General features: G+C 43.6%; 5 protein-coding genes and 1 long non-coding RNA gene across 32 annotated transcripts in view; 2 read left to right on the forward strand and 4 right to left on the reverse strand.

Moving 5' to 3' along the window:
• Positions 1–9,285, forward strand: part of CRYBG2 (crystallin beta-gamma domain containing 2) — a 43,228-nt gene extending 33,943 nt beyond the window's left edge. The window contains 7 exon segments of the mRNA XM_074302555.1: positions 2,097–2,209; positions 2,625–2,754; positions 4,348–4,487; positions 4,925–5,048; positions 5,327–5,485; positions 8,848–9,007; positions 9,092–9,285. Of these exon segments, the coding sequence (XP_074158656.1) occupies positions 2,097–2,209; positions 2,625–2,754; positions 4,348–4,487; positions 4,925–5,048; positions 5,327–5,485; positions 8,848–9,007; positions 9,092–9,180 (915 nt within the window). The 3' untranslated portion in view covers positions 9,181–9,285.
• A 1,490-nt stretch (positions 9,286–10,775) lies between these two features.
• LOC141563924 (uncharacterized) lies at positions 10,776–15,077 on the reverse strand. Its single transcript, XR_012488540.1, has 2 exons — positions 14,941–15,077; positions 10,776–11,149 (listed from the first exon to the last, which is right to left on the reverse strand). It is a non-coding gene; the product is annotated as an uncharacterized LOC141563924 (long non-coding RNA).
• A 9,892-nt stretch (positions 15,078–24,969) lies between these two features.
• On the forward strand, positions 24,970–66,363 carry UBXN11 (UBX domain protein 11). Of its 27 annotated transcripts, none has more exons than XM_074305738.1 (16): positions 24,970–25,139; positions 25,818–25,878; positions 31,578–31,708; positions 32,881–33,047; positions 33,922–34,020; positions 38,776–38,876; positions 39,246–39,300; positions 43,556–43,635; positions 45,443–45,557; positions 55,218–55,435; positions 57,034–57,111; positions 63,974–64,100; positions 64,759–64,901; positions 65,561–65,601; positions 65,705–65,875; positions 66,171–66,361. In XM_074305738.1, exons 4-16 carry the CDS (start codon positions 32,960–32,962, stop codon positions 66,322–66,324), a joined length of 1,470 nt encoding a protein of 489 aa, XP_074161839.1. In that variant the 5' UTR covers positions 24,970–25,139; positions 25,818–25,878; positions 31,578–31,708; positions 32,881–32,959; the 3' UTR covers positions 66,325–66,361. The 27 variants fall into 27 exon arrangements, with proteins under 27 accessions (XP_074161839.1, XP_074161842.1, XP_074161831.1 ...); XM_074305741.1 differs by having other exon boundaries at positions 65,741–65,875; XM_074305730.1 differs by having other exon boundaries at positions 32,881–32,918; positions 65,741–65,875.
• Positions 66,364–66,974: 611 nt separating this feature from the next.
• Positions 66,975–68,490, reverse strand: SH3BGRL3 (SH3 domain binding glutamate rich protein like 3). Its single transcript, XM_074305751.1, has 3 exons — positions 68,274–68,490; positions 67,571–67,738; positions 66,975–67,490 (listed from the first exon to the last, which is right to left on the reverse strand). Exons 1-3 carry the CDS (start codon positions 68,319–68,321, stop codon positions 67,425–67,427), a joined length of 282 nt encoding a protein of 93 aa, XP_074161852.1. The 5' UTR covers positions 68,322–68,490; the 3' UTR covers positions 66,975–67,424.
• A 535-nt stretch (positions 68,491–69,025) lies between these two features.
• On the reverse strand, positions 69,026–107,812 carry CEP85 (centrosomal protein 85). Its single transcript, XM_074305720.1, is given in 15 exon segments — positions 69,026–70,627; positions 71,108–71,333; positions 72,534–72,641; positions 75,001–75,051; positions 77,745–77,859; positions 78,197–78,351; positions 78,750–78,902; positions 80,413–80,598; positions 82,099–82,216; positions 82,602–82,729; positions 85,167–85,760; positions 85,762–85,850; positions 91,665–91,805; positions 94,673–94,746; positions 107,696–107,812. Coding segments are annotated over 14 exon segments (2,280 nt in total). The 5' UTR covers positions 94,728–94,746; positions 107,696–107,812; the 3' UTR covers positions 69,026–70,466.
• An 8,940-nt stretch (positions 107,813–116,752) lies between these two features.
• On the reverse strand, positions 116,753–130,386 carry LOC141563929 (uncharacterized). Its single transcript, XM_074305752.1, has 9 exons — positions 130,166–130,386; positions 127,884–129,143; positions 124,844–125,049; positions 122,607–122,767; positions 121,932–122,177; positions 120,458–120,620; positions 119,958–120,060; positions 118,290–118,322; positions 116,753–116,874 (listed from the first exon to the last, which is right to left on the reverse strand). Exons 1-9 carry the CDS (start codon positions 130,233–130,235, stop codon positions 116,813–116,815), a joined length of 2,304 nt encoding a protein of 767 aa, XP_074161853.1. The 5' UTR covers positions 130,236–130,386; the 3' UTR covers positions 116,753–116,812.
• Positions 130,387–142,729: the final 12,343 nt, after the last annotated feature.

Below are 142,729 nucleotides of genomic sequence, written 5' to 3' on the forward strand. Positions count from 1 at the left end.
ATATAATATTGCAGGTCCTATTACATATTAGAATTAGAAATTGAGTGGATGCCCATCAGTTGGGGAATGGCTGGATAAGTGATGGCATATGAGTGTAATGGGATTTTATTGTTCTATAAGAAACAATCAGCAGGCCCATTTCAGAAAAGCCTGGAGAGATTTATATGAACTGATGCTGAGTGAAGTGAGCAGGACCAGGAGAACATTGTACACAGCTTCAACAAGATTATGTGATGATCAACCGTGAGGGACTTGGCTCTTTTCAACCACGAGGTGATTCAAGGCAATTTCAATAGACTTGGGCTGGAGAGAGCCAGCGCAGCCAGTGAAAGAATAATGGAGCCTGAGTGTGGATCAAAGTATAGTATGTTCACCTTCTTGGTGGTGGTGGTTGTTGCGCAGCATGACCAATGTGGAAATATGTAGAAGAAAAAATGTGTCACTTGCTTTTCTTGGGGAGAGTCGTGTAGAGGCCGGAACTCTGGAGAAGTATGCTTAAACAAGGTGTTAACTCAGTGGAATCGATGAGATGATGTTCTCTAGTATACATGTATACTTAGTACTTAGTATGGTGATGTAATGGTTCTCTAAGTTCACACACATCCAATATGCTGTAATGATCTAATTACAATAAGGTGTATAAGCACTAAGAAGGACTGGAAGAGAGACTTTCTATCTTTGTCCTCGTGGTGGCTCTCCTGCCTTCATCACTTCTCCACCTAAAGACCAAGGCCTGTCTGAAGGACCTCCAGAAAGCAAGCTTGAACACCACAGAGTGGTTTTTAGGGCTTGGCAAAGAGTGGGTACAATAAGTGTAAGTTGATTGATTGGTCATCCACTTTGTGTTCGGGGAGCCCAAGGTGGCCCATTCCACTTAGGGACAGCTCTGATTGTCCCAAAATTTTTCCTTACCTTGAGCCCAAATCTGCCTCTTTTCAGTCTAAGACCTCTTTGCCGTTTCTCCGTCATGACAATGCATTTACGCTGCCTGTCCCCCCTGCCTGAAACTCTGTCACTCCTCATTACCTGACCTACCCGGCTTAGTTTAAGCCTTAGCTACCTTCTGCAAGAAAGGGATCTCATCACAGCTGATCATCACACAGTCTTGCTGTTGCTAGTTACCTTTTCTTGGTTCTGCTCACTTCACTCAGCATCAGTTCATGTAGGTCTTTCCAGGCTTTTCTGAAATCAGCCTGCTGATCATTTCTCATAGAACAACAGTATCCCATAATATCTCTTTCTGGGAGGGGCAGCTAGATGGTGCATCAACCCTGGAGCCAAGAGGACCTGCATTCAAATCCAAACTCAAACATTTAACCTAAATAAGTAGAAGGAGAAGGAGGAGAAGGAGAAGGAAAAGGAGAAGAAAAAGGAGGAGGAGAAGGAGAAGAAGAAAGAAGGAAAAGAAGGAGGAGGAGGAGAAGAAGAAGGAGGAGAAGGAGAAGAAGAAGGAGAAGGAGGAGGAGGAGGAAGAGGAAGAGGAGGAGGAAGAGGAGGAAGAAGAGGAGGAAGAAGAGGAGGAGGAAGAAGAGGAGGAAGAGGAGGAAGAAGAGGAGGAGGAAGAGGAGGAAGAAGAGGAGAAGGAAGAGGAGGAAGAGGAAGAGGAGGGAGAAGAAGAAGGAAGAAGAAGCCGCCTTTCTGGGCCCTTCTTGATTTTGATGCCTTCCCCAAGAGACATGATATGCTATTTCCATAGCTATTTGATGTTCTCTCTCATGAGACTGTAACTTCCTTGAGGGCAGGGATTCTTTTGCCTTTTTGTGTTTTTTCTGTATGCTTAGTACGGAGGCTGGCATATCGTAGGTGATTACTAAATATTCGTTGACTGACCATTCTTCTACCATCGTTCTTAGCTCTGGCCTTCAGGTACTGTTCCCCCACTATCTTTCCCTTTCCTCCTCCTTCACTATCTCCTGGCCTGAGTTCGAATCCTGACTGTGTCACTAACTGCCCCCATGATCTTGCAGAAGTCATGTCTTCTCTCTTAAGTCTCCTTGTCTGTCAATGAGGTGATTATGGCTGTGTGTTCTCGGGTCTAACGTCCCATGTTCTATGGGCCCTGCCCAGCTCTGACAGGATATTCTCCCTGTTCCCAGATTCAGCTCTTCTCAGGACCTGATTTCCTTGGGGACCACATCTCGTTTGAGGATGACCAAGCCTCTTTGCCTTCCTCCTTCCAGCCTCAATCCTGTCGGGTTCATGGCGGCAGGTGACAGAGGGGGACCCTGGGAGAGGGAGCCATACTTTCAGCTCGGGCCCCAAAGGGCTGGTTTTGAGGGATGGGGTGAGGAGGCCTTCCCAGAGTTTATCTCGAGACAAAGGCAGCAGAGGTAGAGAATGAGAGGAGAGACGTCCCGGAGAAGGAGACTCCGGTGCTCTTCCTTCCCTGCTTTCCCTGGAGTTTGATCCCCGTACACAAATCAAGCCATTCTTTCCTGAGTCTGACTTCAGTACCTGCTACTGAAGGGCAGACCTGACTGGACTGAAGGGTAATAGAGTGAAGGCTAGCTGGACTGCAGGCTTAGGACTGAAGAGAGCCCTTCTCTGGGCCTGAGCTGGGAAGGACTTCTTGGGTGCTCCAGAGGCTGAGATGGCCAGACTGAGACGCCTCCTCACCCCTACAGCTGGATCCTGTTTGAAGAGCCGGGATTTGAGGGGGAACAGCACGTGCTCTCAGAGGGAGAGTTCCCAACCCTTACAGCCATGGGCTGCCTGGCCTCCAGTGTCCTGAGCTCCCTGCGAAAGGTCCCCCTGGTGAGTACCCCCTCCCCTCCAAGGTCCCCACTGCCCTCAGGAAAATGATGTCACAGCACATGCAGAGCTGGGAGTCACAAGAACTGATTCAGTCATGTGGAGCCATTTCCTCTTTCTTTAGGCCTCAGTTTGCCCACCTATAAAAAGAGGAGGCTGGATTAACTGAGATGTAAGTTCCATTTCAATTTCAACATCCCGGGTTCTAAGGGCTCTCCCAGCTCTGACCTCCCGGGTTCTAAGGGCCCTCCCAGCTCTGACATTCTGGGTTCTAAGGGCTCTCCCAGCTCTGACCTCCCGGGTTCTAAGGGCTCTCCCAGCTCTGACCTCCTGGGTTCTAAGGGCCCTCCCAGCTCTGACCTCCTGGGTTCTAAGGACCCTCCCAGCTCTGACATTCTGGGTTCTAAGGGCCCTCCCATCTCTGACCTCCTGGGTTCTAAGGGCCCTCCCACCTCTGACCTCCCGGGTTCTAAGGGCCCTCCCAGCTCTGACCTCCTGGGTTCTAAGGGCCCTCCCAGCTCTGACCTCCTGGGTTCTAAGGGCTCTCCCAGTCCTGACCTCCCGGGTTCTAAGGGCCCTCCCAGCTCTGACCTCCTGGGTTCTAAGGGCCCTCCCAGCTCTGACCTCCTGGGTTCTAAGGGCCCTCCCGGCTCTGACATCCCGGGTTCTAAGGGCTCTCCTGGCTCTGACATCCTGGGTTCTAAGGACCCTCCCGGCTCTGACCTCCTGGGTTCTATGGCTCCAATTTTGAAGGGAGCCCTACTAGGAGCAGTCTCATTCCTCACCCCCAACTTCAGGGAACCCTGCTTAGAGGAGATGGAGCTAGACCACAGACTTGGGCCAAAGTTAAGGCTGACTGAAGGAAGCCTTGAAACAGTTTGGGGCTAGAGACGGGGCTTCCATTGGAGTAAAAGGCGCTGCCTGGGCCAGGGGTCAGCAGACCTTCGTTCTTGGTTTTGACCAGTGACATTCTGGGTGACATCTGACCACTCCAGACCGGCTCTCTCTCCTGCAAGGGAGTGGCCTCTGCCTGAAGGCATTCTGCAGATAATTCCCCAGTTTTGACAAAGCGCTTCTCTCCTAATCATTCTACGAAGTGCCCGCTACAATAAAGCTGGAGCCGCTGCTGAAGATGAGGGCGTTGACGATGATAGCTGGCCTTTATGCAGTGCTGTAGGGTCTGGAAAGCAGGCAAAGCAGCTCAGTGGGCAGATCTCTAGAGCTGGAGGCATGAGTTCGAATCTGGCCTTAGACATTTACTACCTGTGTGACCCTGGGCAAGACCTGTCATCTCTGTCTGCCCTCAGTTTCCTCATCTGTAAAATGAGATAATAGCGATTTCCTCCCGGGGTGGTCGCGAGGATCAGATGAGCTGCCATTTGTAAGCACTCAGGACTGGGACATTGCAAGGCCTTTAAAAATGTTTTCTCCTTCCCTTCTTTATGCTCGCAACAACTTTGGAAGAAAGCCACTACTGTTATCCCCATTTACAGATAAGGAAACTGAAGCACACAGCCCCATAAGGACGGTCTGGAATCAAATTTAAATCTTACCGGAAACGCGTGACTAGCGTCTGACTCTGCTTCCTTCCACCAGCATTTTTCCGAGCCGTCCGTCTTCCTCTACGGGCTGGAGTGCTTTGAGGGAAAGGAGATTGAGCTCAATGGGGAAGTCCGGAGCCTTCAGGCGGAAGGCTTCAACAACCATGTCCTGTCCATCCGCATCAAGGGGGGCGTGTGAGTCAAGGGGGCTTGTGGGTGTTGGGGGAGGGGAGGACATAGGGAAGGAAGCCTTCAGGAGAAGCAAAGGACGAGAGGGAAAACGAGCTGGCGGCCCCAGGAGGAGGCTGGGGGAAGACAGGACCCTGAGGCCTGGGGAATCCCCAAACTCGGAACATCCAAAATATTCTCCTGCTGCAGAAGTTCCCTCCCCCCTTTTAAAATCGCAGCAGCCAGATCTACTAAAAAACATAGTAGGCACTGATTAAGCACCTGCTGTGTACCAGGTACTGAGCACAGGGGATAGAAAAGGAGACAACCCAGACTGACCCGTTCCCAGACCCGGGGGAGCCGGATCTGAGGCGGGGTGCTTCCATTGTGATGACAAAGCTCTGACCTCCATCCCGCCATTTCCTCCTTCCCCCGTGCTCCTGCCCGACGGTCCCGGTTCCCAGCTGGGTGCTGTGTGAGCACAGTGATTTCCGAGGCCGCCAGTGGCTGGTGGGAAGTGCCGAGATCACCAACTGGCTGACCTACAGCGGGACGCAGAGGATTGGCTCTCTCTACCCAATCAAGCAGGTGCGCCAGGGGCAGGCGCGAGCTGGTTGTCTGCGGGACGTTTGCTGTGTCTGGGGGGGTGAGGGGGTCTTCATGGCGTCTCTCTCTGCCCCTGCCCCCAAATGAGTCCGGGAGCTGGTGCGGGCTCCCCCTGTGGGGACCGTGCTCCCAGAGGTGGGGGGGACGGGCCGCTGGAGAAGGGAGCCTGGGCTGGGGCCGCCTCCAGGAAGGCGAGAGGAGGCCTGAGGGACCTGGGAGACGCCAGGTCCGCCTTCCTCACCCTCTCCCACTTATCTTAGCGCCGGGTTTATTTCTACCTTCGGAACAACGGCCTGGGCAGGTGGCTGGCGGTGCCCGAGGACGTGGAAGACATGAAAGCCGGCAGGGTGGTGGTCTCAGAGGCCCGGGCTGGGGGCAGCTGCATCTGGTACTATGAAGATGGACTGCTGAAGAACCAGGTGCGTGCGGCGAGGGGCAGGGAGGTGGCAAGGAAGGCCGCTGCTCAGGCCTGTCCCAGGAAGTGCCCAAACCCATGAGAGAGCCAGACAGAGCCAGGGCAGAACTCCCTCTGCGTGGGCTTGCCAGAGCTTCTCCTTAGCCATGGAAAAGACGGGGGGGCTGTTGTATCAATGGGTGATGAACTTAGACCAGCGACTCCCCCATCTGGGACTCAGTCCTCCTGTATAATGAGGGTGCTCAAATAAATCATCTCTAAGGGCCCTCCCCGCTCTGACCTCCTGGGTTCTAAGGGCCCTCCCAGCTCCGACATCCCGGGTTCTAAGGGCCCTCCCAGCTCTGACCTCCCGGGTTCTAAGGGCCCTCCCAGCTCTGACCTCCTGGGTTCTAAGGGCCCTCCCAGCTCTGACATCCTGGGTTCTAAGGGCCCTCCCAGCTCTGACCTCCCGGGTTCTAAGGGCCCTCCCAGCTCTGACCTCCCGGGTTCTAAGGGCCCTCCCAGCTCTGACCTCCCGGGTTCTAAGGGCCCTCCCAGCTCTGACCTCCTGTGTTCTAAGGGCCCTCCCAGCTCTGACCTCCGGGTTCTAAGGGCCCTCCCAACTCTGACCTCCCGGGTTCTAAGGGCCCTCCCGGCTCTAACATCCTGGGTTCTAAGGGCCCTCCCAGCTCTGACCTCCTGTGTTCTAAGGGCCCTCCCAGCTCTGACCTCCGGGTTCTAAGGGCCCTCCCAACTCTGACCTCCCGGGTTCTAAGGGCCCTCCCGGCTCTAACATCCTGGGTTCTAAGGGCCCTCCCAGCTCTGACCTCCTGGGTTCTAAGGTCCCTCCCAGCTCTGACCTCCCGGGTTTTAAGGGCCCTCCCGGCTCTAACATCCCGGGTTCTAAGGGCCCTCCCGGCTCTGACCTCCCGGGTTCTAAGGGCCCTCCCAGGTCTGACCTCCCGGGTTCTAAGGGCCCTCCCGGCTCTGACCTCCCGGGTTCTAAGGGCCCTCCCAGCTCTGACCTCCTGGGTTCTAAGGGCCCTCCCAGCTCTGACCTCCCGGGTTCTAAGGGCCCTCCCAGCTCTGACATCCCGGGTTCTAAGGGCCCTCCCAGCTCTGACATCCCAGGTTCTAAGTCCCCTCCCAGCTCTGACCTCCTGGGTTCTAAGGGCCCTCCCAGCTCTGACATCCCGGGTTCTAAGGGCCCTCCCAGCTCTGACCTCCCGGGTTCTAAGGGCCCTCCCAGCTCTGACCTCCCGGGTTCTAAGGGCCCTCCCAGCTCTGACCTCCTGTGTTCTAAGGGCCCTCCCAGCTCTGACCTCCGGGTTCTAAGGGCCCTCCCAACTCTGACCTCCCGGGTTCTAAGGGCCCTCCCGGCTCTAACATCCTGGGTTCTAAGGGCCCTCCCAGCTCTGACCTCCTGTGTTCTAAGGGCCCTCCCAGCTCTGACCTCCGGGTTCTAAGGGCCCTCCCAACTCTGACCTCCCGGGTTCTAAGGGCCCTCCCGGCTCTAACATCCTGGGTTCTAAGGGCCCTCCCAGCTCTGACCTCCCGGGTTCTAAGGTCCCTCCCAGCTCTGACCTCCCGGGTTTTAAGGGCCCTCCCGGCTCTAACATCCTGGGTTCTAAGGGCCCTCCCGGCTCTGACCTCCCGGGTTCTAAGGGCCCTCCCAGGTCTGACCTCCCGGGTTCTAAGGGCCCTCCCGGCTCTGACCTCCCGGGTTCTAAGGGCCCTCCCAGCTCTGACCTCCTGGGTTCTAAGGGCCCTCCCAGCTCTGACCTCCCGGGTTCTAAGGGCCCTCCCAGCTCTGACATCCCGGGTTCTAAGGGCCCTCCCAGCTCTGACATCCCGGGTTCTAAGGGCCCTCCCAGCTCTGACATCCCAGGTTCTAAGTCCCCTCCCAGCTCTGACCTCCTGGGTTCTAAGGGCCCTCCCAGCTCTGACATCCCGGGTTCTAAGGGCCCTCCCAGCTCTGACCTCCCGGGTTCTAAGGGCCCTCCCAGCTCTGTCCTCCTGGGTTCTAAGGGCCCTCCCAGCTCTGACATCCCGGGTTCTAAGGGCCCTCCCAGCTCTGACATCCCAGGTTCTAAGGGCCTTCCCAGCTCTGACCTCCCGGGTTCTAAGTCCCCTCCCAGCTCTGACCTCCTGGGTTCTAAGGGCCCTCCCAGCTCTGACATCCCGGGTTCTAAGGGCCCTCCCAGCTCTGACATCCCAGGTTCTAAGGGCCTTCCCAGCTCTGACCTCCCGGGTTCTAAGTCCCCTCCCAGCTCTGACCTCCTGGGTTCTAAGGGCCCTCCCAGCTCTGACCTCCTGGGTTCTAAGGGCCCTCCCAGCTCTGACCTCCCGGGTTCTAAGGGCCCTCCCAGCTCTGACATCCCGGGTTCTAAGGGCCCTCCCAGCTCTGACATCCCGGGTTCTAAGGGCCCTCCCAGCTCTGACATCCCGGGTTCTAAGTCCCCTCCCAGCTCTGACCTCCTGGGTTCTAAAGGCCCTCCCAGCTCTGACCTCCTGGGTTCATCCATTCATTTGACAAACATTTCTTACACATGAGTTCTGCAGAATACTGTGCAGAATAGGAACTGGGGCCAGTATGAAGATCAGATAAAACATGGTTCCTATTTGGGAAATCAAGCAATCTAGAAGCATTCATTAAGTGACAACTATTTGCTAGTGACTGTACTGACACTAAGGAGGGGTGGGACAAATACAAAAGTGAAGCAGCCCCTTCCCTCCCAGAGCCAACATTCTGTTGAGAGAGAGGTTGTTCTACACCACAATCAGTGAATCAGTAAAGCATTTATGAAGTGCTTACTGTGTACCAGAGACCAGTATACAAAGAAAGGAAAAAAATTGTCCCGCAAGGGCTTTGCATCCTTTTTGGGGAGATGACCTGGAAATAAGTAGGTACTTACACACTTCATGTGGAAGAAATGGAAGTCGGGCTCAGAGGGCAGCCTGAGGAGCAGGGATATGTTGGGGGGCAGGCAGGGAGGAAGGGAACCGAGGTAAAAGGGGCGCCCCTTGCAGAGATGACACAAGCCCAACTCTTCATTTTATGGTGGAGGACCCTGGGGCCCAGAGACGGGGACTGGCTTGCCCACACAGGCGGGTTTTGCGGTAAGGGCTTCTTTCCGGCTGTATTCTAAGGGCTAACAGTCTTTTTTTGCCCTGAAGAAGTTCCTCCAGGTGCTGATGTTCTGGACCTGGGGTTCTTTTAGCAGGGACATTATGCTGCTTAGTGTGATTAGCTAAGAGCCCGGCTCCGAGCAGGGCTGGGAAGGGGGTGGGCCTTCTGCGGTTGGGAATGTTGCCGGACACGCACCAGGGGCTTGCTTAGCCCTTGGGGCCTCGGATGGAGGGTGTAATTGCTTCTTGGGGGACCAGGTGGCCCCAACAATGAGCCTGCAGGTGATCGGGCAGCCCAGCCCCGGGTCCAAGGTGGTGCTTTGGGCCGAGAGCCGCCAGCCCAGACAGACGTGGAGCATTGACAGCTCTGGGCACATCTGCAGCGAGATGTTCGAGGACAAGATCCTGGATGTGAAGGGTGAGCAGGGAGCCGGGGAGGGGGCACGCTCTGGAGCTCGTCGGCCATGGAGCCCTCACTAACTACCTTCCCGTCTCCCTCCAGGTGGCCGGGGCTATGATCGGGACCACGCTGTGCTGTGGGACAGGACTGAGGACAGACCTTCTCAGATCTGGGATGTCCAAGTGCTCTGAGCTCCTGCATCCCACAGGGCTTGGGGGGGGTGGGAACGGGGGTCTGAACTGGGCCAGAGGTTTGTACAGATACTGTTTTTGTAACATAAGATGTTTTATAATGTCTCCCTGGCTCTCTTTGTGTTGGTAAGTCTCTGTAACTAGAATTTGGAGTTCTTTTCAGGTAGAATTCTCCATTTTCTCCCTCCCCTCTGTCCCATTCCTGCCCCTCTCATCCTTTGGCCGGGGGAAAACTCTTAGGAGGAAGGGGACTCCTTTTAGCCACCAGAGGGCACCCACAGGGGACAGAGAAAGCAGGGAAGGAGAAAAGGGAGGAGAGAGGACAGAAAGAAAGGGAAAGAGGGAGAGAAAAGAGAGAAGAAAAGAGAAAGAAGGATGGGCAGAAAAGTGAAGAGAAGACGGGGAAAAGGGGAAAAGGGAAGAGGGGGAAAAGGAAAAGAGGAGAAAAAGAAGGGAAGAGAGAAAAGGGGGGGGAAAGGAAATGAGAAGGGTTAAAAGAGGGAAAAGGGAGGAAAGAAAAGGAAGAAGCGTAGCGAGAAGGGGAACAGGAGAGCTTGGTTTCTACTCTTCTCAGAGGAAAAGGCTGCCCGGCCCTGTGTGGGTGTGGGTTGAGGGTGGGTCCGGAGATACCCGACCCAAAGCTTTCTCTCCATCCTTCCCTTCTTCTCGTCAGGGGCCCTCCACCGGATACCAATTCTCCCCTCCCCTTGTACCAGAGGAGAAACTTCAGGATGTGGTGGGGTCCTGTGGGACCTGGGACGGTGACTGCCTCCCTCTCTAGGGAGCCCAAACCCTTGCCCTGAGAGAGAAAGCCAGGAAACCACCTGGGGGGAGAGATGAACAGAGTCTGTTTGGGGACACGAGGCTCCAGTCAGCATGGGACAAAAGAGAAGTAGGCCCAGAGGCTAAAACGGTCAGTCAGCATATGGGGGGGTGTTGGGGGTGAGCCAAGGGTTAGGGAGGGGAGAGAGAACCAGGCCAGAGGGTAGCCAAAGCAGGAGGCAGGCCGTTATTCCCCAAAGGCTTAGCCTGTGATCACCTCCTCTTCCTCATTTCCCCACCCTTCTCGGGGTGACCAGACGGGAGGAGGTGAGGGGACAGAGGCCGGGCTGTCGGGATGTGCCCCGGGCTCCCTCTGTCCGTGGGTATGGCTGTTTGGCAAGGTTCCGGGCTGAGTTAGGGCTCTGGGTGGGGAGGAAGACACTGGTCCTGGGGTCAGAAAGCCAGAACTCCCAGTTCTTGACTCTGCCCCTAATTCACTATCTGAGCTTGGCCAACTTCTCAAGGCTTCAAGAAAATGAGAACACTGGACTAGAAAATCTCTCAAATCCCTCCAATTCTAGCATTTTGAGTCGGGGGTGGGTAAGGGGTCTTGCAGCTGACCTGGGAGTCTCCAAAGCTTCTCCCTCCATCTGGAGAGTTTGGGGAAAGGGGCATGGCTAGGATAGAGTGAGCCCCCAAAACTGGGTGGGGGCAGGGAAGGAAAGAGGCCTCTCTGGAAATGCTATCAGAAGGCCCTTAGCTCAGGGTGGGGAAGAGTGGGCCTAAAAGGGGTCCCTGCAATGGCATAGGGGCGAGTCAGGAAGATCACACACTCAGGCTTTAATGGCTTTATTGAGTCAAGCAGGTCAGTGCTTTGCTCTCTCATCACTAGAATCCTTGGAGTATGGAGCAAAATCAATCCATGCCCCTAGCTGACAGGTGCTATCGTGGGCATGGGGGCTCCTCAGGGGGCCATGGGATGCTCAGCGGAGGGCTGCGGGTGCTGGGAGGGAAGGGCCCCGGAAGAGGGAGCTTTCAGGGCCAGGGCTGCTGGTCTCCTCAGTCTCCATCCCAGGCCTCAGTGTCACTGAAGGAGGTAAGTGAGGACTCCGGTGAGGAGGAGGATGCTCCAGGGAAAGGGTCCATGGAACATCTGAGATGACTGGTTCGTCGTCGTCGTTGGGGTTGCTGATGTTTGGCTGGAGGCCTGCAGAGGACGGACAAGGTTACGTAGTGGGGAGATCCAGAGCCTGAGCCCACGTGCAGCTCCCCAGGACAAGAGGACATTACTATCAGCTGGACCAGAGTCCTTCTAGATCACTTGTGGGAGGTTCCATCCATTCCCCCCAAAGCCCTCCTTGGGAAGAGGGAGAAAGACTTCATCCTCAGATCTTCCATTTTGCTTAAATAATGAAAAAAGGCCTCGAGGGAAAATCCCTTTGGGTTCTTTTAGAAGCAAACACATTTCAAAGTGGGAAAATCCAAAGCAGAAAAAAATTTAGTGCTGGAGGCCCTGAGTTTGAAACCTGCCTCTCTGCCCACATAACCATGGAAAGTCACTTCTCTAAGTCTTACATTTTTATCTATAAAATGAGACTGTTGAACTAAATCATTTCCAAGGTCCCTCACAGCTCTAGATTATCAGGAAATTTGGGAGAGGTCAGAGCAGAAAGACACTTGGAAAGGGTAGAGTTCAAATCAACTTAACAATTTTTAAAGAATCTATTATGTGAGAGGTATTGAAAATATAAGATTAAAAAAGTCTTCATCAAGAAGTTTACATTCTACTTGGGGTGGGAAGGGAGAGACAGAGACAGAGACAGACAGATTAACAGACAGAGAAAGAGAGATACAGGGACAGAGAGAAAGAGAGAGAGACAGGGGAAGGAAGGGAGGGAGACAGAAGGGGAGGAGGAGGAGGAAAGACAGCATTCACAATTGCTAGGTTCAGGGAAGACTTCAGGAAAGTGATAGCTGAATGACTGTAAGCTTGCTTTCCATCACCTCCTTAGCACAGTGTCTTAAACACGGAAGTTTTAATATAAATGCTTATTTAATACATTAAATATTTATATGATATAAATTAATATAAATAAGTAGTTACTGAATTTAATTGAAAGAAGGTAAAGATTCTGAGAGGCAGAAGGAACAGAGAACAATAAGTGCCTCCTGTGGACCAGGCCCTGGTTTGACCTCACATGAATGCCTTCTAGGTAGGGGCTATTATCTCCACTTTACAGTTGGGGAAACTGAGGCAAACAGGTTAAGTGACTTTCCCAGGATCACACAGCTCAGTTTCTGAAGTTCAACATTGCAGAAATAGGGCACAGGGCTCTTGGAAAGGCCTGGGGTAATTGTTCCGTTACAAGGGAAGTACATGAGAGAAGAATGAAGAGGTCACTGGAGGCCACACTGGAGATGATCCTGCATGCTCAGCAGAGTCATTTGCACTTTATCCTGGGAGAAACCACTTTGAGCAGCAGAATGATTAGACATCAGAGAGAACAGAAGAGCTGGAAGGGATCAGAATACACAAATGAACTTGAGAAATGCCTTAATTAACAGATGGGGAAGCTGAAGCCAAGGAAGGGGAAGTGGCTGGGATACAGTCACATAAACTGAAGCCAGGACTCCTGCACCTCCCAGCTGGGCCTCTGAGGAGAGGAGGGAGGAGCGTTCTCAGTCTCTCTCACCTTCCTTCCCCCCTTCGCCCACATATGGTGAATGGGGGACCCATTTCCCAGGCGTTCTCTACCTCCCCTACAAAGGAGCATCCTAGCCAGTGGAAGGGAACGGAAAGAGAGCAGGGCTGGGAACCCGGAAGGCTGGGTGGGCCCCTTTTCTGATAACTGCAGGTAGCATTTCCCTTTTCTGAACCTCAGCTTCCTCATCTGTAAAACGGAGCCACTGAACCAGAAGGTTCCTACAAGTGCCTGCAGTCTCAGTTTTAGAGCCCAACTGGGGCTGGGACTGAGTTATGGTTCTCTAACTTCCTAAGGTATATTTTCCTACTGCAGTGGCTAACGAAGCAAATGAGGCATTTATACTTGTGGCAACTGGGTGGGTACCCTTGGGGAAGGGGGGTATTGAGGAGGAAGTAGTTGTAAGTGTCCCAAGAATCTGTCCATCAAGTCCTGCTCACTCCCCTACTCAACAACCATTTAATCCTCCTTCTCTCCCCAGTGTATCCCCAGTGATACAATCCCATGAGGTTCAAACTGTTGGGCCACCCAATTTAAACCTTACAGGAAGGGGAGAGGAGATGGAATATGCAGAAAAGTATGGCATAGTGGATAGAGGATGGGCCCTGGGCCCAGGAAATGTCATATTCCCGAGTTCAAATCCAGCCTCGGACAATGACTAGCTTTGTGACCCTGGCCAAGTCACTTAACCCGGTCTGCCTCAGTTTCCACATCTGTCAAATGAGCTGGACAAGGAAACAGCAAACTACTCCAGCATCTTTGCCAAGAAAATGGAATCATAAAGAGTTAAACGTGACTGAAAATGATTCAACAACCCCTTTACGTCATAGAAATCAGGTATAAAGTAACCCACTCCAAGAACCCTTTGGCCAACTGTGAGGACTCCAGCCTGGTTCCAAAGCTGCAGGGAGGAGAAGAATCCCCCTTTTGGTTCAATCTAACCCAGGAAGTTTTGTTTGGTTTTCAGAGGCAAGGGAGAAGCCTGAGTCTCCTTTCTCAACTAGTGTGCAACTGAAGCTGCTACTCAGGGCTATTCAGTCTGGACATTTTAACCCTCTCCTGGGCTGCCCACCTCTGCTTCATTGAACTGTCTTTGGCCCTCTTGCAGATCAAAACTCCCAAATTCCAGAGATGCGCCATTCTTAGCCTTCCCCCTGGCCCAGCAAGGATGATGGACATGGACCATCACAATGGACTGAATCTGGGATGCACTATTCCCTACCGGACTCCCAGGGGTCTGGGGATAGATTTCAGGGGTCTATGAACTAAGCCAGAGGGGGGAAAATCACAACAGCCTTATTTCCACACACTGCTAGTTGAAATCAAACATTTCCTACAGTCATTTAAAAGTCTTATTCTAAGGAACCCACCAAACTGCCGAAAGGGTCCATGGTACAAAAAAAGTTAAGACCGCCTGAGCTGAACAAAGATGACATCTTTTGGTGTTGGAAGGGATGTTAAGACTACAGAATGGAATGGCTGGCAGGGACTTTAAGATCATCAGAGTGGCAAATGTCTAGCTTCATGCTTATATTTTATAACAGGGACCTAGAAGGGAAAACAGTTCACCCCACATCTGAGCTGGCACTGGGACCAGCAACCCAGGTGGGGTCTTTCTCAATACAGGGGATCACAGGTGGGGCGACAGGAGGAAGTTCTGCTCCCAACCTTTCAGGCAGGCCAGCCTGGCAGAGGGAAAGGGTTAGGGATTAGAATGGTGATTTAATTGGCCCTGGGCACTCCCTGATGAAGAAATTGCCTCTACCAAGGCAGGCTGTCAGCTTCTCCATAACTGAAAGTCATAGAGTCTTGCTTGAGGGTACCAAGAAGTTAAGTCATTTTGGGGGGGTTTCAGAAGCAGTACTTGCACCCAGGACTATGACATGCAATCAACAGGAGGAGAACCCGAGGGCAAAGGGTTTATCTGGTGGTCTCTTCCCATCGTGGGGTCTTTCTTTAGAGCTGCCTCTGAGGAATATTTCATCCAGAATCTGTCTTCTAAATCTCATAGGCTACTTAGCTCAACTGTTGGCATTAAAATCAGTTCCCCACCCCCTTTGGATTCTCAGTAGGGAGGGAGGATATTACATGCCCTGGATTCCCATCTAATGGTCTGATTTCAGAGTGGAGTGAATGGGCATTAACTGGGTTAATGGGTGGGGGGAAGAGTCTTTTTAGGTGCCAGGCCGTAGGAAGGATTTGGGGGTCAGTCCCCTTTCTCTGGAAAAATTCCACTGAAGTTAGAAATCAGAGTTGTTGAGCATCTTGGATCTGACAGAACAAGGGATGCCCTTACCTCGATCTCAATCATGGCCCCAAGGCAAAGAAGGAGGAGGAGGAGGAAAGCCTTCATCTTGGAGCCTTTGTGCACAGCTGCTGTCCCTGCAGGCTGGATCTGTGAGAAGCTTTTGCCTCAGAAGAGAGATTGTGTTAGATATAGCTGAGGGAGGGGCATGAGCACATGGGAGGGACTATCACTGACTCCTGGTGGGGCAGCAGCAGATCATCTTCACCATAATCATGGATGTCTTCCCCTAAAGTTTGCAAAGCTTTTTACAAATGTGGTCTTATCACCATCCCTGTTTCAGAGATGAGAAAAGGAGAAGCCACGAGGTGGTGATTTGGTCAGGCTCCCATAGCTGGGAAGAATAGGAGACAGGATTCCAGTGTTCTTGGATCCAGGGGGCTTTGGGATACAGAATGGAGCCCAAAAAGTATCATTAGAACTTTGGAAAATACACTGTTGGAACTGAAAGAGACCTTAAAATATAGAATGCTAGATCTAGAAAAGGCTCTATTTTCTGACTTTTCAGAGGAAGTCAGAGTTGGAGGGCCCTTAGAACCCAGGATGTCAGAGCTAGAAGGAATTTGATAGAACCCCTTCATTTTTCACATGAGAAACCTGGGACCCAGGAGAAGCAATGCCTTGGCCAAAGTCATATAACTATTCACTTCGAGCTACAGAATCCTAGAAGGTCAGGGCTGGAATGGCCTTCTGAGACCATTTGTCCAATCATTTCAAATTATAGAGGGAGCAAGTGAAGTCTAGAAAAGAGTAGCACATTGCCCAAGATTACACAGCAAGTGAATGGTGAAGGTGGTTCAAGAACCTGAATATTTTGGTTCCTGGCACAGACATCATCCACCAACAGAGATTTTTGGTAAAAAAGAGAGAATGCTGTTCTCCAATTTGATAAGTGGTCAAAGGATATGAATAGACAATTTTCAGATGATGAAATTGAAACTATTTGTAGCCACATGAAAAGATGGGCTCCAAATCACTATTGATCAGAGAAATGCAAATTAACACAACTCTGAGGTACCACTACACACCTCTCGGATTGGCTAACATGACAGGAAAAGATAACGATGAATGTTGGAGGGGATGTGGGAAAACTGGGACACTGATACATTGTTGGTGGAGTTGTGAATGAATCCAACCATTCTGGAGAACAATTTGGAACTATGCTCAAAAAGTTATCAAAATGTGCATACCCTTTGATCCAGCAGCGCTACTACTGGGCTTGTATCCCAAAGAAATACTAAAGAAGGGAAAGGGACCTGTGTGTGCAAGAATGTTTGTGGCAGCCCTCTTTGTGGTGGCCAGAAACTGGAAACTGAATGGATGCCCATCAATTGGAGAATGGCTGAATAAGTTATGGAATATGAAAATTTGTCACTTAATGACAAATGACTAATATGTATTAGATGCTGGTTGACTCGACTGCCAGGTAACTTGAGTTCCAATTTCATTTCTGCCACTAAATGTTTTCATTTTCTGTGTTCTAAGGGCCTTTTCAGCCTTAATATGGTCTGAGATCCTTTCCATTTCTAATGTTCTATGTCCTAAGGGCCCTCCCAGCTCTGACATTCTGTGTTCTAAGCTCCTTCCTAGTCTGTGTTTTAAGATCTCTCCTAGGATTGACAGTCTGCGTTTTAAAGTTCTTACCAGTTCTGAGGTTCTCTGTCCGTTTCTAGCTCTAATATTGCATGTTCTAGGTTCTCTCCTGATCCCAACACTGTTTTAAAGTCCCTACTAGCATTCTGTGCTCCCTGCAGGTTGATACTCTAGTTTAGTGAAAGGAATGGCCCACAATGAAAGAAACTCAGTGGAATTAGCCATCTTGGGTTCAGAGTAGGAAGGGTCTCTGCAGTACAGGAGTGCAGGAGTTGATTTATATTCTTCACTTCTTCCAAAGGGCCCTGCTCCCCAGGCCCCTAAACACCGTCCCATATAGTATCTGTGCATTTGTTTCCTAAAGTGAAAGGACCTTTGGGTTACAATCAGTTCCATATCCCCTTTAGGCCCTCAAGCTTCCTTTTGATGCTATCATTTGCATGGGCTTTATATAACAAATCTAAAAACAGAAACAGAATCTCTCCACCTCCACTCATTTGAGTTGACCTGGGAAAAGATCTGACTTTTGGGGGCCTATGTGCTTCTTTTGTGACCTCACTCTAGAGTAAGAAGAATTGAGACTTAGAAGGGGGGAAGAAAGCAGGAACAGGAAGTGGGGGTGGAGGAACCTGAGGCTGAGGGGGCTGCCTACTATTTGGGGAAGGAACAACTTGGGCAGAATTAGCTTACTTTATAACCTCCTTCCTCCTCCCCTAGTCAACAGAGATTCCTAAGCTTTTTCCACCCACCCAAGACTGAACCCAACACTTCCTTTCTAGTGTAAAAATGGGTCCATCTCTGAGTGGTTATCATCTGTGAGCTCTTAAGTATGGCCTATTTCCTTTCCTTTGATCCAGACTTAGAGTTGAGAGGTTAGTGTTCAAAGTCCAATTCCAATATTTACTAAAAATATAATTTTGTTCAATCACTTAACTTTGGTGAAACTTTAGTTTTTTAGCTCATTTATATAATACTTTCAGTAAACAGTCAATAAACATTTATTAAGTGCCTACTATGTGCCAACACCCACGCTAAGTACTGAGGATACAATAAGAGGTAAAATACAAGTTCAAGGAATTGACAATCTAAGTTTGCAAGCTGCTTTATGTAGGTCATCTCATTTCATCCTGAACCCTCTACCCACTGTCCCACATAAAAACATTTTTTGTATGCAGCATTCTCCTCTGAGCTTAGTCATGTAACTCTAGTCATATGAGTGCACTTAGTCTGAGGAGGACAATTGATTTCTTCTCCCTTTGATGTTCAGGGGGCAACCTGGAGGAATTTGATGTCTGGTGCTATCACCCAGCATACTTCTCACTCCCAATATCGATTGATATCCACTAGTTTTTACAAAAGGATATTTAGTGAGGACATAAAGCAAAGAGAAAGATCCCAAAGCTCTGGGAAGAGTGGGCTCAAACTTTGAGGAACGTTTGGGGCTGAGAGCTACTGGGCCCTGCAAGTCTCCCTTCACAGAGCCCCACCAAGTTCCTTTTTAGACAGATCACTCTCAAAAGAATGTTTTGGCTGCTGCTGGTTAAGCCCCCGCTGGGATAGGTCAAGCAAGTAGCTCATCAATCAAGGCTGGTTCTTCACCAGATTCAGCTACTGCTACTGTTGACTCAAGCAGTCTCAGCTAGTGACTCAAGTTGCTAAGGGGACCTGTTTCTTCTTCTAATCTTTCAAAGATCACAAGATCATAAGCTGATCTACTCCATCTCTAGAGACTCATTCACTGAGAAAGAGGCACCTGATCATCAGGTTAGAGACAGGGCTTCGGCCTTTCTCCTTAGCTATAACTCCCCTCACTTGAAAACCACAAGGAAGAGAACAAAAAGTGTGGAGGGAGGGAATGTGTGGATCCTCTCATGTACAAATTAAGTTACAACCTTTCACCTTGCCCATCCATCCTTTCAGCTCTGGGAAATTCATTGCCAAGCCTTCCCATGTGTTGAAGTGGTGGAACGCAGGGAAAAACTGTGCATGCTCTAAAGCCTATTTTATTGGGATAGGGATTTCCTAGGAAAGAATCTTCCTTTTCTAGTGTAGATTGACACCTGCTCAGTGTGTTGCCTGAGTTAAGTGATCTGTACAGTGGACAGTTTTCTGATTCTGGAGTTATGAAGACTTTCTTTCAAAACTGGCCTCAGTTGTGTGATCCTGGTCAAGTCATATAAACCCTCTTTGCCTCAGTAAAATGAACTGGAGAAAGAAATGGAAAACTACTCCAGTATCTTTGCCAAGAAAACCCCACATGGAATTACAAAGTCAGACATGAATGAAACAGCTGAACAACAAATTTATTATTATTATTATTTGCACAGTTATACAACCAGTATGATACTTGAACCCAGGCCTTCTTAGCTTCCAGGCCACTTCTCTATTTACTATACCCTGCTGCCTCTTGCCATAATCACAGTAGGTGCTTAATAAATGTTCTTCAAATAGAATGGAATTCTTTGATCCTAGCTTCTTCTGAATCTCTCCAATTTTTATTAAATTTAATTTAAATTTATTAAAATATTAAATATTAAAATGAAAAAGGGCTAGTCTCCTCTATGCTCCAATTGTTGATATCTCCTTTCCTTGAATTTCTCATCACATTTTGTCTCCTCCTCTCCTTTGTAGCTGTCACAGTCTCCACCCAGGATTTAGTTATTTGTGTAAATTTCATTTTATGGCCCTTAGATTGAGAGCTGGATCTGTGTTATATGAGCATTGCTCCCATCGGGCATTTATAGGATTTCATTGTTTCGCTTCTGGTAGGCAAATTGACAAGGATTTGGCTCTCCATATTTAGCTTAGCTGGTCCTCAGATGAAAAATCTGGAATCTTGCTGGCCATATGCACTGAATAAATGTTTGTCTAATGTCCTTGTAAAATGGAATTGTATGAAAGGTTCCAGAAGAACAATGAGGAAGCATGCTTTCTATCTCCTGACAGAGGAAATGGATTGAGGCTGTAGGAGAAGATACTTTTCTGGCAGTCAATGTAGAAATTTCTTTTATTTTGATTATGAATATTTTTGCAAGAGTTTTATTTTTCTTTTTTCCACTTTAGGAAGGGGAAGGAAAGGAAGAGCTAGCAATAGGAAGAAAGAAGGAAAAGAAAGAATAAAAAGGAGAGAAAGGGGAAGGAAAGAAAGAAAGAAAGAAAGAAAGAAAGAAAGAAAGAAAGAAAGAAAGAAAGAAAGAAAGAAAGAAAGAAAGAAAGAAAGAAAGAAAGAAAGAAAGAAAGAGAGAGAGAGAAAGAGAGAGAGAGAGAGAGAGAAAGAGAGAAAGAGAGAAAGAGAGAAAGAAGAAAGAGAGAGAGGGAAGGAGGGAGGGAGGAAGGAAGGAAGGAAAGAAAGAAAGAAGGAAAAAGTCATTGAAATATGTTTGTGAAATACATTGTAAAAAAACAAAGGAAGGCCTGAAGTCATAGAAAAACAGGTCAGATTTGAAAACAATATGTTGAATTTATTAAAAAGAAAAGCAAAACCAGAAATACACTTTTGTACAAAGCCAACGTGGGAGTTTATTTTGCTTGTCTATGCATACTCGTTACAAGGTTTTTCCTGTGGGGATTTTTTTTCTCTTTTGGGTTCTGGGGAAGGGAAGTGGTTTCTAGTAGTGTATAAGGAATCTGTTGGAGGAAGGCAGAGAAATAAATGCTTATTAAAAATAAAATTTCATTTTAAAAAGAGGAAAATAAAACTAGAGGGTTCAACCATGTGACTATTGACATTGGGCAACCACTTTCTTTGTGGTTTAGTTAAATCTGTTAAATGTAAAATAAAATGAGATAATGACAGGAAAACTATCCATAATGAGGGATGAGGGAATGAGGGAAGGGCATAAGCGCCTTCTATGTACTAGGTACCATGCTCAGTTCATCACAGTAGAGACATGTAACTTCATGTTCAAACTTCTGTCTCTGAAAGTGCTTGTTTTAGTTGATGTTCATTAAGAATTTTTAAGAGGGAGGTAAGGATAGTATGGAATGAATTATGAGTTTGTGCTGTGGGAAAAATACTGCATTTAAAGTTGAAATGACCTTATTTTAAACCCCTATTTCTTCTACCTACATGGATGACCTTAACCAACTTAATCCTTTTATTTCAAAGTATTTTCACTTGATGACCTCAAAGACTTCTGGCAGCTCTAGATGGACATTTCTATAATCATACAGGATTGTGGCTTGGTGCCTCTGTTGATTGATGGGTCTTGTAAAATTCTATATATTTCTTTGACAGTATTATAGGAAGTGCTTGCTGATAAATGCTTCATATCAATTACTTCATATCAATTATAACTGACTACATATATGCACCTGATAGAGAATGCATCTTCTAGCCATGTATGTGGGTAAGTGAGTATAGGTTGGGGAGGAAGGGAAAAATATCTTTTTTTAGTTTTTTATTTTCACTAAAAACCTCAAGTTTCACTTCTCTGTCTCATTCCTGTACCTATTTACACCAAGAACAATGAAACTGATCTGGGTTTTGGGGAAGGAAAGTGGTTTTCAGTAGGTCACTGTGGCCTATAAAGAATCCCTTATAGGAAGGCTCAGACCCGGGGACTATCTGGGGATCAGAAAAGGACCTAAATCCTTTACCTCCTTGTTATAAAAAGTTTCCTAAGGTCCCCATTGTTGCCAAATTTGATTTTAAAAAATAATTGCTAAAAGATCAGTTTTAAGGGCCTGTGATAATGGTGGTGGTGGGAAGAGAAACCTAGTTCTGAAAGAATCCCAAATAAAATTTAATACAATTACCAACTCACATTTCCATAGAGGGTTTAACCATTACAAAATACTTTTACTGAAAACAACCCAGTGAAGGAGAGAGTAGAAGTTTTGCCATCCTCATGGTATTGGTGAGGAAACTGAGGCCCAGAGGAGTCATGTGGTTTGCTTCATAGCAACACACATCAGTCTGAGGGGAAGCTAGGCGGAGACATAACCTCACTTCTAGTGATTTCCTCTGTAAAGGGGATCTAGATGGTCCCTAAATTGCCTTTGATCTCTGACATTTTCTGTTCTAAGGGCCCTCCCCCCTCTAACCTCCTGGGCTCTAAGGGCCCTCTCAGCTCTGACCTCCTGGGTTCTAAGGGCCCTCCAGCTCTGACCTCCTGGGTTCTAAGGGCCCTCCCCCCTCTGACCTCCTGGGTTCTAAGGGCCCTCCAGCTCTGACCTCCTGGGTTCTAAGGGTCCTCCCCCCTCTAACCTCCTGGGTTCTAAGGGCCCTCTCAGCTCTGACCTCCCGGGTTCTAAGGGCCCTCCAGCTCTGACCTCCTGGGTTCTAAGGGTCCTCCCCACTCTAACCTCCTGGGTTCTAAGGGCCCTCCAGCTCTGACCTCCTGGGTTCTAAGGGTCCTCCCCCCTCTAACCTCCCGGGTTCTAAGGGCCCTCCAGCTCTGACCTCCTGGGTTCTAAGGGCCCTCCCAGCTCTGACCTCCTGGGTTCTAAGGTCCCTCCCAGCTCTGACACCCTGGGTTCTAAGGGCCCTCCCAGCTCTGACCTCCTGGGTTCTAAGGTCCCTCCCCCCTCTGACCTCCTGGGTTCTAAGGGCCCTCCAGCTCTGACCTCCTGGGTTCTAAGGTCCCTCCCCCCTCTGACCTCCTGGGTTCTAAGGGCCCTCCAGCTCTGACCTCCTAGGTTCTAAGGGCCCTCCCAGCTCTGACCTCCTGGGTTCTAAGGGCCCTCCCAGCTCTGACCTCCTGGGTTCTAAGGGCCCTCCCAGCTCTGACCTCCTGGGTTCTAAGGGCCCTCCCAGCTCTGACCTCCCGGGTTCTAAGGGCCCTCCCAGCTCTGACCTTCTGGGTTGTAAGGGCCCTCCCAGCTCTGACCTCCTGGGTTCTAAAGGCCCTCCCAGCTCTGACCTCCTGGGTTCTAAGGTTCTTCCAGCTCTGACCTCCTGGGTTCTAAGGTTCTTCCAGCTCTGACCTCCCGGGTTCTAAGGTTCTTCCAGCTCTGACCTTCTGGGTTCTAAGGTTCTTCCAGCTCTCAAATCACATGTTTTCTGATCTTATTCTGGCCTTATTTGTCTCATAGGCCCCAACTCTGACATCCTTGTTCTATTTTTTTTTTTTTTTTGTATTAAAGCTTTTTTATTTACAAGACGTATGCATGGGTAATTTTACAACATTGACCCTTGCAAAACTTTCTGTTCCAAGTTTTCCCTCTTCCCCCCCCCCCCCCCCAGATGGCAGGTAGTCCAATGCATGTTAAATACATCATATTCTAAAAGAGGAACCTGGAGTGGAGGAGGAGAGGAGCAACACGGACTGAGGGCAACTATCAGCCAGAGCCACAAGCCTGGAGAGCCCTTATCAGTAACTGCCGCTGACCGCAGTGTCTCAGATCCGGCCTAGCCGGCCAGATTTCCTGCCTGTGCCTGGCATATGTGACTTCTGTTTCCTGTCTCGGGCATGATGTTCTTCCCACTCTGTGGCTCCGAATGCTTCTCTAGTTTGCGAAGCTCTGGTGCACTGGGGCTGCCTCACCGGGGATTTCACTTCCCCCCACCGCCCCACACCCCGCCCTCCTCCCTCTGGCTTCTCGCGGCACTTGCTCCAGTCTGCAGAGCTTCCTCGCAGGCGCTGAGCCTCAGGATGGAGCCCCCGATTCTGTTTGGCCTCCAAAGCCCCCTCCCCACCCCCTGACATTCTACATCTCTCCGCTACTCAGGGCGACACCGGCCCCTTTCTTGTTCCTTTCACTCCAAGCATTGGGTCTAGTTGTCTTCCAACTGTGACGCTACTTCCTCATTTCTGGCTCTCTTCAAGTCTCAGCTAAAATTCCACTTCTACACAAACCTTTCCCAATCCCTCTTAATTCTAGTGCCTTCCCTCTGTGCATTATTTTCAACTTATCCTGTAATTAGCTCATTTGTGCATATTATTTACATGTTTTCTTCACCGCACTGTGAGCTTTTTTTTTTAAAACCCTTTTTTTGTGTGCCCTGAGTGTAGCACAGTGCCTGGCACACAGTAGGTGCTTAATAAATGCTTGCTCTCCATCTCTCTCTCTAGCTATCTAATCCATCTCATATAAACACGTTTGTTTCTGACTTCCTCTGGTGTATGTGCAGGACAACGAGATCTTTGTTGTTGTTCAGTCATTTCTCATTTGAGATTTTCTTGGCTCGCCGTCTCCTTCTCCTGCTCCTTTTTACAGATGGGGAAACTGAGGCAGGCGGGGTGAACCGATCGGAGCTGCAGTTGGACTCGGGCGAATCTTCCTGACTGTTTCCCTATGACACTAGTTTAATGACTGTTTTTTTTTTTTTTTTTTTAGAGGCGTTGAACCATCACAATTTCACCAAAAAAAAAAAAAAGATGGTAGTCTTTGCACAGATCTCTCACAGAAAGTCCCTTGTCACGTTTGCCACTTTAACAGCAGAGCTGGAATCTCTTAATTTAAATTATTAAATTAAATTAAATTATTAATTATTAAATTTAAATTATTAAATTTGTTTTAATCTGCAACTTTCTGATTTTTCGTGATTTGGGAGTGTGATTTTAAGTTTATCTGCCTTTAGGCTCGTAGCCTTGGATCGCGTGCGTCCTCTGGGAGCTCCCGGGTTCGAGTCTCCGTAGACTCCAGTCATCGGCATCTCCCCTCGCAGGCCGGTTCTCCTTGTCCTTGTAACCCCGGGAAACTTCGGATAAATGTTGCTGATTAATTGATATCACAGATATTTGATGCAAAGATATATTTTCCTATTTCGTGATTTCTTTTCTTGCGCTAATGACCCACTTTTTTTTCTAACGGAAAAGGACGCTCCTCTAAGGCAGGCCCGCCCACATCGGGCGTTAGGACCAAACTTTCCAGTACTCGCCTTCTCTTTGAGAGAAGGCGGAAGAAAGAGAAGGGCTGAGAAACAAGATGATTGGCAGGAGGATTGTCCAATCGTCTGAGACTGATTGACCTCTCTTTCTTCTGTTTAAACCCGTCTGAGATTTGCAGTCCCACAAACGGCGCGAACTGAATTAACCAATCATATTTGAGGACAGAAGGGGGCAGCTAGGTGGCGCAGTGGATAGAGCACCAGCCTTGAATTCAGGAAGACCGAGTTTAAATCTGGTCTCAGACACTTAACACTTCCTAGCTGTGTGACCCTGGGCAAGTCACTTAACCCCAGCCTGGGGGGTGGGGGGGGGAATTTGAGGACAGAAGACCGTTTCCCACCCCTGCAGAATATTCCGTACAGAGGGGCGTAGAAAGAAACTGATTGACAGATTAATTATCCAATCGAATTTCCCCATCCTGCCGCTTTAGATCATCCGAGAGCCATTACCGTGGAGTCGGACTTGCAATTCCCGGAAAGAGCCCGGACACTGAAATCACCAATTAGGTTTAAGGACAGAGTATTATACCCACCTTCGGTAGGCTCGTTACTAGGCGACTGCTCTACTGACCAATAAAAATCATGGAGCCCTCGGTCGCCGTGGTGACCGCGCTGATAACAAGATGGCGGTGCTGCCAGGCCGGTTCAGTGCCCTGGCGTGGTGAGTCCCCCGCCAAAGGCCTTCGCTGTCCCTAGTGACCCCCAAGCAGCCCGGTGTCCTCTCTCCCCGAGAGTCCGTTCCTGGAGCTCACAGTAGGACTGAGTGAGTCACAGAAGCGTAGTTTGGGGCGGTTTAGGGAGCTTTCTTCCCCTCCCAAGTCCTGTCTAGTAGAGACCCGAGCTCTAGTTACCATGACAACGGGTCGGCTGAGCTTTGAGAAGAGGGATACTGTATGGGCTCGACCGAGCTGAGGAAGGGGGAGGGTTGGGGTCGCGTAGTGATGATGTCACGCTGCGATAGGAAACGTAATGAGAAAGGGGAGACAGCCCCTGCCTTTGGGGAGCCTTCGGTCTGGTAGGAGTGACAGCCCCTGGTCTCGGGGAACCCTCCGGGAGCCCCCCAGTCTAGAAAGGGAAGAATAACTCCTGCCCTCGGGAGCCCTCCAGCCTATAGGGGATACACAGCCCCTGCCCTCGGGGAGCCCCGAGTCTGAGGGGAACCCCGAGTCTGAGGGGAACCCCGAGTCTGAGGGGAACCCCGTCCCCCTGTTCGGGGCCTTCCCCCCAGGCCTGGCCTGAAGGCACCACATCGCTGAAGCCTCGGTCCGTGAGAGAGCCGGGCCGCGCGAAGTGACGAGAATCACGATGCTCATAAGGGAATGGGGGAGAGCCTGCTCTCTCGCGGGGAGCGCGGAGGTGGGGCGGCGGAGCGAGGGGACTGCGGGGTTCGGGCGGGGAGGGCCATTAACTCCGTGTTCATGGAGCACTTTCTCTGGGTTAGGATCTGGGATACAAAGCAGAAGACCTGGTCCCTGCCCTCGGTAGTCCAGCAGAGGAACAAGGCCAGTATAGGGACTCCGCGGGCGGGGGGTTAAAGGGAAGAGGCCACTTCTGAGGGGAGGGGCTGACGGGGGCTTCGAGCTGGCTCCAGTCGGATGCCTCACTCTTCCCTTCCGCAGTTCGCCTTGCGGCTCCCATCCCAAACTTGTCTCTGCCACTCCCACCCGCTCCGCCTTCTGGGGCTCCTCCTCTTCTCCGTCTAGTTAAAGCTCTTCCCCGGTGCACTCCTCCTCCCCCGCCTCCCTGCCACTTAGTCCAGGTTCCGTAGTGAGGGGATTGTTTGTCTTTGTCCTTACTAAGAGGGGCACGGGAAAGACCAGAAGTAACATCCAGGCGGGGTCTCGCAGCAAAGTTCGGGACCGTCATTTTCTCTGTGGGCAGCGCGGCCCCGCGCCGGCCGGGGTCGCCTGCTTGAGTTTGGGTCCGGCCTCACACTTACTAAACGCGTGGCCCTGGGCAAGGCCTGGACCCTGCCCGGTTCCCCCACCTGTGACAGACGCGCCACTCCAGGAGCTGCCCAGAAACCCCCAGGGAGGTCGCGAGAATCCGAAGTGACAACGGCGGCGCAGCCTCCTTGGCGACTGCGGTGTAACAGACACATCACCCAGTTAACTAATCACTCTCTGGTGCCCACTGTGCTCCGGGCCCAGGACAACCCTCAGCCTCGGGGAGCTGGCCCACAGTAACCAGGGCGGCGCCACGTGCAGGATAATTAGCAGCGGGAAAGCACTGGGGAAGGTTCCTGGGAAAGGACCCAAGGGAAGCGGGGCGGTCAGTGTCAGAGCATTCTGGCCATGGGCGACAACCCGAGGGAATGCGGGGCCGAGGTAGAGGCCCAGGGCCAGCCACTGGATCCAAAAGTACCTGTGGGGGAGTAGGTGTAAGAAGACTGGAAAGGTAGAAGGGGACTGCGTTAGCAGGCTCTGGATGCCAAACGTTTTACGAGGTTTATTGAGTAGGGAGTGCGGGGACACAGCCAGACCTAGATGTTAGGAAAACCTATAACTGAGAGAAAACTGGGAGAAAGACTAGAGGCAGGCAGACCCACCAGCAGGCTATTGCAGTCATTGAGGCGTGATAGGGAGAGGGTCTGCGCCAGGGCATGGCGGTCATAGGGAAAAGGAGCCAATGTGAGAACTGTTGCAAGGTGGCATCCGCAGGTCCTGGCAGAGGCTTGGGTGAGAGATGCCGAGGAATCCAGGGTGGCTTCTGGGTTGTAAGGGATTGGGGGGATGGATTTGTCCTTTATAGTAACTGGAAAGGTAGAAGTTGGGGAGGATCTGGGGAGAAATGATGTGGAATTTAAAATGTCTACATTGGAATCCAGTTCTGGATGTTTGAAAGGCAGTTCAAGGTGTGAGGGTGGAGGTCAGCAAAGGTTGGAGCAGGAAAGGTTGCACTAAGAACTGTCATATTCAGCTTGCCCTCTCTTAAGGCCTCTGGATCTTTTCAGATTAACAGCCGAGCAGCCATTCTTTCTTTCATTCCAACTTTCACTGGTTGTTTTTTTTTTTTTTAGCCCAAGTGTAAGACTTTATTGATTTTCATCTTTATCAAACTTAATCTTATGTTGTGTCACTGCGCATTAACTTGAAAAGATCTCTTTTGAATTCTGTTATCTAGTGTATTCTCTCCTAGGTTTATGTCATCTGTACATTGATTGAGCCTGTGGCCCATTTCTTGAATTCATCCATAAAAATTATAAACAACCCAGGGCCAAGCCCAGCACCCGGGGGTCACCTTTGGAGAACTTCCACCTTGACAATAAGTTAGCACTTTGTATTCTATGTGTCAGCTGTCCAAGCCCCTGGGTGACAAAGTGGATAAAGCATTGGGCTTGAAACTGTGAAAACTTATCTTCCTGAATTCAGATCTGCTCTTAAACATCTACTACTGTGTGATGCTGGGCACGTCACGTCACCTGTTTGCCTCAGTTTCTTCATCTGCAAAATGAACTGGAGAAGGAAATGGCAAACCACTCCAGGAGCTGCCAAGAAAATCCCACGTAGGATCACAAAGAGTCAGACGTGACTGAAAGGACTAAATAACAAAAAAAGTTTTTATCAGTTTAGCCCACCTATGCACCATAGCACACCACATCTTTTGCAGTCTGTCTGAGTTCACATTTGTTGTTCCCATGGCATCTCATCCTTTGCCTGCCCATCTCCCTTTACTCTTTCCCAGTATCAGGGCCTTCTGCGCCGAATCCTGTCTTCTCATTATGTGGCCAAAGTATTTAAGTTTTAACTTCAATGTTTGTCCTTAAACCTGTCCAAAAAATCCAAACCCCAAACAAAAGGACTCAAAGTGGATTTTGTTAATCCTTGTATTTCCTTTTCTTGATTTTTCACTAATCATTGATCACTAATGATGCTATGTTCTTAAATTCTTTTAGGAACAGAAATCAAACTTACTGACTTATCCTTTGAAGATTTTATCTCTTTTATTATTAAAAATGGGACATTTTCCCTCCTGTCCTCCAATCCTTTAATACCTCTTCTGCTTTTTACATTTTTTTCAGAGATTACTGACAGTGGCTCAACAACTCCACTAGTTCTTCCAAAATCTTCTAATATATTAGGCTGGGTCAAATGAGTTGAACTCACCAGACAATGAGTAGTGCTCATATTTCCCTTTGTCTCTCTGTTTCTGTTTCTGTCTCTCTCTTTTAATGTGCATTTCTTTATCAAAATATAGACAGCGGAGCTCAAATCTTTTTATATAATAAGACAAAAAACTAATAATAGAGTCTGCAAAGAAATTCCTATCTTTCCTACTTGATACAGTATGGTCAGAATGTGACAAGAAACATGCTTAGTAGAGGCCCATGGTTGGAGGTTGTAACAAAACCCATATTAGCCATATTTGTTTTCACCTTTCCAATTTAAGATCATTCTTCTTGGCAGAGAAAACTAGTTTAACAGCCCAGTCATCTTTCTGTTTTTGTTGTTATTCTGTATATGCTAAGCAATAGTCCTGCCCCTTCTCTGGTCGTCCTTGTTCTTCTAATGTAGCTTTAAAAAACCTCTCCTTTTTGTGACCTCTAGTTTTTTCTCCAGATTCAGCCCAATGTAAGCATTGGCCTTTTCTCACTTGATTCCTTAGAAAAACTCTGCCAGGATTTTATTTTCATTTTCTATCATTTACCCCATTTTTATCTTCTCTTCTTGTCTTAAACATCTAAGTTGAATGCATAGTTATGTCTCCACATTGGTCTTTCACAACTATTTTTCCTCATTCCTCTTCACTGGAATTGATTTTTGCTTTGTGTCTTCAGAATTTCATTCTTGCTCTCTTGCTCTTTTTCCTAGACTGACTTCTCCCAGAGAATGTTAAACTGGGATTGTTGAATCCACTCTCCTGAAAGTTAGAATGTATGTTAGACTACTCCCAGCTTTCCTCTCCCTCTTCACCATGCTCTGTTCACTTTCTCCCTCAGCAGGAGAATTTGTCTAGTACTCCCTGCCTCCCTTGAATTCTCTGTTGTGCTCAATGTAGTTCTATGTCCTGAGAGCAGAGGAGCTGCTAGCAGGCTCCTGTGATCTCCATCCTGCCCAACAGGGGATCATTATGCAGGATACAATGGGGCTTTGGGGCCCCCAACCACCCGACTGCGAGGTGGGGAGAAGGGCAGGAAAAGGATTAATTTGTGGTAAGAAGCAGAAAAGCATGGGATGGTATCATCTCTCTGCGCTCATTCAATGAGCAGTCATCAGACACTTATTATGTGGAAGAGCAAGGTACAAGGCAGCTCTTCCTTGCCATTGACTCTGTGAAGTATGTGGTGCCCTATGACTATTGCCATTTTAGAGATGAGGAAAGTGGGCCCTGCAGAGGAGATGTGGAGGGACTAGTCACCTCAGGGGCCAGTGGCAGAGCCAGGACAGGAGCCCAGGCCTTCTGGTGTCCAAGTAGGCGTTCTTTCCACTGCCCACACGCCCTGCCTAGAGAATGTGTTGTAGGAGGACAGGAGGAAGGTGTAAGGGGCTATGAGGTTGGGGGATCACAACCAGCTGCAGGAAGGCGGGCAAAGAGGCCATGGAGCCCCAAAAGACCTCAGGAAGGAAGAGGGGTGTTTACTGGGTGCTTCAGGACCTGTGCTAGTTGTTAGGTGTGGCTGCTTTTCCCCTGGGGGGAAGGGGAACATAACTGTCTTCAAGTGTGGAACTGTCTTCAAGAAGTCTCAGGAAGCTAAGTGTGTGTGTGTATGTGTATGTAATCTCTGCATGTGCATCTGTGTGTGTCTATGTTTGTGTCTGCGTGTGTATCTGCATGTGCATCTGTGTGTCTATGTGTGTGTGTATGTGTATCTCTGCATGTGCATCTGTGTGTCTATGTGTGTGTATGTGTATCTCTGCATGTGCATCTGTGTGTCTATGTGTGTGTATGTGTATCTCTGCATGTGCATCTGTGTGTCTACTGTGTGTACGTGTATCTCTGCATGTGCATCTGTGTGTCTATGTGTGTGTGTATGTGTATCTCTGCATGTGCATCTGTGTGTCTATGTGTGTGTATGTGTATCTCTGCATGTGCATCTGTGTGTCTCTATGTGTGTGTATGTGTATCTCTGCATGTGCATCTGTGTGTCTATGTGTGTGTATGTGTATCTCTGCATGTGCATCTGTGTGTCTCTATGTGTGTGTATGTGTATCTCTGCATGTGCATCTGTGTGTCTATGTGTGTGTATGTGTATCTCTGCATGTGCATCTGTGTGTCTCTATGTGTGTGTATGTATATCTCTGCATGTGCATCTGTGTGTCTCTATGTGTGTGTATGTATATCTCTGCATGTGCATCTGTGTGTCTATTGTGTGTGTATGTGTATCTTTGCATGTGCATCTGTGTGTTTATTGTGTGTGTATGTGTATCTCTGCATGTGCATCTGTGTGTCTATTATGTGTGTATATGTATCTCTGCATGTGCATCTGTGTGTCTCTATGTGTGTGTATGTGTATCTCTGCATGTGCATCTGTGTGTCTATTATGTGTGTGTATCTGCATGTGCATCTGTGTGTCTCTGTGTGTGTATGTGTATCTCTGCATGTGCATCTCTGTGTCTCTATGTGTGTGTGTATGTGTATCTCTGCATGTGCATCTGTGTGTCTATTATGTGTGTGTCTGTGTGTGTATCTGCATTGCATCTGTGTGTCTCTATGTGTGTGTATGTGTATCTCTGCATGTGCATCTGTGTGTCTCTATGTGTATGTGTATCTCTGCATGTGCATCTGTGTGTCTATTATGTGTGTATGTATATCTCTGCATGTGCATCTGTGTGTCTCTATGTGTCTATGTGTATGTGTATCTTTGCATGTGCATCTGTGTGTGTGTGTGTATATGTGTTGGGGACAGAAGTGTGGTATAGAGCGGGAGTTAGAGGCTTGATGTGAGTGTGAAGCGCTTTTGAATCAGAGCAGCTCAAAGGGATAGAGGCTGCTCCACCAGGAAGGAGGTCCCCTTCTGTTGGCAGGGGTCTAGAGGGAACACCTGTTTGGACCTGGGTTGTTCCAGATGACCTCTGATACCAGGTGCTTCCCCTCAGAGATTCTGTGACCTGTGCCTCCAGTGCCAGGAGTTGAGGGCAGAGGCTTCCCACAGTGGCAGTTGCTTCTTGGGGATGGTCGCAGGGCACAGCTGTGGAAGGGTGGTGGAGGAGGTCCTCGCCCTGTGCTAGGGTGGTGACTGTAAATCCCTTCACATCCCCAGGGGTTTCTTTCGGTTTGCTTTCAGGGACCTCCTGACAGATAGGATCTAGAATTAGCACCTATGAGTTCCCCTCTGGCCTCACTTTCCAAGACTCGGAGGGTGCCTCTGCAGTCAGATGTCCAGAATTCAGGGTAAGCATCAGCCCCTGTTGGGCAGCCTCGAGGCCGATGGCTATGCTGGGGGGCGGGGGGGGGGGGGAGCAGGTGTGAGTATGGAGCACAGCCAGAGAGAATCTGTTGCCTAGGCCCGAAAAAGGAGCAAATGCTCTTCTGGGAGTTCTGGGCCCTGTCTGGGCCTCTGGCCATGGGCTGATAATTTTGGCTTTCTGCGGCTAATTGGAGGATAGATAGCCTCTGCTGGCTACCCTTCCAATGCTGAACACCCCTCCTACCTGGAAAGTTCTGTCTACATCAGAACAGAACCCAGAAACTCACATTTGCCAATGTTGAGGAGTAACTAACAAGAAAAGCTAATGGATCGCTGAACCCCTCCCTAGCACCTCACAAGCACAGTGGACCCAGAGAGGTCCTTGGGACACTTTTCCTCTGTTGGAGACGATTGTCGCTTCCCCGTGGCAGATGATGAGTGTCACAAGCATTTAACACTGGGGTGGCGCTGTGTTGTTTTTCAAAGTACCTCCGTAATCTTAACCCACATTTCTATAAACCTTTACCTATCTTCTCATGTGATTCAGTTAGCCACACTACACCTCCTACCCATTTTACAGATGAAGAAACCGAGACTTGAGAGCCCAAATGTGTTACCCACATTCTGGGTCTAAAACCCAGTGTGTCTGATGCCCATCCCATTTAGTAACAGAGGCTTTCAGCCCCAAGCTCTCGCTGCTTGCCTAGCACCCAGCTCACTATATTTCCTATGCCTCAGTGCCTTTATTGTATTCTCCAAGGAAGGGAAGGGAGGCATCAATTCTTATGACCTATACCCACAGCAGGCCTTCCTCTGGTGGAGGTCTCTAGGCTCCAACCTATTTATTTTTGAAACTGCTTCTCAATTCTTCCCCCACCCCCATTCTTTTGGATGTCTAAAAGCAAACCAGGGATAGGATGCCAAGCCCTCAAATCAATCCTGCTTTTGCTCCCATCCTCCAGATGGGTGGTTCCCTTGAGGTGGAGGCCCTGGCATGTGCTCCCAAAGCAGAAGGAAGGAGTTAGCCTCCACCTCTCCTCAGTTCCTTTGGATCCAGGATTGGGGAGCCTGGCCAATGGGCAGGGGTGGTGATGTTGCTGACTGAAGTGTGACAGTTTCTAACTGGCATTTCCTTTTTGCCCCTTTGGATTTCTAGGAGGAGAGCATTATCTTCTCGGATGAAAATCTTTGGTGGTGAGTGTCAGCTCTAATTGATCTTTATCTTCTTGTCCTGGATGCTGCTTGGGGTGGAACAGATGAACAAAGGAAAAAAAAAAGGGTTGAAAACTAACAGCCTCTTCTCCATACTCCTCATGCTGGCAGGTGAGGGAGGCTGAAGTTGGAGAGGAAACTTCAGTTGCCATCCTTCCACCTGAATTATTTGACAGCTGGGCTGACTGATGCCTCTTTAGGGTTCCCTTCTCCTCCTGTCCCCATCATGTCTCCCTTCTTCCTCTCCTCCCTCCCCTCCCAACCCAGTCCCCACCTCCACAGTCCTATTCTCCACCATCCTGTTAGCCATCTGCAAACCACCTTCCATAGGATGATTGGATGTGCTTCCTTACAGAAATCCTTCAATCCATCCCCCTTGTTCGATTTGATCCCCCAAAGTGCCTGTTACTTCCTTGTTTCCCTCAATTCCTTCAGGTCTACCTCAGTCTTCTCTGATGGTCTTTTACTCCTCCAGCCTTTTGTCAGTTTGGTATGGACTAGACAGGAAAAATTACTGATTGAGTTCCTAATCCTATCCTCCCTTCTGCATTCTTTTTGAAAACCCCAACTGGACTCCCTGCTTTATGGTTTTCTAGCTCCACTCCTGACCTTTACACACAGGGATTGTCCCTATCTTCTTTCTTCCTTCCTCCTTGTCATCTCAGTCCTTCCCAGGAGCTGGCCTATAGGGCCTATTTCTGGCATTCCCCTCACCTGACCTACCAGCATTCTCAAGAATGACTGTTTTCTTGGAATCCCTTTTAGAAATGAATGCACCCGACTATCCAGTGGGCTTTCCCTCTGGCCTGGTCACTGTGAGAGTTGGATACAGCCTTTCAAAGAATTGGGACCTCATCCTCTCTTTCCTTGGAAAAACCCTTACTTCCCCTAAACCAACACCCTGAACCCTGAGACAGTTGGGTTCCAGAGTTTGCCTAATCCCTTACCTCCCTTAAAAAATCACCTCATACTCTTCGGTCTACAGAAGAAGAGGATGATTTGTCAAGTGATGGACTTAGTTCAGAAGAAAGGAGTCCGGGCCCTGGCAGCAACAAAGAAAAATCCTTCCACGTGGGAAGAAGTGGTAAGAGCTCCTGGCTGCCTCCGGAGATACAAGGATAAATCCTCATGTGTGGTCAGAGCTCTTCAGGAACCTTGACCAGTAGTCATCCTGTCTCCACTGGTTGGGCGACCTCCTGCATTCTTGGACAGCTCTAATTGTTAGGGAATGCTAATGTCCACCTATTGGGTGGGAAGGGTAAAGAAATAAGCACTATGTGCCAGGTACTGAGATAAGAGAGGTGGGTGTTATTATATCCATTTACAGGTGAGGAAACTGAGGCAAACAGGGTTATGTGACTTGCCCAGAGTCACACAGCTAGGAAGTGTCTGAGGTTGGATTTGAACTCAAGTCTTTCTGGCTTGATGCATTCTAGTCATTGTCTCACCATTTACCTTTACCATCAGTGAGGTCAAGCAGAATAAATCTGATTTTTTTTTCTACATGAAGAGGAAAAGTGACCACTTGTATAAATTTTCTGGGGCTTTAGCCTCCTGAGTCTATCTGTCTCTCCATCTCCTTGGGATGAAGGACCTGGAGATTTCAAGAGGGGACTTGGTGATACTAGTAGCAGGGTTTAGGGTGGGAGTGTTAGAGACAGATGCGGCTCTATGCAGGACTTGGGAAGGAACTAGGAAGCCCAACATAACTCCTAATTGATGCAGACACACGCTGCAACTTTGGTCCAATTACACAGTTGGGCCTCTGTGTATCCCAGAATTATTCAGTGTCTGATGGAGGATAAAGGAAACAGATAATTATCCCTGGTCCAGGATAGGGGGACATCTATCCAAGTGGCCAGGCAAACTTCTCTGGCACTTCTAGGGAAATTGGTCATATTGAATATGAAAGCACTAGAGGGTACTGTTGGGGGGCAGGACAGGATGAGGTATGGGGCTCAATAGCTCACCACCTTGTTTCCTGTAGGCCTTGAGCAAAATACCCTGGGAAGCTTTGTTGTGTCTGGATCCCACCCTTTAAAGAGAGCCTTGGATCTATTTTCTTATCCTCTAAATGGAATATTAGCCTCTCAAAGAAAACCAGAAGTTAGGCTGTGGATGTAGGAAGGCAGCTGCTGCGGTCCAAACAATCTGGGCTTTCTTGTGCCAGGCCACCAGGCAGACAGCATCTCATAGATGTCAGGGAGACATCTATACTGCTGGCATTTTGGAGGCTAGCCCCCAGGAGGAGAAAGAAAGAAGACTAAAAGTTTTGTTGGGTCACCCAGATGTGGAGCTTAAGGTTCCTCAGTACTTTCCCTGTGTGTTTTGTGGTCCCTCTTTGCTGTAGGTGTTTCCTCAGACAAATCCTTTGTGTATTGGGCCATGCTGCTGGGTATAGGAGGTCTGAGCCAGAGAGGGAACACTGCAGCCTTTAGCAGGGCAAGAAGAAGCCACAATTGAGGTCTTAGCTTGACCTATTCATTCAACCTACCTCCATGGAAAGTACAATTGGTTTTTGGGCTCAGAGAGTTCAAAACAGAATAAAAATAAGCTAGCCTTTTTTTTGTTAATATTTTATTTTTCCAAATATATGTAAAGAGAGTTTTCAACATTCATTTTTGTAAGACTTTGTGTTTCTAACTTTTCTCTTTCCCTCCCTTCTCTCCTCCTCCCCAAAACAATAAGCAATCAGATATAGGTTAAATATGTGCAATCCTTTTCAACATATTTCCAATTTGTCATGTTGTACAAGAAAAAATAGACCAAAAGGGAAAAGGCATAAGAAAAAAAATAACAAAGAAACAAACAAAAAAGTGAAAATACTATGCTTCAATCCACATTCAGTCTCCATAGTTATCTATCTGGGTGTGCATGGCTTTTTCCATCCCAAGTCTATTAGAATTGCTTTGAATCACCACATTGAGAAGAGCCAAGTCCTTCACAGTTGATAATCATATAACCTTGTACAATGTTCTCCTGGTTCTTAAGCTATACAACCATCTTGGGCGGGGGGTGGGGGGAAGAGGTTATAATTTCTCTTTATTTGTCAGAGGAGACAACAGATTCTCCACTTGAGAAACTTATCATGTAGTGAGGAAAAAGACACAGATACTAATAACTATATTTCTGTTGGTTGCTAAGTGCCCTCCCAGCATTCTCCTGTACAGATCCAAAGCTAGGATCAGCTGTGTTTACAGTTCAGATAAGATGACTTCATAACTGTTATTGATGTTTATTTCATGATGAGGTGTCTGGGAGTACCAGCGATTAGTCCACAGATCCTATCTTCACAATGGCTTACACATCATGATGACCAAAGGGGAAAGTAACTCCATTGCAAGCCCTTGTAAGAGGCCTCAGGCCTTTCTCACAACATTATTGAGGACCAGAACTCTCAGGCTTCACAAGCAATCTCTATTCCCCATCACTATCTTTGTGCTGTAAGCATACCATACCATATTTGTCAGACCAGGGCAGTCAATTCAATAGGTCTCTGGCCACTTTCAGACAAGCTTACATTTACTGACGCCTTAGAATGGCAATCACTTTCCTTTGCAATCTTCCCTGTAACAGCAAGAGTTGAGACAGAAATATTCCTATAAGTACAACCTAGCTGTGTTTATGTTTCTTTCTTAGCCCTGTAGCATCCCAAGTTTCTGACAGATATGAGAGTATTAAGTGTAAAAAAGAGATGGAGGCCCAATGAATGCGATGAGACATTTGTGGCAAGAGAAGTCATTTTCATCTGGGCAGTTTCTGAGAAGGCTTTATGGAGGATGTAGCAGCTGAATTACACCTTGAAAACAATGAGGATATGAGTGGGAGGCCCATTTCAGACATGGGGGATCTTGTGTATAAAGACAGAGACATGAGAAAGGGCAGAACAATCTGTAATGTAGAAACCTGGATAGGAGGTTAGGTTATGGAGGACCATGAATTCCAGTGTCATGAATTTATCCTTTGTTGGACAATGGAAGGATGCTCAAGATTTTTCAGTCAAAGGATGATATAGTCTGAATTGGGAAGAATGTTAGGGCAATAATATGAAGGATAGGTGGGGGAAAAGAGACTGGAGGCAGGAAGACCAGTTTGAAGACTCAATAGTCCAAGAAGAAATAGAGACTAGACTCATGATTTCCCTAATGTTTCCTGATAAACATCCTCTTCTACTGCAAAATGGCACTTCTTTGAGATCTGCCTAAACCATTCTGAGGCTAAATGATTTCCCAATGCCATGCAGCCAGTATGTGGCACTCAAGCATGCTGTCTATTCATTGAGTCTTGCTGCCTCTCATAGGAGGCAAGAAAAGATTTAAAAATCTCCACAAATGTGGCTGAAGGAGAAATTGACAAGAAATGTACAGGTTTACTTGAATGCAGGACAGGGGGTAAGAAGAAGTGGGTGTATGGATGGAGAGAATTGGTGGGTTTGGATTAAAGGCTCTCTGGGACCTTCATGTCTCATGGCAGAGGCAAGATACAGTGCCAAGAAAGGAAAGACAAGTATAGATTACTGTAGTGGAGGAGGGAAGCTGGAAAAAAGAGAGGTGACTGATTAAATCTTGGATGAAATTAGTTAAGGAAAGCTCCAGGGAGCATTGAGTCAAGTTTAGAAGGGGAAGGGAAGAAAAAGGGAGGTGACAGTCCTACTTATTGTGTTCTGACCTTGTCAGGCAGAAATTGGAGAATTATAGACACGGTAGTGCAGGAGTAAAATTGGTCAAGTGGGTGGGATCTTGAAGCCAGGGCAGGCCCATATGTGTTAAAAGGAACTTAGTATAATGAAAAGCACTAGCTTTGGAGGCTGAAGACCCCAGTTCAAGTCCCTGCTCTTTTACTTAGCTGTTTAATTGCAATTAATCAGAGCCTCATTTTCCTCATCTGTAAATTGGGTAACAATTCCTGCAAGGCAGGTATAGTACTTTTGTATTATAGAAATATGAATTATTATTAATATTGAAATTATAGAATATAACATTAGTGGCGGGAGGAGTGGTGTCTGTAGCCTTGATGTCATGTTAGAAAAGCCCTCTGATGCTCATTCTGCTTGACCTCAGATAGGAGATGAAGCTGGAAGCACTAGGAAGAAAGTTTGATTCTCTTTAAAGCAGTTTTTTCTCTACCAATGAGGGCTGTTCAGGATGGAGTAGGCTCCTTCCCGTATCCTCTAGGGCATCCTGGGAGACCTGGCAGCCATTGGTCTAAGACTGAGCGATGGGATGCCTGCTTCATATTTGTTAGCAGATTACCCTGAAGTCCCCTTTAGTGCTAAGATTCTTTGATTATTAGTGGATTGGGTATTCCAGAGATAGCTGAACTTTCAGGAAGCTTAATGAATAAAGCCTCGGTTGCAGATTTGGACACCCCTGAGGCAGATCTGAGGGTATGGAACCCCTAGAATATGGGGGTCTTGAAGTCTAGCCTGAGATTCCCAGGTCAGGGTTCTTTCCATTTGATTAGCAACACTTGGGATAGGTCATTTGGGATAGCTGAAGGATCATTTAATTAGTGGAGGGTCTAGTCATGGAGATAGGCAGGTCAAAGGCATAGGGAGATCAGTCAGGACCTGGAAGTCAAACTAGGTCTAGAAGGTCTTCAGGAGCTGGGAGAATCAGGTCTTAGGCAGTCGATAGATAGTTCATGTTGGGCATTCAGGGGCCAATTGCTAGCAGTGGTTAATTGAGGCTAAGATGGGGAGGTTATTCAAAAGCTGGACATACTCTCTGAACCCTTAGCAACTTGGTGGAATTGGGAGGATAAGGATCCATTCATTTGGTAAACCCATAGGCCCCCACCTCAGTTCTTTAAGCTGTGGCCTTAAGTCATTTTTTGTTAGGGTCCCTGCCCCCCGATATGGGCTTGGTCTCCTCTTTGGTGAAGAGGTTAAATGAACTGGAACAAAAGGTGAAGACGCAGGCTGAAGAAATCAACCTCAAGGTACAAGGTACTGGGCCCAGGCTGAACCAGTTGCTGTCTGCGGGGCCATGGGGGATTCCAGATGAGGCTAAAGAGGCATTCAGCCCCTGCAGAAGCCCACAACACATCCCCATGGCAGCCCCGCAGTTCAGTGGGAGGCTTGGGCATCTTTCCTTTGCTTTCTCCTGGGGTGTTGGGGATTCAGGGCCTCCAGGACTGAGCCATGGCAACAGGGTTCCAACAGCTTTGTTCTGCCACTCATTCTGGAATCTCAGTTTCTATACTTGGGGCCGGGAAGGAATACATTATTGGCTTCCCAGCGGCACCATTCCCAGCTTCCCGAGTGCCAGGAACCGGTCTGGGGCTGATGTTGGTGCCTTGGTACTGCAGGACCAGTGGATCAAAACCCTCAAGTTGAAAATCAAAAACCTGCAGCCAGGAGAAGGTAATAGAATTCTCTGGCCAGAGTCCTGGCCTATCTAGCTTCCCCTCCCATTCCCAACTCCAACCCCAGTCCTGGTAAAGAGAGACACCATCCCTGCCTTGTGGAACTGCCGGGTGGGACGGGAGGCTGCAACACAAACCTGAAATAGCTGGTGGGCAACAATATGAGCGTTGTGTGGAGGAGAGATCAGATGTGTCTGCTTGGCAGCACAGTAATGAGAAGTTGTCGAGGCAGCTGCAGGCTCCATGTCAGCAAGTCTCTTCTTAGGGCCTTCCAAAGGTAGAGCAGGCTTCCTTGGGAGACAGATTTGCCCTCATTGGAAGTTTCTAAGTAGCAGGGTGATAACTCACTTGTCAGGAATAAAATCATATAGAGGATTCTTGGTCAGATAGGAGGTCGTTGGAAGCTCAGACTTGGAGCAGGTGGTTGGGGGGGGGGGTAGGGTTGGGATGGAGAGGAGTACCAGAGCAGGCAGCTGGGGAGGAGCACTGGGGTGTGACCATGGGGACAGAGCATTCTACAAGTCTCTCCTGACTTCAGCTCAGAAGCATAAGTGCTACACGCTTAGAAAAACAACTTATAGAAGATTATGTATCTTAAGGCTTCAAAATATGGTTATTAAATTCCAAGATAACTGCTGGCTTGTTCTATATATTGCTCTAGTTAATTTTTAAACTTTGTATACACTTTTATCAGCTGTGACTCAGTGACTGAAAGATTACATTTGAAACCTGGGCCTTCAGAAGATCCTAAGAATGAGGTTTTGACACAGACATTATAGTTTTAATGTTACCCACAAGAAGTCTAATGGGACTAGATCAGGTGACCCAGATAGTCAAGTGAGAAGACTTCCTGTATGGATCAATCACTCCCAGAAAGTGCCATCCCTAAACTGTCATGCATAATGCATAAACACATGCTGCCTTGACTTGTTAAGATTAAAATTTTATTATTCAAAATTCACCAAATGGATTCATTGAAAGACATTTAAGTAACTAAACTTGAAATTTTTGAGGGGTTTGTAGCATTTATATTTCTGAAGTCTCTAAGACTTAAAACTGTACTAAGATTTTGGAAACACCCTGTATGAGGAGGTGGCAGTATGCCAATCACTGAGGAATGATCCAGGGCTGTATATCAATGGTTGGAGAGAAGTCTTTTGAAGTGGTCAGGTAACCAGACTATATTCATCATCTTCTGAAGAAGTCGTAAGTGAAAATTGCTGGAGACACTATCATTTAAGATCCACACAGTCTAGAATGTCCTCTCTCCTCTTTGTTGTCTTCTCTCCAGGTTACTGTTGCAACTTCCTCAATTATGGTGTTACTTACTTTATAGACTTTTCATCTCAAATCCTAATATAACCTCCTGACTTAGGTGTGCATGTTCAGGAGCCATTTAGCAAACTGACCACTTCAGTCCTCCTTTTTAAGGACCTCCTCCACTCTACTTGGCCACATATCTGGATTGGCTTCAATCATTTCCCAAGCTGTACCACTTCTAAGATGGAAATCTTCAAAGTTCATAACCTCTCCTCCAAGATCACAACCTCCTATTTCTCCACCCATTCTCATGCACGAGACCGGTTTCCTCTTTACCCATATCCTGACCTTTAACCCCTCCACCCATCTCTGATCTCCCAGTCCCCATCCCCTACTCTGGTTTCACTTTTTTTTTTTTTGGCTCAGGCAATTGGGGTTAAGTGACTTGTCCAGGGTCATACAGCTAGGGAGTGTTTTTGGTTTCACTTTTAATGCCCATTTAATATGATCATTCATTTGGTGCCTGGAAGTGTTAGAATGTTTCACTAGAATCCCTTACCCTCTTCTCAGTTAGCTCTTCTTTGACCTGGAAATCCTGTAACAGTCACTTCCTGAGCTCTCTACTCCTGGCCTGGGACTTGTGGAGCTAACCAGAGAAAAATTCAGAGTCAGACATTTATGTCATTTTTCAGCTGAGCCTTTGTTGTACAAAAGCAAAATAAGTTGCCTTTCCCAACTCATTTCATTTGCCACAGTGTCTGTTCTTTAAATCAATCAGACATTCATGGGGGCAGAAAAACAACAATAAGGTAAGGGTCCTGGCCCTCAAGAACTTTCATGCCCTTTGGGCAGTTTTGTTAGAGGCCTGGAGCTTAGAAGAGATACTGGGGCTGGCTACACAGAGCTGGGAATTATCTACATAGATATGATAACTGAGCTCAGGGCACTAATGAGGTTACCAGGCAAGAGTGGCCTGAGAGAGGCAGACAGAGATATAATGCACACAGAGGGGAAGAAAGAGACAGAGAAAGAGGGAGGGAGGTGGAGAGAGGGAGGAAAAGAGAAAGAGGGAGAGAGAAAGGAGAAAGAGAGAGGAGAGGCCCAGCACAAAATTTACAGCAGAGAGCCACCTACTTCTCTGAGAATTTTCCTAGTATCAACTATTCTTTCCTCCTCCCTTCTGGTCACAGAAAAGATGTTCCTGCAGCTTCTTTAATTACACTCCCACAGCTACCAACACCCTTTTTGTTGGTAAATCTGATAGTCTTTCCTCAGGCTTCATCTTCTTGGCCTTTCTGCTACATTTACTACATTACATCCCTCCTTTTCTTAGGTTCTTTGCTCTCTCCTGCTTCTCCTCCTCCCCTTCTGATCCCTCTTCTCTCAGCTGCTTTGCTTTCATCGTTGTTCCTCTATCTTCTTCATTGATTCCCCATCCTCTTCCCAACCCCTTAAGCCCTTTCATTCATTCTCATGGCACCTGCTGGCCCTTTTATGCACATGGCTCCCAATTCAGTGTCCCAGCCCTGACCTAACTACTGAACTCCAGACCCACATTTGGCCACTATTGGCCATCAGGACAAGGATATTTCAGCATCCTTTTACTACCTCAAAACTCAGTGTGGCCAGATCAGAGATGATTTCCCCCATAAGTTAGTCCATATTTCCGACTTCACTGTTTCTGTGTTTGGCGCTGCCAGTCACCCCATCTTCCAGGTTTGTGTCTTGGGGTTATCTTTGACTCTTCATTCTCCCTGAGTGCTCATGTATAGTCAGTTACAAGTTCTTTCTATCACATCAACTCTCTTCTATTTCATTTGCTTTTACCTAAGTAGTAAATATATATACACACATATATGCATTTATATATGTATTTATTACCCACCAAGATGATTTCAACAGCATCCTCCTATCACTTTCTAAACCTGTTCTATGTCTACTCGTTCCCTTCTCTATTTTATTTTTACTTTCCAAAGGAACTGTACTAGTAGTAACTGCCCCTGGGATAAATTGAGTTGGGGGATGGGAGCATAGTCTGATTATTTTATGCTGGGTGTCAGGGCAGCCCATCCCCTAAGGTTGAGCAGCACAATGATAAGACTAGCAGCGACATTCCAGGGACAGTCAGGTTAGGTTTGGGACCTCTGGCTGCTTCAGGGAAGAACCTTGCCCTTCTACGGGGGGAGATTACATTTGCTAGATTCTGTATTTAGATCTGATTATGTCACTCCTTTATTAAATAGTCTTCAGGGGCTATGTCTGGTGCCTGCTGAATTCTGTTTAACTGCTTTCCCTTGCATCTGAGGCCCTCTACAATTTGGACCCACCCCCACCCCTTTCCAGCTGAATTTCATATTAAGGCCTATCATGAACTTTGCACACCATTCAAATTGGACCAATCTCTGTCCTGTGAATGTAGCCTGTGATTTCCCACCTCCGTACTATTATTCTGGATGTTCCTTATACCTCGAGGGCCCTGCAATCTCCTCTTTGCATGTTGATTTTCTGTTCACACATTAAGCTGGACCCCAAATGGTGCTTTTTTCATAAAGTTCTCCCTGAACTCGCTATGAGTTATTAACAATCTTTTACCTTAGGTCTCACAGAGCATTCTTCTCTGAACCTCTCTTACATACCTAACACACAGTGTTGTGTTTTATAATTAAGTGTATTTATTTCTTATCCATGTCTCACTGAAACTTTTATATCCAACACAGGACTTGGTCCCTAGTAATCATTTAGTCTTGATTGTGTGAAGGATTGACTCAGCAGAAAGTAAAGAATACATGACTAGCAGGATTAGTTCACCCCAAAATTTGAACGGGCATGTGAAATTCTGGGGTTTGTATACAATCTCATTCTAGATTGTGCCTGACCCTTGAAGGTGTCTCCTTGGGCAGCACTTGAAAGCCCAATGGTGTTGGTCAAGGAGGCCACCCTGAGCCCTGCATCTCTGCTTTGAGGACCTCCTGAACCCAACCTATCTTTTTCAGAAGATCAAAAAAATTCAACTAATACAGAAGAACTGGAAGCCAAGTGTCAGCACCTTCAGAAACAGGTCCATGAGATGGAGGTGAGACAGATAAAGGGAAGAATGGGACAAGACCCTGAAAGGAGGAGGCTTTGGGGCATCTCCCAGTTGGGGGTCAAGGACCATAGGGGTCTTTTTCCACTCTCCTTCCCACCTATCTACCACTCCCAATAGATCTTCCTGTCGTCACTCATTCATATGATATTCAAATTCTAGGCCTGATGCTACCTGTGCGACCTCTCTATCTCAGTTTCTTTATGTGTAAAATGATGGTTGGACTAATAATTTTAAGTTTAAGTTTAAGTTCCCTTCCATCTCTAACCCTGTGAAACTATGAAAGAGCTCCTATCTTGGCTTCTGTGTTTGCCTGTGCCACGACTGATGGTTATATAAATGCGCGCTGTCACCATCACCAGCATTCTCAGAAACTCCCCCTGAAGAAGACTCTGCCTTTTGCCTTGGTCATAGTTTAGCACCAGGGGTTCTCAAACTACTTCTCCCGGGGCCAGATGCAGCAGCTGAGGATGTTTATGTGGCCCATGGGGTTATGGCAAATGGGTTGAGGGATGGAGACAGAGTGTGAGGTTTTGTTTTTACTATAGTCTGGCCCTCCCACAGTCTGAGGGCCAGTGAACTGGCCCCCTGTTTAAAAAGTTTGAGGACCCCTGGACTTTAGCCAGAAGAAAGCAGTGAACTATGGAGGAAATGACTTGGGTTTTAGAGTCTTAGAGTCAGAGGGTCTGGACTCAAATGCTGGTCCCAAGACTTTGGAGTTCTATGATGAAGGTGAACCACTGAGCATCTCTAAAATGTCTGTGATTGGGGACAGCAGTTCAGTGGGATGAGGGAGGCCACTCTATGTCAGCCTTCCCGTGATGGTTACCACCTTCCCACTTCCACAAATTATTGCCTGTTGAAGTCAGGGCCTAATTGCCAGTGTCACGGCCTAGTTTAGAGCCAGGAAGACAAAGCTCCAGACCTCAGCCCAGGCTGAACATCAGCAGACTCTTCTTGTGGCTAAGACAGCCTTCACCTTGCCTTTCACATCTCATTTCCTTGTGTCATGTTCAGGCCAGAAGCACATGCCCTATTTAAACCTATGGCCTGTGGCTTCTGGCAGTACCCCTCGCTAATGAGAGGAGTTGGTTGGGGGAGCAGAAGCAGTCTTTGGGATAATAAGTGGAAGGCCAAATCTAGTCCTAAAATAGTGTGCTCCCTCCTACCCCTTCTTTCCATGTTTTTGTGCCAGAACTCAGGATAGGGGGATAAGAGACTTGGACTTGATTCTCAGCTCTGTGCAAAATTCTAACCTGTTCTATGATCTTGAGCAAATCACTCCTTGCTAGGCCTCCGTTTCCTTAGCTGTGAGAAAGGAGGGTCTGACTGGCTAGATGATCTCTAAGGGCCTTCCCAACTAGTCATAACAGCTCATATTATTATACTTCTTTATGATTTACAGGGTGAATGCATCCTTTTAAAAAATTTGATCTTCAGATCTAGGTAGAGCAAGCATTGGTATTCCCATTTCACAGATGAGAAAACTGAGGCTCTGAGTGAAGTGACTTGCCCTAGTTAACACACTTAGAAAGTCAGAGGCAGGAACTGAACCCAAGTCTTTTGGCTTTTCTACCAAGCCACACTAAGTGCCTCAGCTCTGAAGGTCCCTACTTCTACTGTGGTTAGGAAACAGGATGAATGCTGAGACTTCACAGCTCTGGCCTTGATTCTGATGAGAAGTTGTTATTGAATCATGATATCAGTGACCTTCACTGACCCTTCCTTCTTGGTGTCTCCTGAGAAAGAAGCCTAACTAATGGCAATCTTCCTGTGTCCTCCTTTTTCTGCTCAGCGATTTCTGAACGACTATGGACTGGAGTGGGTGGGAGAACCATCGGAAACTGAGATGGAGATGGAAACGGACTTAGAGGCTGAGAAGTGGACGCTCAAGAAAACCTGGAAGCCAGGTAGAGTGGGGCCCGTTCCCTGACTCCAAGAAAGGGGACCCTTGGGCAGGACATGAGCTCCAGCATCTCTGTGAAAAGAGGGAGCTGGATCCTTAAGATATCTTCCAGCTTAGCAATCCTGATATCTCTGAGGTCCTTCCAGTGCTTCTATTCTAGATTCTCAATCCTATCCAACTCCTTCTGCCTCTGAAGTCCTCCCAGTGCTTCTCTTCTAGATTCTCAATCCCTTCTAGCTCTGTGATCCTGCCAGTTCTGAGGTCTTCCTGATGCTTCTATTCTAGATTCGCCATCTCTTTCACCTCTAAGGTCTTGCTGCTTCTGAGGCCCTCCCAGCGTTTCACTTCTAGATTCTCAATCCTTTCCAGCTCTGTGATCCTTCTGCCTCTGAAGTCTTCCCAGTGCCTCTCTTCTAGATTCTTAATCCCTTCCAGCTCTGTGATCCTTCTGCCTCTGAAGTCCTCCCAGTGCTTCTCTTCTAGATTCTTAATCCCTTCCAGCTCTGTGATCCTTCTGCCTCTGAAGTCCTCCCAATGCTTCTATTCTAGGTTCTCTCTTCCAGCTCAGCAATCCTGCCAGTTCTGAAGTCTTCCCAGCACTTCTCTTCTAGGTTCTCAATCCCTTCCAGCTCAGCGATCCTGCCACCTCTGAGGTCCTCCCCATGATTCTATTCTAGATTTTCAATCCCTTCCAGCTCTGTGATCCTGCCACCTCTGAGATCCTTCTGACTCTTCTAGATTCTCAATCCCTTCCAGCTCGGTGATGCTTCTGCCTCAGAAGTCCTCCCAGTGCTTCTATTCTAGATTCTCAATCTTTTCCAGCTCAGCAATCCTGCCATCTCTGAGGTCCTCCCAGTGCTCTATTCTAGATTTTTAATCCCTTCCAGCTCTGTGATTCTGCCACCTCTGAGTTCTATTCTTGATTCTCAGTCCCTTCCAGCTCAGCGATCCTGCCACCTCTGAAGTCTGCCCAGTGCTTCTCTTCTAAATTCTCAATCCCCTGCAGTTTTGAAATCCTCCCGGTTCTGTTATTCTAGATTCTCAATCCTTTCCAACCTCTCAGGTTGTGAGCTATCTTCCAGCATTGACACTCCACAGTCAGAGCTCTGTGCTAGCACCAATGTTCTGTGCTTGGTAATGAGTCCCTGCTTTATTTTCAGGCTCTTCAGTTTGTGTGTGGCCTTAAGTCAATATTTCTTGCCCATCATATGATGTGTTCTCATCACTCATGTGCTATTCCTTCTGTAAATCCTCTTTCTCTCTCAGCTACCATTCTTTTTTCCATCCTTCGTTCCTATACTCAGAACTTTCATATTTACCTCTAAAAATTCTTTTTTATGATTATGAAATTTATAAATATCAACTATTTGTCCCTAGACAAAGAACAGAAGACGAGGACTGCATAGAAAACCATGAATTTTAACTTTGTATTGTTATTTTAAAAAATTAAATTTCAGAGTTATCATGTTAGTTCCAAAACTACTCTGCTTGTCAGTATCTCTTATTGGGTTTCCTTCTGCTTTCTTCTATTTCGTTTTTAAAAGCGATTAATTAAAGCTTCTTTGCTTTCTTGTTTTTTTTTTTTTGTTTTTGTTTTTTTTTGTTTGTTTGTTTTAAGGATCATTACCATTATGATCTTCCCATACTTCCCTTCCCCCAAATAAAAGCCCTCCTTTGGAACAAATAAATGTAATAATTCAAAAGAAATCCACACACTTGCTTGCCGTGTCTGAAAATATTGGTATCATCTTACATCTGTGAGTCCTGTAGCTATTTGCCAAGAGATGAAAAACATGATTTGTTATTAATCTCATGGAGCCATGATTTGTTTTTTCATTAATCAGGATTTCAAAGTCTTTCACAGTTGTTTTCCTTTACAATGTTGTAGAATATAAATTGTTCCAATTCTGCCCACTTTACTCAGTATCATTCACACAAATCCTTTGAGGTTTTACAGGGCTATTGCCCCATATTCATATGCCATAATTTATTTAGCTAATCCCCAATTGATGGACATCTATTTTATTTTCCAGTTCTTTGTTCCTACAAAAATTACTGCCATAAATAAATATATACTTTTTACATATGGGTCCTGTCCTTCTTTGGAGTATAGTCCTTGTCATGATATTACTGAGCATTGAGTATGCAGCATTGAAGTATTTTTTGAATATAATTCCAAACTGAATTCCAGAAAGTCTAGATCTCTCAGTTGCATGGCTGTGCCTTTGTGTGCCTATCCTCCCTACACTTCTCTGACAACTGTTATTTTTCCTTTTTTGGTCATCCTTACCAATAGAATGGTTTCGAGGTGGAACCTCAGAAGGATGTTATGTTGTTGGTTTTTGGTTTTTTTTTTTAACTTTTTTTTTTTTTTATTCTGAACTGAAAGAAAAAAAAAAAAGCTTTTCCATCTACACAATAAAATAACAGAGAATTGTATCTAAAGCCATGAATTGTCATTTTATGCTGCTCGATTTTTAAAAAATAAGATATAACACATTTCATACTTTAGTTTATAGATAAGATATTGTGCTTTCTTCTGAACTTCCTTCTGTTCTCTTCTGTGTATTTGAACAAATGTTTCAGAAGCCTTTTTTTACATCATTTTTGCTACCAGGAAGCCTCCCTTCTGTTCTCCACTCCAAATCAAAAATAGAGAACAAACTTGTGTGGCTGTAGCCACACAAGTGGCCTTGCCTCTCTCTCCTCCCTTCCCCTCTAAAATCCTCCTCTCCTTTCTCAACTCTTCTCTCTCCTCATTTGAGAACATGAAAAAAGCAAAGCCCATTACCAACATTAATAGTCAATCAAAACAAATGTCTACATTGGCTGTGATCCAAAAAGATAATTGTCTCATTCTGAATTCTGAAAAACTTCACTTCTCAATTAGGAGGTGAATGAATAGCAAATGTCTTCATTAGCCCTCTGAAATTCTGGTTGGTCATTATGCTGATAGGAGTTCAGCACAATAGTTTTCCAGCACATTTATGTTCCGTGATTTGTTTAGCCATTCACTGATTCCTGGGCATTCCCTTGGATTCCCGACCATTGCCACTTCAGAAAGAGCTATAATTATTTTTGTATATTCCTCCCTTCCTTCCTTTCCCCTTTCTCTCCTATTTTCCTCTTGAGTGAAATAAATGTGTGCATTTCACTTGTGTGTGTGTGTATTCTTCCTTATTTAAATCAGTTCAGATGAGAATGAGGTTCATGCATCTCCTGCTACTCCCCTTTCCTTTCTTACATAAATGTCTGTTTATTCATCCCGATTATGTGAAATAATTATCCTTTCCCTTCCTTTCCCTTCCACTCTCTTCTCCTTTTTCCCATTCTTAAAACTATCAAGAATTAAAAGTACCACTCCCCAAGACTTGTCTAATTCGATTTCCTCTATGAACTCTCATGATGATGGCACATGTAGTGTCCTAGTTAAATACAAGCAGTTAATCCTTTATAATTTTTATCATCTTGCCTTTTTAGGCTTCTTTTCACTCCTTTGTTTAACTTTTTTTTTTTTGCTGAGACAGTTGGAGTTAAGTGACATGCCCAGGGTCACATAGCTAGGAAGTGTTAAGTGTCTGAGATCAGATTTGAACTCAGGTCCTTTCAGGGTTGGTGCTCTATTCACTGTACCACCTAGCTGCCCCACTATGTTTAACTTTTAAAGTTTCTTTGTAGCTATGTCTTTCCATCATGAATGCTTTAGAAGATCTTTATTTTATTAACAATCCATATTTTCTTCTTTAGAGATTATATATTATTATTTTTGGCTACAGGCCTATATCCTTTTCCTTTTGGAATATTATATTTCATGTTCTCTGCTAATTTAATAGTGGTGGCTATTAAATTATATTTAATCTAGACTGTGGTTCTTTGGTACTTGAATTCTTTCTGTTTACAGATTTTTTTTTTTTTAATCTGAAAGCTCTGAATTTTGACTACATTTTCCCAGGAGTTTTTATTTGGAAGTTTCATCTAGAAGGTGAATGGTAAATTCTATTTCTACTTTTCTTTCTGGTTCTAAGAGATCTGGACAATTTTCTTCTAAGACTTTTTAAAACAGAATTTCTAGATTTTTTTTGAGTCATGGTATGTAGATAATTCAACAATTTTTAATTCTTTTCTTCTTGATCTGTTTTTTAGATTAGTTGTTTTTACTATGAGATACTACATTTTCTTCTTTTTTTCCTGCCTTTTGATTTTGTTTTAACATTTCTTGTTGCCTGATGAAGTCATTGGCTTCTATTTGATTCATTCAAATCTTTAGGAAGTTTGTGGCTTGTGAAGGTTTTTGAACCTTTTATGCTGTTAATTCTTTTTCTAATTCTTACTTCCATTTTTCTTTCTTTTAATTTTTTTTGCCACTTTTTTCCTCAGGCACTCATCTCATTTATTAAAAAATATATATTTTTTTAATCTTCCAAGCTGTGTTTTTCTCTTGTAGATGTTTTGGAGTCATTCTTTTCTTTTGTTTGTTTCTTGAGTATATAGCTCATAATGATTCAAAATAGGTTTTTGTTGTTGTTGTTGTTGTTGTTGTTGTTTTTTGGCTTATTTTTCTAACTTCCTTCCTGGCCAGAGATTTGTGGTTAGGATTGAATTCTATATCAATTCTGGAGGGAAGGCCTGGGATAGCACCATTGCTACTTTATTGGGGTATTGAGTGTTATGCTATCACAAGATCTCAGGCACAGTCTGGGAAGCTGCAGACTTGGTGCTCCCTAAGTGATCTCATCCAGGGCAAAGTGTCTGACCTCAGTTAAGATCTGAATAAGAGAAATGCTGGGCTCCTCCTCTGTCATCCAGTTTAAAAGATTTGTAGGTTCAAAGTGGAAGAATTTTAAGTTTCCCCTTTAGTCTGGGTTTCCTGCTTTGGTTATTTGGTAGACTGGCCTAGATATGAGAAGTGAGATTCTGCTCTGAATTTGAGAACTGAGCCACACTACTGTGACTGCTGCTGCTGCTGGCTTCTGAACTTTTCTCCTTTCTCAGTACTCATTGCCCAGGTCCTCCTTTTCTGGCAGCTCCAGTCTGGCCCCGCTGGGCACAGGTCCCTTACTCACTCTGTTCTGGATCTGAGACGCAGAATCCTGGGCTAATGCCCTGGTCTCCTTTTGGGTTTTGGGTGCAACCTCTCCCTGAGTGCTAGAAGGCCCTGTGCTCCTACCCCAACCCTGTCCTCAGTAACCACAAGCCTCTCCTGTCTCCCTGTACTTACCTAGGTGGGACAAGAGACTCACTATGACTTTTTTTTTCCCTAGATTTCTCGGTCAGAATTTGGTCTGGTGTATTTTATAGCTGGGTTTGGAGGAATTGTAGACTTCTATTGAGCTATATCATCAAGTCATATTTCTCAACATTCTCTGAAATCGTTTCATCATGTATTCATCATTACACAATTACATATTACACAGCTCAGCATATTCAGATACTACAATTTGGTCAGCCATTCCTTAGTTGATAGACAGTTCATTAATTTCTTTTTTTCCCTTTTAGTTTCCTAACCCCCCTCATTTCAGGATCAAGTAGTTTGTTTTGCTTTGGATTATTCTCTCTTTGCTAAAGTATCCTCCAACCCCAATCCCTGCTTATTTCCCTATTGAGCTTGATAGAGTTTTACAACAAGCAGTGTGTTTGTACACACAAGTAGGGTGTGTACAGTGTATTCTGCCATTTTTTTTGTACAGATAACAGTGAACTTTATCAGAATTCTCGCTTCCCCCCCCCACTCCTTCCTCTACATTAATATACTCTATTTTTCATATGCCTTAATTATAAGATATAGCAAGTTCTTCTTCCCTTCCTCCTGCATAAGGTTATACCTTTTACCCTTCCTTCCTATTCCCCCCTTAGAAAAGAACTAATCCACCTATAGGTTCTTTCTTTTTATTATTTAATTCCCTCAATACCCTTTGAAGACATTAAGATTCTGAAGGGATATTTATTTCTTTTTCTTACTAGAATATTAGCAATGAATAAGGTCTCTTCTAGTTGCTCAGAAAATCTTACCTTTCTTGAGTTTATATTTCTAAGTTCCTATAAGTTCTAGTCTTTTCATCAGTTTGCTTGAAAGTTCTCTATTTCATCAAAGAAACACTTTTTTTTTAAATTTTTTTTTTTACTCTTGTAGGAGTCCTACTCAGCTTTTTAAAAATAAGTTATTCTTGATTGTGAGCCTATATCATTTGCCTTTTGGAATACTGTATTTCAAGATTTCTTCTCATTTATAATTTTTTAAAAACCTGTCATTTATAGTAAAAGAAGATCATGGCACTTGAACTTCTTTCTGCCTTCTTGAAGAATTTTGCTTTGATATAGATTGGCTCTAGATTTTGATTATGACATTTCTGGGATGTTTTTTGTGGTTTCTCTCAGGAGATAAATAGGGGAGTTTTTCCTCATTTTTATTTTATCCTTAGATTTTATTACATCTGAGCAGTTTTCTTGTATGATTTCTTGAAATATAGTGCCCAGTCCTTTAAAAAAATTTTTTTTAATAAAAATAATTCTTTAGCAATTCTTTGAGTAGAAAGGAATCATAAGTAACTTAGGTAACACTGTCATTGTAATTATATTGGAACAGTCTAATTAGAAGCAATTAATCTTTATATTTATTTAGGTTAGCTTTTATTTCTATAAAGACTGTCTTAACAATTGTGTTAGTTTAATACCTGTGTGTCTTAGTAGCTGGACTCAGAGATATTTTATATTTTATAGTTATTTTGAATGGATTTCCTGCTAGATTTTATTAGTAATATACCGAAAAACTGATATTTTTGTGGCTTCATTTTTATTATCTGCACAGATGACATGAGAGTTTTATGTACAGAAGTTTAGAGACTCAACTAAAAATTAAAATGATATAATAATTTCAGTGAAACAACATATTATTACCTATGCTTATTTCTTCAATGTTTTCTTATTTTAGAGCTATTAGCAATTTTTAGATAACATTTTAATAATGGTGGTTATTTTTTTCTTACCCCTGAACTTGCCATAAAGGCCCCTAGTATTTCTTCATTACAGACAGGACTAATTTTTATCTTTAAATAGATATTACTTACCATAAGAATAATCCATGTATTCCTATGCCTTTTAATGTTTTTTTTTAATATAAAGAGGTATTGCTTTGTTTTTGTCAAAACCTTCTTCTATATTAGTTAATATGATAATATGATTTTATTGCTTTATTAATAAGCTCTATTATGCTTATACTTTTTTTCCAATATTAAACCAAGCTTGTTTTCCCAGCCATAATATGTAATTTTAAAAATATATTGTTGTAGCCCCTTTGTTCATATTTTATTCAGTATTTTTGTGTTGATTTTTTTGTGTTAATATTTATTAGCAATTTTTTGTTGTCGATATTGTGTTGATATTTATTAGCAATATTACCTTACAGGTTTTTTTTTTTTGTTCTATCTAACTCTGCTTTTGATGCCACGACCATATTTGTCTCATAGAAGGAATTTATCGGGATCCATTTTTCTTGATTTTTGCAAACAATTTATGTACTATTAGAATTAATTGTTCTTTGAATGTTTGAGAGTATTGATTTACAAATCTATCTGGTTGTATGGGTTTTTTTTTTAATTCTTTTTTTTTTTTTTTTTTGGTTTATCTCCTCCCCCTACTTCCCCATGATTAGGTTAGACAAATTCTCTATTTTATGTATGTGTGTGTATACACATATGTATAGTATTAATATTATTTCATTATCAATGGTATCTTTAAATATAAGGGTACCTTTTCTTTATGTCTCTTGTTACAAATCTGTTTTTTATAGTATTTTGTCAGAGATCATAATTATCTCTAATTTTCAAAAAAATCACTTCAAGCAAAATAAATTCTTCTCCAGTTTCTCAGTTTAACTCTGACTATTTATAATCTTAAATTTTTCTGGTAAACATATTATTGTTCCATCCTATGACTTTCCTTTATTTTATGGGTGTGTTCAAGCCTTTAACATTCACTCTTTGAACTGGTGCATATGAGTTATTTTATTTTTTCCTTGTGTGTCCCACTTTTAGCTTGTTTAACTGCTTGTTAAATGCATTATAATTGCAAAATTTTCTTATTTTTATCATTTTTTTCTCATTGGTGTTGATTTTGACTTTTGCTTTACTGGTCAGATTTCATAAACAATTATTTAGAAATGACTTCTATATCTTAACCTTAACCCTAAAAGCCCTAAAAAGCTCATTCCTCATCTATACCAAGAAGTTTATTATATGTTAAAGTAGTTGGTTTTATATTTTATGGTTACTCTGTGTTAACTGTATTTAGTGCTCTCCCACTTTCTTCTTGAAGAAAATATTCATGATGTAGGCATGAGGCCTCTATGTAGTCTACAGTCCTAAGGAAACCAACTTTGGTGTTTTATTATTCACCTTTCCTGGAAGAGTTTGGGAACTATCCTTCTATTTAAATGCAATTTTGTTTGTATCAATCAACTTATAGTGTACAATCTCCATTTTAAAACAATATAAGAGTGTTTTTTACTGATAGTAAAGTAGCCTCATACTTTAGTCTTTTTGTTAAATGAAAAGATAGATATTTCCTTTGAAAGCATGTCCAGTGTTATTGTTGTCTTTTAAAATCTGAATTCCATTATTATTTAGTGTAATTCAAACTTCATTTGTAGTGAGTATGTTCATAATAGAACATCACTTATCAGCCTATTTGTCTTTGGGAAAAGACTTCAAATGTAGAATACAAGTAAATTAGTGTATATATGTCTAATAACCATAGGATTCTTTATAACCTGTCCCATTTTCTGCCACTCTGCTCTTGTTAGGAGCTGAATAAGCAGACTGGAAGTACACAAGACTGAGGACTGTATTTTTCTTTGTTTCCTAGATTGTAGAGAGAAGCAGCAGCATGGTGTAGTGAATAGACTAATTGACTTAGATTCTGGAAACCTTGGGTTCACATCCTGAGCTATGTGACCATGGGCCAGTTGCAGCTCCCTAGGACTTAGATTTAATTATGGAAGGGATTGGTGGAAAGAGTTCTCATATCAGGAGTTCCTAGTGCTGATGAAATCCCAGATCTTTGGAGGAGGTGGGGGTTGTTAATCCATCATCCGGTGGCAGCCATGCTGCTGGTAAGGAATCTCTTGGCTAAGCTGGCCCTTGTAATGGGCTCAGCAGGTCACCAGGACCAGAGGGGAGCCAGTTTTGAAGAGCCTCATCTGAGGCCTGGGAGGAATAGGGCTTCTAAACTCTCTGACGACACCCTGGGAGGTAGCAGGTGCATATAGTATTCTCCCCATTTGATAGGAGAGGAAACTGAGACTTAGAAAGATGAAGTGACCTTACCAGATCCACCACCAGGGTCTGCCCAGCCTGCATGCCCCCACGTTTCCTAATTGTGTCCATTATTATTCCCTCGCATCACCCTGAGGAGCACCTCATGATAATAAAATGCTTATAACGATGGTAGGAGTGCAGCTTGACCTGGGCAGATCCCAAGGGGCACAGATCCTGGGAACTTTCTGGGTGCCAGGAGTCCCAGGAATTGGTTCTGTCCTGTGGCCCCCACAAGAAGCTCTCCTGGAAAAGGGACCATGACTTATCTCATGGCCCACTGGATAGTCAGACCCATGAAAAGGTGGCATACTTTTCAAAGGGTCACAGCCCCTCAAGAACCCTTTGGTTCCTAGGAGAATCCACGGTGCCCGCTCCCACAGTGGACTTTGATGAGTTGCTAGAGAACCTACGAGATCTCAGTCTGTTGGCTGGCGAAGGACAGTCCTTGGTACATACCTCATCCAGCATGGCGGTGCTCAAGACTCCAGAGCCAGTCCCCCTGACATTGTATCAGAATGGGATCATCATGTTCAATGGGCCCTTCCGCCCCTTCTCAGACGTCTCCACACAGGTAAGGGCCCAGGGGGCAGGGAGGGGGAGAGCCCAGCTGGGCTGGGTAACCATCACTTGCCCGCCACTGATCCTCCCTGTGGTCTTGGACATGTCACTTTTCTGGGCTGTGAAATGGGGAGGGCTGGACAGAACCCTCTTAGATGGCCTGAAGCTATGACAACATAGCCTTGCATAGTCTAGGAGAAGCTTGGGGGAAGGTGGGGGGTGATGAGGGGGACAGTAGTTCACATGAGACCGCACCTGTGTCCATGAATCCCACAATCCAATGAAGATCAAAACTTAAAATGCGAATGATGGTGATATGCCATATTCCATTCCAAGTGCTACCCGAGCATGCAAGGAAGGAGGGAATCAGGGTGGCCTTCCTGGAGGCGGGCAGCTTTGAGCTGGGCTGGAAACTCTGAGAAGCCACCAGTCAAAAGGGGGCATGGTTGGCACTGGTAAAAGCCTGAGCAAAGTCATCCAGGGAGGGAGTGCAGGGGCCTCGGGGGTGAGGGCCACTTCACTTTGGGCACACCAGACAGAGATATGAGTATATATGAGATATTCACCTACCATGTCCAGCACATTATGCCTTTTTCTTTCTTTCTCCTTTTCTTTTTCTTTTCTTTTCTTTTTCTTTTTTTTTTTTAGGCAATTGGGGTTAAGTGATTTGTCCAGGTTCACACAGCTAGGAAGTATTTGAAGTCAGATTTGAGCTCAGGTCCTCCTGACTTCAGGACTGGTGCTCTGTCCATTGTACCACCTAGCTGCTCTAATAAACTGGCCCAGTTTCTCTCAAAATATATTTCAGACACAAAAACATCTAATCCAACAACCTTTTTTAAATTTTTTTTATTTTTTGCTGAGGCAATTGGGGATACTTGCCTGGGTCACACAGCTAGGAAGTGTTAAGTGTCTGAGGCCAGATTTGAACTCTGGTCCTACTGACTTCAGCTGGTGCTCTATTCACTGCGTTACCATGCCATTTTCAAGAAGTAGACAAATGTCTGAGTGACCAGAAAGGGTAAAGGTTTTGCCCAGAGGTCAGGGGGTGGCGACTGTGACTGCTGTCCTCCAAGAATCAGCCTCTTCCCAAACACTTGGCTCCCAGGGCCTCTAAAAATCCCTTACTAAAGTGTGGGAGGAAAGGAGAAATCACAGGTACCTCAAGTTTAAAGAAGGGTATCCTCCTCTCCCAGCCAGTGTAAGTAAGTGGGGTGGTTTATGTCCCAAAGAAACGGAGGCTGCTGGTGGGTGGTGGAGGTGGGGGGGAATGCACCTTCCTGTGGCTACCAGATAAGCCTTTTCCCTGCGGTACTGAGGGTGGTTTGTCTTCAACTCTGGCTGATGGGTGACTCTTAGTGCTCTCATAACAGTGACCATCTACCCCCCTGGACGTCTCACGAGGGCTCTCAGCCCCTCTGATAACGCTGCAAAGACAAGCAGTGGAAATGACCTGAAGGGGAAGCTGGCAGGGCCGGGCCTCTGAGACCTTGCTGTTCCCCAGCTCCTAAGGGACTATGGGTGGGAGTGGGGGTGGGAGGGAAGCGGTCTCGCCGATGTGGTGGAGATCGCCCCCCCCCATCTCCCGCCTCCTGCCTGTCTCCCCTGCAGCAGTGCATCCAGGATATCCTAGATGGCTTCTTCCCTTCCGAGCTGAAGAAAATCTACCCCAGTGGAGTGCCTTTCCAGGTAAGGGAGTGTCCAGGCTATGAAAAAATCCCTGCCTCAACTTCACTCCAGGGCTTCTGGGGGGCAGGGAGAGTTAGAAGCAAAAAAAGCACATAACCCCAAACTCCCATCCAGGACTGCGGACCCTGGAGAGCCCTGATCTGATGGGGTGCAGATAGTGCTTGTCCTTGGGGAGCTCCCCATTCTGACAAGTCCTTAGGGTGCCATGGGGACACAAAAGCCTTGGCTTGTGCCGGAGCTTGGGAATGGCCCAAGCCCGCTAGTTGGGAGGGCCTCAGGAGGAGGAAAGCCTGGAGGCCGGCCTGCTCTGGAGGGGAGGGAGGAGGGGCCTTCTCCCGGCCTCTGCAGAGCAGGCAGGGAGAGCCCCCTGCTGGTCATACAGAGGGAAGGCTGTAGCCTTTAGTGCATGTCCTGAGCCAGGTGCGGAGGTCTCTGCCCCCTGGAAACTTCGTTTGGGAAGAACCTGGTCTGGGAGTGAAACTCATCAAGGAGAAGGCAGAAGGGAAAGGGGCCAGGGCCGGGGGGGGCAAGCTTGAGTGGGGCCTGCCACTTCCTCTGTAGCTTGTTGCCTTTTCAGTAATCTGAGGGATTTGGACCAGATGACCTCAATCTGAGTTAGAATGCAGAGCCAACAGAAAGTGAAGCTCTGGGTAGGGATCTCCCTCCACACCCCAAGGCAACTGGGGTCAAGTGACATGTCCAGGATCACACAGTAATTATTAAGTGTCTAAAGCTGAATTTGTACTCAGGTGATCCTGACTTCAGGGCTAGTGCTTTAGCCACTGCCCACCTAGCTGCCCCCAGTAACAATCCCTTTCCAAAAGCCTTTATCACCCACTTTCCAATTGCTCAGCACTGGCCAAGACAGAGAGGTGGAAAAGATGCTCTTGTGGAGCTTACAATCAGTGTTGTGCAGGGGAAGTCATTTGAAGAAAAGGGCCATACTCAGAGCTGAGGGGATGTGAAAGAGGCTGGTTATCAGGGAAGTTGGCCAGGGGAATTGTAGGTGGCAGAGTGAGGCCAGGAATAAGGAGGCAAGTCCACTGCATGCCTGAAAAATGGGCCAGCAACCCAAGGCTGTGGGTATTTGGGTACCAGAAGGGACAGTGTAGATACAATTTTCCACAGCCCTTTTCTGTTATGGGTCAGAACTTTTTTTTTCTTTTTTTTAAATTAATTTTATAATTATAATTTTTTGAGAGTACATATGCATGAGTAATTTTTTTTACATTATCCCTTGTATTCATTTTTCCAAATTTTTCCCTCCCTCCCTCTACTCCCTCCCCTAAATATTAAATGTGTTACAGTTTAACCTAGATACAATATATGTGTGTAAATCCAATTTTCTTGTTGCACGGTATGAATTGGATTCCGAAGGTATAAGTAACCTGGGTAGAAAGATAGTAGTGCAAACAGTTTACATTCACTTCCCAGTGTTCCTTCTCTGGGTGTAGTTGTTTCTGTCCATCGTTGATCAACTGGAAGTGAATTGGATCTTCTTTATGTTGAATATATCCACTTCTATCAGAATACATCTTCATACAGTGTTGTTGAAGTATATAGTGATCTCCTGGTTCTGCTCATTTCACTCAGCATCAGTCTCCAAACCTCTCTGTATTCATCCTGCTGCTCATTTCCTACAGAGCAATAATATTCCATAACATTTATATACCATAATTTACCCAACCACTCTCCAACTGATGGGCATCCATTTATTTTCTATTTTCTAATGGGTCAGAACTTGAAGCAAAGTGCTAAGTCACTGGAGCTGATAGAGACAATGCTTATGTACTTAGTTCACACCTTTAGAGTTCAGACCTTTAAGAAAGTTCACACATTAGAATTCACACCTTTAGAGAGCATATATAATCTAGGAGCCTCAACTAGGATGGACTTCGGGAGATTCACAAGTCAGAAGCCCACAAGCCCACTCTTGGAGGCGGAGTCAGATTCATTCCATTTTCCACCTTTGTGCTGGATGGAGGACGAACCTTTGGATTCGGAGATACTTGGAGAGAGCTCTCAGGAACCAAGGAGAGAGATAGGCCTCACAAAAAGCTAACTGAGCCCCAGGAATGAGACAAGAATTAAAAGGAAACAATAAAGGATTTGGACTTTAATCCCTGGCTGCAATTGGTTTGATTATTGAATTGAACTGAAACTAAGGTTGCCTCCAGAAGCTCCCCAAGAAACCTGCTCCCAGAGACATTATTTTTTAGAGAAGAGAACATTACATTTTGGCACCTGAATGTGGGACCAAGAACCTTCATCTGTGACCCAGAAATTAGCGTGAGTACAACAAGGAAACTTTGTTAAAGAGCTAAAGTAGAATTTCAGCTGAAATGGGATAGATGTTTAGAAAACAGCCTTCTGTTTCTCTTCAAGAAAATGTGTAGAGAGCCTTGTCAGGGTTATGAAAAGCCAAGGTTTGATTATAATTTTGGAGCAGATCACTGAATTTTAGAAACTGTACAGTACATACCTCCTTGGTTCTCTATGCAAAAAGAATTGGATCTAGAAGAACGGAAATTAGTAGGAGAGCAACTTTGTCAATCCTACAACAAAAATGGACCTGACTCAATTTTCAAAGACACTGGCTTTAGGAAATTATATAAGTTATAGAATAAGGAAAAAAGCAGAAAGAGCAGAAGGGGGAGGGGCCAAATAAACTAGGTGAAAAGGATGAAAAATCAGATAAGAATGGAGTTTAAAGAGAATTTCCTATCCTCTGACTTACCTCCCTCAAGTAACCCTTCATGGGTGGAGGGAGAAGGAGGAAGGGGAGAGGCAGTAACACAATCAGCTCCTCCTATGAAGCAGCCTATGACAAGATTATAAAAAGTACTGGTTAAGGCAAAAAATGAAGGACAGGATGTATCTGATTTTTATAGATGTATATCCTGTGATTAAAGAGCTTGACTCTTTAGGTCAAAAAAGAAGATACACTTCTTTTGATCTGGAAAAAATTAAGGATCTGAAAAAAGGTTGCACTCTTTATGGGGCTACATCATCTTATGTTAAGATGTCACTAGATAATTTGTCTTATGAAATCCTACTCCCCAGTGATTGGCAATCCATAGCAAGGATATGTTTAGAACCTGGACAAAACTTGTTGTGGCTTTCGGAGTATCTTGAATTATGCAGGTGAAGGTCAGTATGGAGAGAATTCAGAACAGATTAATTACCCTACAATAATTTATGAGCAGATCGCAACTGCTGCTACAAAAGCTTGGGGTTCCCTCCACAGACAAAAAGATCCAGGGGAAGCCTTCACAAAAATAGAGCAAAGTACCAATGAACCCTTTGCAGATTTTGTGGGACGTTTGTAGACAGCTGTCACAAGAACCATTGGAGAAAATACAGCTACAAAAATAATGACCAGACATCTGGCTGAGGAAAATGCCAATGAGGTTTGCAAGAGAATTATATGGGGACTACACAAAGATGCTCCTTTAGAGGAGATCATAAGATACCATGTATAATAAGGGCACAAATGCTTATTATACCCAGACTATGATGAACATGGGAAGACAGGGTCTCTCCTGGCAAGGGACTTCTAGAGAAACTCATCAATGTTTTCAATCTGGAAAAGTTGGACATCTAAGAGCTCAGTGTAGATATGGAGATAGAGTGAGAAGACAGACTGAGAGAAGACCCAAAACCCTATGTCCAAAATGCCACAAGGGCTTCCACAGGGCCTCAGAATGTAGATTGACCCAGGGAAATGAGAGGCAAGGCCCAGTCCCAAGATATCATACAAAAGACAGGTGGGGCATTATGGCAGCTGAGGTCAGGACTCTGATGTGATCTATCAGCCAAAAAGCAATCAGCAGAAAGGGATAATTGTTGAGAATACAGGCTTTTTTAACCCAACAGAAGGGCAATGTCCAGTTTGAGCAGCTCCAATATAATTGCCAGGTGATGGGGAGAAATCCCAAAAGTGGTAAATAGAAGGGACTAGATAGGTTAGCTGCCTGGGAGAGAAGATTTCTTGTATTCCTACATATGGAGAAGGAAACAGATCGAGAAGGAAACCTGGGTGGCAATGAGCACCTAGAGAGAGACAGGAAAAGAGAAATCTGGAAACAAAGGAGAAGACCTAAGAACAAAATCTGCAGGAATCATTGCATAATACAAGACAAGACTGTTGCATGACTTGAAAACCAGCAGGAATCATTGGATTCCTTGAGATGAAAAATTGTTGATAAAGACTGTTGCAGGACTTGAAAACCATCAGGAATCATTGGATTCTTTAACACAAGATAAGACTATTGCAGGACTTCAAAGCTTGCAGGAGTTATTGGATTCCTGGCACATGAAGTAATAGACAATAGATTCCTTTTGGACATATTTCTAGTCCTAGAAATGTGGACTTGTATAATTCCTCATGTTGATTCATGTTATTTGTTACATCACTACTAGCCTGTGCTATGTTACTATGTGCTTATGTAATTTATGTAATTATGTGTAATACCTCCCATACTGATGGATTTATGTATACTTGTTTCAAGTGAGACCCTTCAGAAACCCACTAATCTGATTTGATTTCCCATTTCCCTTGGTGTTTTCATCTCCCTTCTTGAGATTTCAGAGAGGGCATGCTCACCTCTTTTTATGGTGTTTTCACTTCTTTTTTGGGCAGTCAGGGAAGGTGTGATCACCTTCTTTTTTGGGGTTCTCATCTCCTTGAGAAGTCAGGGAGGTCATGACCCCCTTATGGTCTAAATCAAAAGAAACGGGAGATGTTAGGGGCCAGAGCTTGAAATAAGGTGCTAAGTCACTGATAGAGACAATGCTTATGTACTTAGTTCACACCTTTACAATTCACACCTTTAAGAGAGTTCACACATTAGAATTAACACCTTTAGAGAGCATATATAAGCTAGGAGCCTCAACTAGGATGGACTTCAGGAGATTCACAAGTCAGAAGCCCACAAGCCCACTCTTGGAGGTAGAGTCAGATACATTCCATTTTCCACCTTTGTGCTGGCTGGAGGCTGAAGGACGAACCTTTGGATTCAGAGACACTCGGAGAAAACTCTCAGGTTGCCTCCAGAAGCTCCCCAAGAAACTTCCCAGAGAACATTGTTTTAAGAGAAGAACATTACACTTTTCTTCATGGAGAGTACACTTTATCAAAGACGTAGTGCACTGGGCCTGGAATCAGGAAGACCCAAGTGAAAATCCTGTATCAGACACTAGCAGACTGTCACTTAACCTCAGCTGTCCTTAATCCAGTATCTATGAGAAGAAAATCCCATGGGCAGCCTTGTTGAGGTAGAGTCCTTGGGGTCATAAAGAGCTGGATGTGGTGAACAACAGAGCAGGCCTGCCTTCCACTTGACAAGGAGCTTTCCCTTCATCATCTCTGTGTGTTGTGATGATTGTCTCTGTTAGGAACAGAAATTATGGGAGCTAGTGGTAGAATGATGACCCCAAATTCCTGTTCATGACTGATGTCCACTTGGAGAAAGGGCAGAGACAGAGTGGGGCCCACTTTAGGCATGGGCCAGACAGGAAAAGTGCAGCCATGATGGGAGGGATGGCCTCAGGCCCTCATGGTAGAATGTAAAGGAGATTGGACTTGGTGCAGAAGATCTAGGCTCTTCAATTTGGAACTGTGCTCAAAGGGCTGTCACACTGTGCATATCTTTGATCCAGCAGTGTTTCTACTGGGCCTGTATGTATTCCAAAGAGATAAAAGAGAAAAGGGCCCACGTGTACAAAAATGTTTGTAGCAGTCCTTTGGATAGTGGCAAGGAACTGGAAACCAAGTGGAAGCTGGAGAATGGCTGAATAAGTTACGGTGTATGAATGTTAAGGAATATTATTGTTCTGTAAGAAATGACCAGCAGGATAGTTTCAGAAAGGCCTGGAGAGACTTTACATGAACTAGTGCTGAGTGAAGTGAGCAGGACCACAATAACAGCAAGATTTTATGATGATCAATTCTGATGGATGAGGCTCTTTTCAACAATGAGATGATTCAAGACAATTCCAATAAATTTGAAATGGAAAGTGCCAAATACATCCAGAGAGAACTATCGAGACTAAATGTGAATCAACGCATAGTATTTTCATCTTTTATTGCTTTTTGCTTATTTTTTTCCTGTTTTTTTTTTGTTTTGTTTTTTGCAGCACACTGAATATGGAAATATGTTTAGAAAAATTGCACATTTCAACCTATATCTGATTGCTTGCTGTCTTGGGCAAGGGGATAGGGAGAAGAGAGGGAGAAAAATTTGGAATACAAGGTTTTACAAAGACAAACATTGAAAACGATCTTTATGTATATTCAGAAAAATAATAATAATTTAAAAAAAAGGATCTAAGCTCTTGAGCCCTGCTCAAACTGGCCTTATCTCTCAGGAATGTCACTGCTTTAACTTTTGTTCTACAGAGGCACCACAGTGTGGTGGGAAAGCTGGTGAACTTGACATGTCACCTTGAGTTCAAATCTCAGGTCTGTGACTCACTAGTTCAGGGATGCAGGACAATTCACTGTGAATTTCATTTTCTTCATCCATAAAATGGGAATAACATCACTTGAAGAACCTACCTCTGAGTTACTAGCACTTTAGTCCTCAATTTCATTATCTCCAAAATAGATATAGATAACACTTGCTCCCAGAGCTATTGGGAGGCTAGTACTTTGTTAAGTGCCATAGAAATGCTATTACTATAGTTTGTGACCCCTTTTCAGTTTAGACTTGCTGGAAACCAGGAAGGGGGGAGATGGAAGGCCCAGATCATCTCTCAGGGTTTGGCTGCTATGGGACCCAAGGAGAGGATAGCCACCACCCATATCTCCTGCCAATTTGTGTCTGTGCAGCCACCTAGCCCTTACCAACTTCTTCCTCAGGTGACAGACCTGCGTAGTGTGGTCTACCAGGAGAAGCAGCTCCCTAAGGTCTTCTCAGGCCCCGGGTATGTGACAGGAACACCAAATTCTAAGGAGACTAAGAAGCTGAATGACCAGTCAGCTGCAGGTGAGCCTCTGGCAGGGAGGGGAGAAGCCGGATGCTGGGGGCAGCTCTCTAACCGACTGGAAAGTGGGGACCATGGGAGGCCTGGAGGCAGCAGCCCTGATAGATCAGAGAGGCAGCCTGCTTATTCCCTTCTGCTGTAGAGCACCTCTCCTTGCTGGGAGGGACCCACACAGTACTCCAGCTACTTGAAGGCAGCTACCGTGTCCTCCTCAAATCTCCAGGCCAAACACCCCCAGTTGCAGGAACTGTCCATTACCCTGTCTCTTTCCTTTCCTTTCCATTCTTTCTCACATGTGGTGCCCCAAGGGGTCAAGTGTCCCCATGCGGTCTGTTTGGAGCTGCCCATTTGGAATGGATAGTCACTCACTGTTCCTTGCAGCCCCCATCTTGTCCATGTGACTCATTGGCTGCCTTTCTAAACTGCCTGGCCTGATCCTGTGCACAGCTGATTTTACTTTAAATGTAGGCCTTGGAATTGATCCCTGTTCCTGATTTAGCCCATCACTGTATCCCAGGGATGCTCATCTGCCCTGGCAATTTCCTATCTGTTTGATAAGCCTTTGGTCTAGACCTTCACCTAAATCACTGGTGACCCTGTTGAACTGCAGAAGGTCCAGACAGATGTCACACCTAAACTCCATCCCTCTGATTTTGCCAGAGAACCCCCTTCCTTTTGTGGGGAACACCTTCCCCCAAACTTCCACAATCACCAAAGAGCAGTTTCTGAAAAAGCTTCCTAAGTTTGTGATCCGCCACGGGGAAGTGATTGAAGTCCGGGAACCTATCCGGGAAACACTGGAGGTGAGTGTCAGAGCCCCTCTCCCCCTCCAGCCAGCAGTCCTCGTAGCAAGGGGGCATGGGACACACTCCTCCAGATTTGGGTGGGCCGCTGGCTCACCATTCAGTGAGAGGAATAGCACCAGTACCCATAATTCCCAGGGCAGGAAGCGGTACCTGAGCGGGAGGGCTGATTTTGGATTCCTCTGGGGACCCTCCTAGAACAGTTTCTATGACCTGTGTAGCCCGAGGTCTTGAGTTAGAACTAGACAACTGCCATGGGGTGAAAATCCATATCTGGGCCCTGGCATGGCCCGGGAGGAGGGAGAAAGAGAGGCGCCCCTTCCCTTAAGTTTTCCTGGAGCTGTGCCAGGGTCAGTTCTTCTCCCCTTCCAATCTTCGTCTGACTGCTGTCACTAATCGTCTCTTTTCTGGGCACCTTCTTCCTAACCCGGTCTGTCCCGGACTCCCGGCGGAGGGGCTGTGCCCTCCCCCTCCCAGCCTGTGGATTCCCTGATTCTGGGGCACTCTCTGTGCACCCAGTGGGGGAGGAGTTGCCTTGGGGGTGCATGTCTTCTGGGTTTTCCATTGTAGACAGTGGGGCTTCCGACAGTCCTCTGAGCACAAGCGGGAGGGGGGGGGCTCTAGTCTCAGGGCCAAGGTTTTGCTTCCTTGCTTCAAAGGGCTGCACAGGGCCCCAGGAGATCTTGGTGGAGACTGAGAGGTGAGAAACTGGGACGGGGCAGGCTGGGGCTGGGGGGCGGTCCCCCGGGTGGGCTGGGTTGGGGTGGGAGAGGCTGCTGGGACCAGTCCCAAAGCCCCTGCAGCCCTGGGCCCCAGGGTGACGGGCCTGAGGCCCCCAGGCTGAGGCAGTCGTCCACGGAGATTCCCACCACCACTCTACGGATCAAGTCCGAGAACGGAGAGCAAACGTTCGTGCTCCCCATGTCGCCTCTGGACACCATCGGGGACATCAGGCGCTACCTTGCCCAAGCCAGGTCAGCGCCTCTTCTCCCCATTCTCCAGCAAGCCTGCCTGCCGGGCTGCCCCTCCGCCCCTTCCTCCCCAGCTGGGGGGGCCCTGCTGCCCTCCCCACCCCAAACTGCCACTTATAGCGGGGAAGGTGAGGTTAGGAGGGAACGGCCAGATGAAGCGTCAAAGGCCCAGCCATCACCCGAGCGCGGGTCTATTTACTCTTAGCGGCGCCCCCTCCCCATTCATCGGCGGTCGGCGTCGTCTCCACGCCCAGGCCAACAACGCCCCGCCCCTCTAACCCGACCCCTCTCGCCTCAGGAACATGGACCCAGCCACATTTGAAATCTTCACCGTCTTCCCACCCACCGTGTACACAGATGATTCAAAGACGCTGCAGGCCTGTGGGCTGGTGCCCAATGCCATCCTGCTGCTTCGGCCCCCCAGGACTCCACACCCAGTTCCCAGTCTCTAATAAAATCACATTTCCCCTTCCACATTGGGGACTCTGACAGGCTTGGTCTGTGCATCCTCTCTGCTCCCAAGCAGGCCCCACCGGCTCGGCGCAGCTGGCTCCTCTGGGAGAGGTGGGGCCCGCAGCTGGGCCGAGGGAGGAGGGCAGGGAGGACGGAGCCCACAACTGGGGGAGGGGGGAGCCGAGCCCACAGCTGAGGGAGGGCGGAGTCCGGCCTCGCTCTCGGCCCCTTTCACTTCTCTTTCCTCGAGATCGCATCCGATCTCGGCCAGAGAGGAGAACGGGGCCAAAGGGGAAGGCGTGGCCCCGGCCAAAGAGTAAGCGGGAAGGTGGGGCCCAGCGGTGGTGGAAGATGCGAGCCAATCAGCCCTCCAGCCCCGTGGACACCTCAAATCGGGCGCAGTCAGGGGACTACAACTCCCACAGACGCAGGCACCCCGGCGGACGGGCAGGTCCGCGTACAGGTGCAGGTGCACACAAAGGCAGAGGGGTGGGTCCAAGCCACTACAAACACAGGAGAGTGACCCAAGGCTGCAACTACCCCCCCTCCAGGGACTGGCACTGCCCAAGGAGCCCACCAAGGGGTGGAAAGAAACGCATGGGGGGGGGCTTTCCCCGTGGCCACCCCAAAGGACCACTCGCAAACTGGCTCCAAGCCAAATGGAACGTAACATTTAATCTCCCCTCAGTAACGGAGGCCACCGAAGAACAGGAGCCGTGGCCGGTCACCAACAGGCCCCAGGTGGCCGCCTTTGGGAGGGATAGCAGCAGGAGGGAGGATCCCTCCCTGGAGACCCCGCGCAGTCTGAGGAATGGGGGAGGGGAAACAGATACTTGGGCCAGTTTCTAGGGCCGATGGGCAGGGAATGTAAGGCAAGGGATGGAATGCTGGGGGTCCAGGAGTCAGAAAGGGAAAAGAGGCAGAGGAGCCCTGGAGGTCGGGGCAGGACTACAAGCACATGTGGGTACGGGCGGGGAGGGGGAGGGAGGGTCTGGAAGTGGAACCCGGATATACAGTACAGCTTGAGAAGTTGGTCCCAGGGTCCTTCGTGGCTGGGAGCGGGAATGTTGGTCAGAGTCTATGGGGCTGGGGGTGGGGGTCAGTCCAGCTTCAGGAACTCCTGCAGGGTGTCCTGTTCCACAGCCTCCACGAAGAGCTCATAGTCCTGGGGAAGAAAGGGCACCCTGAGCGCTCGGAGCTCCAGCCTGTCTCCACACCCCCACAGCCCGGCCGGGAGGCCCTTACCCCACAGTATTTGTTCCCGTTGCATATTTGGGGAGGGATGGCCTTGGGGTCCCCGGCCAGGGTCCTCATCTCCTCCCGAAGGGCGTTGTCCTGGGAGATATCCACCAGTTCGTACTGGATCCGCTTCCCATCCAGGATGCGGGTCACCTCGCTCTGCTGGGATTTGATCTAGGGGAAAGCGAGAGGGAAGGACGGTGGGGGCTCGAAGCCGGGAGGGGGAGGCCACGGCCACGGCAGAGCAGGGGCTTCGGAGGAGCCGGGCTGCCGAGGTGTGCGGGTGCGGCTCTGGGAGCCAGAGCCTCCGACAAGGCGTGGGGCGGGGACTCGGCGGGATGGAGCAGGGGGCGTCCAAGCCAGCCAACGTCTGGGGGTAGGAAGGTCGGAGGGGGGGTGCACGGCAGGGGTGGGGGAGCTCCCCGGAGCAAGCTGGGAAGGGGACGGGTCACGGGATGGGGAATGTCGGAGAGATGGAGAACTAGAGTAGGGGTGAGGTCGACACTGGGCCGGAGCCCCCCCACCCCCCCGTCGCCCCCGGGAAGGCCCGGTCCCGCGGCCCGCAGGCAGCGCCCGGGTGCAGGAGGAAGGCGAGGGAGGGGGTGTGGGGTCCTCGGATTCCCGGGTCCCGCAGGAGCCCGGGACAAGTGGCCCCGCCCCGCCCCCTCTTTCTTTCCCCGCTCCGCCCCCTCTTTCTTTCGCTGCTCACCTCCCGGGAACCGGTGACCGAGGTGCTGTAAACCCGGAGGCCGCTCATGCTGTGGCCGGGCCGGGCTGGGCGGACGCGCGAGGGCGGGGAAGGAAGGCCACTCCGGGACTGGGCGGACCGGACCGGGCCGGACAGACGGTGGGATGGACGAGCTGAAAGAGCAGCAGAAGCAGCAGCGGGAACGGGAGAGGCGGAGGAGGCGGCGGCCGCGCGGCGTTCGGGAGGGGTTTCCTTCCTGCCCCGCCCCGTGAGTCAGTGGCACCCGGCACCAATGGGCGGACCCAGAGGCTGGCCGAGGGCGTGGCCTCTCTTCAGCCTCCGCGGCGGGGGCGGGGAGACGGGGTCGCGAGTTCGGCCTGGACCCCCTTGCAGAGGATGGCCTGGGATTCGTGGGCTCGCCTTTCCGGACCCGGGCCGAGGGGAAGGGGATGGAAGGGGCATGGCTGGGCCGGCCCTTTCTCCAGGCTTCGTCCAAACACCCCCGTCCTCCCCGCTGCGCGGTTTCCCAGTTTCCTGCCTCCAGCCGGGGGCCGGACCCTCCCAAGACGACCGCTGGGCTTCTGCAATCGGCGCCTCCCTGTGGGACCCCAGCCCTCTCTTGAGGAGGTAGCTGCCCCAGATAGCGAGGGGCCCTGGGGTCCCCGAGGCACGGCTAGAGCCCCCGCACCCCCGTCCCGTCCCTATTCGTCTCCAGGGAACCCATGTCGGTTCTCTACTGGGGTAAGATAGGAGAGAATTATAAAACTTGGGCAGCCGATTAAATCTTTTTATTTTGTAATCAAAGTAATATAAACCAGTCAATATAACAAAGATTCATATAAATACTTTTATCTGTGCTTATAAACTTGAGGAAGAATAGCCCTGAGGTCTGCACTGGCTCCTGGCCCCAGGTGAGGACAACCTCACCTGGCTGAAGAAAGGATGCCAGGGACAAGGGGGGGGGGGCAGCCTCAGGGGCCTGAGCAGCTTTCTCCAAACATCCTATAAATGAAACTAAACTGGTGGAGGAGCATTCCTCAAAGGCTCACTGGCCTCCACATTGCTCCTGGGGCAGCAGGGACCTGTACCACAGGGTGCCACGGACCAGCCCTAATTACCCCCATTCTCTTCACCACAGGCCAATGCCTGGGACCTGAACCCAGTGCCGGGTAAAGATGAGAAAGAGGGGCTTGATCCAAGGCTTCCCCAACCGTAGAACAAAAACCAAAACGGGCCCTGGGCCCAACTCAAATCCAACTGACCAGTAACTTAGAAGTCAACATGTTAACAGCTAAAAAACCTAGAAACCAAGGGGCCAAGGCTTGTGTGAGCATTCGTGGTGAGCAGTTTCCACAGGAGCCACCCCTCTCGGGCCTTCCCTCAAGAGGCAGGGAAGGAAGGAGTTCCACAGCCAGGCAAAGTGACCAGAGAAAGGGGACAGGGAGGCTGTGGAAGGATGAGGAAGACCAGCTGCACCATCTCTCCCAGGGACAGCCTCCAGTGCCCGCCTGCTTGCAGAGACCACAAAGCCAAAGTGAGCAGCTTGTTTGTGCCATGGCTGGGTCAAATCACCATCCCATGTGTGACCTGGGCGGCTTCCAGAAGATAACTCAGTTGGGGATGGGAGGTGAGGGGAGAAAATTTAAGGCACCTGTGACAAGTAATGCATTTCTCCTAAAGACCCTGAGACACTGGGGAGGTTCCTAGGCTACATAAAGAAGGACCTTTCCTCCCCCTGCTAGATCATCCTAGTCAACCCTGAGGTTAAAAGATGGGAGAAGTGTGTCTGGGCACCAGTCCCAGGTATTGGGGGGGGAGGGGGATGTAAGGGCAATCACAGCAAAGGCCCAAGGAGCTCAGCCTCTACGGAATGCTGTGGGCAAAACAGTCTAAAGAGATTCTGGTCCCCATCTGCAAGGACGGGGCTTTGACAAGGTAACAGGCCAAGCTTCCTCTGTGGCCTGAGGCCAGGACAGAGTTTTCCTGGGCAGCAGGTTGTGCCTTGGGAAGGCCAGTTAATGATTAACTCACCCTCCCCATCACTACCCAAGGTCACAAATCAGAACTGACAAGTGCCAATAAACATGTTCCTGAAGGACAAGATATATCCTTGGCAGGGGCTTTCTAAATTATTCACTGACCCCTCACAGCAATCAAGAGGCAGTGCTAGCCTGGTCTCCCCTCCCTAATCCCTCCCTCTAATTTCCTGAGTCCTCATTGGGTGATACAGTTGTCTCCCATGTCCTGGGCATATCTGTCAGACATGGCAGTACGTATTTCCTCAATGTCACGATGCAACTGCCTGACTTCTTCTAGCTTCTTGATGATCACATCTGGCTTCTGCAAATCTGGCTCGGTCGGGAGGTGGGATGTAGCTGGGGAGGAAAGAAGTTCATCAAGTGGGCTTATTGGGAAAAGCATGCCCTAAGAGACCCACAACCTTGGAACACAGCTCTTCAAGGGGCAACTTATCCCTACACATGAGTCTGGGTCTATTTTGGACCAGACAAATCAACATTTATTTAGAACTTGTTTGTGCAAGGATTTTAAGTTCCTCAAGGAGGCTAAAGTGAAAGTGTTGCCCTCAGAAGCTAAAGGCCTGTGATCTTGCTGGGAGACCTGGGTCTGAAGCTCTTTATACAATGCCCCTCTTGGGGCTGCTGGGAGAGAAGGGCCTTGGAAACCACAAAGGGTATGCATGGCTGTGGCTCTAGATACTTGGTACAGATGGATGACTGCGATGACCATGATTGGGCTGAAAGGTATGACAGTCAGCTCCCTTCTAGTCCTGGATGGCCTAATGAGGGTCATTTCCTGTCCAAGGCCCCAGCACCCTCCCTGGCCCTAAGACTTACAATGGATGCCCAGGAGAAGGGACAGGTTGGGGTCTCGTCCCTGGGCCCTCTGGGTCACGATACTGCAGACAGCCTGGAGATCATGCAAGCAGCTGCTCAGCTCCTGGTGCAGTTCGTGAACCAGCTGTGCTGTGTCTGGAGAAGGCAAAGAAGCTGGCTGGGCCTGGTGAAGGTGCTCCTGGAGAGTTAGGTTCTTTTCAATCAGCTCCTGGTTCTGAACTGAAAGCTGAATACATGGGAAAACAATGGTGAAATCTAGGCTGGAGGAGGGCAGACATGCAGCTCTGAGTCAGCAGCAAGAGGCAGGGCCCTGGGCTGGGCCCCCAGACAGCAGGGTCTGACTCGATCCTCCCACCTGCCTGCTAAGGGAGGATTCTCTGTGAAATCTTGGCCTGCCACAGGGGACCTGAGTCACCGGCCTGAAGGTTCCTATTTGGGAACCAGAGAAGTTATTCTCCACCCCTTGGAAACGCATCTGCAGCTAGTGCCTCGGCCAACACTGTTAGCCAGGCCATTAGAGAAGCCTGAACACATACAAGTGAAATCTGAGGAGAACAAAACCTCCGCTGGAGATACTGGTTTCAATCTTTCCCCTCCACCCTAACAAGAGTGGCTCTGGGCCAGGTTGGCTGGGCCCGTCTCTTGTGAGGGAAATGATGAAAGAGCAGCAGCAGGAGGAGCAGATGCTGAGATGACCAACATGGACACCCCAACTCTCCATTCAAGGTGACCATCAGCTTGTCACTTCACATCAGTCTTCCCATCTGGAGATGGCTATTGGGCAGCAAGGCAGCTCAGGGGACCCTGAGCAGGTAACTTAACTTCTGCTTAACTAATTAATCCATAAGGAGAAGGAAATGGCAAACCACTTCAGTATCCTTGCTAAGAAAACCTCACCTGAGGTCACTAGTCAAACATGATCTGAGCCCCTTCCAACTTCTGATACTTGGATTCTGCCCTCTTGAATTAACCGGAATGCCAATTAACTGGCTAAGTACAGTTCAACCATAGATGAACCTATCCCTCACTGAACACTGGACCTATGAAGGATTAAACTCTCTTGGATGTTCTCTGGGGGATGCTCAACAGATTTTTTTTCTCCCCAAGTACCTCCCCCCCAATTTTAGCCCTAACTTGGGGTTGAACCCAGTTAAAGAACTTTTCACCCACTATTCATCTCATTTTAGAACAAAGCAAGAACAAGAAATTCTAAATCCAGAAAACTCTCCAGGGAGGTGACATTCAGGGGATGGGGTGTGTGTGATCCCACTGAACAGTGGAAAGGGTGGTCCCTAAAACCGAAGTGTAGGGGCCAGCTTGGATTCTCAGTAATCCCAACTGGTCTCCAACATAGACTTCCTGGCCTCTAAGACCCTTCTGATACTACTGACGCTGAAAGGCCCCAGACTTCTCACCCTTTTCTCACCTCCTTTACTGCCAAGCGCAGCTGCTCCAAGGCATTTTCCCTCTTCCTGGCCTCCTCCTTCAGAGCTTGACCAGCTCCTTCTTCTTGAGCCACTTCTGCCTCTAATCTCTGGAGGCCACCAAAGGGAGTGGAGAGAACCAAGAATTACAAGCCAGCATGCCACAGCTGATGCTGATGTCAGCCAATTTCCTACCCTGCTGGTTTGATAATTCTATTCAAACACTATAGAAAGCCAGGTGACTGATGGAGTGGGAAGATCAAGCAAAGCTTCAGGAAAATCTGAATTCAAGCCCTGAAGGGCAAGTTTGCTTTCAAAAGGTCAAGGAGACAGCAAAGAAGAAGAGAAAGACATTTTCTGTATAGTGAATATGGGCAAAGACCTGCTGGAACCAAGAGAGCCAAGGTGAGATATGGGGAAAGGCAAGCAGCCATTACATTTCAGAGCTAGAAGGGGCCTTAGACACCAGCTAGTCCAACCCTCAGTAATCCAAACAGGAGCCAGATATAAAATCTGATAAGGACAGAAACCAGGGAGCCTGAACCCCAGACATCAGCTTTGCTGGCTGACACAACAGCCTGTTGGCTCTTACTCAGCTCATGAGCTGCTAAAATGCAGATCTTTATTCAGATCAAAGTTTGTCTATGGAGGGCCACCCCACTACCTTCCTCATTTTCTGGTCATCTCATAGTCATGCAATAGGTTTTTCTGAACCCAAGAGGAAGCCTTTACATTGAACAAAGTTAAGTGATTCAGACCAGTTTCAGAGGTGTTGCTCATGTATCTGTGATCAAAGCCTAAACCACCTTCCACTTTAGTGTCTGCTACAAATTCAAAAAGCAAGGATATATGCCTTTATCCAAGACACTGAAAACAACATTAAACAGTTTAGAGCAAAGGAGAGACCTCTGAGGCACTCCTCAGATCTGGGTCTCTCCAGTCTAGTAACCCTGTCAAAAAAGGAGAGTATGTTAGTCTGACATGAAGTGATAGTGACTCTGGAATCACAACTTTCTAGATGTTCACTCACCATGCATCTTTTTAAATATACATTCTGAAATTATTCTAAGAACCCATGTCAAATTGCCCGATTCTAGACTGCAGCTCTTCCTTCCTCCCCTTTTAAATTAGGACAGCTAACATTCTCCTCTCTTATTTTTCTTGCTCTTGTCCTCCACACACTTTCAAAGATCTCTGACCATGGGACACCATCACAGCTACTCAATTTTTTCAGTGCCTAGGATAGTTTGCCTGGGTCTGCTCTCTTGCCATATTTCTACTTATTTTGGGTTTCAATAATTCATTAGCCATTTTGACCAGAGTTCAGTATGCATAAAGGGGAAGTAACATGAGAAAAGGCTGAAAAAAACTTCACACTCACATGGATATTTTTATGAAATACAGTGAGTCTCCTAATTAATCATCTGCTAGCCAACTATATCTCTGAATTTAGCAAGGCTAGTCTTTGGGCAGACAAAATCTTCATTGCCTGTGCTCCATGTCTTTTCAGCTATATAGGATATGTCACCATCTGTGCTTGGCTGCTATTGCTTAAAAAAAAAAACAAAAAAAAAACCCCTCAGGGTCGGGGCAGCTAAGTGGTGAAGTGGAAAGAGTACCAGCCCTGAAATCAGGAGACCCTGAGTTCAAATTTGACCTCAGACACAACACTTCCTAGCTGTATGACTCTGGGCAAGTCACTTAGCCTCAATTGCCTCAGCAAAACAAACAAACAAACCAACACCCCCCCCCCCCCCTCACTTTCTCAACTAGGCATCCAATGAAGGAGGATGATAGTGAAGATTAAATATCCAGGTTTTCTCAAACACAAGCTGCTCTCTCAAATTAGTCATACCCCTTAAATTGAGTTCTCTTTGAAAGGGAGAATAAGTATGTTTATACTCAACTAGTAAGCATTTATTAAAGCACCTAATATGTGCCGATGATTGTGCTATACTAAAAATAGCACCAATTATAGGAGGATAGGGATATTAGGTAGGTGGCAAGCACAAGATGAACTTGGATCAATATAACATAAATCAGATCTTTTGTAAAGACCTAGGCCAACTATCTAGAATAGAATTAAATGATTTTGAGTCTCAAAGAGGCAATTAGACCTCGAAACAAAACTGGTACATTATTGTATTTTAATGCTTTAAAACGTTGAAAGAGGCAGTCTGTTACCTGATTAATTTTTCTACTAGATGCCTCTTAGAAGCTAAATATAAATAGCCCAGACCACACAAAGACAAAGGGGCACACAGCAGGCTTTTAAAGTAAATGCTAGGATTATTAACTGCAATTCTATTACATGATGAGAAGGCAGAAAATGTTTCCTATAGAAATATATCTCTGAAAAACAGACAAAGACCAGCTTTACACACAACTTCTAGAACATATCCAATAGATTAAGTGAAGTTTACACACATATAAAGATCGACCCCTTTGTAGGGTCTAGGTCCTGTTTACCTTCACTTGTGAACACAACTGGTCTATTTTCTTTTGTTGCTTATCCACAATCTAAAAGACAAAGAAAACAGAAGAAAAAGTCAGGGCTTATTTTCCCAGGGATGAATTCGCAGTATCAAACATCAGCAGTATATTCACCAGCCCCACTATGTTCCATGTTTTGGTTGACCAGACAGAGCTGAGATATGGGTTGTGAATTCTAACAGGAAGTTCTCTGAGAGTGGGGATTGTTTCCTTCTATATATAGTTGTACCTTTAGGGACTAGCATAGTTCTTGGCACATAGCAGGTACTCCCTATATGCCTGTTTAGTGGCTCAGCTCAATGGGGACCTAACAAGGAATAGAAAAAGTGCTGGCCTTATATTCAGAAGACATGGGTTTCAGAGAGAATTCCAAATTTACTATGTATCTGTGGGAAAATCCCTTAATCTCTGTCTCAGTTTTCTCACTTATAAAATGGAGATCATATTATTTGCTTTCCCTACAACAGGTTCATTGTGAGGAAAGTAAACAACATAAAATGACTCATTATTTTGTGTCTCGGGTACCAGCTAAACCACGGCTTGGTGGCAACTGCTGCCTTAGCCTAAACTAAAAATGTTTTTTTTAATTTTTAAAATCAAGTATTTAAAACTGGTATTTAAAAATGTAAAAACTGATTAACTTGCAGACTATACAAAACAAAAGTGGCATGTTGCATTTGGTCCGGTGGTTTGTAATTTGCTGACCCCGGGGGTCTAAACCATTATTATAGATGATTGCTACTGATAGGAAAGGGACTGAACAAGACAATGTTTCAGTGCAAGATCACTAATAAACCAGGGAGAAGAAATCCCTGTTAAGATAGGTCTGAAAAAAATTCGGGGGTTCATATGATAGATGTGCCCTTCATTGGGTTTGTACTTCACTTATTAAGTGCCCACCACAGGCAAGGCACTGAACTTGGTTCTGGGGATAAAAAGCTTAAAAAAAAAAATCCCCACTAAAGAATCTGTGTGCTGGGGAAATAGGGAGTGAGGAAAATAGCACACTGATCAGTCAAGAAAGAGAAAGAATGAACAACTGATATCTGGGGGCAAAAACCAGGAAAAGTTTCCCATAGGAGGCACCGAAGCTGAGCTAAGCAAGGTATTCTAAGAGGCAAAGGAGGCTGGTTTAGGGTGAGAAACAGTCTATATAAAACCTGGAGAAAGGAGAGGAAGCATCAAGGTTAGGTAACAGCTGGCTAGAATATAGAGTGTGTGACTGGGAATAGTCGGAAATAAAAGGTAGAAAAGGTAGGTGGGAGCTAGACTGAATGTTTGTAGCTTATCCTAAATGCAATGAGAGATTTTAGAGCTGAGATCTATGTTTTAGAAATAGTAATTTGGCAGCTATGTGGAGAATGGATTGGAGGAAGACCATTGTCTTCCTAATGAAGAAATCCATTAGGAAGCTACTGAAACAGGGCAGACAAGAGATAATAAGAATATGAACTATCATAATAGCTGTGGGGAAGATAAAGGGTGTTGTGAAGGTAGAACTGATGAAACATGGCAACTGATTGGAGTAAGGGAGAAGGAAGAAGAGTGAAGGAGAAGGAAGAAGAAAGAATGACTCTGTAGTGCCTCATTTACATAGCCTTACAATAACAGCGTCCTTTACTTTCCCATTCCTTTATAAAGGCTTAGCACATAGTAGATACTTCCATCAACATTTACTGTCAACTGAGGTATGTTACTTGAGTGAATTTTTTGGTTAACCAATTTGCTTACCCTTCAGAGTAGCAACACTTTTAAATCTTTTAAATGGATATCTTTCTAAGTATCTTTAGATTACTATGTCATTTAATTCTTGAAGATGCTGTTTATAATTGAAAGGCAATGGGGTGAGATGGACAAAGCAATGGGTCTGAATTCAAAAGACCCATCACTGCTCCAAATTTGTTTCTTTTAAAATGACAACCATGTCTTCTCTGGTTATTGAGAGCAAAGGAACTCCATTAAAGTTCCATGTAAATGTCAGCTATTCTTAGCAGTATTTGTTCATCACATCCCAAATCCCAAATACTTTGCCTTGTCTGCCCATTTCTTTCCTGGACCATCCATCTCCTGTCCTTTATTTGGGGGGTCCTCCCCACAAATGATCACACTTGTCAAAATCAAGCGTGGAAGAGGCAAAAATTAGTACCACCTAAGAATACCTTAATTCCAACTCATAAATGATTAGAGCTGACAAAAATGTTAATTAGCAGCAATTTAACAGTCAGGTGGCCACTGGTCATTTATTGCTATTACCAACCTTCAGTGGTACCTCTCTGCTCTTCAATTTGTCCCCTTCTAGTCTACAAAAAGCTATTAAATCAGCCAACTTAGCATAATAGCATTGTGGTAATAAATAAATAAATAAGTTGTAGTAGATGTACTAAACTATGAGAACTGAGGAGTTTTAATTTCAGGACTGTAGCTATCCACTTTGGCTAGCCAGAGGGTCTTATTTTTTTGTCCTTCCTGGTTACCCAAATGAGAGGTCTCATTTATATGAGTGGAAATATTATACATTTTATTTTTTAAATCACAAAAGAAAGTAGTTGTGACTCTTCTGAATCACATTTTGAAAAAACAAAACATTAGATCAAAGAGCTGTAAAATGCTTTAACCCAAATGAGTTGTTCTGGTAGCCAGGTACAAGACAACTCCAATCATTGACCTTCCCTGTAGCTCTCCCTCCCTCCCATTAGACCAGGGTATACATTATCAGTCACCTTCCTGAGGCAATCGCACTCTTTCTGCAAAGATTCAGTCTCTACTTTGGGGCTTTCCACCTGTTGAATCAGGCTTCCTCCACTGGCCTTCTTTGAAGATTGTTTATCTTGCAAACTGAAAAACAAAGTGCCTCAACAGGTTATCCCATCCACGAGCCAGCTTCCTGCCCAGACAACTCTCTATTTTTAGAGTAAACAGAGCCCAGGCTCTTTTACTCCCTTCTCCTTCATCTCTCTCTTCCCAGTTCACTCAGGTGCTGTCCTGGGGCTGCTAAGGGGATTTAGATGTCCACCATCCCACAATGAAGTAGGCAGGAACAACCAGAGAGTTCAATAACTAGGGAACCAGGTGCCACCTCCAAAATTATCCTTCCCTTAGGTGTTGAGGTCGTTATTTTGTTCCTACAGCCTACTGTGGGAGTTGACAGCTATCCCAGGGTGGGGCTCTTTACCTGTGCACAGTGGAGAGGAGTTCCCGCTCTCTCTGTTTCAGGCTCTCAAGTTGGGATTCCCGATCCGTGCAGCCTGCCCGGGCCTCTCCCAGCTTTCTCTCCAAGTCCGTCACTAACTCCTGTAGGTCTGAGTTCTTCATTTCCAATTCCCGGAGCTAGAGCAGAAAGCCAGGCTCAGATCCAGCAAGTCAGGAGTGTTCATCCCCTAGGAACCTCAAGGTGTTTTCAATCCAACCACCAAACAACAGCCCAGGATTTTGAACATGGTGGACGTGTCATTTTCCTTTTAGGAAGCACAGAGGTTTGAGAAGTAGCAAGATGGAGGGAAAAGAACACTTCAACGGGAGGCAGAAAAGCAAGGTTTACATTCTAGCTGTACTACTATTCTTGTGACTTTCAAGTCATTTGACTTTGTGGGCCTTAAGTTTCCTTCTCTGTAAAATGAAGGAATTAGATTAGATTTCTCAGGTCCTTTTCCCCCACTCCAGAGCCTCTCTCAGCCTCCTGGGTGTCTACATCTTCCCTTTACAGCTGTGTCAGATACTCTTTTTACCTTGTGGTTCTGCTTTTGATGATCCTCCCTGGTGGACAGGTCGGCCAGGTAGCGCTCTAGGGTCTCAATACGCTTCTGTTTCTCACGGTTCTGCTCTGATTCCTTCTGACATTTCTTTTTTAGATTATTAATGTGTTTGTCCCGTCCCTTGACCTATGTGAAGGGAAGTCACTTGTCTGTTTCTGTTGACTCAAAGTCTGGTTCCATCAGACTCTGAATGTCAACTTTCTTTCTTCAAATAATCTTTTCCCTTTAGCAATTACAAACCTGCCACCAGTACCTTTTCCCTTGGGACTCAGGATGACGTTGCACTTCGATAAAGGCAGGGAACATGAGAAAGATTAACAGGTCATTCAAGATTGGGGCACATTAGAGATTTAGAATGCCAGTACTTTTCAAACAAGGAAAGAGAAGATCATCAATCCTTCACTGCCCCAAAGTTAGATGCATTTCCTGCCAGAAGCATTCATCTTGTCTGGTTCACCTGGGTGGATTAGTAACATGTCCCCCCTCCTCTTCCCAAAAACCATTCAGTTACAAAATAAATGAATCATTGGAAAAGGCAACTTCTACTTAGAAAATCTAAATTAAAAAAAGCATACTGTAGCAGAGAGGAGACTTGGTTTAAGACCTGGCCATATATGTGATTTTGAAAAGATTATATTATTTATCTTCCTCAGTTTCCTCATCTGTAAAATGGGGCTAAAAAAAATATTTACACTAACCATTTAAAGCACTCCAATGAAAAAAGTACTCTGTTAACCAGAGAGTACTATAAAAACAGATTTCTTATTTTCAGAAAATACAACCACAAAAGGGTAGCAAAAAAAAAAAAAAAAAAAAAAAAAGCGTAGTGAAATGGAAACAGACACAGTGACTTCAGAGGAAGCACCTGATAAGACTAAAGAGGAAGACATGAGTAAAGACTGACTCAGTAATGAGCTGATAAAACTGTCTCAGGCGAAACTGTCACTATTTATACCTGAAAAGCTGTTTGGTAACAGCTCTTCTTTTAATGCTTCATGGTTTACAAATCACTATGGGCACAATACACCTACAAACTAAAAGAGCAGAGCATTATTTACCCTTCTTTACAGGAGGAAATTGAAGGCCAGAGAAGGGGAAATGCCAAATTTTGGCCATACAGCCACTCAGAAAAAATCAGGTCCTGAGCCAGTCTCCTGCCTTGAGGTGGCTCTCGGTTCTTTCTTCTACTCTCTGCTGCTATGTAAGAATACAGAAACTTTAACAAGTATGGATCAGAGGACAGGGCCAGCTTCTGTGGTCTTAAGTTATCAATTGGGGCAATCAGAAGTACTGGGGCAAGGATTCTAAACTCTCTAATTGTAAACATAAGCTTTTCTTCATTTTTAGTCCACAGGATGAAGAAAATCGAGTAATTCGAACCCTGTGTGTTTGCACTCTTGGAAACTTTGAAGAATGGTGTAACTGCTGCTCACTTTTGCCAGCTGGCAAGGTTCAAGGGAATGGGGGAGTGAACAGTGGGGAATGCCCGTGTTACTCCTTTATTTTCTTTGGAGTAGGTAACCAATGAAGAATAGGCAACTAGTGTTGATGAGCAGCAAGCCCAACCCCATCCTGGCCCCCAGCCCTGGCTTGTCTCTGGCTGACTCCAGAGCCTCTCCCACCCCCAATCACTCACCCTTTCTTCTTGCTTCTTCCCTTCTTCTGAATGTTTCTGCAGCGCCACCCTGAGGGACTCCCGGATGAGCTGTGCATCCACTTCTGAGGCAGACAGTTTCTTTTCAAGCTCTAACTTTTCTTTACTGAGAGCCTCTGTCTTCTGAGCAAACTGTGCTCGGAGGAAAGTGTTCTCTCGCTGCAGCTCCTGCCAGAGATGTCCTCACTATGACCAGTGGCTCAGTCCCTGGCTTCAAGTACATCCACATGTACACACCCCCACACACCTCTTAGATAATATAACTGCTGAAGAATCCCTTCACAGGAAAATAGATTTATAGAAGGCACCTTTAAAGATCATCTAGTTCCACCTTCCTCATTTGAGAGATGAGCAGCTGAGGCCTAAGGAAATGAAAAGGGCTGCCCAAGGTCATACAATGAACAAACAGAACTGGGCTCCAAGTCAATGTGGACAAAGCTTGGTGGGAAAACCAAGTCTGGTAAATAGATAACAGAGTCCAAAGGGTCCTGGCCCGGTGGGCCAGCCTCTACCCGGGCCTCCGTCTGCTGGGAATTTGGCAGAGTGAAAAGAATACTGGATTAACAGCAGAACTTGGAACCAGAAGGACCGGCAGACACCAATGTACCCAGCTTGCTCCCTTGAGAAGCCATGGTCACACAAGTGGGAGTGGGACACAGCCCCAGCTCTGCTGCTCTCACTTCAGGGCAATCTTCTCCCCCTCAGCAAGACCCTTCCTTTACCTCACTGCACAGAGCCCGGCACACAGTTGGCTCCTTTCTCAACACTATTTTATCTCCTTTCCCAACAGTAAAACAAAAGAAAGTTGGGGGAGGAAGGTCAATCAGACTGAGCCTCAAAAATCCCCCTTTCCAGTTCTATGGTATTTTATTATGGGGATTGGGGACTCTATTCTAAATGCTTTGTCCCCTCACTCCTAAAGTGAAGATATTGGCTAAAAGCCAATATCTAGTAGATACTGGCAATACTGTAATAATATTTAATACTTTTACAATACTAAACACTAAAATGATATCTAATACTTTTTCACCCATCAGTGTTGAGTAATAAAGTCTGAATTGAACTCTTTGCTATGACCCATATATGCTTTCTAACCTCTTGTGTCCTCATGCTTTTTGCTCAGTTCCTCCCACCCAGAATTCCCTGGTGTAATTTCTACTAATCATTCAAAGCCCAGTTCTTGAATCCATGCTGGTAAAAATCTCCCTTCTGGGAGCTGCCACAGTACTTTGCATTTTCTCTTTCAAATTTTACTTCATATTATGGTAGACTGAAGTACACATGCACATATGTGTGTGTATCTTCCCTATTGTACTCGAAGGTGTGAAAGTGATAAATGTTTATTGTCTGATGTATGTCACTAGGTTCTTACAAACACAAATCCCCATTTTATAGATGAGAAAACTAAGATGAGGTAAAGCTATTATGCCTGTTGTTAAAATGGTAGGTGTTGGAGGTTAGGATTTGAGGCCCAAGTCTCTCCAGACTTGAAACCCAGTGTTGTTTCCATTATATCAAACTGCCTCACCATAATGTGAGCTGTTTAAGGGCAGCTATTATATTTTATCTTGTAACAATTTTACACACACACACACACAAACACACATAAGTATGCACATATGAGACTGAGAGCATCCTTACAACAGTGCCTTGATCGGCAGTACTTACTTGCAGTCTCAGCATGCAGACATCCCCATAGTGGGCAGGGCGGCCCAACAGAGCACTTTGGACTTGAAGCTCACTCTCACGGACTTTCTGTTCCAATTGAGAGATATGCTGCCTCTGCCTGCAAAGAACCAGCAAAGTTAACCCTGGGCACACATCAAAGCAACCTTCTTGAGTAACAGTCTGCCTGAAATTGGAGCTTTCTTTTTCACTAGGCAGATAGGTACAATCGATTCTATTTAACTGAGATGAGAATCTTAAGGTCTGGGCTGATGACAGGGGAAAGGAAGAAGAAAAAAGATTTCTGGGGGAAGGGACAAATAACTAAAGATGAGTTATTTGTCTACACAAAGGACTTCCTATCAGTGTCAAAAGACACACAAGAACAGGCTAGTTATTAAAGTAGCTCTTTTGCCCCTAGGCAATAAGAGGAACTCGGAGGCAAACATGATAAAATAGGAAGTTATATGTTTGAATGAGCATCCCCCTCTTCCCTCTGCCCTTACTTGTTAATAAGAATATCCTTTTCTTTCAGGAGGTTCTCGTTCAGGATGCCCACCCACTGGGCTGGCTCCAGGGCTGGCAGAGATGAAGCATAAGCTGAGGGGTGGTGGCAAGTAGCTCCATTCTGGAGCTGAAAGACAGGTAGGTCATGGTAAGTGGCTTGGTGTCTCTACTAAAAACCCTTCAGGGCCTCTCCTAACCATCCAAAATGAAGTATAAACTTACATCCCAGAATTCAAAGCTTTCCACAATCAGTGTCCCCTTTCCAGACATTTCTCAGAGGAAGGCACTTTTAGTCCAAGCCCTACTTGGAGAGCAATGATATCCAGGAAAGGTATTCATTTAGCCTCTGCTTAAACATTTTCTACTGAGGTGGGGATTCCCCACCTACCAAGACAACCCAGTTCCACATTTGGACATTAATTTATAGGAGGGGCCAACTGGGTGGTGTAGTAAATAGAGAACCAGCCTGGAATCAAGAGGACTTGCATTCAAATCCAGCCTCAGATATTCACTAGCTGCGTGATTCCAGACAAGTTGCTTAATTCTGATTGCCTCAAAAAAAAATAATAAATAAATAAAAAATAATCTCCCCTGCCCCCCCCACCATAATGAGCCAGAATCTCTCAGCAATTTCTATCCACTCTTCTAATTCTGCCTTCTGATGCCAAAGAGAAAAAAGTCCAATTCTTTTTCCATTATAGCTCCTGAAACATTAGAACCAATCAAGTAATCAATAAGCATTTATTACCTTGTGAAGAAAGCTATCACGTTTCTCTTAAGCCATAACTAGCCTTATGAATACTCACATAGCAGACTCTGGTGGCTTCCTCATTCTGGTCATCCACCTTAGGACAGGCTCCAGACTGTCAGTATCCCTCCTCTAGGTCTAAGTGACATTCCAGTCAAACCTGACTGGCTTTTTTCACCATATTCCACATCTTCTCCAAGACTCTGCTCTTCCTACCCATCCTGTTTCCCACGACCTTCAGTCTGATGAACTCCTGCCTTTCTTTCAAGGCCTGCCTGCTCCACAAAACCTTTCCATGTCTGACAGATGGACAGTGACTTCTTTCTCCAATCTCTCAGTACACATGGTTTAGGTCTACAGTTTGTATTCTACCAATTCTGCCTTGGCCCAGATATTTGTGTATATGCCTATTTTGATCCCTAACACCCTAAGGGCAGGATCTGTGCCTTATTCCATCTTCTCTTCTCCCACGCCCAAACAGTGCATGTAGATAGATAGCTGAGGTCCTTATAAAGCTCACTGAACTGAAATGACAGAAGGGCTGTCACAGGCACCTGGTCACTGGCCAGCAAGATCTTCAGCTGAGGTCTGTTTTGACTGGGCCTGGGAGGACCTTGTGTTTATTGACTAATTTTAGCTCTCTTTCAGGATTGGAAGAACTCATGAGGGAGGCTTTGCCTGCAAGCTTTATACTCCCCTATCCCAAGCTCTAAAGAAAGGTCAGTTAGACTTTATCTGGTAACAGAGACAAAGTACACAGCTGAATTAGTTCTTTTCAGCAGAGGGCTAAGAATTCCTCTTCCTATCACCCCTACCCACTTCAATGGAGGAAGCAGAGAACTGGAAAAACACCACTGATATGAAGTCTGAAAAAATGGGTTCAAATTTGGGATTCTATTCACACTAGCTGCGTGACCTTGACTAAGTTCAAGTCTTGGTTTCCTTATTTATAAAATGAGAATTAACAACTCCTGCCTTTCCAGCTTACAAGGATGTTGGAAGAATCAAATCAGATAGTTAAAAACTTTGAGGACAATATGGTACATCACACACACACACACACACACACACACACACTCATAGGTAGCATCATCATTCAGCAGCACTTCGAATTTCTCTGAAATAGTTTTTTTGTGTTTCTCCTATTAACTTTCTTATAAACTGCTTCTATGTATTAAAGACCAGTGGTCTCAAAGTGTTCCTTTGTCAAACACCATCTCCAAGTAATTTTTTCCTTCTTTTTTGATTATTCTAGGTCAACTTTAAGTACTCAAAGCAAAACCTAAATACTTCTAGGAGGTGTACAGTACCTATCACCCCAATGCCCTTAATAAATCAATGCTCAAGAATGACCAACATAACATTGTACCTCCAGCGATGCCCATTTCTAAAATGCTTTAATATTTGCCAACTATTTTTCTTGCCAATACCCTCTGTACTAGGTATAGATCAGAGGCTTTAGAAGGGACCTAAGAGATCTACTAATCCAACTCCTTTATTTGACAGATAAAGAAATCAAGGGCTAGAAGGGAAAAACAGCCTAAAGTCACATAGCTAGTTAAGTGGCAGAAGCAGAATTCAAACACTACTCTTACCACTCCAAATCCAGTGCTCTTTCTACATGCCATCAGTAAGTAGTGCAACTTAAGACTTTTCCCATCTTATAGAAGAGACAACCAGAGTTAATGAGTGTCAGATTTCTCCCCAGGCTAGCTAGGAGGTGTCAGTGCCAGGACTTTTAAACTCAAGTCACTTGCCTGAAAGTCTAATGTTTTAGTCTAAGGTTTTATTATATAACAAGAAAAGGGATGTTTACCTTCATTTGTTCCATCTGTAACCGAACTGACTCCAGCTGCTGTCGGCATGAGCTGAGTTCACAAGACTGTTCCTGGGAATGCCAAGTGTCAGGGCCTTGAAGCCATCCCTGTGACTGGAGAGGCTTTGGGAAGCCAGATGCTGCATGAAGCAGCCCACCAGCAATGGCATGGGCTCCATTTCGTTCACATCCAGTCCCAACACCTGGGGTCTTTTTAGTCTCGGGCAGCACCTTATACAACTCCTTGCCTGTCTCAGCTGCTGGATTCTGCAGGTGGAATCGGTAGTAGGGATCTGAATACAGTGTTTCCATCACTACTGACTGGTTGAGAGTTGTCTCCACGTTGGGAGTATCAAACTTCGTCATCTCCTCTTCTCTTTCGTGGCCCAAAGCAGGAAACCAGGACTGTTCAATTCCATTTTCTCCAGGAGTTCCACAGAGGTACATGAGATCCCTAGGCAGGCCTGGAGACCTCTTCATAGTGCTGAGGTCTCCATTCCGAGGCAGTCCTGAGGTTTCAGACAATCCCGACACAGGAAGTTTGGAGGAAAGAAGCCCCGAATGGGTAGAAGTTGGCTTGACTGGAGAGGTCCCCCAAAGTAGATGGCATCACATGGGCTGTAGGGATGGTTACTTGGCTTTTGATGGGCTGGAAGGATGAGCTGCCACTAGAGCTGCAAAACTCTGGAGAAAGAAGAGCCTTCTATAAGCCAGGAAAAAAGCATCAAGCCTTCCCAAGTTCAGCTGCTGTAGAGAAAGGGACATCAGCTTAGAAGAGTGGCGCAAGTTCCAGGAGTTCAACTGCTACTTGCCAAGATAAACCCCACAAAAGGCAGCTCACTGGCTGTTCCTAGAACCACATCTTCCAGGCCCTTCCTCTTAAAGTTATATTCTATTTCCTGTCCCCCCAGAGATGGCATTTTCTTAATCAAGAAATCAAGGCTATTAAGGATCCTACAAGGAGAAAAGAATTAGTTCCTCTCACAGATCAGCAACCACAAAACTGTAACTCCAGCAAAAAAGAAATTTTCCCTAAGTCCATGGCACAACTAAATGCCACAGTCACCCCAATGACTTTTTGCCATTCCTAAATGAATTTGAGTATGAAATAACTATCCTAAGGGGGGGGGGGAAATGAAGTCTTTGTCTCCTTCAGTGTCCAGACCAGCAAGGGGACATGGTGCCTGAGCAATTGACTGTCCTGGTTCACACACCCCAAACCTGGCTTCACATGGAAATGCAAAGTTATTCTTAGTAACTCTCAGGTTTCACTCGGGCAACACTGAAGCACACTATGTTTTAATTTTACTTGCTTACCCATTGTCAATGTACCAGATTCTATGGTCATGATTTTGATCTTTTCCTTATATCATTCCTGATCCCAGTTGGTCTTTTGGATATCTGGATATTTATTTCACTTAATCTCTTGTTCTATTTCTATGTACACAAAAAGAATGGGATGGATTTAGCGATCACGATCTCTTAATATCTAATTATTTCTATGTATTCTTTAGCCTGGAAGATTAATGAGGTCATGAGTATTATCTTCAAACATCTCAAAGATAATGTAAAAGAAAAATACGGTTTTCACTAGACCTTAGAATGGCAAAGTTATGTTCAATCAGTGTGAAGTTTACCCAGAGGAAGGTTTTGATTTTGTATAAACAATTACAATAGTAAAAAAAAAAAAAAAAAAAAAAAAAAAATGGCGATAGGATGGAAGGTAAAGAATGAGATGCCTTGGGAAATAAAAAATCCCTGGGCATTGGTGATATCCAAAAGAAGACAACTGTCTGGGAATTTCATGGCTCAGGTAAGAATGTAACTAGATGATTTCTAAGGGTAATCAGCACTTAAGTTCCCTAAGACTATTCAATATATACACAAGTCTAAAAAACAACTTATTTTTAAAATTCTAGGTAACTCAAAACTAACAGTAGTAGAGGAAATAAAATTTCTTTAAAGGAAATACCTGAAAAATACCACCAAATCCATTTTTAAAATTTTTGAATGACTACCATATCTTTTTCATTCAATCAATCAGTATTCCTTGAGCCAATACTACTTAAGACATTAAAGAGAGATCTAAAAGAACTAAGTTGAAGTCTCTGCCTACTAGGAAACTGCAATTATTATCATTTGAGAGAAAGCAAATAGGGAAAAAAGAGAGCAACAGGAGTTATTATATATACCCCAATCACACATCCTCCTGAATTAGTCCCCATCATCACTCAGTAATTTGTCCTCCTTTAAGCTTCATAGTATTCTTATTTACACCTAATCATAATCCTGATAACTGTTGTCTACAGAAACCTAAACCATCTCTCCTTTCCCCCGAATCCCACCCCTTATTAATCCTCTTCCTTCCTCAATGAATTTGATACCTGGCTCACTATTTTTTTTCTCCTCCCCACTTCCTCTTCTAATACTATGAGACTTCAGTTCCCTCAACCCATTTACTTCCCATGAGTTCCATAGAAGTTCCCACTCTAACTCTCCATCTCAGTCACACACACACAAAGATCTTGCCATCACACCTTCCCCATTCAAGAATTCCAAAATCCCCTTAAACAAACAAAACCTATCAGCTTTCCACTAATCTCTCTGCCTTCCTTTACAAAATCCTACTCTTTGTCCACACTGTGACCTCTCAAGTCTTTTCCAAGCCATCTGCCCATCATTAGCCACACTCTCTTGCCCACATCTTAGTCCCTTGGTGAACCAAGTCAACTGCACATTGTCTCCCTTTCTTGAATTCTTAGAACCCTTATAATTTTGCCTTACTGATTATGCCCCACCACCAAGGCTCATCCTTGAATCTCTCCCACCATATGCTGCTTTTGCTCCTATACACATGCCACTTAAAGGAGTAAAATCACACAACTGTTCTGCCTGGGCCCATTACAAAATTAGGCTGAACAATCTCACCTGGGTCTTTATTGTCCTATCATACCTCCCTTATCAGCTCACTATCCCTTCTCCACTACTGCTCTTCTAAACCTTTTCATCCTTCCTCAGACTATTTGTGGTTCCTTCTCCCCACAACACCAAGAACTTTGCCTCTTATTTTACAGAAAACATTCAGGCATGTGCTGTGAACTCCCTCTTCCTCATCTATCACTCAGATGCCTTCTGACTCTCTCCTCCCTCACTCCTTACTCCTAACCCCTCTACCTGCTCAGCAACCCCATCCCATCCCATCTCCAACACATTCCCCCTCTTCCCCCCAGTCTATACCTTCTTTTTAATCTGTCCCTGACCACTGGCTCACTCACTACCAACATGCCCACATCTCCTCTATCCTTCCATTCCTATCATCCTGTCTTGGCCTTTGAAGCTAAATTCCCCACAAAGTCTGTCCACAATAGGTATCTCCACTTCCTCTCCTCTCCCTTTCTACACAATTTGGCTCCCAATCACATCATTCCACTGAAAATGCCCTCTTCAAGTTACTAATAATCTCCTAAATTACCAAATCCAACAGCTGTTTCTCAATCTTCACTGACCTTGATCTCTCTGCAGTCTATGGAAGACCATAGAAGTTTCCCTCTTCTCTACTTGGATACTCTCTTACAGGACGGACATCAGTCTCTCCTAGTTCTCGTTCTCCTCCTACCTACCTGTCTACCTGTCCACCGCTCTTCATTCTCCTGGGCTGGATCTGCTCCTAGATCATGCCCTACAATCATCAATGTCCCTCACAAGGTTCTGTCCCAAGCCTCTTTTTTCCTCTATACTGCTTCATTTGGTGATCTCATCAGTTCCCATGGATTTAATTACTGTCTCTATACCAATGATCCACTTATCCTGCACTAATCCCTCTGCTGATCTTCAATCTTTCATTTCCAACTGCCTTTCAGATATCTCAAATTGTATGGCCAACAGATATCTTAAAATTCAGTTCACTCAGAATTGAGGTCATTAACTTTCCCTCTAAACTCTCCCCCCTTCCCTCTTTCTGTCAAAAACACCACCATCCTCCCAGTCTCCCAGGCTTATTACAATCTAGAAGTCATTCTCAACTCTTCACTATCTCACCATCTTATCAGCCTGCACTGTCAGTGCAAGACCTTCATTACTTCAAGCTTGGACTATTTTCAATAGTCTCTTGCTAAGTCTGCTTACCTCAAGTCTCTCCCCATTAAGGTGATTTTCCAACAGTACAGATTCAATTATCACAATATACATTCTATTTTCTCTCTATCTCTGTCTTGTCTGTTTCTGGATCTCTCAAACCGGTGACACTGGCCATCTATAAGTCACTCTTATTCTTGCCTACAGACATTTTCTGTGACTTCCCCACAATGGCTGAAATGTTCTCCCTCTCAACTCTGCCTACTGGCTTCTTTTAAGTCTCAACTAAAAATCCCATTTTTTACAGGAAGGCTTTCCCAATTCCTCTTACTTCTAGTGCTTTTCCTCTGTCAATTATTTCCCATGTAGTTTGTATATAGTTTGTTTCTGTATTTGCTTGTTGATTCTCCCATTAGATTGTCTTTAACTTTTTTGATATCTTCATGGCTTAGCTCAGTGCCTAGTACATAGGAGGCACTTAATAAACGTTTACTAATTGACTGAATTACCTTCTAGTTTTTGGAAATTGATTGGATGCCCATCAGTTAAAGAATGACTAAATAAGTTATGGTATTGGAATGCAATGTAATATTTTTTAAGAAATGATGAACAGAACATGAACTGATGCTGAGTTAAGTGAGCAGAACTAAGGAAACATTGTACATAGCAACAACAAGATTATGTGACGACTAACTGATGGAGTTGACTTCTTTCAACAATAAGATGATTTAAGGCAGTTCCAATAGACCTGTGATGGAAAGTGTAGCATAATATTTTCACCTTTTTGTTGATGCTGTTTGTTTGCTTTTTTCTTCCCCCACTTTTGATTTGATTTTTCTTGCACAGTATGATGAATATGGAAATATTTAGAATTGCACAGGTTTAACTTAGATTGCTTATCTTGGGGAAGGTATAGGGGGAATAGAGAAAAATTTAGAGCACAAGGTTTCACAAATGTGAAAACAAAACTATCTTTGCATATATTTGGAAAAATAAAATACTATTAAAAAAAATTTCTAGTTTTCCCAGAATTATTCTTGTTATACCACCCTACCTGCCAGCCAGAAAGTTATATTTTGCTTCACTCAGTAAATTATATAGATAGGACATCTGGGGGAAATCCACCCTACTCAGATTTATTCTTTTTCTATGGATGAGAAAAAGACAGTTTTCCACACTTTACAACTAGATCCATATTCTCATTTCAAGGCAACACAGTATTTAAGTGAATAATAAAGAGAGCTAAGTTTTATAGGAATGAACAAAAGAAGAAGAATGCTGTGAAAAGCAACACAATGGGAAAAGCCTTAAGGATAATGTAGGATTGTGGGTAAACCATGAAGAATAGAGACAGTCTGAGAAAGGAATAATGAACATTTCATGGAAAAGGAAAAAAAAAGGAGAGAAACAACTTGAGAAAAGGCACAATGGTGAGAAATGAGCAGATAGCTAAGACACTAGCATGGCTGGGGGAGAGGGTTTGTTGTAGATAGTGGCAGGATCTACCTGTTTAACCCAGGAGTTTGGGCCTTGTCCTCTCAGAGCAGGAAGCCACTAGAGGTCACTGAGCAAGGAACTCAGAAGGGCTATATAAATGTAAGCTATGATTACTATTTTTCTACTAAAGTCTTTCTCTGCTTTGACAGGGTTGAGTGACCTGAACTCTTAAGGACATATCAGTCAATATGAGCTCTGGAAGCTCCAATAAGCTGGAGCTCTGAATAATAAGCCCACTGAGAGACTGCAAGTCTGTATTACAAGAATCAGTTCAGAGAAGATTGGCAACTAGGTGCTGCATTATTTTTGGTAATAACAATTCAAAAAAAACTCCCTACTCAGGAAGGACAAGATTGTATCTTCATTGGTAGGGAGTCTTCTACATCAAGGAAACTACAGATCTTCGCAATATTATTCTTTAATTATGACATAAGATGAAAAACCAGTATTTTAAAAAGATTATTTATACTTGTTATCACTGAGAGAGATAGGGAGATCAATAAGGAGGTTATTGCAATAGTACAGATATCACAGGGGAGGCCCAAGAGCCAGATAAGGCCTGTAAAATCATTTGGTTTGGCCCTGCCACGGCCACAGCAGGTGACAATAACCTTGAGTTCTTTTAAAGTTGATAATTTTGTATGGCTCTCAAATGATGTTATAAATATCCAAATGGCCTTTGACAAAAAAAAAAAAAAAAAAAAAAAAAAAAAAAAAAAAAAAAAAAAAAAAAGGTTCCTTATCCAGAGGTATCAAGTGAAACCAGAGTAGGATGATGGCAATGAAATGAAGAGTTGGATGTGAGACATTTTGAAGAAACAAACTTGGTACATGATTAGATTGGCTTTATGAACACTCTAAACCACAAGACTACAATCTTAAAAAGGCAGTACAATGTCAGCAATCTCATTAACAATTCAAACTTACCCTGAACGATGTCAGAACATGATGTGCCGATGGCTGTGTCAGCCACACTTGAGCAGCGGCTGAAGTGGTTTCTGTATGGCTCTGAGACTGGGGTCTGCCATTCGGTCCCCAGGGAACTGCCCTTCTGAACCAAATTGGAATCTGAAACAAGTGCCACTACCCACCTTTAGTGCACTCCCAGTATTTCTTTCACTCACTGAAATCATTTAGCAAAAATCACCCCTAAACCACACTGGAAATTAAATCACAAGGCAACAGCTCACCTTTTCATAGCTGTTCCAGATATCTGGAACTGCCTAATCAAAATAAGATCAAATATTTATCTTGTTTTTGTTCTGTGCTCAAGACCATGCTGGAACTATGAAGACTATTAAAGAAATAGATGACCCATTGGGAAGTTACAGTCTAGTAAAGACTCAATAAATACATACAAATGTGAAACAGCAAAATGATATCTGAATTACTACAATATGCAAATATATATATTACACATATTCAATATGATTAAATGCAAAAAATATGCAATCAATAGAAATTTGGAGAAAGGAAAGCTCAATATGAATTGGAGTTAAAGTGGCATAATGCAGTGAAAACAGAATTGGACTGTGGAATGAGACCACCAGGTTGCAATGTACATTAACTGTGTGTTCCTGAACAATTTATAACTCATTTCTTATATCTGTGAAATGGGTAATTTTACTATATTATCAAAAGGGTGCTATGAAGAAAGATCTTGGGGGCAGCTAGTTGGTATAGTAGATAGAACACCAATCCTGAAGTCAGAAGGACCTGAGTTCAAATCTGGCCTCAGACACTTAACATTCCCATCCTCTGTACATAGCAGAGGTTGAAGGAAGTTGAATTAAGCTGGATGTGCCCAGCAGAATTTCAGCATAAATCACCTTGATCTAATACTGTCTTCCACACTAATACCCTTCAGCCACCATTTCTTCTCACCAAGATGAAACACAAAAGAGTCATTCAAAAAGCCATTTTACAGAGGAGGAAAACTGAAGTCTAGGGAGATTAATGACTTAATTACAAGTAATTGTAGTTGGAGGAGGTTTAATAATTAGGGGAGGGAGTGGAATGAAGAACATAAACTATTCAAGGGTATAGTGAAGGGAGATTAGAAATCAAGTCAGTCAGTCAGTCAGTCAGCCAGCCTAAAGCACAAAATGTGGGGAAAAGGATAGTATGTAAGAAGCCTAAAAAAATGGGTTGGATTTTATTGAAAAGGCTTTTAATGACAGAACTTATATTTGGGTTTAGAAACAAAGGAGCAGGGGCAGGTAGCTGGCACATGGAAGGAGCACCGGCCCAGAAGTCAGAAGGACCAGTGTTCAAATCTGGCCATGGTACAACACTTCCTATCTTAACCCCAACTGCTTCCCCCTCCTCCCACAAAAAGGAGCATTTGGCTGAGTCGAGAAGCAAATGGAATTATAAAGTCTTAGGAATTTAGTGGCCACGAGGAGCAGGGGCTGACCTAGGGTGGTGGTGGGAGGTCATGGAGGTAGAAGGGTCAAAGATGAGATTGTGAAACTGAGTGCCTGGGAAGAAACTGGGAAGTTAGGAATAGGATTGGGTTGAGAAGAAAGATAATGAATTTTGTTTTGTCCACATCTTTTAAAGCTGTCCTTTTGTTCATACACATACATGCCTACATGCACATGCATATTTACTTATAGGTAAGAATGATTTTGAAAGCAAGATTTTTATTCTCTTATGCCACACCAACATCATAAGGACCCTCAAATGAGCATGAGCCATAGAAAGATGAAGTGATCAAAACTTAAAAGTTTTTAAAAAAAGAAGTTAATGAATGATATTTCAATAGCATTTGAACAAAAATGAAAAGAAAAAAAAAAGGAAAAGATCCAAATACAACATCATACATATAACATGCTGTTAATTAATCTGTTATTAACATTGAGGATCATCTCAAGCTCATTCTTGCCCATTGTAATATTGTCTCTTGGTTCTTTGGGTTCCCTTTTCACACTTTTGCATCATTGTATATTCTTGACAAATTGTCTTATTTGACTATAAGCTCCACGAGATATTGAAAACAGAATAAAAACCTCTACAGAAAGTAGATACTTAATATTTATTGAATTACACAGTTATGTTGTCAGAGGAGGCACTTATCTAAACAACTGCATTTCCCTTTTAGAATGTGGCATAAGCGACTCTGCAAAATTCATAAATAGAGGAGAGGGTGCTTTAAGAACTAAATTCCCACATCTCCAATGACACCACCAGAATACATTGGCATCCAACTGGAATTTGGATCTTGTGGGACAGGAGACAATGGGCAGCCCATATGACTGCAAAAACAACATAAAATACAATAATTAATAAGTGCTATTTTCTTTCTCACATAATTCTATATGCTTCTCCCCTCCTGTCTTAAGTACCTGTTTGCTATTTCAGATAATTATCATGTTAAGAAACCACAACTGTTTCTTCCATCCTCATATATACATGTCAATATACATTCAGACTTAAGTTTTCTATAGATAATTCATTTCAAACATTATTATGTTTTAAAAATTTTGACACTTCAGTGAATTATGTCTTTTTCTTTCTTCAAAGAGGGAGGGAGGGAGGGAGGGAGGGAGGGAGGGAGAAGGAAGGAAGGGAGGAAGGGAGGAAGGGAGGAAGGGAGGAAGGGAAGGAAGGGGAGGAAGGGAAGGAAGGGAAGGAAGGGAAGGAAGGGAAGGAAGGGAAGGAAGGAAAGGAAGGGAAGGAAGGGAAGGAAGGGAAGGAAGGGAAGGAAGGAAAGGAAGGGAAGGAAGGGAAGGAGGGAAGGAAGGGAAGGAAGGGAAGGAGGGAGGGAGGAAGGGAAGGAGGGAGGGAGGAAGGGAAGGAGGGGAATGTAGGGGAGGAAAGGGGAGGCGAATGGGAGCAGAATGTAGGGGAGGAAAAGCGGGGAATGTAGGGGAGAAAAGGAAAAAAATATAGCCAGCGTTGGGATTTGACAGAGAAAATTTTGTAATACTTACCCGATGGACTGGTTTGAGAAATCCTCCCTCCCAGGTATTTTTCTTGCACAGCCATTCTGGGAGATTCCAATCAGCTGGAGAATTAATCAACAACCAATGAATTCAGCTAATATCTTTTAAATCATTATGATCAAATCTACACTGAAAGCTTGCCCCCTTTTCCTCAAGAATATTCAACCCAGGGTTACACTTCCTTCCCTAAAAGACAATTTCATTTAAGCACAGCACTTCCTCCACTGCTTCTTTTGGGAAAAGGGGAAAACAGTAAGGGCAGGGGTCAAATGTATTTGTAATTATGTAATGTAATTTGTATATTGTAATTACAATACAATCATATTACAATACAATTTGTAATAAAAATGTAATTTGTCAATTACAACAGATCACACTTATATAAGCTTAAATTTCCTCCTCAGATCCCATGATATGTAGCATGAATGGAGACCTCGGTTCATGGAGGAAATCAACCAGCTATACAGCTAAGAATTGGAGACAGGACATAAAACCAAATCTTTTCACAAGTCCAACCCTTTTGTCATCAGAGTGTGCTGTATACAAATATAACTATTTCCAATCTTGACCTTTTGACTATATTTTTGTAGTTTGGTTGTTTCAAGCAAATTCAACTTCTCCTGACCTCATTTCTTGGCAGATAATGGAATAGTTTGTCATTTTCCTCTCTAGCTCATTTTACAGATGAGAAACTGAGGCACACTGGGTAAAATGATTTGATCAGCGTCACACAGCTAGTGTTTGAGGCCTAATCTGAACGCATGAAGATGAGTCTTTCTGATGTCAAGCCCATTATTTTATCCATTGCACCATCTAGTTGCTCTTTGATTCCATGGACCATCTCAAATTACCTAATGGATGTCACAAAATATTCAGTAAAATAGTTTATTTTATCTTTGTAGTTTTTGTAGTGAGGGATGATGATTCTCAATACAGATGACAAAGAATTTTAGTATAGTACAAACACTGGTTGTTATTCCTCATTCTGGAAGAGGACTAAACAACATCACTATTTAGAGTCAAGTTACAGTGTGTCCAATTATGGCTGAATGCGTTACCACAGGTGTGACAACATTTGGGGTGGATTCTCTAAATTTGCACATCTGGAATTTCTTTGTTTACAGAGCACAACACTTTCTTTGATGCAAGCACACTGCCCTGGTGAGTCCTTTGCCAGCACCTCCCATGTCATACAATCAATTCCAAGCCCTAGAGAGTTTCTTTTTGTATTGCTTCTTCTGACCACCACACAAGTACATGTCTTGTATGAATTCTCCATAAAATAGTCTTTTAGGTATCTTTGGTGAAATGTCTGGATTTTGGTTATAATATTCCTAAAATCTTCCCTTTGGGAAAGAGGGGGAGAAGGATGGGGGAAGGAGGTTTCTTCCAGAGATGACTAATGGACTCTTTTACTGTTACTCTATCGTCTGGTTCAAATGGATCTAGGTAGTTTTCATTTATGATTTCTTGGAATGTTCAGGCTTTTTTGGGGGGGAGGGGTCATGGTTTTTAGGGACTCCAATGACTTAAAAATCTCTCTCCTTGACCTGATTTCCAGATTTTTTTTTTTTTTTTTTTTTTTTTTGAGGCAACTAGGATTAAATGACTTGCTCAGGGTCACAGAGGAAGTGCTAAATGTCTGATGCCGAATTTGAACTCAGGTTCTCCTGACTCCAGGGCAGATGCTTAATTTACTGCGCCATCTTGCTGTCCCTTCATTTTTTATATTGGATATAGAAAATTTCTTGTATTTTTAAAAATCTTTAAATTCTAATTTTCCTGTTGTCTCATAAACATTGATCTATTTTAGTTTTCAGGGAGTGTTATCAAACAAGGTTTACCACATTCTCTTTTAAGTTATTTTCTTTCAATTCTTCCCTTCAGCATTTTTATTATACATTTTTATGTCTTGATTCCTCTAGATATCCATGTAGCCTTAGTAGAAAATCCTTTTTTTCTTTTAGTCTTTGTTTGTAATCATTACAAAATTATTTGTTTATAAGAAATCTTTAGATCTATAATTTTTTATTGTAAATTTGTGTCAGCTCTTCTAGGGTGGTTAACAATTCCTGCCAAAACTTCTATGTCCCCAGAGTAAGCCTACTTGGATCTCTGAGGTTTAGAGAGTTGTACCTTCAAGGCAGTCTATGTCTTTTATGATCAGAGTCCCTGGGCAATTGGGCTATCCCTTTCTTGAGCATGGTCATACAAGCACTAGTTGGTGATGCTCCCTGAGGCTTTCAAAGTCCTAATCTCAAGGCATTCAGGGGGCTGGCAAGAGCCACTTTTATCTCCTCTGGATACAGACCCTTGCAGGTTATATATTTCTGGATTGTCTCTACTCATGATAGAATTATTTGCCTGTGCCGAAGCAAGTAAGCTATGATGGCATCAGATTAGCTGGCAGTCTCTTTTTCCATTACCCACTGGCTTCTGGCTGATTTTTTGTGTAGTTCTGGGGTAGAAGTCACTATAGTTTTTCACTGAATTCAACCTGTACAAGTTTTAGATTTTTCCTACAATAGCATAAAGCTGAGCAGTCTGCTCCTGCTCAGAAAGTTATCTTTACTAGAAGTTTGATATACAACATGCTTTAAAAAAAATTTTTTAATACATATACTCTTAAGAATAAGGAGCTTAATTGCCAAGACCTTTGAACATCATCTTTCACTCACATTTCAGCACAGTGCACTAATTCTACTACAGATTTCATCTGTCTAAAAGCATTTTATACTCATATACTCATAATTCTATTTGATATACAGATTTGTGACTGATGATGACTTATTTCCTTTAAAGATGTTAATTGCTACCCTTCCACATCTTAATGGATAATCTTCATGAGTTGCAATGGTCCTCTCAACAATCCACCTTATGGCCAACTTTCTGGCATGGGGCTTCAATTTTTAGATGATGGTTACTCAGCTTATTATTGGGAGTGCTTGTACTCAAACTCATTCTAGCTTTGTATGACTTAGTTGAGGTTGGGTTATCTTTCTGTAGCTTTTAAGAGTCAAGTTGCCTGAATGCCATAATCAGGCACCAAGACAGGACTTTAATGGAGGATTACACACTTGCAATATTACACATTTATGTACTTGTTATTGCCTATGTGTATATAGACACACACAATATATATGTCACATATATGTTAAGATTCTTGAAAACAGGAGCCATGTCTTATCTGTGTTCATCCCCTCAGCACTGAGCAGAGAACATTATCATGGTAGGCACTATACCCTTCAGTCCAACATAGTAACAAAGGACAACCAATTAATATGGGATTCCTTTGTGGAAGCTAGAGGTCACAAATAGGAACCCTCATGATCTAGACATAAAGAATGATACTATAAACAGATGAGAAGAACATAGGCTAGTTTACTTTCAGATTTGTGAAAAAGGAAGTTATTTATGACCCAAGAAGAACTAGAGATCATTATTAATCATAAAATAGATAATTTTGATTATACTAAAAAGTTTATGTACAAACAAAACTAATGCAGACAGAATTAGAAGGGAAGCAATAAATGGGAAGACATTTTTTACATCCAAAGAATCTGATAAAGGCCTCATATCCAAAATATATAGAGAATTGACTCAAAATTTATAATAGTTCAAGTCATTCTCCAATTGATAAATGGTCAAAGGTTATGAACAATTTTCAGATGAAGAAATTGAAACCATTTGTAGCCACATGAAAAGGTGTTCCAAATAACTATTGATCAAAAAATGCAAATTAAGACAACTATGAGATAACACTACACACTTGTCAGATTGGCTAAGATGACAGGAAAAGATAATGACGAATGTTGAAGGGGATGTGGGAAAACTGGGACACTAATGCATTGTTGGTGGAGTTGTGAACACATCCAGCCATTCTGGAGAGTGATTTGGAATTATGCCCAAAAAGTTATCAAACTGTGCATAGCCTTTGATCCAGCAGTGCTACTACTGGGCTTATATCCCAAAGAGATCTTAAAGGAGGGAAAGGGACCTAATATGTGCAAGAATATTTGTGGCCACCTTCTTTGTGGTGGCTAGAAACTGGAAATTGAATGGATGCCCATCAATTGGAGAAATGGCTGAATAAATTGTGGTATATGAATGTTATGGAATATTATTGTTCTGTAAGAAATGACCAGGATGCATACAGAGAGGCCTGGAGAGACTTACATCAATTGATGCTGAGTGAAGTGAGCAGGACCAGGACCAGGAGATCATTATACACAACAACAAGATTATACAATGATCAATTCTGATAGATGTGGCTCTCTTCAACAATGAGATGATTCACACCTGTTCTACTTGTACAGTGATGAAGAGAGCCATCTGCACCCAGAGAGAGGACCTCCCAGAGAGAGGGAATAGAGTGGGGAACACAACATGGCATTCTTACTCTCTCTGTTATTTGTGTGCATTTTGTTTTCTTTCTCAGTTTTTTTTTTTTCCTTCTTGATCTGATTTTTCTTGCGCAACAAGATAACTGTATAAATACGTATACATATACTGGATCTAACATATATTTTTTAACATATTTAACATGTATTGGACTACCTGCCAGCTAGGGGAGGGGGTGGGAGGAAGGAAGGGAAAATTTGCAACAAAAAGTTATGCAAGAGTCAATGTTGAAAAAATTACCCATGCATATGCTTTCCAAATAAAAAGCTTAAATTTAAAAAGGACCAAAAAACAAATAAACAAAAAGAAAACCAAATAGGAACCCTGAGGAGCAAATGGAAGAGTTCAGAGGCAACTCAGTCTCTAAGACATAGGCCTCAGAGGAGAAATTAACCCAGAGAAAACAAGCAGCTTATTACAGCTTTAACAATGTACTTTACTGCCCTCTGCAGTTTTCTCCTAATCAATACACCCATTACTTTCAACATCCTCTCTATAGAGATATACCACCACCTATTGAAATTCCAGTTGACTACACTGACAGAAAAAATTGTTAAATTCAGCATCTGGAACAGAGCATTCTGCAGCAGGAGAGCCAAGTCGGCTCTCTTCAACTCCTTTTGGACAAAATCCAGTACTTTTTGTTTAATTGCTATCCTTTTTTTCCCCCTGAGGCTGGAATTAAGTGACTTGTCCAGGGTCACACAGCTAGGAAGTGTTAAGTGTCTGAGGCCAGATTTGAACTCAGGTCCTCCTGCCTTTGGGGCTGGTGCTCTATCCACTTCGCCACCTAGCTGCCTCTATTGCTATCCTTAAATACTGGCATTCTTTAATAAATAGTACAGGCCCTTAACATCTCTTACCTGGACGATTGAGGTGCTTTAAGTCTCTTTCTAAAACACACACCTGACTATGTCAAGCCTCAAACCCATCAAACCACTCTGGTGGCTCCCTATTAACACCAGGATCAAATCATCCACTTTGAATTTAAGGCCTTCCATAGCCCGGCTCCTTCCTACCTTTCCAATATTATTTATTTTATTCCTCCCAAGCTCCCTCTGCAAAATACTTCTTTACACTGGCTGTCCCCAGGCCTAGAATGTTTTTTCTCCTCACCTGCCCCTTCTAGGTTCTTTGGTTCCCTTCATTCACTTTCCACAGGCAGCCTTTCCAAGTTCCTTGTGGATGTTCCCTTCTCCCTTCCCCCTGAAATTACCTTTCATTTAGACAATTGTGACTGTTCTTAGTCTCCCTTGGCTATCATGTCTGCTAACTCTTGAGTGCTCCCCAAGCTTCTGTGGTGGGCCTTCTTGCCCTCTGTATACTCTTGGTAAGCTCATTGGTTTCCATAGGTTTAGCTACCTCTCTCTATGCAGGTGACCCCCAGATCTACATAGTCAGTCCTCTCTTTCTCTCTGAAGTTCAGTCCAGTATATCTCACATTTTTAATTCCTACACTTCTAACTAGATATTTCTAATTTGATGTCCCAGAGACAATCTTCAGATTGCTCAGGTAGACAAGGCAGCTGCCACCAGATTGCTGAGCCTGGAGTTGGGAAGAACTGAGTTCAAAACCAGCCTCAGATATTTGCCGTGTGATCCAGAGCAAGTTTTCTCAAATGTAAAATGGGGATAAGAATAGCACCTAAAATATGTGGAAAAACTGGGATACTAATGCATTGTTGGTGGAGTAATGATATAATCCAACCATTCTGGAGAGCAGTTTGGAACTATGCCCAAAGGCCTATAAAACTGTGCATTCTCTTTGACCCAGCAGTGCCAACATTGGGTCTGTATCCCAAAGAGATTATAAAGGAGGGGAAAAGACCCACATGTGCAAAAATGTTTGTAGTAGCTCTTTTAGTGGTGGCAAATAATTGGAAAATGAGTAGATGCCCATCAATTGGGTTGTGATACAAAGGTAATGGAATATCATTGTTCTTTAAAAAATGATATACAAGCTGATTTTAGAAAGGCCTGGAAAAATGATGCTGAGTGAAACAAAGAGAACCAGGAATACAATGTACACAGTAACAGCAAGATTGTGTGAAGATCAATTATGAAAGAGTAGGTTCCTTCTCAGTGGTTCAGTGACCCAAAGCAATCTCAGTAGATTTTGGACAGAAAATGCCATATGCATCCAGAAAGAACTATGGAGACTGATATAAATCAACACATGCTTTGTTCACTCCTACTTTGTTTCCCCCCCTCCTGTGTTTTTTGCCCTTTTGTTCTAATTTCTTTCTCAACATGATTCATAAATATGTATTCAAAATGTTTATATGTAAAACCAGAAAAAAATTTAAATAAAGAAAAAGAACAGTACCTACACCTCAAAGGTGTATTGGGACAAATGACATAATATTTGTAAAGCACTTACACAGTGTCTGGTACACAGTAGGTACTATGTAAATGTTGATTCCAGTCTCCTCCCTTTAACAGGTCTAAAACTGAATCATTATCCTTCTTCTAAACATTCTCCCTTCTAAACTTTGATATTTTTGTCAAAGACATTCTTATCCCATCCTTCCTGTGTCTTAGATTTGTAATGTTTTCATTACCTTAGACTCCTCCCTTTTCCTCATCCTTCATTTACAATGGGGCAGCAAGATTAGCAGCAGTGCCAGACTTGGAGTCAGGAAGAGTCATCTCCCCATGTTCAAATCTGGCCTCAAACACTAGCTATGTGACTCTGGACAAGTTTCTTAATCCTATTTGCCTTAGTTTCTGAATCTGTAAAATGAGCTGGAAAAAATGACCAATTACTCCATTATCTTTGCCAAGAAAACTCCAAATGGGGCCACAAAGAATCAGACAGAGGTAACTGAAATGACTGAACTACAGATAAGCAGCTGCCAAATATTTCCATTTCTACCTTCATAACTTCCCACATATTCAAACTCTTGTCTCCACTTACCCAGCTACCATCATAATTCATTCCCCATTATAGCTCATCTAGATTATTACAATTATCTGCTTAGTCTCTTTTCTTCAGGTCTCTCACTACTCAAACCCCTTCTATGGTTGTCAAAGTAATTATCTTTAAGCACAAACCTAATCACGTGACTCATTTACTTAACCAACTTCTGTGACTCCTAATGCCTCTAGAAAGACAGAAACTTTAGCTTTTAAAGTTCTAGACAATCAGGGGCAGCTAGGTGGTATAGTGGACAGAGCACCAGCCCTGAAGTTCAAATCTAGTCCCAAACACTTAACACCTCTCAATGTATGACCTTGGGCAAGTCACTTAACCCCAACTGCCTCAGAAAAAAAAAAAAAAAAGGTTCTAGACAATCTAGCTCCAAATGAACAATTTATTCTCCTCCCTCACTTTACAACCCTGCTGAACTTGCTTTCTCTATTAACTTGACAAGGTTCCTTCTTTTATCTCTATGCCTTTGCACTGGCTGCCCAAATGCCTGGCCCCTTTCTTTCTTTAAGATGCAGTTCAGACACTATCCTCTCTGCATGAAGCCTTTCTTGCTCCATCCCCACCTCCCATCCTCTGCCAGCAATTAATTGCAAGTATCCACTCCTCCCTCACACAGTGCCTTTATTTAACTACTCAGATTCAGGCAGTTTATAGACCCCAAGGTCATTCCTCTTCCTTCCTCAATGAATTTGATACCTGGCTCACTAATTTTTTTTCTCTTCCCCAAATTCTCTTCTAATACTAGGAGACTTCAGTTCTCTCAAACCATTCACTTCCCATGAGCTCCATGGAAGTTCCCATTCTAACTCTCCATCTCAGCCACACACAAAGATCTTGTCATCACACCTTCCCCATTCAAGAATTCCAAAAACCCCTTAAACAAACAAAACCTATCAGCTTTCCACTAATCTCTCTACTTTCCTTTACAAAATCCTACTCTTTGTTCACACTGTGACCTCTCAAGTCTTTCCCAAGCCATCTGCCCAGCATTAGCCATTCTCTTCTCTAGTCCACATCTTGGTCCCTTGGTGAAACAAGTCAACTGCACACTGTCTCCCTTTCTTGAATCCCTAGAAGCCTTATAATTTTGCCTTCCTGATTATGCCCCACCACCAAGGCTCATCCTTGAATCTCTCCCATCATATGCTGCCTTTGCTCCTATACACATGCCACTTAAAGGAGTAAAATCACACTACTGTTCTGCCTGGGCCCATTACAAAATTAGGCTGAACAATCTCATCTGGGTCCTTACTGTCCTACCAAACCTCCTTTATCAGCTCTCTATCCCTCTTCTTTGAGAAATCTAAATTAGTACATTCATTATACACATCATCTTGATAATTCTAAAAATCACAATAATGTTTTCTCAATGCCTTCTAAACCTTTTCATTCTTCCTCAGACCAGTCATGGTTCCTCCTCCCCACAACACCGAGAACTTTGTCTCTTATTTTACAGAAAACATTCAGGCCATGTACTGTGAACTCCCTCTTCCTCATTATCACTCAGATGCTTGTTCGACTCTTTCCTGCCTCACTCTTGGCTCACATGAAGTGACCTTACTCCTTACTCCTAACCCCTCTACCTGCTCAGCAACCCCATTCCATTCTATCACCCACACATTGCCCTCTGTTATCCCCAGTTTATCACTTCTTTTCTTTAAATAATATGGTTTTTCTAAATATATGCAAAAAGATAGTTTTCAACATTCACATTTGCAAATCTTGTGTTCCAAATTTTTCTCCCTCTTCTTCTCCCTGCCCCCCCAAGACAGCAAGCAATGATATAGGTTAAGGTTAAAACATGTGCAATTCTTCTAAACATATTTCCATATTCTCATAATGTGCAAGAAAAATCAGATCAAAAGGGAAAAAATACAAGAAAAAAAAAACAACAAACAAAAAAGAACAACAACTAAAAAATACTATCCTTTGATCCACATTGGGCCTTCAAAGTTCTCTCTCTGGATGTGGATGACACTTTCCATCAAAAATCTATTGAAATTTCCTTGAAATCATCTCTTTATTGAAAAGAGCCAAATCATCACAGTTGATCATTACATAATTGTACTATTACTATGTACTATATTTTCCTGGTTCTGCTCACTTCACTTAAAATCAGTTCATGTCTTTCCAGACTTTTCTGAAAATCAGCCTGCCTTTTTTTAATCACTTATTTTCAATCTGTCTGTCTACTGGATCATTCTCTACTATTGACAAGTTTTATACCCCTATCTCTTATCATCCTATCTTCTGTCCTTTGTAGCTAAACTCCCACGATGTCCACTTCCTCTCCTTTCACTCTCTCTTTTCAATTTATTTTCTGATCTTATTATTCCACTGAAAATACTCTCTCGAAAGTTACTAATACTCTCTCATTTGCTAAATCCAATAGCTTTTTCTCAATTCTCATTCTCCTTGACCTCTCTGCAGTCTGACAAAGTTGCTCCCCTCTCTTAAAATACTCTTTTATCAGGATACCACTCTCTCCCAGTTCTCCTATCTATTTGACCACCACTCCTTCCCAGTCTCCTCTGCTGAATCTTCATCCAGGTATCCCTTAGAATTCTGTCCTGGGACCTCTTTTCTTCTCCCTCTCTACTACATCATTGGTGATTTCATCAGTTCCTATGTACCTTATTGCCATTTTCTTGCTGATGATTTCTCAAAATCTATCTACTATGTGCTAATGTCTCTAAAGACATTCAATGTCTCATTTCCAACTGTCTTTCAAACATCTCAAACTATAAGAGTTATCTTTTTGTATCCCTAGCACTTGGCACAGTACCTGGAACATAGTAAGTACTTAATGTTTATTAATTGTATATATTCACATGTATTTATTAACTGTACTTATGTTGTATGTTTTCCTATATACTCATTTTCGCCCTCATTAGAATGTAAGGTGTGAATGAAAATGATTTCATTCTTTGTACTTGTGTCCCTAGCACATAGTAAATAATAAATATTGATTCTTTCTTAAATTTCATCACAAAAGATAGATTTTCCACAGGTTTTAAGTAATAGGTCTGAAAGCCCTAAGTATTAGCAGAATTCCACATAGACTATATCAGACTGCATTAGATCGAGTAGGAAGTTCCTCCCAGATTAAGGGCTTCTCCTTATGTTAGGATGCAAGGTCATCCTAATTAGTGATAGCTTCTAAACACTTCTATAGACTCACCAAACCCTTTGAAGTCAGGGCCCAACTTTGCTCTTGTATCTGTAATGTGTAGCACAATGTTTTCCACAAAGTAGATCCTTAAATAAATGCTCTTTAGTTCATTTAAGGACCAGGCAGTCTGCAGGGAAAACAGCTTTAGACCAGATGAGATAGGATCACCAGAAACAATGCTATATCTTTGTAAATAACAATTGAGCTTTGCAATGAGTTTGTTCTAGGTTGCTTTTCCTATTCATCGTTTAATACAAGTTATTTTCTTTAATTCAACTTCTCAAGTAGTCAAAGGAGAAAAAAGAGTTTTCCTTCCTTATGAGGTTGAGATTTGGAGAGACCCAGGTCATAATAACTCATGTTTCTAAGTACTTTGGAGTTTACAAAGCACTTTCTTTGCAACAACTTTGTGAAATATGTTCAACATGTCCAAAACTGAATTCATTATCTTTTTTCTCCGAATGCTTCCCTCTTCCCAACTTTTCTAATACTATTTTGGACACTACTATCCTCTCACCTGGATGATGTGAAACCTAGAGTCGCTCTTGACTCAGCAATCACTGAAAAAAACCCTCATCTATCTGCTGTCAAGCTCACCTTTATAAGTCTCTCGAGTCTTCTCTGCTATGACGCTGTCACCACTTGGTGCAGGCCATCTCAAGTCTAGACCACTCCGAGAGCTGCTGGATGGTCTCTTGCCTCCATTTCCCCCCATCCTCCATTCGGCTATTCTTCCTAACATTGGAAAGATTAAACTATGTAGCTGCCCTTAACTCCCAGCGTCAGCTATGAAGTCCTGACTGGCTTTTAAGGACCTCCACCACCTGGCCTCTTCCTGCATTCCCAGCCTTTTACATCTCCCTCCCTAGCACTACGCTGCGATCCGGTGACTGGCCGCCTCTATTCCTCCACCAAGTTCTCCCTCCCGGTACTTTTTCTCCGCTCGCCTCCATACCTGCCACTCTCTTCCTCCTTAATTCCACAAGCTTCTCTGATTTCCCTCAGGCCCCAGCTAAAGCCGTTCCCGAACCTCCCGACCGCCGGTGCCTTCCCGCTTACAGCTGCCTCTGGATCTCATTCACGCATAGAAGTTTACAGGGTTTCCCCGCTTCGGCCGAGGGCGCCTAGAAAGCAGGGCCTGGTTTTCTAACACACGCCCCTGGCACCTGGCAGGTGAGCGATGAATGACTGACTGCGGACTCCAAATAAGTAGTACAAGGACTACTAACTATCTTCATTCGGGATCACACAACTAAGGAAAGCCGAATCAAATTCTAAACCACCCGGAGGCTCAACTTAGAACTCGAATATTCCATTATTAGTAGGGCTCCCTCCAGCTTTAAGCGTCTATGCGCCCGAGCCCATCAGAGGAAACAGTGGCAATTAACCCCTCGTGATCCAAGGAAGGTGAGGAATCTGTGGGACAATAAAAGTTCTGGGGAAGCGGGTTCGGAGGTTCCTGCTAATTCCTCCTACCCAGACCAAACCCGGGACGCGGATCGGAGCCCCGCCCCCTGGAGTGGCGATCTCCGGGTAACGCAGCCTCGGCAGCTGCCGGGAGACCCGCGCCGCAGACAGACGGGGATTTAGAGGGAGACACAAGCGGTCAGGACCAGCAGCAGAAGGAATTTCACACTTTCACGACATCTTCAACATCCTGACTATTCACAAACCGCTCCCACATCCACCCCAACACTACCTCTCCCCAAAGTAAGTTTGGAGCTACACGAGACCGGTGAAGGGAGTAAGGGGCGGGGCTTCGGGTCTGTCCTTCACTTAAGCGGTCCCTTCATCCTCCCGCACGTCCCATTCCCCTTCTCCTAGCACGGGAGCTCCTTCCTGGCATCCAGCAAGGGAGCCCCCACACCGCCGGCACCGAACAAAGGTTAATGAAAGAATTAGCGCCCAAGACTCAGGAGAACAGAGAAGCAAACGAGAAGTCGCTCCAGGCGCAGGGCCAATTCCGGGCGAAGGAAAACGAGCGATGGGGGAGAGGGGAGGAGGGCACCGAGAACCCAACCTTCAGAAGCAGACGGGGGGGCAGGGACCTCCTACTCATTGGGGGTCAACTTGCATTATACTGAGGGGGAGCCAAGAGGGAGAGACACGGCATTGGAGGGGGGCGGCAAAAACGGAATAAAGTAGGCCAGAACTCCTAATTCAGGCGACTTGGCACTACTCCGGGCCTCAGTTTCCCTGACTGAAAAAAGGTGGGGGAGGGGGGTTGAAGTCAGACGATCCTTAACCTCAGGCAGTTTAAGCTGAGCCATCAGGCTTTCTCTTAGGGAGGTTGGCAGAGCTCGGAATTTGGGTGGGAAGGGGGCCGGTGCCACCAAAAGGGAGAAAACATTTGGTGGCGTTCCCGGCTCTGCGCATGCGCCCGGTCTTTCGCCCTCCTCCCGGCTCCAGGGGGTTCCAAGGGACCCGCGGTTTAGTCAAGGACAGGGAAGGAGGTTGAGAGGAGTCAGTTCTGAGGGAGACACCCCCTCTAAGGAAGGGCACTCACCCAGAGTCCGGAAAGGAGTAGCTCCAGTACGGGGGAGAGACAGACAGACTCTCTCCGAGAGACGCCGCGTTCTCCACTCCAACGGCCGTTACAGCTCCACGAGACCGCGCCTCGGAGAGTGCGCGCCGCCCCCGCCCCGCCCCTCTCAGCTAGCCTCCGGCCAATAGGAAGACGGGAGCTTCTCTTTCGCCCCGCCCCGTTCGCGGCTCTCTCCGCTTGGCTGCGGGAGGAGGGTCGGGCGGGGGAGAAAACAAACGCTTTTTCCTCAAGCTGGCCCTAACGGCTTCTCGTAGCAGATGAGTTTTCCCCGGCTTGCCCTGGATGCCCATTAGATGGTTTGAGATTCAGAGCAGAATTAGCGACGAGTACAGACTATAATCCTAATAGTAATTATAACGTCCAATTAATAAAGCCCTTTAAAATTCTCCCCACCCTGTTAGAGCAAATATCGGCCCAAATTTATAACTAACGACTTTGAGGATTAGTGTCTGCATTTGGACCCTCGCCCGGCTGCGGGCTTGCGTTTCACAGATGCAGAGCGCCCCGGGAGCGAGCCGCTGTTCTTATTCCCGCTGTGGGGTTCAACCGAGGCCTGCTCGTCCTGAGCCCTGATAGCACCCAGACCTCTGTCCCCCACGCGCGCTCACTGTTTCCATGGCACCATCCCGCCCTCCGCCATCCCCTTTTCCTTTTGTTTTCCGTCTTTCCCAACATCAAAGTCTTCTCCAACGAGACCCGTCTTCCCATCACGTGACCAGGGTGTTCACGCTCCAGCTCTCCTATTTGATCTCCCAATGAATTAATTTCTCTAAATATTGAATTCATTTATTTAAATATTGACCGCTTTGATCTTGCTGTCCAAGGGACTTCCCAAAGTCTCCAACAACACTTTTGACTTGCGATGCTCAGCTTTTTTTTATATCCAAGCCCCGCAGCCACACATTGCTACTGGAAAGCACGCAGCCTAGACCTCGCGGCATTTGTCTGGCGAGGGGCGTCTCTGCTGGGCAGTATCTGTCTAGATCTGCCATAACTTTCCCTCAGGGACGCAAACCTCTTTTAACGTCGTGGCTGCGGTTACCGTCCAAGAATGTAAAGTCCGGCGCGGCTTCCCTTTCTTCTATCTGTTGGGAAGTGACGGAGCCAGGCACCAAGAGCCTTAGGTTTTTAATGTTGTTGTCGGTAAGCTTCAAATCAGCGTTAACACTCTCCTCCTCCCTTCACCTGGATTCTCCTTCACTTTGCGCCACCAAAGTGGAATCATCTGAGACTGATGATATTCCTCCCCTGGACCTAGTGTGGCTCTCCGCACTTCAGCCTGCGCCGAGGCAGGAGATTTGCCTACTATCACCGAGCTAATGAAGAAGACAAAAAAGAGGGACGTCTGTTGGGAGGATTGCGGGAGTGTGTTAATGCGCCATCCTCTCGCTGTTCTGCAAAGCAAGAGCTGGTAATTGTGCCCACCCTCACTAATAGACCTAAAGAGATCAAAGAAAAGGCCCATACATACCAAAACATTTTGTAGTAGGTTTTTTATTTTGTTTTTGTTTTTGTTTTAGTGACAAAGAACTAGAAACTATGAGTATCGACATCACTGGCATAAGAATGTAATGGCCTCGGGGATAAAGCCTTGAACTTGAAAGCCGAATTCAATCTGGCCCCAGACGCTCAGCCAATCACCTGTCTGAACTTCCTCATCTGTGAAATGGGGATGACTTCCCAGGGTGGTGGTGAGGGTCAAAATCATCACTTATGTAAAGCGCATACATGTTAGCCGTTATTAACTACTAATATTGTACCACAAGAAATGATGGAAGGGACCGTTTTCAGGAAATAAAACCAGGAATACTTGGATGAACGGATGAAGAATGAAGTGAGCAGACCCAAGAACAATTTCTAAGGCCACATTATAAAGATACTTTGGGAAAACCTTATGGTCATTGCATATTCCCACTGATTCTCCTCTGCTCCAATGACTTCAGTACTTATATGACATGCGTTAAGGGGCCCGGTTACCATTCTGCGGTTCACCGCTCTCTACCAGTGTCCTTTCTGCAGTGTAGGAACTAAATTCAATGAGCTCAGCACAGAATGATTACTTAGTGTCTCTCTTAGCCCACCCCAAGATTGCATTTGCAGCCGATTCCTATGGGACTCATAATCCACTAAAAACCTTAGGTCGATAATTGGTATCTAATCATACCTCTGCCCATCTTGTAATTGTGAAGTTGATATTCTAACCTAAATGTAAAAATTCATATTACTAAATTTCATCTTCCTAGAATTTAAACCATGGAGCTAACCTGTTAAGTTTTTGGATTCTGACATCGTGTTAGTTGTTTATCTCAGGTTTGTAAGACTTGCGGAGTTGAAAGGTATAACAATTATGCCTAGGTCCTGGAGCACTCCAGCAAAAGCTTCTCCAGATTGACTCCTTAATGCTTATTTTTTGGTACCACTCATTCCATCCCACTCAATGGAATAAAATGAGAGATTTTTGTTAAGTACCTTTCTGAAATCTAGGCAAATGATATTGTTTGTTGCTGTTGTTTTTTTACTTTAAAAGTACTTTACTATGGTAGAAACTAGGCATGGACCCACATTTAACATCACATACTAAGATTAGATCAAAATGGGTCCAAGATTTAGGCATAAAATCATAAATAAATTAGAGGAACAGAGAATAGTCTACCTCTCAGATTTGTGGAGGAGGAAGGAATTTATGACCAGAGGAGAACTAGAGATCATTATTGATCACAAAATAGAAAAATTTGATTACACCAAATTAAAAAGTTTCTGCACAAACAAAAGGAATGCAAACAAGATTAGAAGGGAAGTAACAAATTGGGAAAACATTTTTACAGTTAAAGGTTCTGACAAAGGTCTCATCTCCAAAATATACAGAGAATTGACTTTAATTTATAAGAAATCAAGCCATTCTCCAATTGATAAATGGTCAAAGGATATGAACAGACAATTCTCAGATGATGAAATTGAAACTATTTCCACTCATATGAAAGAGTGTTCCAAATCACTACTGATCAGGGAAATGCAAATTAAGACAACTCTGAGATACCACCACACACCTGTCAGATTGGCTAAGATGACAGGAACAAATAATGATGAATGTTGGAGGGGCTGTGGGAAAACTGGGACACTGATGCATTGTTGGTGGAGTTGTGAAAGAATCTAGCCATTCTGGAGAGCAATTTGGAACTATGCCCAAAAAGTTATCAAAATGTGCATACCCTTTGACCCAGCATTGCTGTTATTGGGCTTATATCCCAAAGAAATACTAAAGAGCGGAAAGGGACCTGTATGTGCCAAAATGTTTGTGGCAGCCCTTTTCGTAGTGGCTAGAAACTGGAAAATGAACGGATGCCCATCAACTGGAGAATGGTTGGATAAATTATGCTATATGAATGTTATGGAATAGTATTGCTCTGTAAGAAATGACCAGCAGGAGGAATACAGAGAGGTTTGGAGAGATTTACATGAACTGATGCTGAGTGAAACGAGCAAAACCAGGAGATCATTATACACTTCAACAATGATACTGTATGAGGATGTATTCTGATGGAAGTGGATATCTTCAACATAAAGAAGAGCTAATCCAATTCCCATTGATCAAGGATGGACAGAATCAGCTACACCCAGAGAAGAAACACTGGGAAATGAGTTAAACTGTGAGCATTTTTTTTGTTTTTCTTCCCAGATTATTTTTGCCTTCTGAATACAATTCTTTGCAACAACAACAACAACAAAATTCGGTTCTGCACATATATATTGTACCAAGCATATACTATAAGATATTTAATGGGAATGCCTGCCATCTAGGGCAGGGGGTGGAGGGAAGGAGGGGAAAAATTTGGAACAGAAGTGAGTACAAGGGATAATGACATAAAAAAAAAAATTACCTATGCATATGTACTGTCAAAGAAAATGTTATAATTATAAAAATTAATAAAAAAGTACTTTATTAAACACTTCACGTTTCCTAATAGATCATGAAAAAGACTAAATAAATAAATAAATAAATATTTGACTTTTTGGTCTACTTATTAGAAAATAGAGATTATCTCTTCACAGTTCAGAGAGAAAATAATGTTAGTGATTTTTCAGGAGGATCCAGATAGAATTCTCAATACTACACCAAAAAAATATATCAGCAAATGATATCTTCCGCATTTTGCTGATTTTTTTATCTTGGAATTGTGTAAAAAAACATGTTTAGCATATATTGGATTGCTTGCTGTTTTAAGGAGTGGGGTGTGAGTGTAAACTGTTTGCATTTTTGTTTTTTTCCCCAGGTTATTTTTACCTTCCTAATCTAATTCTTCCTTTGCAACAACAACAACAACAACAAAATTCAGTTCTGCACATATATATTGTACCTAGGATATACTATAACATTTAATATGTATGGGAATTCCTGCCATCTAGGGGAGGGGGTGGAGGGAAGGAGGGGAAAAATTCGGAACAGAAGGGAGTACAAGGGATAATGATTTAAAAAAAAATTACCTATGCCTATGTACTGTCAAAAAAAACTTATAAAATTAATAAAAAATAAATAAATAGGAGGGGGTGGAAGGGAGGGAGAAAGGGAGAAAAACTTGGAACACAGGGTTTTGCAAAGTTGAAAGTTGAAACTACCTTTGCATATATTTTGAGAAAAACTATTATTTTTTAAAAATTAAAAAGAAAAGAATTTTGTAAAAAAAGAAGAATTTCAGTTTGTCTGAACCTATTTTAGTTAGCATGACCTATTTTTGATGATGTTATCCTGCTTCTTTGGAACCACTGTGGTCACAAACCATCTCCTTAATAATATGTTTCTCCAGAACAGATTCAAGTTCACTAGCCTAGAGTTTTCAGACTCTACTTTTCCATTTGAAAAAAAAAAAATTAGGATAATAATTTTTTTCCAATTCGGTGGCAAACAAGATTCTCTTATTCTCCACAAACTTTTAAAAGTCATTGAAAGTCAGTCAGCTATTTAGTCAACAAGATTTTTATTAAGCACCTGCTTATGGGCCAGTTATGTTTATAAATGCTAATGAAAACTCGTATTTTTATTGGCACTTTTAAACAGCTTTAACTCCTTATGAACTGGAATGCTCTTGAGATTCTTACAGGATCACTCTGTGCCTCCAAATTCAGTCTTCATCTCCTGTTCTTGCTTCCATTTTCTCTTAGTGTGTTTTTAAGATAGGGCAATCATTTCATCTTGCCTCCAGATGGGTCTCTTTTTCTTATCAGAGTTGTCAGATTTGTTTACTTTTGCTTCTGGAAAATTGCATTCTTAAGAGCTTCCTATCTCTGCCTTGCTAACTTTAGCCGTAGAATTTTAGTCCATGGGAACCTCCTTATCCTTTTTCTGAATGCTTTGAAATCGCTTCCAAAATTTGTGGTTCAAACGAGCCTATGACATTTTCCTCTTTCCTTATCTTGACTACTGTTGAAATAACCATTCCTTGCCAACATTCCCATATTTATTTTAGCTACAGCTCTCCTTTGGTGGTGAAAATCAGGTCCAGAATAGAAATTCCCCTTGCTGCTTTTTTTTTTTTTAAGTATTATCATTAAGACAAGTCAAAAAGTTAAGTCTGCATTGTCTAAGTCTCTCATCATCACTGTGACATGCCTCCATTTGAAATATGATGTGTCTAAAACTTCATGTATTTCTTCTGGCTCGGTGGTCTATAACATACGCCAATGACAATATCCTTCCTATTTCTGCCTTGATTAATAATAAAGCTAATGTTAGCTAACATTTATATCAAGCTTCTGATGTATAGACACTGTACTAAGTATTTTACAATTATTTCCTCATTTGATTTTCTGGAAAGCAATGATAAAATAGAATAAAGACATCATTTACATAGCATCTACTATGTGCCAGGAACTTTTACTAAGGGTTTTGCAATTATTATCTCATTTAATCTTCTAAACAACCCAGAGTGGTCTTATTATCCCCATTTTATAGATGAGGAAACTGAGGTGAACAGAAGCTAAGTGACTTCTCCAAGGTCACACAGTTAGTAAATGCCATTGAGACCAGATTTGAAATTAGGTCTTTTTCATTCTGGTTCTTAGCCTTATTTTTAATAAATCTTCTTAATAGATGCTGCTGTTATGTTTCCCTCCACCCCTTTATAATCTGATTCTATTAATCAACAACTAGCAAGGACCAGGGGCCATGTATGACCTCTTCCTCCTCAGCAGCCATAATTGCACTAAAGACTTTGGAAAGAAAGTTCTTAGCATACCTCAGTTAATAATCTCCAATTTAGCCTGTCTATAGCTTGAATATATGTAGCTCTTTGCATGTTTTCTCTCCCATTAGACTGTAAGTTTCTTGAGAATAAGGACTAATTTTGTTTTTCTTTGTATCCTCAGCTCTTAGCTTAGCATCTAAAAGTTAATAGGTGCTTAATAAATGTTTATTGACCGACTGTCCATCTTTTCCACTTATCAACTTTAATAATAATTGCTAGCATTTATATAGTACTTACTATTTGCCAGGAACTATGGTAAGTACTTTATTTACAATTATTATCTCATTTGATCCTTACAACAACTCTCAGAGATGGGTACTATGATTATCCCCATTTTACAGATGGGGAAACTAAAGCAAATAAAAGTGGCTTGCCCAGGGTTACACAGGTCTGAAGTCACGTTTGAACTCAGGTCTTTCTGACTCTAAGCCTGGCACACCATTCACTGGGTCACCTCACTTAAACACCTTCTGATGACATTTGCACAAGTTAAGGCAAACAGATCATTTAGAATCAGACTCAGCATTTTTAATGTTGGGCAGAGTAGATAAAGATAGAAATAATAAGTGGTATGTAACAGCTGAAATTCTCTGAAGTTTCAGGTGAATTATGGGTTCTTAATTTGATGTACCTCTTACAGCTCTATTGCTAAGAATTATGATCCTAGCTGGTTTTTACCACATGAATTAGTTATTGGAAAAACAAATTTAGGAAGTTGCACTAAATTGTATTAAGTCTTTTTACTGGCAGATTTTAGCAAAATTACTTAGGGTTCTGTGCAAGTGACTTGGAGCCAAAGCAGCAAATTTACTTAGGAGAAACCCCCTTTACAACTGCCCTCTACTTCAGAATGTCCAAAAAAGCTTTTTCCAAGGGACCACATGACTCCTTGAGACAGCTGGGACTCAAGATGAAATATGCTAATTATAAGGACATTGGGAATGGGTTATTAGGATACAAGGAAATGATGTTCTTTAATAGCAATGATCATCATTATTTTACTTTGGCTTTTTGTTTCTAGTGTTTGCTGGGTTTTCTTGGTTACCTTAGTTACATGTAAATCTCCCTGAACCCTCCAAATAGTTTGAAATTCTCACTTGAACTTGAGAAGTTGGCTCACAGGGGGCAGCTAGGTGGCGCAGTGGATAGAGCACTAGTTCTGAATTCAGGAGGACCAGAGTTCAAATCTGGTCTCAGACACTTAACACTTCCTAGCTGTGTGACCCTGGGCAAGTCACTTAACCCCAGCCTCAGGAAAAAAAAGAGAGAGAGAGAAGTTGGCTCACAATGAGTCCATCTCCTTTCTCTAGATTGAGGTAGGTTCTGTAACTCAAAGGACTTCACCAAATATATCTAGATAGATAGATATAGATATGTGTGTGTGTATTTAGATATTTTTACTACAACTCAGGGAAGGACTTGTGCTATGATTAATCAATGTTGCTGTTTTTGCTTTAACCTGTTAGAAGAAATTACTAGAAGCCTACATAAGATTTAATGAATTATAGCAGAAATACAACTACTTTCCCCAGATGACCTCTAGTGAAATCCCTCTTCTTGAGTCACTTGGCTATAGGAAAATGGCCTGCTAGCCATTCTTGATACATGGGCTCTTATTGCCCTGTTTAATTTTTTTTTTTTTTTAGATTTTGCAATAGTTGCAATGCTAAAATCTGTTCTAGACTATTCACAGAAAAGCTTTTGGAAATATGCATTGCTGATAATAACTATGTTAAAAAATCTTATAGAATTACTTACAGATAAATGATCCATAGCAGATATATTTACCATTAATCAAAGGGGGAAATTGAGAAGATTAAATTGATTCTATTTGGTATCATTGAAAAGACTTTGTATAATTTCATAGATCATCTTTATATAGATTCAGAAGTTCTACTCTAAGTTAAAAAGTTCAATTTCCCTATAAATCACTTTAATTAAAACATAACCACTATCTCTGTGCCACTAACTGTCCTCGTACAATCAAAAGAAATCTTACCTATATTTTATTAGTTATCCTTGCAGATGGACTATATCGATCAGAATTTCTTTAATAAAATGGGAGAAGGGGTTATTCTAGCTCCACATTCCCAATTTCCAGCCAATCATATTGTTTCCCACATTTCTGATGCTTCTGACTTTGTAATCAGTCATATTGTCTACCACATCTAAGATGTTTTTAACTCTGTAACCAATAATATTGTTTTCTCCAACTATGATCTATCTTCTGATTTGGGGATGCTTTTCCTTTTGTCTATAACTTATCACCCTTATTCAGGTGAGGAGACTAAGACCCAATTTATTGTCAAATTCGTGCTTTGCTAATAAATTTATCATACTTGGAATTATGCCTCAGTTTACTTTAATTTCAGTTGACACACTCCAAAGAAATATCCAAGAGACGATGAGTAATCCTCAGATTGGATATAACAAGCCATCAGTCACTAGAACTGTCTCTTTCTCTCTGTTCTTTAGACAATAAAGCCAAGATTCAGAGGAGTAGACTATTCTAATTTCACCTAATAGGAAATAAGTATATCTTTTTTATTCCAAACCCAGCCCAGACAGGGTTAGAAGCATTTCTCACTACGGTGGGAGTCCATACTTTTTATTGATTGTGTCCTGAAATGAGCTTTCAAGCAATGGGGGGGATTCTCTGGCCATGTATCCTAGAGATAAGTGGAGAAACTGAGATGAGGAAACCCAGATACTAATTATCTTGGAAAGACTGGCGCTCTCTCTAGCTACCAACTTAGAAGACACAGACACTTCACTTCTAAGTTACATGGGTTTATTTCCCAATAGACCTTTGGAAAAGGATGGTAGGGAAGTGGGAATCTCATGCCAGTGTCCAACTGATCACCACCAGGAGAAGGAATGTCAGCCAAATCCTCATAGGTCCTAGAGAAAGGAAGAAATAAAAGGCTGTAAGCCAGAAATGGAAAATCTAGGATGGAAGGGACTTTATACTTAGAATAATAGAAATGGGAAAGACCTGAAGATATATTCATCAATATATTGTCTAAGCTGGGTTCAAAGAATCAACTTTGTAAGTAAAGAATCTAGGTATAACTTAGCAACAAGTTCATGGAAAAAGAAATCTAGTTTTTTATGGGTTCACAGAACAGAGGCAAACAAAAAATCCAACCCAGTTTGGTACAGTATCCTGAGTGAACCAATCAGATCATATCTGAAGTACTGTGTGTCTGTTCAGGGTGCCACATTGTAGGAAGGTCAATGACAGGGTAGAGATTGTCCAGATTGGTGAGGGCACTGGAGACCATGCTGTAAGAGGATCACTTCAAACTTAAATAGCTTCACATATTTGTAGAGAGAAAAGATTGGATCTCTTTGGACCTAAAGAACTGGATTAACTTGGAATGGATTCCTACTAATGAAAGCTATCTCAGCTGCCTCAGAATAGCCACTTATTGGGTATATTGTAGAAGAAACTCCTGCACAAATATGGGTTTAGCTAGATATCTTCTGAAGTCCCTTCTGCCTCTTAGAATCTGAGATTTTGGGAAGTGACTTGCTCAAAGTCACTCAACTAGATGTTAGCATAGTTGAACAAAAACATGGATTCTGGCCCCATATAAGCCCTTTATCCTTTGGAATGGCTGCTGAGCAATTCATTTCCATGCAAGGAAGGAGAGGAAAGAGAAGGGTTACCAGACAGTATAGACTACCTGTATTGAATGCAGGCTATACATATGTAGAATGGCATTGAGAGTATGATGCCCTAGAATTTGCTGCTCCCATTACCTGAATAATATTTTATATTTTATAAATTATATTTTTAACTGAAGCTTTTTATTTTCAAAATGTATGCAAGGGCAATTTTTCAACATTGACCTTTGCAAAACCTTGTGTTCCAATTTCCTCCCCCCTTCCCTCCACCTCCTCCTAGGGATGGCAAGTAATCCAATATATGTTAAACATACCAGAATCTAGGAATCCAATTACCCCATCCTTTGAGGGCCTTTTTCTCTAGGGTAGGGAAAAACTAAGAGGCTGTGGAAGGAAGCTGAGGACAAGGACAGGATCCCCAGAGGACATCTGTTTGTTTCTCCTCCTTTCTGTCCCAGTTCACATACCTATCTCTCCTTCTCCCATCCAATGTTTTCCTAATCAGAAAAATCTTGGCCATTGTCAGTAGAGGAAACAAAATCCCAAAGAGTTTGAATTACTTTTTCAGAGTTACACAGACAAGAACTGGGACCAGGATCAAATGAATCTGGCTCTTAATTTGAGACTCAAGCTTTAAGACTTTTGTTAAAACACCAGAATTGGACCAGAAAATCTTTATTACTGACCTGTTGGGGCCCTGTTGTTGGAAGGATCAGAATCTGAAAGCATAAGAATTGAGGGATTGATCACGTTCAGGTAATACGGGTTTTTACCCTCCAGCCTCTTACTTTCTAGCCAGACTTGGAAAAATAAGAGTCTCAGGGAGAGGATGGGAAGGGGGAAGAAGGGAAAGGAGTATTTCAGTGAATTTGACATTAAATTCATCATCTTCTTCCCTCTTTGGCCACCAAAACAAATAAACAAACAAACCCTTAGTCTTCTTATTTTTGTTAACGGTGCTGCCATCTCTCCAATCACTCAAGCTCAACAACTGAGCTCAGTTTTGCCTCTTGATTCTCCCTCATTCCTAAATTTTTTTTCCTGAGGCAATTGGGATTAAGTGATTTTCCCAGGATCACTTAACTAAGAAGGAAGTGTTAAGTGTCTGAGACCAGATTTAAATTCAGATCCTCCAGACTTCAGGACTGGTGCTCTATCCACTCTGCCATGTAGATGCCCCTCCCTCATTCCTATTAATTCTCCCTCAGATCCTAATAAATTCTGCTTCCTTAGAATCTTTCCAATATGTCCCTTCCTCTTTACTGACACTGTCCATCTGCTTAGCTCAAGCCCCCACAGCCTTCTGGCTGGGTACCAGTCTACCTTTCCATGCTTGTTTTTCCCTGATACTCTTCTTTCCAGTTCAGCAGTCCTCTTAGCTCTTCTCTCACCTTGTCCAACCTTCTCCTGAAGGGACATTCACATTGGCCTGACCCCATGGTGAAGGTGTCCAGCCTCAGCATCTTTTTGTCTTTTGAGATTCTTGTCTTTTTTGGAGGACTTAGCTCAGTGGGAAGCCTTCCAGGAATCTCACTCTGATTCTCCGCAGATCAAAGTGATCACCTCTGCTGGAACTCTATCTTCCCAGAAATCAGCCAGAGTCAGGATCACTAAATGTCTTTATTCTGGATCTTTTACCGTCACCCTCCAACGCCAGGTCACGAGTGCGAGAGAGTGTGAGTTCCACCACCCAAGTTTCTCTTACTCCTCCCACACAAGTCACTTCCCCCTCTTTGTCCCACCAATCAAGTCAGCACAGAACAGCTGGGGAGAGTTAACCTTCAAACAAGTTAATAGGGTACCGTCCAATTGGCAATTAGTCTCACGTGCTTCATTATCCAAGTGCATTGCTCAGTTCTAGCCCTTTACACATCTCCTCAGGTTTTTTTTTTTTAATCGTCTTTTTGTCTAGATTTCTCCTATATCCTGTTCAGATGCTATTTTATATCATATATACTCTTGTAAGTGTTGCAGCCCTCTTAAAGCTATAAGCCCTTTTAAGGCAGATACTGTCTAATATTTTGTCTCCCTATGACAAGATGTTTCGCACATACTTGTTCAATGGAATTCAAAAGTTGGAGACTCAGTGAGGAGCAGGAGAAAGCTCAGACATAGGGCTGGGGGCTCAAATAGAGACACTACATGGCAGGAGAGATATGCGGCTTCAGGAATCCTTTTCTACAAGGACTGGTGGTCTGGGTGTCTCGATGCCATTGGTAAACTAGGGATAATATTATTTGCTTCCTGACCATGGATCACGATGGCCACCAAAGTACATTGTATCCTGGTCCCTAGCACAGAGTTTGGTAAACAGCAGTCACTTATTGAATTTAATATAATTGTTGAATTATTACCTTGGAACCGGACTGGCCCATATGTTAGCCAACCACTCCCATTCTTGTTCTGGTATTCCAGCTCAACCCACTTCCTCTGTTTCTGGTGCATTCTAGTGCAGTTCTATAGAAGACATAAGAAATGAGAGATTGGGAATAGTCTCCTCCTCCTTCCTCTAACCCTCCTCCTAGAGATTTTGGTCAAAACCCCAAACAGCCCAGCCCCTTCTACTGACCGCCGTGGTCTCACCAATACGTGGGAATCCTGCTCCTACAAGCCCTTACTTTTTTCAATCATGACATTTCTAGTCCCTCAGAGATTTGCCATTACGAGCTCCTGGGTCTTGTACCACCCATTGGTGACATGACCAATCTCTTAGAGAACAGTCTGTCCCATGGAAATCCGAGCCCTCTTGGCCTGTTGTGCTTGACACGATCAAGTTCTGCTATTTAAAGGTTGCCCAGCCCTACTCAGAGTTCCTCCTCTGCCCCCGTCCCCCCGGGGGCTCAGATCGGCTCACAGGTTGGCAGGAGCTCTTCCCCAGCTTGTCACACAGTGTCACACGGCTGTGGTAATATAAGACATCGCTGGAGAAGAAACGGAACGCACGGAAGGCCAGCTTCACTTTCAAGGAATCCCCATCTGTGGTTGGCTGCACAAGTAACTTGTCACTGACTGGGCAGCTGTGGGGAGAAGCATCAGAGGACACTGTCAGGAGCACTGGCTCTGGGCCCCAGGTCCTGATCTAAAATAAACTCTATGAATCTCAGTTTCCTCATCTGTAAAATGAGCTGTTTGGACCAAATAATCTCAAGGATCCTTTCCTGGCCCAAATTATAATCTGTCTCATCTTCAGTACTGACTGGCATTCATTTGGATATGGAACTAGGGGGTCCTGCCCAGAAAATTGTTAGTATAGTATGAGGATTTAGAAGGGACCCTAAAACCCCCCCATTCTAAAGAGGGAAAAACTGAGTGACATTTCATTTGAGCTGAGGCTCCTAGAGACCCCCCTTCAGAAGAAGTAGGAGCTACGACTCAATGTCTGTAACTGCTGTAACGTTCTTCTCCCCCCTCCGCTGCTGCCATAGTTCCCCTCTCCAAACTATCCAACAGGACAGGAGCAGGAGGCGATAGTTCCCAGGGAACCTAAGTACAACTTTCAGATAAGCAACCCAGAGCTAGACCTGACCTCTCTAATTCCCAGACACATGTTGTAAGGGATTCATAGGCAACATGATCTGTGACTGGTCACACAGACCCTCCTAAGTGCACATGACCTGTGCATACACACACACACACACACACACACACATACACACACAAGAAGGAACAATGCAGCAAGGGCACTACTGTCCCTCGTGAGAAGGGAGGACCAATAGAGAACCCTGGGTTTGAATTCTGGCTCTCTTGCTTACTCTCCCTGATTTCTTTAGACCTCAATGTCCTTCTTTATAAAATGAACCAAACAGAAACTGGGATCATTAAACCATAAATAAGGACCCCTTAAGGATGCATACTGACTTAGAAAGCCACAAACTGATATTTATGTTCTCTTGTTTTTTATTAAATATTTCCTAATAACTTTTTGGTCTGTTTCTTGCTTTATTTCTGAGTGGTCAAATGCAACAGGTATTTGACAACTCTGCTGTAGACAACCTATACTGTCCCTTCTAGCTCTAATACCCAAGATCCCAAGCCTAATTAAGACACACCAGGCAGTCATTTTTGCATTGGCTGGTTCCTGTAAGTTCCCAGTTGGAAATATCTATGGGATCAGCTACCACTCCCTTTAGACAGCTGCAGGACAGCAGAGATCTCTAAAGATAAAGCTCCCTTCTGTTTTGGCCTGAGGCATCCTGAATTTTCTCCTTTGTAACTCCTACCCTAGACTCTCAGGTCTTACAATCTCCGGATTCTCAGTCCAGTGTTCCCCACTACACCATATTGTCCCTGAAGGTTGGGAGGGGACTTGAAGAAAGAAGAGGTCTTACCTCTGTTGCACAAAGTAATAGGTATTCTCAGGGGCTGAAGGCCCAGAAGAGTTGATGCTGGCAAAGAAAGCATTGACCACTAGAACAAACCGCTCTGGATCCGCATTGGAGGCTTCTAGGGCCACATATAATGTTGTGTTGAGGGCCACAGGCTGGTCCACAAGCAAGGAAGAGTGCTGGGCGTCAGTGAAAAAGGACAAGGTGATGGTGGATTCTCCAGTGCCTACAACATGGATTTTGGAGTGTCTTGGGAAGGGACAGAAAGAAGAAGGGGGTGAGGAGAAAGCCTTGAATTCTATTTTGCTCTTACTGGGAAACTTCCCATCTATAAGGATGTGAAGGGAGCAAGATAAGAGTTTTTTAGCTTCTTAGCTCCAGCCCTTAATCTTAGAGAAAATGTGGACCAAACCATGGCACCCTAGTAATCCCTGGGGTTACTCCTAGATTTTCACCAATATTGCTAAAGCTTCACTGTTTCATTTGAAGGAAAGCACTTCTCTTCCCCTAACAATTTGGAAAGCTATTCTAAGACTGGGGAAGAGACCAGACATAAAGATAGCATTCATGAAGGGCTAATTCTCACTGCTCTGACTTAGTGATAACAGAAAATATGGGAAAGGGAGAGACACAGATATATATTATTGGAGAGCCCTGGAGATAGAGGAGAAAACTTACGGTGAGTTAGCCATCTTTGAGGGTTCCTTCTGGTTCACATTAACCACCAGTGGGTACGCACAGCTGAAGGTGATATCAATGGACCCTTTGGAGGTCTCAGAGCCATGAGAGACTGAAGGGAGCTGGGCAGTTAGAGAATATACGGCATGACTTATATTGGTCTAGAATGAAAAGCACGAGAGAACAATATTTAGATAGAAGAGACTTTAGACTATCAGAGCAGAGGGATCTTTTAGATACTGAATGTCAGGGCTAGAAGGGGCCTTAGAACATAAAATGTCAAAACTGAGAATCAAAGCTAGAAGACCGGAAAGAGACCAAAGGAGAGCTGAGGATGAAAAACTTTAGAACTGAAAGAGGCTTATGAAACAGTCAGAGTGGAAGAAAATTCAGAACATAGATTGGTAGATTTGGAACAGCTTTAGAACGTAGACAAGAGCTACCAAAATACCTGGAAGAAATGAAGCAATTCAAACATGAATAAGAGCCCTGGAGAAAAGAAGTGGAAGGCTTATAAACAGCTGAGAAGAGAAAATGGTAAACAATACCCTATATTAGAACAAAATCAAAAGATTGGGAAAAATGTAAAATATCAGCTATCAAAAAATGAGTGAGCCAGAAAATGGGAAGGAGAGAGAATTTAAGATTTATTGGATTCCTTGAAAACCAAGGACTGGGATACTATATTTAAAAAAATTATAAATTAAAACCACTAGGATCTAATAGAAACACTGGACAACATCACTTGGGGAATGGTTGAATAAGTTATGGCATATGAAAGTAATGGAATATTATTCCTCTATAAGAAATGATGAGCAGGCTGATTCCAGAAAAGCCTGGAAAGACTCACATGAACTGATGCTGAGTGAAGTTAGTAGAACCTGAATTCAGATTGAAGTATACTATTTTCACTTTTTTCCTTCTTTTTTCCTTTCTAGTTGTTTTCCCTTTTGTTATGATTTTTATCTTCCAACTTGACTAATATGGAAATATGTTTAAAAAAAAAAAGAATATACATGTGTAACCTAAAAAAGAAATTTTTAAGTAAAAGAAAAGAATACTGATGAACTCCTAAAAGAACCCAAAAAGGTTGTTGAGCCATCCAACCAGAGAAAAACCTAAGGGAAACACTTGGAAAAAAAACCAGAACAAAAGAAATAAAGCAATGAAGGAGAATATGGACATGGGGTAAATAGAAGCTAATCAAAAGAGTCCGAGATATAATAACTGTCTTTGCAAAGACATGAAGCTCTTTAAACCTCAGCTTTTTCATTTGTAAAAGGAAGGAACTAAAAAGAGGGAATTGGATGAGTTGAAATCCTTTGCAGCAATAAGTCTGTGATCCAATTACTCAGATTATTTTGAGAGCTGATTGAGACTGATAGTCTTAGTCCTGTCATTTGGCCTCCTTGAGCAGGTCACTTAACCTAAACTTCAGTTTCTGCATTTGTAGAATGACAGTTATGTAGGATCAAAGATTTAGTATTAGAAGGGACTTTGGAGATCATTTGAGGCTCAAAATGCAGGGGAAAATTGTAAGTTTTTAACATTAAGTGGTCCTATATTTCAATAAAACTAGTGCCAACTCCTAGTGGTAGAGAAGGGATGGGTCAAAGAATAGAAGATGGTCATTTTATATAAACATATAATTAAATAATGAGACCCAGAAAATCATCTCAGTTAAGGGATAAAATGATGCATTCTTCATACTTAAAGGGATATTGTTCTTTATATTCTTTATTTTAAAATGTTTTAGTTTATTATTTTTTGTTTGTGAGCAATTGTATTCTCAAAAAACAACAACGCTGGTGAGTGTCTTAAGGGGCATAGCTTTGATTTTCTGATATTTTTCACATTCCAAATTTTTCATGGGTCTGGGCCATCACCCAGAAGAGGGGCCCCACATCATAATTATAATTAATAACCAGTAAGCATTACTAGAAGGAAGGGTAGAGGATTCAGAGGGGATGATACTGTGACTTCTTCAGGATATGTCTTAATCCCTCCAATCACAAGACCAAGGTCATGAAGGAAATGTTCATCTGCCCTAGGAGAGTTCCTAGACTAATGTGGCCTTCCCTTAAGGAACCTTTAGCCCAGTAGCATAAACTGAAACTAGGATTGGGTAATGGTGGTAGGAATGTGTCTAAGGCCCACTCTTTCTCCTCTCCAATCCCTGCCAAACCAGGTCTGGTCCTTCCCTTATCTCCAGAGAAGACGACAAGGTGGGGACTCACAGAAAGCTTAAGTCCACATGTGCTCTCATTTCTCTTCATCACGAAGGTGATGACTCTCCAACCACGAATGATCTTGCTGATCCCAGAACATCCAGGAAAGAGGGCATCTCCTTGGGCCCAGCCATGTTTTTTCAGGAAGCATTGGCTGAGGGATACTTCAATCTCCCAAGGTCGGCAAAAAAGGGCCACTGTCACATTATTCACTTCTGAAAAAGGAGAGAGGGGAAGGTGACTCAGTGACCTAAGTAAGGGATGGTATTGGGTGCAGTATTAGGGATATGAGTTCTATCCAGATGATTTGGCAAATGCTCCAATCAATAACACAAACTCTGTATCCCAATTAAGGTTGTTTCAATATAACTTGGGCTTTCTGGACTGAACACTTGTGTTCATGAAAAGACTGGATCGTAACTTAGTAGATTGGCATTCATTTGTTTAGTAGAGACAGATAGCAAAGTGAATGGAGCACTGGACTTTGGAGTCAGGAAAACCTGAGTTCAAATCCAGTTTCAGACACTGATTTATTGTATGACCTTGAACAAGTCAATTCAATTAATTTTGGGTTTGTTTTTCCATAGTCCTTTATCATACATATTTTTTATTGCATCCTGATCTGAAAAGGATGCATTTAATATTTCTGCCTTTCTGGAACTGATTGTATTATTTTTATGCCCTAATATATGGTCATTTTTTTGGTGTAAGTGCCACATACCACTGAGAAAAATGCATATTCCTTTCTATTTCCAATCAATTTTCTTGAAAGGTCTATCATAGCTAATTTTTCTAAAATTCTATTCACCTCCTTAATTTCTTTCTTGTTTATATAATTTATCCAATTCTGAGAGAGGGAGTTGAGGAAAAAATGGTTAAATAATTAAATTGTTGTTGTGGTTCAGTCATATCCAATTCTGATAGAGAGAGGTTGAGCAAAAATGGTTAAATAATTGTTGTTGTTGTTCAGTCATGTCCAGTTTTTCATGATCCCACTTAGGGCCTTTCTTGGCAAAGATAATGGAGTTCATTTTATAGATGAAAAGACTGAAATAAAGAGGATTAAGTGACTTGCCCAGACTCACAGAAATAGTAATTAAGGCCAAATTTGAACTGGGATCTTCTTAATTGCAGGCCTGCTACTCTATCCATTGTACCAGTTACTTACTGGAAATAAGTACCTTCATGTGGCAGGGTGCAAGAGAAAGGGCCTTAGATCTGGTTAAGGTCAGAGAACATGATTTCAAATCCAGACTCTGATGCTTGCTCACATCTGTGTACCTTTGAACAATTTCTATTGCTGACATACATATTATATGAACTGAACATAATGGTGCTTAGAGTACTTTTCATTTAACTCAGCTGATCCTCATCACATGGGAGAGGGGTAGGTATTACCAATTATTATCCTGACTATTTTACCGATTTAGAAAAGAAACACAAACCCTACAAAAATTCAAAGAGATCATAGAGCTAGTGAGCATTCAAGGTGGGATTGAGGTCTCTCTCAGCCTTGGGTCCAGCTGGACCCAAGATAGGCAGGTCTTAATCTCTGCTTATCTGTACAATAAAAAGATTGAACTATGATCTCCAAAATCCCTTCCCAACTTTTAGTTCTTATGATCTTATGGCAAGTTTGTCATCAGCCCCAAAGGATACCAAAATAATTTCTCAAAAAATTGGTCAAAATGTTTCTGCCTGTCCCAACGTCTCAAAGACCTCAATTCAATCCCTTGCTTCACTCATTTACTGAGGGATAGCTGATGGAAAACCATGGCTTTATTTTTCCTGATGTCATCTGCAAGGGCCCTTGATTCATCCCTAATTTCCACTGATGGCTTTCCCTTAATTATTATCAAAATCCCTCTGGGAACCTGTTGATGCTTCTAACCTGTCTTAGCTCCTGAGGGAGTGTAGGGAAGAGATCCTGGATTTGAAGCTGGGGTAGAATCCTGTTTTCTGCTTTTCTTCCCACTTCCAACTTTGCCTGTTGAACTCTTAATTACATTATGGGCTCAGCTCAGGTATCACATTCTCCATGAAACCTTCCCCCAATTCTGAACTTGAAGTGATTTTTACCTCATCTGATCTCATAGCAATCTATATTCCTCACAGTGCCTGTCATTTTCTAATTTGTATTATACTCAAGTTCATAGCTGACCTCTCAGTTACCCACTGTTTTGCATACAGTGAAAGCTTAATAAATGTTTGCAGAATAAAGGAATGTCTTGGAGTCAATCAGAAGGGTTGGACTTGACCCAGCTCAGCCATTTATTGAGTCAAGGTCAGCCACAATGTCACTCATAACAAGCCCAATAAATACAACTTTTTTTTTCTTTTTTTTCTGAGACAATTGGGGTTAAGTGCCTTGCCCAGGGTCACAATCTAAGAAATGTTGTGTCTGAGGTCACGTTTGGACTCAGGTCCTCCTGACTTCAGGGCTGGTGCTCTATCCACTGCGCCACCTCACTGCCCCTAAATACAATCATTTTTGAGATAGAATCCTCTATATGACAATACCTACCTCTCAGAGTCAGAGTTTATCTGAATAAATACACGAAATTCCTTTGTAATTTATGATTTTAAAGTGCCATACAAATTTGAATTGGGATAATATTACTAAAAACAGTAATTCTAATAAAGTTTTTTCCTCTCCTTACCCTATAAAGCAATATGGCCATTGATTAATCCTAAATTTACTTCTTTCTGACTTGGAGAGAGTCCTTTCATTCTGTTTATCCTCATTTTCCCTCACATTTGTGATTTGTCCAATTTTAATTATTCTGGCCCTAAAATCTTTTAGCGTTGGACTTCTATTTGGTAGAGAGGGTAGAAGGAAGAATATTGAAAATTATGTATTAGGATATGCTGAATTCATGGATGAAGTAGATAATCCACTCATGGCCAATTTTAGAATTAGAATGAGCTCATCTTGTTGCTCTGAGGCAGACCACCACTCTCTTTTTCTTACACACACACACACACACACACACACACACACACACACACACACACACACAACTTGTGGTCACACAAGTCCCATATTTACCTGGGTGAGCATAGTAGCTGCTATTGCATATACAGCTTCTCTCTAGGGTGATGCTTGGGTATTCATCTGATGCACAGGGACTGCTCATCTCTGGCAAAGGACTCTTGGCCACAGGCATAATGGGGAATGAATTTGTCCCAGAGGAACCGGCACTGAGTGTTGTGATGGTAGGTGATGCTGTACGATTTGTAGCCACCCTAGCACTGACTGTCAGATTCATGGACCCTATGGGTGTGTGTAAGGTGGTCCTTCCTTTGGTCTGAGACCCAGAGATCATCGTGGCTACTGAAGAAATCATGTCCCTCACTGTGTCTGCTGTTGCTGGGACTGTGGTCACAGCTTTGGTTTCAGATGTAGTCATCATCCCCAAGGTCTCAGCATTGGTGGTTGTTTTGGGGGCGTAAGTGGGTGTAACATCAGCTGCCTCTTTCAGGGACTCAGTTACTGTCATTGAAGTCAGGGATGTAGCATTGGTTGTCTCAAGGTCCTTCGTGATTGTAGTGATTGTTGTTAAGGTTACAGATAGAGGATTAGTCTTAGACATGATGGTCTTTGTTGGTCCATTTATCTCAGCACTGGTGGTTGTCCACATAGAGTGTGAGGGATTACCTGTAGGGGTCCCTTCTGTGGTCTTAGATACAGATTCACCTTCCTTCACTGTGGAGGCAGCTGTCGTTGGAAATGTTCCCTCTGAGCTTTTAAGCAGAGTGTTTATTGCAGCTGTTGTTTGAATCAAGCCTTGTTCTTTTGTGGCGACTGTTATTGAGACTGTGGGTATAACTTTGATCACCCCATTCACCTTGTCCGAGGCTCCCTTGGTTGTTGATGAATCTCTGTTCTCAGCAGCTCGGGGGACCCTTGAGGTTATGAGTGTAGCTTTTGTCTCAGGTACAGCATTCTCATTAGTTATTCTTCTGCCGGTTGTGTTGGCTGCTTCCACGAGCTGCGTTGATGCAGGCTGAGTAGTCTCCATCTTGTTTTTGGATATAGAGCTCATGGTAATGGTTGGTGGAATCATGTCCTGCCTGGTTGTGGTGACTACAGTTGAGGATGAGTTTGTAGTGAAACTCCCTTCATGGGTATCAGCCATGGGTGTCATCACATAAGTGGCTGTCCCATTAGTGGTGATCACTGTTGAGGTTGTTGTTGTGGTCATCCCAGGAGCTGTGAGAGTCGTGGTTACCCCAGTGCTGCTGGTTTGCTGGACTGAGTTACATGTGGTGCAAGGACCTGTAGACTGACTCATTTGATGATCCTGACCTGGAGGATAGAGACATAAATCTAATATTATTCCCATAACTTTGGCATGGAGGAAAAAAGAAGGGAGAAGGAGGAAGTGAAAAGAGAGAAATAAAGACAGAGAGACAGAAACAAAGACAGGCAGAGACAAAGAGATAGAGAGAGACTTAACACTCAAGTCTGATCCCAAGGCAATTACTTTTATGGAGATTTGAAAGAGAAAGTATGCTCTGCTTTTGCTCCCCAGAGTACCAGTGGATATTAACTAGCTTTCTAAGTCTGTGGGGAATGATACCATATATATATATATATCCCCACTCCCCAGAGACACAGGATATTTTGCAATTCATTTCAATTAAATAAGTAATGGAATATTATTATTACATTATATCATATAAATGGCATGTATTATATAATAAAATATTAATTCATGATAATGATTTAATTATTGAATAACTAATTGAATAATACAAATTATGAATAAATAATGAATGAATGATTAAATAATAAATAGTACATTTATTAAATGCCTACTATGTGCTGGGCAGTAGACACCACAAAAGCATCCATCTTCCTGCCCAACCAGAGGCCACTGGGGTCTATGCCTGGGAAGCAGTATACTCAGTAAGAACTTCTCTGGAAGGAAGGAAAGGGAATGCATCTAAGTCCCTGCACCCTCCTCAGGCCCCTGTCTTCCCAATGCTCTAGGGAGTCCTAGCCCACTGAAATCCAAAATCCAAATTAGTAAAGAATATCCAGAAAGGAGGAGATAGCCAGAGACTAAATGACAGGGGAGACAAATCAACTGGAAAGGGACAAACAGGCAGAATCAAAGTGATTGTATAGCTATCCCTTTGCCTGTTGTTAGATAAAATCTCTCAGTTGGTCTCAGTATTCCCAATGTCAAATGAGAAGTCTAAATGGACATTAGATTAGTCTTAAGAGCTAACAGGGAAAGCAGCGATCATCAAGACCACCCAGACCTAGATTAACAGGAAGGGTTGGTACACTGTAGGGTTCGGAGTGGAGGAGAAGGTACTCACCACCAGTTTCAGAGGCTAAGATCAGCTGTAGCAACAGCAGTAGCAAACTCCCCAAAAGCTGTCTTTCCATGACTCAGCTGGATTGGAAAAGACAGCAAGCCTAAGCCTGAGAAAGTTGGCCCAATACCTGGACACAAAACAGGAAACTTTGGGACAGGAAGCACAGGGAATGAAGCTCTGCCAGTCAACAGCTGGCCCTCCACTCCTTTAAGCCCTCCACTCTCAATACCTCCTCCAGGCAGAACCTATGATATTCTCAGGTCCAGGAAATGGAGGAAGGGATGGGCAAGGGGTGGCAGGTGGAGTTTCATGTCAGTGGCAAACATTGTGCACCTGGGGAGTCTTTCACTGGTAACTGCATCCCAGAGGCAGCTGTCATTGGCAGCAGGAGCCACAGCTGTGTGATCAAGAAGGCTGACATCTGACCTTGGCTCTCTAGCCCCAGGGTATATCAGAGATGGAGATGCAGGAGATCATGGACAGAATGCTGGGGATACCCCCAAAGATCATGGATCCCCTTGGCATTCTGTGAAGCCTAGGAACCACCCCAGAAGAGTGTCTTTTAATGCATTTAATAAGATCCAAGATTAATAATAATAATATACATATAATAATAAGTAATAATAAACTAAGGATAAAAAAAAACCGATGATATTGTAATACAGGTACCAAAATATTTTTAAAACAAAAATTCATGGACTCCAGGTCAAGAATCCCTGATCTATAACAATCTTTTATTTATTAAAAATCTTTGGACTGAAATCCAGAAAGGAGATTAAGAACCAGTAAATCTCAGAGGTTCCTTAGTCTAATCCCTATCTGAAGAGGAATCCCCTTTACATCAATTCAATTAAGCAAACATTTATTAATCCATTCCTAAGTGCCAATCTCTGGGCCAGGTATTATGGATCCAAAGACAAAAATGAGACAATCCCTGTCTTAAAGGGATCTTTCTAGAGTAACACCAGTCAGTCAGTAAATGCAAAATGACTTTCAGAAGAGAGAAAGTACTAATGACTAGAGCATCATGGGAGATGATTCTTGGAGATGGGTTACCTAAGTTGTTGTTTATATTTTGTTCTTGAAAAAGACCATGACATCAGGGAGGTGATGTCATGATATGCAAGTGAATTGGATTTAAGTGGGGGAGGGCTGGGCAAGGTCACCTGCCTCATTTTCTCCAAGGACCTGAGCTAAATCTAGGAAGAAGAATTTTCTGAAAGGGAGAAGGAGAAAAGGAAGGTTATTCCATCATGAAGGACAAAAGAATGCCCAGCGTTGAGAGATGAAATGTCAAGTTTGGGAAGCAGCCAGTTGTCCAGTTTGGAATACAAAGGGTAGGAAGAATAGGAATTAAAAATATGGCTAAAAAGATTAAAGCAAGGTTATGAAAGCCTTTAAAAGCCAGATTGAGAAGTTAGTCTTTTATTTTAGGAGGATAGAGGAAGGAAGGAAAATGAGCATTTATTAAGCTTCTACTGTGTGCCAGACACTGTGTTTAGTACTTTACAAATCTCTCCCTTGGTCCTCAAAACAACCCTGGAAGGTAAGTGCTATTATTATTATCCTCATTTACTATTTTTATTAATTGTTTTATTTTTCTGGTTATACATGTATATTAACTTTTTAAATACACATTTCTTTATGAATAATATTATGAGAGAAAAATCAGAACAAAACAAAACAAAACAAAAAAAAAGTAAACATAGCATATATTGATTTACATTCAATCTTCATGGTTCTCTTTTTGGATGTAATGGCATTTTCTATCCAAAGTTTATTGGGATTGCCTTGGATCACTGAGAAGAACCAAGTCTTTCATAGTTGATCATTGCACAATCTTGCTGTTACTGTGTTCCTGGTTCTGCTTGTTTTGTTCAATATCAGTTTGTGTAAATCTTCTCAGGCCTTTCTAAAATCAGCTTGTTCATCATTTTCACAGAATAATAATATTCCTATTGTTCTGTAAGAAACGACCAACAAGGGTGGAATTGTAAATACATTCAGCCATTCTGCAGAGCAATTTGGAACTATGCTCAAAAAGTTATCAAATTGTGCAGACCCTTTGACCCAGCAGTGTTACTATTAGACTTATATCCCAAAGAGATGTTAAAGAAGGGAAAGGGACCTGTATGTGCAAAAATGTTTGTGGCAGCCCTTTTTGTAGTGGCTAGAAACTGGAAATTGAATGGATGCCCATCAGTTGGAGAATGGCTGAATAAGTTATGGTATAATTTATATTATTTTGATAGAATTGGTTTTTTTCGTAATCTTATGGATTTTATTTGATACATTTAAAAAGCACTCCCCCCAAAATTTATTTTATTTAAAGAAACAACAAGAAAAAGAAAAACAGAAAAGGAATACAAAAAAAATGAAACAAAACAAAAGAGAATACTGTCATGTGCCCAGTAGAACATCAGGAAGGATTTAAAATATTTAACAACAAAGACCAGTTGAAGAAAAAATATATATATTAGGAAAAGAAATTATATTCTTGTGTCCATCTTTTCTTTACTTTCTTATAAATTGTTCTTTTGTTCTCTGCTGTGCATCTTATTTACTTTATTCTTTCCCCCCTTTTCATCCCCTCTACTCCAAAGATTATAGTTAAGGATATATTTATATAAACATATACATACATACATACATAACATATACATATACCCTCACACATAGATATACATATATCTTTCCTATCTCTGCTGACCCTTTGCTTTAATTCTGCTCCTAACTTGCCTTGCTCTTATTTAACCAGCCCCCATCCATGGAACCCTCCTTTGCCTTCTTCCCTCACCCTTTGCTCCCCCATCCACCCTTCCCTCCCCCTTATTTATTTATAGATTTTGAAGAAGGCTATACCCTTTATAGTATATATAAGAGGAAACAATTCTTTTTTGAGTTCTATAAATTCTCACTGAGTATAGAACCATTTCATGTTACTTTTTGGGGTAGAAGATTCTTTTTTGACTTTAGTGTCCTCCTCGGTAGACGAACCTCGGTCTTCTCAATTCCCATAGGATGTTTCAGTGCTGGAGTTTTCTTCTTTGCTGGTTCATTTTTAAAAAATAAGACATATTAGTGTAACCACCTCTAATCAAGAGGGGTGGTGGTTCCTCAAGCTTTCCTTCAGCTTTCCCCTCTGATCTAGAACCCTAAACTAAGAGTCCCTCCCTCTAAACAAGTGCCCACAGTCAGCAGTGTCACTGCCCCACTGCTTCTGCACTCACTAGATGCTGGTTCCTTCTGGTCCAGGGTGGGATCCTGCAGCACAGCTGGTGTTCCTAATCAGCTGAGATTCCCCCTCAGTCTTCCTGAACTCTCACCTCGACTCTGCAAAGTTTGGGAAGTGAAAGTTTCTGCTGAGGCTGTAGCCACATTTAGCTAGTCCCAAAGTTCCCCACTTGGTGTTTCTGTGGAGCTAGCCTGGAGGGATTTGCACATCACACAGTTAATCCTATCTTGGGTCTTCAGATTTTCTCCTGGTTGTATTAGGAGAACACCTGTTCTGTCCCAAGTCTTCCTGATTTTTCATGAGTCTATGTTTGCCCTGAGGCACAAACTTATTCTATTTGTGGGGGAAATCAGGAGAGCATGAAATTTACCAACCTACTCCACCATTTACCAGAATCCTCCCCAAAAACATTTTTCTGAGAAGGGATTCATAGATTTTACTAGAATGCCAACATGGATGTGACACAAGTGAAGAATCCTTGTCCTAGGGAAATATGGAATCATTGGAGACTTGAGCTTCAGAATAGTTACTTAGAAGGGTATTTCATTCATGGAATAGAGATGATGGGCAACAACAACCTAGGGAGGATAGATTTTTCTGCCCCTGGTTCACCAAGCTACAGCAATTTATGATAACTGAGAATCTATGATCCTGACTGGATGTCTCATCTTTGTCTACTCTGGGTCCTCCTTCTTCTCTAGGATCTGGGTCATCTTAACTCTTCCAGTCTTGATGGCTAGTAAAAGTGTCTCAACCAACAATTGCTGCCATCCAGTTGCTCTAGTTCCAAAGTCAACTGCTGCTCAACCACATGGGAAGCCCCCATCTGATTGCCACAGCTCCCCAGTCTTAGCAAAATGGACCCAAGGAAAATGGAACCCTACAGTCCTTTTTGTAGTGGCAAGAAACTGGAAACTGAGTGGATGCCCATCAATTGGAGAATGGCTGAATAAGTATATGAATGTTATAGAATATTATTATTCTATAAGAAACAATCAGCAGGATGATTTTTAGAGAGGCTTGGAGAGACTTACAATGAACTGATGCTAAGTGAAATGAGCAGTACAGAAGATCATTGTACATGGCAACAAGAAGATTACATGATGATCATTTCTGATGGACATGGCTCTTTCCAACAATGAGATGATTCAGATCAGTTCCAATAATCTTGATATGGAGAGAGCCATCTAGATACAGAGAGAGGACTGTGGGAACTGAGTGTGGAACACAACATAGCATTCTCACTCTTTTTATTGTTGTTTGCTTACATTTTTTCTTTCTCAGTTTTTTTCCTTCTTGATCTGATTTTTCTTGTGTCAGCAAGATAGCTATATAAATATGCAGACATATATTGGATTTAATATATATTTTAACATTTAACATGTATTGGATTACCTGCCATCTAGGGGAGAGGGTGGGGGGAAGAAGGGGAAGATTTGGAACACAAGGTTTTGTAAGAGTCAGTGTTGAAAAATTACCCATGCATATGTTTTGTAAATAAAATATTTTGTAAATAAAAAATAAAAAAATATTTTTTTTAAATAAAGGAAAACGGAATTCTAGACCTGTACTCTAGACATAGGGGATATCTCATGCAAAGATACATGGGCAGGAGATGAAAAGCTGAACTGGGGCAAATGGGTTAGTTTAATTGGAACGTCATATTCATGAAGGGAAGTGATAGATGTTGCAAATGTAGACTAAAGTCAAACTCTTATGTTTAATTGGTTTTATTGTTCAGTGAAATGATCAATATAATTTTAAGACTACTTTCCAGAAGAACAGAAGAGATGAGTAAATTTTAACTACAATAATCACCCAAGGAAAAGTGAATATAAGAATGAATGGAAAAATAATACGCATGATGATTTAGAGGGAAAGAATAAAAAAGTGTTTTGACAAATTATGTTGACTCTCATTAGTTTAAAGGTAAATAATTGCTAACATTTGGTTATGTTTGTGTTTAATGTTAAGGTTCAAATAAACCACATAACAACAACAATAAGTAATATATATGTATACATATATATGTATATGTTACCACACAAAATACTCATACCACTACGTGAAATGAAAAGCTTTAAAAACAAAAACATTCAAAGAAGAAATCAAAACCATATGGGAATAGAATGATGTACAAATTGTCTCCATCATCTTGCCTGCTATTGTTGTAGTCCTGAAGATGCTCTGTAGTAAGACTACAAAAGACAAGTTAATATCCTCAAGTTTTTATTTAAATATAAAATGGATTATTTTCTCTCTTTGGGCAGTACAGAAAACAATTAAGTATTAAATACTTTTATGTGCTAGACACTGAAATATCCTTATCTGACCATAATTCATTGGCTTTTCACTTCTCCCTTTGTCTTCCTTTACTTTACCCCACTCTTTATCCATATCATGACTTCCAATCCCTGGACCACTCAATTCTCTCTCAAGACATCTTCATAGTACTATCCATTCTCTCCTCTCCTCTCTAGCTTGATTCCTTGATGAAGCAATTCAAATGTACTCTATCCCCTCACTCTTGAATCCCTACCCCTCTTCTCATATTACTGATTACACTCAACCAAACCTTAACCTTATATTACTCCCACCGTTTTTCACCTTTATACCTTTACATAGTTACTAAATAAAGTTAGAGAAAATCATGCAATTGTTCTGATTGTGTTAAAGCCAAACTCTTTTTCCCCCTGAGGCTATTGAGGTTAAATTACTTGCTCAGAATCACACAACAAAGAAGTGTTAAGTAAAGTCAAACTCTTAAGGATTTTAGATACCAAGTTAAGAAGTTTATGTTTTATCCTAAAGGCAATAGAAAACCATTGAAGATTATTTCTTTGACAAAAGGAAGGTTATTAGATTTTTATTTATTATTTATATTATATATTATGTTACTTATATTCTTTCTTTCTTTATTAGATTTATTAGAAGTTACAGAAAAAATGAAGGTATACAATAGACACCAGGAATGGCAAATATGAAGTAGAGTTGGAGAGCATATAGTTAAAAAAAAGGAAAAAGACAACCATGAGAAAGGGAATACTCTATGAAGTGGGAGAAAACCATTGTCTGACAGGATAGATTGACCAGAGTTAGAGTAGGGAGAATGGCACCATTAGGAGGAAAGTGCTAAAAGGGAGAGAAACAAAGTACCTCATAGTGGGCTTAGTCCTGAATAGAACTCAGCAAACGTTTTCATCATAAACAGATTTTTTATAGGGGAAAAAACAGTCTTGGAGATTTCCCGGGTATAAAGGCTCAAACTCAAGAGGGAGGGGGTATCAAGAAGGAGAGGAAGTGCCAGGGAATTCAAAGGTGACCCAGACCCATCTAAAGATAGGCTCATCAACCTCTCAAAAGGTTGCTTGAAGATATCCAGTTTGGGGAACAGACAATGGGGGTTGCCAGAGTCCCTTCTGAGATACTATGAGAATTATCTAATAGAAGTATCTGATAAAAGCTTGTGAAGATTACTTAGAAAGCCGATTCTGGCAACTGTATGGGTAAACTAGAGAGTAGGGGCTTGAAATAAAAAGATCGATCAATAGGGAGGATTTTATAATCCAGATAAGTAGTGGCAAACTCAAATAGACAGGAGCCACTAAACTGTACATAAGGATCCCTGTGAGTACGTATAAACTTAGAAAACTACGTATTAGTGTTATCTAAATTTTATATTTTATTTAGTTAAATGTAGTTACAATTACATTTTTATTACTATTTTTATTTTTTCCCCGAAACATGTAGACACTTAATTGCGTCCTATGGACTCCCTGTTCTATTATTAATAAACTTTTCTTCCCTTTACACCTAAATTTCATCTTCCAAAATATGCTTGACCATTCTGTCCCTTACTAGTGTATTTTTTTTCAACTTGTCTTTGTCTCCACCTTACCCATCCCCTCACAATATCTCTATATAACTAGGCCAGTATTTCTCATTGCTACTTCCAAATGCTTCGACTGCTTACTTCAAAAATGCTTTTTGACGGACTCAGATCCATTATTCAGAAATTTCCCTTTGAGTTGTGTTCTATCAATCCATATCTTTTTATTGAAATCCTTGTTGTCTATTTACCCCCCCCCCTAGTTATTTCCCCTCCTTTCTCAATGCAATGTGTCCATGTCATGCCCTCTTTCAGATTACTGCTTATCTCAAGGCCTGGGAGGATGAAGATGATTTGCTGGTAAGAAATCCTAGTCCTTCTCTCACCTCAGGCTTGAGGAAGTGAGAAACTTTATAAGATAGGAAGGACAAGAATTAGTTGTCTCTGTTTCTCTCTGTTGTTTTTAAGGTTAAACACAGTTTGATAACTGTTTGGACCCTCTGTTTTTAAAACTAGAGCTTTCTAGTCACCTTGCATAGTCAACTGCCCCTGTAACCAGGCAGACTCTAGAATCTGAATCGTCAGACTGTGGCTACCACAAGCTGCTGAGGCCTGATTCCACCTACTAGCAATCAGGAGCATGGGACCAAGGGTCTAATTCATGAATAGTTCATCTTTAAATGATTCCCAGAAATCAAGCAAAGATGTAAGGATGTGCTGCTATTAAAAATTCTATAAGTTCTACTGATTTCCTTTGTTGCTCTTTGGAGCAATCTTCCATTGATTGAGACAAGGTCTCAGACACTGCACATTTTCCTTTAATACTTTCTATGAGCTGGTCTAAGGGACTGTCCTGCCACACCCTACAGTACCCCAAAGATCTTGGAGTAGAAACTGGAAGAACATTTAGGGAGGACTTTTGGGCATAGTTAATTCCATTTAGGAAAACTTTTTTTGTTCCATTCTTCATGTGTTCAGTAAACTTTGTAGCCACAATTATGTCCTGTGTATTGTGAATATAGGGAAGAAGGAAAAGGAATCACTGAAAGAAGAGATTCCAATTGTGAGGGGCTGGCTCTATGATCATAGATTTAAGAGTTTTTAAAATGCTGAGCAATATAGCATACCATCTCCTGATTGACTTCCAAACCTGACTAGCCTGGATTGTAAAGTGCTCAGTGCCACCCACTTGAAATTATGTATCCTGATATTGGAAGGGAAAGAATAAATTATTTATTCACTGTGGCGTTTTGGGACTTCCTCCCAGCCGTGTACTTAAAGGATTCTGATTAGATCATTTGACTTGTTGTTTGGGTAGATTGACATTGAGTGGACAAATCAGATATTGCACTCCCTCTTTAGACAAATAATATAGTAACACACTATCCTGGAGGTTGAACCATTTCTTCGATGCCTCAGGTGCCAAATGTCATACATGTAGAGTGTCAAATTTCATATACACAGATACTAAATATCTGGTTCTCAGTTTTTTTCTTTACCCCAACCTCTGTACTCAAAGAGATTTCAATATAGGCACATTAATGTCAGCAAATCAATTAAGTTCCTCCTATGTTCTAAGTAGCGTACTAAGGGCTGGAGATAGAAAGGCAAAAATCTTGTCCCTGTTCAAGAAGCTCATGATCTAATGGGAAAAGTAACATGTTAACAACTATGTATAAAAAAGCAATATACAAAATCAATTGAGGTGGTATCCAAGGGAAGGCAGGACTGGAAAAGGCTTCTTGCAGAAGCTGGGAATGTAGCTGGGGCTTGAAGGAAGCCAAGGCAGGCAAGAGGTGAAGGCAAGGAGAGAAAGAATTCCAGACTTGGGGAACAGCCAAGGAAAATACCAGGAATTAAGAGATGGAGGGTCTTGTTCATGGAACTGCCTGGAGGCAAATGTCACTGGAGCACAGAGATTATGTCAGGAAGTGTAAGAAGCCTGAAAAGGTGAGAAGGGGTTAGGTTTTCAAAATATTTAAAATCCAAACACAGGATTACTATTGATGCTGGAGGTAATAGGGAGCCACTGGAATTTGTGACTGGGGGGAGAGGGTGTGTAATATAGTTATACCAGAGCTTTAGGAAGTCCACATTTGGTAACCAAGAGGAAAATAGATTGAAAGAGGGAAAGGCTTGTGACAGACAGATCCAGCAGCAGACTACTGCAAAAATCCAGGCATCAGGTGATGAACACTGCACCAAGGTAGTGACAGTGTCAGCAGAGAGAAGGGGATGTAAAAGAGAGATGTGACTGGGGTAAAAACTATAAGTCTTGACAACTGATTGAATATGATGGGGATGAGAGTGAGACGTGAAAGATAACACTTCTGTTATGTACTTGGGTGACTAGGATGATGCTGGTTATCCTTGACAGTAATGGAGAAATTAGAAAAAGAGAAAGGTTCAGTAGATAGCTAGAGATCTGAGGCTGGAAAGAGAGAGGTTAGGGATGAACAAATGGCTTTGAGAATCGACGACTTTGAAATGATCCTTGAATACAAGAAAGCTGATGAAATCATCAAGGGAAGTAGTACAGAGAAAGTGGAAAAAAGGTCTGGGGTTGTATGGGAGTGACCTGGGTAAACATCACAGAGGAGACTACCAGGTGGGAAGAGAACCAGAAGTTTATAAAACCTAGAGAGAAAAAGAGAGTCTGATTAATGACATCAGATACTACAAAGAAATTAAGAGGGAGAATGGATAAAAGGCCTTTGAATCTGGAGGTTAAGAGTACTGGCAGCTCTAGAGAAAGCAGTTTTAATTGAATGATAAAGTTGGAAGCCAGGATGTAAAGGGTTAGTCAAGAAGAAAGTGATAAAAAGGAAGTGAAAACATGGAATATAGGCAGCCTTCTGTCTGCTCTATTATCATAACATTTCTTTCTTCATCATAACCATCTATTTGTCCATCTCACCTTTGTCTTTGCTTTTCCTACACCTATTCTCACTAGTTTAGAAAGAGAAATTCCACTTCCTTGAAATCAGAAAAAAAAAAAAGTGTTCCACTGTGGTGACTGCGCTAGCACCCTGCGTACCCTAGAATCAGCTGGAGTCATGATAAGCAAAAGTTTTTACTCTTGATCCTTAGCAGTATAAGTGAAAAGAGTGGACGAGTAGGATCTTTGCAACCTCACCACCTAGTCTTTCTCTTGAAGTGACCCTGGCTAGTCTCCCTGCACCTCCTAGTCCCTCCCACAATTCTCTGTACACACCAAACGATTGGGCCAGCACAGAATAGTTGGAAGGGCTATTTTCCAAGCATATTCTTATAGAGTCTAACCAGTAATTAGCCTCAAATGCTCGATTATGTTACCCCAGTGCATTGACTCAAGAGTTTCAGCCTTTTACATTCCACTCCTTTCCCCTCAAGCATCTGTATTCAATCAAAAGAACTTGATTGACTGACCAGTATGGGGCCAGTTTTCAGATAAGATATCTGGGTGGCTTGAGATGTGTAATTGAGTGAAAACTCCAAATATCAGTCCTCAGATCTCCTTGGGTTTCTGATCAGTCTAGCCTAAGTCCTTAATTAAAGATCTCTAAAGTATAAGTAAAGATGGTCCAGCTTCCCAGCCACTCAGGGCTGGGTTCAAACAATGCAATAATTTTTAAAATTTTTTTTGCAATTCCCATAATTGAATAAAGTTTTCTTGAAAGAAAGAAATTGAAATAGATTCATAATTGAATAGAAAGGGAACTAATTGATCTAGTTTTAGAACTGAGTTATAACATAGAGTCAGTGTGGTTCAATCAATGCCCTTTGACTCCTGGAGGAGAAGATCAGCCCCCTTCCTTATGAATCACTTTATGAATCACCAGTTCAAGATTTTCAGGAATTAATTTGGAATATATTTTAATATATACTTTAATGACCTAAGATAATTTCAATCTATAGGGTAACCATTTGGCTATGGTGACTAATCTACTCTTATCCTGTAGCAAGTAAAAGAGGGATCCCACCATGGACAAATCCAGGTTACAAATCATATCTTAGAAGGACTAATTTGAGAGGGGAGATTTAACATAAACACCATGAAACAAAAGGTTAAAGCAAAATAATGATAACAGTCAATATTAAATAACATCAAATCTCTTTGCATTCTAGTTACCAATTTCCATTTAATCAGTTTATCTTGTCTTGAATTCCAGATGTCCCATGTAGTGATCCAGTTTTTAAAATAGCTTCTTTTGAACATTCTCAGGACAGTTCTGAAGGGAGTTCTGCTTCTTTGGTTCAGAATCACTCGTGAAGATTCCTAGATAATTCTGTAAAAATCTAATAGTAACAAAACTAATTACAACTTATTACATCTTCCTAAATTTGGTTTTCCAGTAACAAATTCATGAAATGAAAACCAGCTCAATTGTTATGATACTATTAATAACAGAGTCATAAGAAGAATATTAAAATAACCCATAATTTATCTGAAACTTCAGAGAAGTTGTTGTATCTAGCTTCACCTAAACCATGTGTCTAATATGACCAATGCTATCAACAAGCTGAGGGAAAAATTTTTTTTAAGTGGGGATCTAATTTGTAAACTATACCCTTCTGTCTTTCAAAATTATTAGACACTTTAAAATTGGAAAATAATTTTTGTTTCTTTACAATTATGAGTGCAATTTTATATGTAAAATCTTTAATCCAATTTTAAGAAGTTACTACTAAAACATAAAGCTTGAATTTCCATATTAGATACATTTGGAAGTCAATATATACACATATATCTAGTTCTTAGAGAAAACAGTCTCTCCCTTTGATCTAGAAGTATCTCTACTGGGACTGTATTTCAAAGAGATTATAAAAAGGGAAAAGTTCCCACATGTGCAAATGTTTGTAAAAGCCCTTTTTGTAGTGACAGGGAACTAGAAACTGTGTGGATGCCCATCAGTTGGGGATGAATATATGAATGCCATGGAATTTTATTGTTTTATAAGAAAAACCTGAAAAGATTTACATGAGCTGATGCTAAGTAAGTAGAACCAAGAGAACATTGTACATAGAAACAAGAAGATTACATGATGATCAGCTATGATATACAGCTTTTTTCAGCAATGCAGTGATTTAAGGCAGTAGACTTGTGCTGGAAAGAGCCATCCACATCCAGAGAGAGAACTATGGAGAATGAATGTGGTTTCAAAGCATAGTATTTTTTACCTTTTTGTTGTTGTTTGTTTTTTTTCTTTCTTGTGTTTTTTTTCCCTTTTGATCTGATTTTTCTTGCACAACATGACGAATATAGAAATACATTTCACAGCATGACGAATATAGAAATACATTTAGAAGAATTGCTCATGTTTAACCTATATTGGATTGTTTGTTCTCTAGGGGAGGGGTGAGGGGAGAAGGAGGAAGAAAAAATTTGGAACACAAGGTTTTACAAAGGTGAATATTATAGTTGGTGTAGTGAATAGAGCGCTAGTCCTGAAGTCAGGAGGACAAGTCTCTTAACCTCAATTGCCTCAGCAAACCCCCAAAAAAACAACAATAAAAACAA

The sequence above is a fragment of the Sminthopsis crassicaudata genome, chromosome 3, assembly GCF_048593235.1.
Source record: "Sminthopsis crassicaudata isolate SCR6 chromosome 3, ASM4859323v1, whole genome shotgun sequence".
Classification (NCBI taxonomy): domain Eukaryota; kingdom Metazoa; phylum Chordata; class Mammalia; order Dasyuromorphia; family Dasyuridae; genus Sminthopsis; species Sminthopsis crassicaudata.

Excerpts from the sequence above, each read along its gene's own strand:
- SH3BGRL3 (XM_074305751.1), bottom strand. The coding sequence starts at position 68,321 with ATGAGCGGCCTCCGGGTTTACAGCACCTCGGTCACCGGTTCCCGGGAG. Across the intron at positions 67,739-68,273 it reads CGGTCACCGGTTCCCGGGAG|ATCAAATCCCAGCAGAGCGA; the intron begins GTGAGCAGCGAA and ends GCTTTCCCCTAG. Across the intron at positions 67,491-67,570 it reads ACGGGAACAAATACTGTGGG|GACTATGAGCTCTTCGTGGA; the intron begins GTAAGGGCCTCC and ends TTTCTTCCCCAG.
- UBXN11 (XM_074305721.1), top strand. The coding sequence starts at position 31,638 with ATGAGTTCCCCTCTGGCCTCACTTTCCAAGACTCGGAGGGTGCCTCTG. Across the intron at positions 38,877-39,245 it reads CTGAAGAAATCAACCTCAAG|GACCAGTGGATCAAAACCCT; the intron begins GTACAAGGTACT and ends TTGGTACTGCAG. Across the intron at positions 64,101-64,758 it reads GAATGACCAGTCAGCTGCAG|AGAACCCCCTTCCTTTTGTG; the intron begins GTGAGCCTCTGG and ends TGATTTTGCCAG.
- LOC141563929 (XM_074305752.1), bottom strand. The coding sequence starts at position 130,235 with ATGGAAAGACAGCTTTTGGGGAGTTTGCTACTGCTGTTGCTACAGCTG. Across the intron at positions 120,621-121,931 it reads TATTACTTTGTGCAACAGAG|CTGCCCAGTCAGTGACAAGT; the intron begins GTAAGACCTCTT and ends TTCTCCCCACAG. Across the intron at positions 116,875-118,289 it reads CAACAACAGGGCCCCAACAG|GACCTATGAGGATTTGGCTG; the intron begins GTCAGTAATAAA and ends TCCTTTCTCTAG.